Raw genomic sequence first — 143,616 nt, 5'->3', positions numbered from 1 at the left:
CCTCCCCAGTAGCTGGGATTACAGAAGCCCGTCACCACACCCAGCTAATTTTTGTATTTTTGTAGAGACAGGGTTTTGTCATATTGGGCCGGCTGGTCTCTAGCTCCTGACCTCAGGTGATCCACCCTCCTCAGCCGCCCAAAGTTCTGGGCCAAGGGTCGATTTTTAAAAATGTAACCCATTTAACAGAAATGGGCATTTGTCAAATTTTTCTTTTTCCTCTCTTGTATGTGGTAATGTGATTGGGTTTCTATTTTCATTCTGACCAGCTTCATATTCCAGAATGACCCCGAACTGAGCCAGGAGCTGGAGCGAGGAGAGAGGAAAGAGATGAGGAGCCAGGAAGACAGAAGCTGCCTCGCAGGCTGGTCTCCCTCCCTGCGCCAATCGAGGGCAATTTACTTTGTGTTCATTCGTCTTCCCTGGCACAGGCACAATCTAAAAGCAATCAGAACTCTGACCGCACAGCAGCGGCATCTGCGGCTTATGAGGCAGCAGCACCCCCCACGCTGGTCCCACAGATGCTCAGGAGGCACAGGAAAATCTCCGCTGTCTGCAGACATCAGCCGCCACGCTGAGGGCGTCCTGTGGGGTTTCTGCAGTGAGGGCGTTGAGGCTGGGCATGGGAGTGATACCCACTGAATTCACAGGGCGGCTGGAACCACCACGCTGGCATCACGGGCTTCTCGCTCACTGTCCTGCATGAAGAGAGAGAATGCTTGCTGAGAATGTCCTGCTTTCATGTCCCTCATTTATTTTTCAAAGCAGCCTGCAAAGGTTGGTAGATATTCTTACCCCCTTGGCAGGGGCACAGACACGACAGTAACCATGCAGGGACCCAAGAACCCCTGAACCAGGCCCGTGAACCCCAGGCTCCTACGAGTCCGAGTCGCCTCCATGGCACAACCTGGTTCCCGGTGTGACTGACGGCCGGACCTGGATTTTCCTCCCCACTCGAGGCAACAGGGTCAGCGATGAAGGAATGCTTACGGGGACGTTGGCCCTGGCCCCGCAGAGACCCCCAGGTCCTCCCTGATCTAGAAAGAGGTTCAGGTGCTGCAAGCTGGGCTCCCACGTCTCCACCTGGGTGTGCAGCACCCGCGCTGGGCAGGCTGCTGAGTGGCCCAAGAAAGGGGAACAGAGCCTCTGTCTGTAGCAGTTTCCCATTCTAATGAGGACATAAGACCCAGTGGAAGCAGTGTGTCAGAGCCAGGCAGGAGTGTGTCAGGACTTACTGAGCCCAGAACTGTGCTGAATGTTGTAAGCTGACATGTGATCCCACTGAGGACAGGGGCATGGGGTCCCACTGAGGACAGGGGCTTGGGGTCCCGCTGAGGACAGGGGCGTGGGGTCCCGCTGAGGACAGGGGGCTTGTGGTCCCACTGAGGATGGGGGCAGATGGTCCTACTGAGGACAAGAGGCCTTGTGGTCCCTCTGAGGACAGGGGCATGAGGTCCTACTGAGTACCAGGGAAGGGGGTGGGGGGCACTCACAGTCCCTCCTGGGAGCACATGGGGCACTGGGCACGTTTAACACTGGAGAGTATGAACCTCTGTTAAGGTTTCTCCATGCAGAACATAGCCAGAAGTCAGGGGTCTGGACAGCCAGTAAGATGGAGGCTGGACTGCACATGGGGTTGGGGCGAGGCCTCAGGCAGTACTGAGCTGGGGATGCTTCACTCAAATGCCCAGGACGTCCTGTGCACCTGGGGTGGGTGGTGGCAGAGAGGGAGAGTGAGGATTGTGTGGGTGACAGGTTGTTTCCCTGCTCCCTGAGGCATATCCAGCCACAAAACAGTCCTGGGGATGGCAGCTGCAGCTAGACGCCCCTTCCAGAGAGTGTCACTGTGCAAGGCAGGGTGTCCCCACAGTGGGCGGGCACCTGGTGCAGGGCACAGGCATGGCCAAAACCCCAGTGCTCAGCCCCTCCAGCAGCCTCTGGGGTAACAGGATGGCAGAGGACACCCAGGGTGCCGAGAGAGAGGCGGGGAGGCTCCTGGGGGAGGTGGAGCAGGGGAGGGCATGACTCAGACAGGCAGCTCCTGAGGGTCCCCGGGCCTGCACTGTGGGTTCTGGGTAGGCCCGGGCCCCTGCAGGAGGCTCCAGCCAGGCCAGGGAGGGCACCTCCATGGTCCAGGCCACAGCTCTTCGGCTTCAGTGTCTAGTAAGCTGTGAAATATTTTTAAGACAGAGGGGCAAAGAGAGCATCATAATGAGAATAGAGCATGACTGAGGCCCCCGCCATGCATCCAGAGTCCTGTCCCGCTACCTTCCTCCCCGGACGCTCCCCTCCCTCCTGAATTTGTCCTTTATTGTTGGCATGTTTTATTTTACTTTTATTTCTTATAATGTAAAGTTTTATTTTCGATTCAGGGGTGTACGTGCAGGTTTGCTGTGTGGGCAGATTGCATGTCGCTGAGGTTAGGGGCACAGGTCCTGTCACCCGGGTAGTGAGCACATCACAGTAGGCAGTTTCCCAGCCCTCAGCCTCCCTCCTCCAGGCCCCTCTAGGAGTCCCCGGTGTGTCGTGGTCCCATCTTCATGTCTGCGTGTACTCAATGTTTAGATCCCACTTGTAAGTGAGAACACGCGGTATTTGCTTTCCTGTTCACCTGCACAGTCTCAGACTGGCGTCCTCTCAGGAGTACCCCGGGGGCTTCGCAGGCTGTCCCCTGCATGGAAGCGCTCAGCCAGGGCTGAGCTGGGGCCACAGGCAGCTGCACCCCAGAGCCCTGCACCACGGGCCCCACCAGAGCCAGCCGCTTCCTGCAAATGTGTCTGCCCAGAGTGGGGTACCTTATTCTATGAGTACAAAAGTGCTGTGTATGTCCAGGGAGAATTGTGATTTACATATAAACCCATAAACAATTTGCACGCTCTAACATCCTGTATAAATATCGTGCTGTGCTCTCTGCCACTTGCTTTGTCTGGGGGTTTCACCACGCTGATGTTTGTGGCTCCGGGTTGCTTATTTCAATCGCAGTGCGGTAGTGGTGTGCCCCGTAAGCCCCTCATAATTTGGTTATCCATTTTCTTATTCATGGAAATTCAATTATTTTCAGTTTTTTGCTGTTACAAATAACTCAGCAACTCATGTTCTGACCCATGTCTCCGTAGACCTAGGTGGAAGAGTTTCTTTCTAAACTGCACAGGTATTGGCTTAGAAATACAATTCGGGGGCATCCTCATCTTTACCACGTTTTGCTAAATTGCCCTAAAATGTGATTGAACAATTTCCTCTTCTCCACCAGTATAGGATGGCTCTGGTCAGACCACTTTCTTGCCAAACATTGATTCAGACCAACCGAGTTAGATGACTTCTCATTTTAACACACGTGTTCCTGGCTACTAGTGAGGATCAAAACTGAAATGTATGTTCTTGGCTCTTCCTGGCTCCTCATCTATAAGTTATGTATTGGTTTATCAGGTTTGGACTTTTTTCTTATTTATTTATCTTAGACACTGGTTATACGCATTGCAAATGTCTTCTCTACGTTTGGATTTTCATTTTTTTTCCAGTATTGACTACTGTTGGAAATGCAAAACTTTTTAATGTTGTCACATTTTACAGTCATCTCCTCTATGACTTTTGTTTTATGTCTTATTTACACTTTTCCTACCCTCAGAGTCAGACACTCTCCTAAAAATTGTTCTAAAGCCTTTAACAATTCTTTACTTTGCTGTTTCTGTTCCGTTTCTGATACACAGAAATGTTTCACAATTACTTCTGAGCCTAGCGGTGTTTCTCCGGCTTCCTTGTTCTATACTTTATAGATCATTGATCTGCATCTGAAGTTAAAGGAGTGCATAGAATCATAAACGAGCAGCCCCGTCCTGTTCAGAAGGCAGTTCCAGTTCTCAGGGACCTGAGACGAAGCCTCAAATGGAGGAAACGGGAGCACTGGGGTGGGAACAGGAGGGGAGACGTCCCTCGGTCTCACCCAGGTAGTCCTGAATCCGAAGATAAAGTTTCTCTGACCTCTGTCCTTCAGAGGTCAACAAAAAGCAGGCTGCGGAGTCTGCCAAAGTCACGTGTTTCTTCTGCGTGAGTCATGGGGACGGAAGGTTTCGTTCCCCAGCTTGCCTCATAAAATCACCCGGCCTTTCTCTTGCTGGGGAATCAGGGTCCTAAGAAAGATTCACTGAGGCAAATTCTTCATCGTTCTCAGCAGTTTCCTCTTTAAAATAAAGCTCCCAGGGTCCAAGGCAGGCTGGAAGGAACCCCGGAAGGAAGGAAGCACCCCTTCGTCCCCCAGTGTCCCTGCCATCGTGGGTGTCACAGGCATCCTACTGGTTTGGGTGCCCTGTCCCTGTGCCATCAGGCTAAACCCTACACTCAAATGCTTGCACTGCTATTACAGACAGGCCTGTGATATCAGCTGAGGGACCGCTGTGCACCCAGCCCAGGGATGTGACAGGTGACAGCCCCTGCCCTGGCTCTGTGCTTGTCCCTAAGAATGGCCACTGGTCCTGCGTGTGACCAACAAGGTTGGATTGCTGGGGGCTGGGTCCACTTTACCCAGCATAACATTCTCTGCACTCCTCCCGTCACAATGCATTGCTCACGTCCCACTGTTTGGAAGTCTTGTCTTCTGCCCTGGTGAGCTCAGGCTGACAAGAGCGAGGAGGGACAGGTCACACCGCCTTGCATTCAGTGCCGATCTCCTGCGCAAATGTAAAATTAGGTGCAGCTGAGGCCCTGGGCTCTGGACGTTTCCGGGCTCTCCTCTTCTGGCCTTGGTCTGTGTTCGCCCCTAAACGTCAGGGCCAAGCGGCCCCTGTGCTTGTGGCAGCCGGATCTGCTTCCTCCCATCGGGGACCTCTTTCCCCCAAATCTCAGGCTGTTTATTTCCAGCTGCCCTTCCCCCAGCGAAGCCTGCCCGAATCCCCGTCCTAACATTTCAGTCACCATCCTGCCTCATTTCCCCTTCGACGGTGGTCACCTGGAAATCCTCAGAGACCGCTGATGCCGCTGTGCGGCCCGTCTCCCACGGGGCTGGGTGGACTCTGCCGGTGGGCGGTGCCGCCTCTTCCCGCCTGGGCTGCTCACCACTCCGTCCGCAGCCCCCACAGCACTGCCCGCATGAAGATGGCGCTCAATATCTGTGGAATTCGGCCATGACCGTGGTGCAGGTGCTCACAGGGCTTGGCACGTGACCCTAGTCAGTCCAAGCGGTACTGACGTGGCCCAAACCAGTTCCTTCAGAGTCCTTCCTGGGAGGCGGAGGGGAAGAAAGCTTCCTCTCCTGTTTAGGTCACGATCTGTAAGGACAGAGACTTTGGGCTGCCACAGTCGTTTCTCCCTCCAGGTGAAGATGCCCATCTGCAGCACAAGGGCCCAGTGGCAGCTTAAGAAGGGGAGCGGCGCTGAGGGGTGAAGACTTGGAAGAAGGAAGAGAGCCCCTGAATCCAGCTGTCATGAAAGCTGCCCTGAGAAGTATTAGGTCCGTGAGTCAGTCGATCTGCCTCTTGGCTGGGGACTCCAATATCTGCTGTGTGTTGTGGAGATCATGGTGTGCCCAGCCTTGGGCTACCTCTTGAGAGCTGGCAGGGTCCCACCCTGAAAAACCATTTGCCCCTCCCATGTTAGAGAAGGATGTGGCCTCACAGACCAGTACTGCTGCTCGAGGAAGGGGAAGCCTGCTCAGCCCCACCGCTCTGCTCCTGCAGAAGGGCGCTGAGGCTTCCCGGACGCCTGCCCTTCTCCCTTTTATCCACAGAGCTTCATGGACGGGACCCGACCTCTCTTGGGAATCCACGCAGCTGTGCAGATTCTCTCCTGCCCGCGGTCCTCCCCCCGCCTCCCTTTCTTGCTAACTTCCCCCTGCTTGGGTTTGGACAGCCACACGCTCACCCAAGAGCTAGAATCAGGACCTGTCCACACCGAGGACACAGTCTGCTTCTTGTTGGTTTGGAATGGCATGGACCCAGTTTTGGCAAATGAGAAGCAGAAGTCACCCAAATGCTGTTTTTAAATATGTATTTAAATTTTGAAATAGCTTAAGGACCTCACAAATTGCAGCAATCATGCCATGAGTGCCTGGACACCCTTCCCTGGTCTCCCTCCATGGCAGCGTCTCACACCAACCCCATGTCATCCAAAGCAGGAGACTGGCACTGGGGCAGTACAGGTGACTCAGTCTTGGATTTCATCTGCTTTTATATGGACTTTTATTTTTTAAGTTTGGCATATCATCCTAAGAAAACTGATCACATAAAAAATCAAGCCATCGTCCACACAATCGGGATGCAGAACTTCCAGCACCGCAAAGAAACTCCCTCCTGCCGCCCCGCCGGTCCTGTCCTTGCTCAGACGACCCCCAGCCACCGCTGAGGCGCTCTCCATCTCTATGGCGTCACCACTTCTAGAGCGTTGCATTAATGGAGTTGTACAGATGCCACCGTTTGAGACTGGCGTTCGTCACTCGGCCTGGTGTCCTGACCTGTCCCGGCCCGTGCGTGCATCAGCGCTCCACTCCCCTTTTTTGTTTGTTTTGGTTTGTTGTTTTTGAGATGAAGCCTCTCTATGTCACCCAGGCTGCAGTGCAGTAGCACGATCTCGGCTCACTGCAACCTCCACCTCCCGGGTTTAAGCACTTCTGCCTCAGCCTTCTGAGTAGCTGGGACTACAGGCACGTGCCACCACACCTGGCTAATTTTTGTGTTTTTGGTAGAGACGGGGTTTCTCCATGTTGGCCAGGCTGGTCTCCAACTCCTGACCTCAAGTGATCCGCTCACCTCGGCCTCCCAAAGTGCCGGGATTACAGGCATGAGCCACCACTCCTGGCCTCAACTCCCTTTGATCGCTGAGCAGCTGCTGTTCATTGCACGGATCTTCCACGGATTCTTTATCCATTCCACTCTTGAAAAACGTGTGGGTCGCTTTCAGTATGGAGCAAATACAAATAAAGCTGCTGTGAACATTTGAGCAACAGTCTTCACATGATCATAAGGTTTCTTTTACCTAAAACCAACATCCAGGAGTGTCCTTGCCAGGTCATAGGGTAAATGTATGCTTAACTTTGTAAGAAACTGACAAATCATGATGCAGAATGGAAATACCCTTTTAAGTTCCCACCAGCAACGTGTGTGAATTCCAGCTTTTCCATGTATTTTACAGCATTTGCTATTGTCAAGTATTGTTTCTTTCACCTATTCCGATGGGTGTGCAGCATCGCCTCACTTTAGGTCTAATTTGCACGCTCCTCATGTTTAAGGATGGTAAATGTCTTTCGTGTGCTTATTTGCCACCAAATTCTCTGAAGAAAGAGCCAGCCATAAATCTTTAGTGACGAGTTTGTTCAAGTCTTTTGCCAATTTGCTAATTGGAAGGTTTGATTTCTGATTATTGTGCTCAGAGTTCTTCACAGATTTCAGATAACAGGTCCTGCCACACGTGTGGCTTGAAAACATTTCTCCAATTTGTGTCTTATTTTTTCATTATCTTAACAAGATCTTTCACAGAGCATTTTTAATTTTAATAAAGTACAATTTATTAATATTATTTTTATGGATTGTGTCTTGGTATCATATCTAATAATTATTTATCTAGCAATAGGTCAAAAATTTTTTCCGACAGCTTCTTCTAAAAGTGTTATAGTTTTACATTTTGCATTTTGCTCTTTGATCCATTTTGAGTTCCCTTTTGCATAAAGAATTCACAAGGTATTCTTTAGGGGACAGCTGCTGTTCAGGAAGATTTGCCTCCCTGGTCTATGACAGAATTACTACAAGATGTTACAAGGTGGGCCTGTGCCGCTTCTCCGTTCTCTTCCAGTTCCGGATGTTGTTGTGATGATGTGATGCCAGGAGCAGTGGCAGCTCTTTTAGGATCAGGAAGTAAAATGCTCTAGAATGAGGAACAACATGGCAAGAGTGGTAAAGAGTCACAAAACCAAGCTTGAGACCCGATACCTCCAGGCCTCCTGTTAGGTCAATAAGTGTCGTATTATATAAGACAATATTAGGGTTTCTCTCGCTTGAATGTTGTGCATAGCAACAGAAGCCCCATCCTAGTCATGAGGTGTTTGGTGTGGAGGGGTTCATCATGACAGGGTCTGCATCTGTGTCCCCACCCCAATCTCATGTTCAATTTTAATTCCCGGTGCTGGAGGTGGGGCCTGGTGGGAGTTTCTGGCTCATGGGGGCGGTTTCTGTGTTTCATGCCATTCCCCTAGTGCTGTTCTTGTGAGTTCTCATGAGATCTGGTTTTTTAAAAGTGTGTGGCACCTCCCACCCCTCTCTATTCCTCCCTCTCTGGTCATGCAGACGTGCCCGCTTCCCCTTCAAATCTTCCACCGTGAGTGAAAGCTCCCTGAGGCCTCCCAGCCACCCAGGGAGGAACCATGCAGCCTGTGGGACCACGAGCCAGTTAAACCACTTTTCTTTATAAATAACACAGTCTCAGTTATTTCTTTATAGCGATGTGAGAACAGACTCAGACAACTCATGACCTTTCAGTCTCTGAGTCCACATTCACGAGCCCGACAGGGAATGAGGAAACTTCTCCCACGCATTTCTCAGCAGAACCCAGCAGAAGGCAGGAGTCAGTCCCAGCCGTGCAGAACGAAGCAAACATCCACAGCTCACAGGGGCCTCAAGACTGGCCGAGTTCCCAGACTCAAGGGCCCACCTCTGTTTTATCGACTTGTGAGGGCATGAGACGCGTACAGGTATGTTCAGGGTTAAGCTTGACAGTCTGAATGGCAGCAGCGGATTTCTCAGCAGCAAACGCCTTGGAAAATAGTGTGGATTTTCAGAAGAGGCCGCTGCTGGAATCATTCCCACACCTCTCCTTGGTCTAATTACAGTAGATGGTCAAGGGATCTAATGCGAGCTTTTTTTGTAAATCAGGCTGCAGCTCCAGAGATGCCAATCTGAGTGAGCTGCATGGTTAATTGTGGCTAACAGGAAGGTGGTCCACATATGCCAGTGTTTATGCAAATAGAGCTACCGGGGGATGGTGCCCGGGGGGACTTCAGCTCAGCATGGCCAGCGTCCAAAGACTTCAGGCCCTGCTGTCACAGGGCAATTTGGATGGCTCTGAAGATTGGATGGAAATAAATTTTGCAAATCAATGCTAATGGTGTCAAGGGGCCATAATCAGCCCTCAAGCTCCTAATTTTAGAGCCAGCAGTGTGCCTGTGTGAAGGAGCCGGTTGGGAGTGCCGGTAGAACTTATCCTGGCGGGAGGCTAATAGCTCAGCTGTTCACCTTTCTTGGCATCAGGAGACCTTTGTATTGGCATTGAAATGTGAGAACATCAAATGCTTAAGATGCAGCATTAACAGGTCTTCTGAAAGCCCAGAATTTCCAGCTTCTGCAAAGCAACTGGCCTCAGTCTGGAGCCCCGGAAGCATCAACTGATGTATTGTGAGGATCGCTCTCAAGAGAAGGGGAAGAGGTGTGGGGGAAGAAAGATATAGGGTATGGGGTAGGGGTGAGGGGTAGAGGGGCTTCACTCTGGGGAGTGCTCACAGCGCAGGGGGGCGAGTGCACCAGCCAGAACGGCCTGGCACCTGCAGCATCCGCTGAGCCCTTGCCTTGCACTGTTCCCATCCACTTGCTTCTCACCTTAAATCCTCTGTCCAGCTGCAGCTTCCCCGGGACTCTTGCCGGGCAGGGCACAGCGTCAGGGAGGGCTGTTGAGATGAAGCACAGCCCCCATGCAGCCCACCCTAGGTGGCTGGCTGTGTCTCACTTCCCTCCTCCATCCTCCACGCTGCCTCCCCCACCCCCAGCTGGCACTCTTCCTGGGCTGGTGGCTCGCCTGGCGGTTGCTGACTCTTCTCCCTGAGGGCTCTAAGCCTCTCGGTTCCGTGTCTTCATCAGGCTGCAGGTGCAGCACCTGCCCGTGGAGCGTAACGTGGGGTACGGGGGGTGTGGGGCAGCTGAGGGCTCCAGGGGCTCCCTTGAGCAGCCACACTTTTCTCTCTGCCCCCATTGGGCTCTGGGTGACTGCAGGTGAACAGGCCCCGGTCTCCTCCTTACCAGTGTTGGTTGGAACACAGGAGTTCTGGAAACGTTTCCTGTTTCCTGCATCTTGGTGGATTCCCTGAAAGTAGCAGTTGAAAGGGAAGCTCTTTGCAGGGTGTTAAGAAACAACAAAAAGACAATAAAATATTCCGAGCCTTTCTTTAAATGAGTGAAACAGGCTGTGAGGGACTGAATTGTCAAACTCTCCCTGAGGAGCACTGAAGACCTCACTCTGGGGAGCACCAGATGCCCTCGCTCTGGGGAGCACCGGATGCCCTCGCTCTGGGGAGCATTGGAAGTCCTCACTCCTGGGGAGCACCAGGTGCCCTCGCTCTGGGGAGCACTGGAAGCCCTCACCAGTGATGGCACAGGGATTCAGTAAGCCATTGTCCCCTTACGCTTGGGGAGCTGCTTTCAAATTAGGAAAAACATGGAACAAAACTTTTTCCCTTCTCTCCTAAGATCTGGATGGGCAGAGATGGAGGTGGGAGCGGGCAGAGAGGAAAAGTGGGGGGAACATCAGCGTGGCAGGTGCAGTGACAGCTCCACCCTGTCCAGATGAGGGCACGGTAGAGGCTTAGTGCCAGAAGTGGGGGACTGCCCTTGCCAGCTTTAGGAGCTCATATCCTAGGACGGGGCAGGTAGGAAGACGCTGGCATAGTCCCCTGAGTGTCTGTGTCTTCTGTGGGGGACAGAAGTCTCACGAGACAGGGAAGGTATGCTATGTGGTTGAGAAGGGGCCGCATACCGTGCAGGCTGCTTGGGTTTGGTTGGCACAAGAGAGAGCCATGTAGACCTGCACCTGTCCCTCCTCATCATGCCCAGGAAGCCACGGGCACCTGCAGGTTACAAAGGGCAGCAGAACGGGGCAACAAGATCCTCTCCCTCTGTTGGAAACGGGTTCTCAGCACTGCAAAGAAATCAACACTGAGACTACGGATCATTTACTTTCTACAGACAGGGCGCCACTCGCCAGCAATCTCGCCACGAGAGCACACGAGAACAAAGGAGACGGGAGTACCTGTAATCGAACACATTCACCTTACTCTGTGTCCTGTTGCCACTGGCTGGAACGCGACCTCACATTCTAAGCTTCACCCTATTGGCTGGCAACTTAAAACTTTCCCAAATAGGTAAGGGCGAGGAAGAACAAAGAGGAGAGTAAGTAACTTGTGGAATGCCGACAAAGGCAAAGCGCTTCCAAACAGGGCGAAGGCGGAAGCGGTGATCTTGTCCAGACATGTCAGGGCGAACATCTGGGACAGCCAAGGAAGTCTGAAGAGGACCTCTGTCATTTCTCCCTTTCCTCTCTGTCTTAGTCTCTCTCTCACTGCTCTGTCGTGCTGCCTCTCTCTCCAGCTGTCACCATGGCAACAAGAGCACACACTTCCCTTTCCCTCCTTCACCAGAGCACTTGGGTGGGGCGGCTGAACCTCATTTGACCACTCACTGATTCCTGACACCACCTTGATCATAACCGTGGGAAAGAGATCAGAGGATCCGGAGGGGAAGCCACCATCTGCAGAGAACCCTCTGGGAGCCCGGCCTGAAGCCACGTGCTGGGGACCCCTGACATTCTTGGAGCCACACCGAGAAATGAGGTTCTGAGAAAGGCATTTTCTGCAGCTCTCAGCCCCCATGGTGGGGGGACCTGCCCCTTTCCTGATGGCCGAGGACCCCCAAGTTGCCCAAGGGAGCCTGCCAGAGTCCAGAGCAGGCCAGGGCACTGGGCTGGAGGAGGCAGGTGGGTCCACCTGCTTCTTGGTCATGTTTTATTCCAGCTCAGATAGGGCTATTAGCTTCTGGCAGCCTTGCCCACCAGTACCCAACATGAAAGGAAAGGGTACCACCTCCTTCTTTTGGCGTCTCATGAGCGAGAAAAAGAGAGAGAGAGAAAGGGGGAAGAAAGAAGGAAGGGAGGAAGGGAGGGAGGGAAGAAGGGAGGAATAGAGGGAGGAGGAAAGGAGGAAGAGAGGAGGGTGGAGGGAGGACTCTCCTCAGCATCTCATTCTGGCATTCTGGAAGTGCAGCTTATAGATGAGAACCTTCTCCATTAGAAAAAATTCTATAGAAACTGGTGTTAAACAAGGGAAACAGGGAGAATTCATAACATGCGCCTGGGAAAATAAAGCAAATTCTGTGTTCTTTAACGAGCACACCTGTGTCTGCTCTGTGCCTGGTGGGTGCAGGCTCGGGGTGAACAGCAGCCGAGGAGCTCTGTCCTACCTCCGTGTTGTCTGAATGCAGACAGAAGACACAGGCTTGAAGCGCTCGACGTATCTTAAATTAATCAGGAATCTCATAAAATGACACGAAGGGCCATAGATGCTTCATAATGTTTTTACTAATTCTGTAGTTTTCTATTAAACACCAAGATCAGTCATAGATTCATCCCAAGTCATCATGAAACCCAAACAAATCTGCGTTCTTTCCCGATTCGCTTGAAGTCCTGTCTCAGTCTGGTTTCACGTACAAGAGAAATGAATTTACTCCAAACGCCTTACAGTGTAAAATAAATTTCATTGACAGCTTTTTGGGGCCTGTGAAGAGAAGTCCCATTGTGTACCACATAGCAAAACTGTCCCCAGCTCTCCCATTAATCTCCCCATGGTCCTGAACAATGTGGGCAGCGTCCCCAAAAGCCCCTAACACACACACACACACACACACACACACACACACACACACACAGTCCTCTAACAATCCCTCTCTCGGTTGCTCCTTTCCTCTTTCTTCCCGCCCTTTCTAACGCTGCCATGAACCCTTAAAGCACAGCTGGCCCCTGCCCTCATGGAGACATGCCCTCACTCTGATTCCTGGGGTCTCCTGGCAAAGAAGGAGAAGGCAGAGGCAGGCAGAGCACACCTTGGCTGTCACACCTGGAAGGGACCCATGTTCTGGGGCAGAATCGGCTGCCAGGATGCACCCCCAGAAGACTGCCTTGTCCCCTCGAGGCTGGGTCATCCCTTGGCTGGGGCATAAGGTCACAGTGTGGCGGCCTTCATCATGTCCTGGGTGCCAGGTCTGACCCTTTCCCGATGCACGGTAGCCTCACCATCAAACAGCCCTTTCTGGGTGAGCAGGAGGGCCAGGGAGAATTCTGGGGAAGAAAACCACGGAGGCTATAGTTCATTACAACCAAGGAGGGGATCGTGAAAGCACATTCACAAAATGATGACAGCAAGAGAAAGGTGACAGAGTTGAGCCCGTCTTACTTCTGACCTACAAGCTGTCCTTGGTCACTCCTCAGTGTAGGTCAAGCTAACTTTGAGATGATAATAGCCCTTCCCAAAAGTAAATTGTTTTGTAAAAGTAATGAAAGGCCACAAGGTTGGGATGATGAGAAGGGCGTGAATCCTGAGAAGCTGGGTGTAGTGTCTATAATCCCTTACTGCTCAGGGGACATGCAGACAGAAGCCACAGGAATCAAGACTCTTCCAATTGCTCCTTTACGTAACATCACCCTTTTAGAACCTAAGATTGCCACTTTTCCCCGAGTTGTTTTTCAGACTTGACTCTACCTGGACTCATGACACGGCTGATCCTGTGGTCCCACCCAGAGGGGAACTCAGCACACCAGGACTGTTTTCCACACCCCTATTGTTTCATGTCTAATCAATCAGCAACACCCCTTCTCTAGCCCCCTGTCCACAAAACTGTTCATAGAACCCAAACCTGTGAGCCTGCAAGGAACCTGATCTGGGTGATAACTCCAGTCCTCCCACACGGGCCGGCCTGGCATCAGTTACACTCGCTCTCCCGCAATGCCACCATCTTGGTGGACTGACTGTGCAGTGGGCAGGAGGCACCTGCTGGGCCATTACGATGGTGCTGCTGCACGTCTGTGCCCCAGTCATTTACTAGAGCTGTGAAGAGTCAGCACGAGTCCACTCAAGCCACTCAGCAACCTGCACGTGCTGGTCACCACCTTCTTCTGGTGCCTAATGTTAGGATTGCGAGATTCACCTGCAACTCACACCCATTTATTAGGGAAGAGGGAGCAGGGAGGAGCTTGCATATTATTTTATTAATCAGCGTGTCACTTCATTTTATTAACAGCCAGGCACGAGATCTACCCTTTAGGGTGTGTCTGCAGAAAACAAAACATGAATTCAATGGGTCTTGTCTTGAATCCTAGAGGTTTAGTTCAACCTACATGAAGGTAGGTGCCTTAATTGAATCAGGGGCAGGGAGGACCCCAGAGGAAAGGCCTGGCTGAGCAGCCATGCTGGCAGTGAGGGACCCTCTCCTCTAGGGCAGGAGGTCTGCGCACACATTCTTTTCCTCCGGATACCTCTAGCCCTTCTCATTGTCCCCTTCATTCAACAAAAGACTCCTGTAGACGCTGGAGATAAAGAAGTGGAGGGAACAGACCTGGTTTTGACGTGCGGACGTCACACAGCCACTGTAGGCATCAATCAAGCAGGTGGATGCCAGCACTTTCTCACACTGGGGACTCCCCATCTTAAAACGCTGTGATGTGCTTTACACACGTTTGATCACCTGATCCGACAGGTAACAGCTTGGCGGGTGTGGCAGGATGCACAGGTGTAGTGGGCGGAGCACACCGATGAGGCTGTCGTTCTCAGGTGAGAAAGCCAGGACAGCAGAACCAAGCACCTGGATCCGGCTGGACTCTGTTTGTGACCTCGTCCCTGCAGGGTGCTGTCCTGGCAGGTGCGGGAGATGCTCAGGGGCACAGGGAGAGCCAGGACCGTCTGTGTCCGGGAGGAGCATCGCTGGTGTGAGAGAGTTGAGAACAGATGCACTGAAGAGCAGTAAGTCAATGCCAAGTGTGAGTCCATGTCACCCGCACGATGCTGTCAACTCCCAAGTCACAGACTCTCAGCCTTCTTCCAATTTCAGTCCCAGTAGCGGAGGGCAGTGCCGGGAGGATGCTTTGGGAGCCATCTACTTCCAACAGAGGCTAAGGGCGTTGCTGACAGCTGGGAGGTAACTGTTGGCCCTATACCCACAAGCACCCCTGAGCGCCAGGGTGGTCTGCAACTTTGGAGCCACGAACAATTGAGGCTCAGCATAAATGGGCAAGCATTGAGCAAGCCCAACCTGTAGGGGACCCTGACACCTATGTGCACCACAGTTTGGAGCTGATTCCAGTCTCCAGCAAAGAGCACATCAAAATATCCCCAGTGACGCTGTGGACATTGGTGATGGTATTGGATATCATGCCAGTCGGGATATAATGCAAGGCCGTGGGCTCCCTGCCAACATCTGCTCAGAAGTCATCTCTACTTACAGAAAAGCAAGAAGCCATTAAGTTAAAGGGTAAATTAGCTTGCTCTATTGGAATCACTGCCTCTTTGCCCAATGAGCTGATAAGAAGTGTTTCCGCCCACCCCTACCCGCTCCCAACAGGTGCAGTCAGGGCTGGAATCTCTTTAGCATCACAAAACCAGCCGTGAGCCAGCCCCTCCTCCTGCTGCAGCCCGCAGAGCTGATCCGCAGCGCTGTCAACAGGAGGGGCACACTCCAATGGGCCCAGCAGGGAACAGAGGAGGCGCCGACTGCAGCCAATGACAGTATTTTTCAATTACTCATCCCTTGTGCTTGGGTAACTCAGTGTGAGACCCAACAGGGGTGCCTCCTGCTGTCTGGGTGCTGGTCCTCCTCTCCGGGCCTTGCCTGCTTCTTCTCCATCTGCTAGCCTGATTCTTTAAAGCAGCATTTTACTGGACAGTAGAACTTAAGCAATAAAAATGCAATTCAATTTTATTTGTGATGTAATAATGCAAGTCACATATACAATTTTTTAAGTATTTTCTTTTTTTTAAATAATGTATTACCTTTTTAATAGTTTTATTTTATTTTAATTTATTTATTTTACTTTAGGTGCATACTATATCTGGCATTTCTCCCCATGTTATCCCTCCCCACTCTCCCCTCCCTCCCCACCCCCATTGTCTCTCCCCTACCCCCCCCAACTGTCCCCTGTGTGTGTTGTTCCTCTCCCTGTGTCCATGTGTTCTCATTGTTCAACACTCACCTGAGTGAGAACATGCAGTGTTTGGTTTTCTGTTCTTGTGTCAGTTTGCTGAGAATGATGGTTTCCAGGTTCATCCATGTCCCTGCAAAGGACATGAACTCATCGTTTTTTATGGCTGCATAGTATTCCATGGTGTATATGTGCCACATTTTCTTTGTCCAGTCTATCATTGATGGGCATTTGGGTTGGTTCCAGGTCTTTGCTATTGTACACAGTGCTGCAATGAACATTCGTGTGCATGTGTCTTTATAGTAGAATGATTTATAGTTCTTTGGGTATATACCCAATAGTGGGATTGCTGGGTCAAATGGAATTTCTATTTTTAAAGTATTTTCTAACAGCCACGTTCTAAAAACACAAAAAGAAGCAGATGATATAAATTGAAATAACATTTTATTTAACTCAATAGATGCAAAATATTATTATTGCAACATATTATCAATATAAAAATTAGGAATAAAATAGTTTACTTTTTTTATACTAGGTCTTGGAAATCCAGGGTGCATTTCAAACTTACAGCAAATTGCAGTTCCAGCTTGCCTCATTGCAAGGTTCAGTAGCTCACAGGCCTAAGAAACCGCTCTCCACAGTCACCTGCTCAAGAGCTTGCAATGACTCATTCTTGCTTCTGTGATGGAGAAGACGGTGGGTCGTGGAGTCACACCATGTGGACCAAACCCTTCCCCGCCTAATAAATGGGGGCCTGGAGAGGCTTATTTCACATTCCCAGGTTTCCATAGAAGGAATATGATACTAGTTCTTTCTTCACAGAGCTGTTGTGACAAGGAGCTTACCCCATGGGAAATGCTCAGATGAGTGCTCCCAAAGCCAACTGGGCAAGACAAGGACATGGCTCTCCCATGTCCTTGGTTTGTGGACGTGACAGGAAGCCCCCTGAGGCCAGGGACTCCAGAAGTCATCAGTCCTCCTGTGCCCTGACCACGCTCAGCTTCCTCCGCTCCTCCCCAACCCCAATCATCCTTTCGGTCTGCTGGTCTCATTCTCCACCGACGTCATCATTTCCACGTCTGCCCTCATCCACTCCCTGACCTTTCTCTGATTCTATTCCAGCTCCACAATTTCTCTTGCCATCTTCTCCTGACGGAATCCATGTGACATCGTGCTGAAAAGGCGTTGAAGCATGCTGACGGAATCCTACATCTCACGTCTGTCTGTTGCCTCATGCTCCATGTGTTCCAGACCACAGGCCCTCAGGTTCCATGGCGTGGAAACTGACACGGGGCCAAGCAGGTTTCCCAGACAAGGCTTTTACTTGGAGGCGTGTTTGAAAGCAAGGGAGTCAGCGGAGGTGCAAGAATACTGCAGCCGTTTCCCCAAAAAGAGCCAGTGGGGCTCGTTTTTAATTAGGCAAAGCGCGGGAATTGACATGGTAAGTAGGGTACGCAGCTGAACTGGACAAGCGTCCCTGAGGGGTGGGGGGTCCGCATATCTGGTCACTGTGGTTGTCCTGAGTCATCGGCCGCTCGGCCGTCTGTCCGGCAGCAACAGGCTGTGAATCTATTACGCAGCATTTCTTCCCAAGGTGGGACACTGCGCAACCTTGGTTCGAAGTCTGGATTTTCTCAGGCCAGTTTCTGAAATGTATTCAGTAAAAGGTATGACTAGGCATTATTAGAGCACAGAAGAACTACTGTTTTCTTTGTGTGACTAAAGACTCGGGGTCAGTGGTAGAGTGTCAGTGACGTAGTGGTGTGGGTTTCGTGAAGAGAAGGAAAAATAGTAGTCACACCCCCTCCTACTCTATCTCTTATTCTTACATCTTTTAGACACAGGCCCTGTCCCTCCCATGAGATCCGGCACTGGTAATCACTGAGTCTGAATGAAGGACGCGCAGTGGGTGGCGTGGTGGTGCCTGTAAACATTTACTGTTTGGGCAGGATCGCCTGGAGATAACATCCGGGCCCAACATTGAGCACATAGAACCCACGTGGCTGTGTCATCGGAAACAAAAATAGCAAAAGCTGTTAGTACGATTCTGGAGGGCAGTCCTGGCACTGGCTGCCAGTTAGCACAGATGTCTGTGGGTCAAGGCCACTGTGTTCTGCAAGATGTCCTCATTTCAGATGCCAGCTGCAAGGTCAGGGGTCCCTCTAACCAACTGGCTAAAACTGGAGGGTTCTCCTGACCTTCTCAGGCATGATATTCCCTGGATTTAGTCACAGAACTCACGTAGGTACTGTGCTTATGGTTACAGCTTAATATGAAAGAATACAAGCCAGGACCAGCCAGATGAAACGGTGCCTGGGGTGAGGGCTGAGAAGGTCCCAGGCCTGGGGCTTCTGTGCCCTCTTCCCATAGAAGGGGCCCCTCCCAGCCCACTGAAGAGTTCGACAACCAGGAAGCTCCCCTGAGCCTCAACATTCAGAGTTTGTATTGGGGCTCCATTACATAAGTGTAACTAGCCGAATCATTAATTAATCATCAGGTATCATTAATTGAGCTCAATCCAGGCATGACTAATTGAACTCAATCACCAGTTCCTCTCTCGTGTTTGAAAGCCAGGCTGAGATACTTGGCTTAAAGCTCCGACCCTGTCATCCTGTGCTGGCCTTTCCACCGTTGCCAGTCCCCATCCCGAGGCCATCTAGGGGCTCCCCATGAGCCACCCAGTTAGCATACACTCAAATGTGGTCCCAGGGTCCAACCACAGATAACAAAGGTGTCGAAACTGCAATAGATCTCTTGACCAATGCACAGCCAGTCAATGCACAGACTCCAGGCTGCAGCGGAGGAAGAGGCTGACTCACAGGGCAGCCAGATGAGGAGACGGGAGAAAACCTTAAACCCACCTCCCCAAGGAGTTTGGGGCTAGGGATTTTGAGGGCTTTGGACAAGTACTGGGCTAAGAGATTTGGCCCAGTAGCTCACACCTGTAATCCCAGCACTTTGCAAGGTGGAGAAGGGTGGATAGCTTGAGCCTGGGAGTTTGAGACCAGCCTGGCCAACATGGCAAAACCTGGTCTCTACAAAAAAAGGATCCTGGTGTGGTGGTGCACACCTGCAATCCCAGCTACTTGAGAAGCTGAGGCAGGAGAATGGCTTGAGTCCAGGAGGTGGAAGTTGCAGTGAGCTGAGATTGCATCACTGCACTCTGGCCAAGGTGACAAGAGTGAAACCCTGTCCAAAAAAAAAAAAAAAAAATACTAGGCCAAGGTTGGAGACGGCTGATGAGTCAAAGGGTGCAGGGTGAAGCTGGGGAAGGTGCTGAGTGAACGCCAGTGTCCTGCTGACTTGGTTTCTCTGCGGGGTTTTCAAACTGCCTGGTGTCTGCAGTTCTGCCAGAACTCAGTATCTGGAAAACATCTTCAGCAATTCCTCTAAGGTCAGAAATCCTATCTACAGGAACAATGGAGACGCAGATCAATTCCGAAACAAAAGCCTTAGGATTCTAAAGTCAGAGCCCCGTCTGTAGAAACAAGGGGCTGGAAGAGGCCAGGATCCAGTGCCGTGCGGCTTTTGGTTCCTAAACAGCGACAAGGAAGTGGGCTGGGGTACAGCCTAATTAATGCATAATTATATCTGTCCAGAACCCAGGATGCAGTTCTTGCTAACCTGTGAGGAAGGTTTCGGTGTCTACCTCTAACAGAGACCCAAAGGGTTTAGAAACTCCCTCCAAGAACTGGGGTTAAGGACGTTATTTATTACACAGATTTTAGTTATTCAAAATGCATAGAAAATTGAGTGCTTGTTCACTGTCATCTCTAGGGTAAGCCAGAAACGCAGTTCTAAGCCTCCCAGTCAACTGAATGGATGAACGAATCTCCTGTGGGCCTCGTTAATACCCATTTTCTCTGGAGTCTAGGCACAGCTGACCAGGATTAACTTTGAAGTAGAGAGCATGAGACTGGCAGACTCTCTGTGGCAATAAGATACTACGTTTCAACCTGACTGCAGCATCACAGGCTAGATGGCAGGCTCCACAGGAAATCAAAATATTTTACCCCAAAATCTATTTCTTTGACCTTTGAAATGGCCCTGCAAAGCCATCCCCTGTGGGAAATTTGCATCTGTAAAGAATCCCCCTCCCTTTCTAGGTCTTCTCCAGGTCCAGGAGAGAAGTGACTAGGAGTCTGACACCTTTTGATGTCTGAGAGGAGACATCTGCCATCCGTTCTCTCTGAAGCCTGCTACTTAGAGGAATCATCTACGTAAGAAGAATCTTGGCTTCCACAAACTCCCTTGTTTTAACTCAAGCATTCTTTCCACTGACTTCTTAAGTCTTTATACAAAGCTTAACTCTTTCAACCAACTGACAGTCGGAAAAATCTATGAATCCACCTGGGACCTCAAAGTCCCTCCCGCTTCTAGATGTCCTTCCTTTCTGGGCCAAATCAAAGTACACCTTTCATGTAGTGATTGACATCTTTGCCTGTAACTCTCGTCTGCCTAAAATGTATAAAACCAAATTGTAACTCAACCACCTTGGGCACACATTCCCAGGACCTCCTAGACTGTTCCCGGGCCATGGTCATTCATAGTTGGCTGAGAATAAATGTCTTTAAATATTTTACAGAGTCTGATGTTCTCACCAACACTAGTAAATCAAAAATTATTAAGTTCTCAGTTCTCTCTAAATTTATGAAATAAAACTTACACACAGGTATGCACATTTTAGTATTTATTATTAATAGTAATATTCCCAGAGTCATTGGGAGAGCGTAGTTCCCATGAGTAACAGAAGATAATTTGCATCCTTTCATGCAAATAATAAGGAAAAGTTGTAATTCACGCACATATGTGTGTGCAAAAAAAAGTCTTGTATAGAAAATTCCAATGATGGATGTATTTTTGAGCCTAAAAATATTTCTCTCCCACTGGGCACAGTGTAATTACAGCTCACACCAGGAATCCCAGCACTGTGGGAGGCCAAGGCGGGTGGATCACCTGAGGTTGGGAGCTCGAGACCGGCCTGACCAACATGGAGAAATCCCATCTCTACTAAAAATACAAAATTAGCCAGGCGTGGTGGCGCATGCCTGTAGTCCTAGCTACTTGGGAGGCTGAGGCAGGAGACTCGCTTGAACCTGGGAGGTAGAGGTTGTGGTGAGCTGAGATCGCGCCATTGCACTCCAGCCTGGGCAGCAAGAGTGAAAACTCTGTCTCAAAAAATATATATATATTCTCCCCCATGGTGTAAATTAACATCTGGCAAATAAACATCACAACTACAGATAAATAAGATGGTGTTCCCGTAAATATCTGGTAAGGCTGTGAGTCTGGTGGTTCCTGTTACTACTTCATTTCACCGCGATCACATTATGAGAAACGTAAAGGAAGAAGGAATTGGCGAAGGACACCGCAGGGTTCCTTCCCCCGGAACGGCTGCAGTTTAGGGTCTTATTTTCCTGTTAGGATGGAAAGTTGAATAAAAAATGCTCTACAACCTGGAGGCTTTCTGGCAAGTTAGGGAGTTCTAAACTGTATGCCTTTTGATGATGATAATTAACATGTGAAATGTCTTTCAAATTTCCTCTGAATATCCTTTATATTTGTCCTAAGGCTTCAGTCAACTCATTTTCGGTACGAAACACTAGATTCTCTGGCTGCTGTGACACAGCCTCTCTCTGTTTACAACGCTTGCTTTTCAGAGAAAATAAATGTCACTTTCTCAAGGCTCCAGTTTACTTGAGTTCCATTTCAAAGGATGTTTTTCTGGGTGTATGAATATCATTCAAAACAGGAAAACAGGAGCTTTTTTTTTTTCCTAAGGTCTCCTGGGAGTGCATACACTTACCTGTAATTTCTACAAAATGCAATGTCAAATAAATCTCATTAACATACCGTATCTTCTCCATGTATGGGATGGCACAGTGGAGAACTAGGTAAAATCACGATTGCTATTGTCATGTCATAACCGCTATAATCTTTGTAACTAGGGATAGGAATAAAAGAAATGATTTTTGCTGTTATTGATGTTTTTCTTTGACATTTCTTGTAACATAATTGAAGTGAACAAAGAGAGGAAATCACAAGTGAAAGTGTCCGTTAAATTTACTTCCACCCCTGGTGTAACGGCCATCAAAAGGCCACAGCCGTTTTGTTAAGGTTGTTGACTATTGACACATCAAGCAGCAATTTACTTCCGTGCATCTACATAAATGCATCGGGAATATGGATCTTCTCCGAGGGATATTGCTTATTTTTGAAAACACTATAATTTAAAGAAAATTCAGATTAAGTTCAAGGCAAAATTGTTGTCTGGAAATATCCTTCAGGGCTGATCACACGAAGCCAAGTCAAGGCAGCCACCTAAAAGCAGGAAACTGGCCGGGCGCGGTGGCTCACGCCTGTAATCCCAGCACTTTGGGAGGCCAAGCAGGTGAATCACGAGGTCAGGAGTTTGAGACCAGCCTGGTCAACATAGTGAACTCACATCTCTACTAAAAATACAAAAAATAAAAAATTAGCTGGGCCTGGTGGCAGGCGCCTGTAATCCCAGCTATTCGGGCGGCTGAGGCAGGAGAATCTCTTGAACCCGGGAGGCGGAGGTTGCAGTGAGCCAAGATCGCACCACTGCACTCCAGTCCCAGCCCGGGTGACAGTGGGAGATTCTGCCTTAAAAAAAAAAAAAAAGACAGGAAATCATTGCAAAACCAGGGGTCTTGGGATGGGAGTAAGCTCTGGACTCGTGGCTTGGAACGGAGCTAGGTAAGGAAAGTATTCCTCTCTTCCTTTCTTAAGTGATGCGGCCCTTCTAGGGTCACTGACATTTCATGTGCTCGTGCAAACAGGTCATGCGCGCGGTGACTCTCCTGGTATCTCTGTGCGGCCGGCACCTGCTTCTCATAAGTTCCCTTCAGTCATCGTGGAATCCACAAGCTTGCTATCCTTCTCTTCCTTCCTTTTTAAACTTCAAAGGCTGTCTACGGCTTTATAATCATGGAAAGTTTCTTAAGAGTAACTTTGACTATAAAGGAATATTAGTATTCGATAAGCAGAGCCCATGCTTCCTTGTCTAGCAACCCATCTGGCTTCGCTGCTTTGGTGTAAAAAGAAGCCCCACCAGCCATCATGTTTTCTTGCATTTGCTATCAGATTACGCTCAAAGGCTGTTCTCAATAACCTGGAAAACGTCTCATCTCTGACTGTGGAATTTATCAAATTCATGAGAGACAGTCTTGAATTACTGCCTTTCAAGAGATTTTTGTCAAGAAATGAAAGTGGAATATAAGATTTTCCTCCACAAAGTTCCCTTGCTTTTGAGTGAATAAGTTCTTAAGTGTTTGCTCGAACTTCATACATAAACTTCACTTTGGGGAAAAAAAGAGGAGCTCATTCTGGAAACAATTTGACAGGGAAGAGGTAAGTCCTGGCCTGGCTCACCTGATGAATTTGCCATCAGGGGAATCGCTTGGTGAATTTCCTGGCATTGGGTGGAGAAATTCACCTGGTGAATTTCCCGCCATTAGGGGAGTCACCTGGTAAATCCTCCAGCATCGGGTGAGTCACCTGGTGAATTTTCTGGCATTGGGGGTGTCATCTGGTAAATTTTCTGGCATCAGGGGAGTCACCTGGTGAATTTCCTGGCATCGGGTGGGTCGACTGGTGAATCTGCTGGCATCGGGGGAGTTGCCTGGTGAATTTGCCAGCATCGGGTGGGTCATCTGGTGAATTTCCTGGCATCGGGTGAGTGGCCTGGTGAATTTCCTGGCATCGGGTGGGTCGCCTGGTGAATTTCCTGGCATCGGGTGAGTCGCCTGGTGAATTTCCTGGCATCGGGTGGGTTGCCTGGTGAATTTGCCGGCATCAGGTGAGTCGCCTGGTGAATTTCCTGGCATCGGGTGGGTCGCCTGGTGAATTTCCTGGCATCGGGTGAGTTGCCTGGTGAATTTCCTGGCATCGGGTGAGTTGCCTGGTGAATTTCCTGGCATCGGGTGGGTCGCCTGGTGAATTTCCTGGCATCGGGTGGGTCGCCTGGTGAATTTGCCGACATCGGGTGAGTTACCTGGTGAATTTGCCGGCATCGGGTGGGTCGCCTGGTGAATTTCCTGGCATCGGGTGAGTTGCCTGGTGAATTTCCTGGCATCGGGTGGGTCGCCTAGTGAATTTGCCGACATCGGGTGAGTTACCTGGTGAATTTGCCGGCATCGGGTGGGTTACCTGGTGAATTTGCCGGCATCGGGTGGGTCGCCTGGTGAATTTGCCGGCATCGGGTGGGTCGCCTGGTGAATTTGCCGGCATCGGGTGGGTTACCTGGTGAATTTGCCGGCATCGGGTGGGTCGCCTGGTGAATTTCCTGGCATCGGGTGAGTCGCCTGGTGAATTTCCTGGCATCGGGTGGGTCGCCTAGTGAATTTGCCGACATCGGGTGAGTTGCCTGGTGAATTTCCTGGCATCGGGTGGGTCGCCTGGTGAATTTGTCAACATCGGGTGAGTTGCCTGGTGAATTTGCCGGCATCGGGTGGGTCGCCTGGTGAATTTCCTGGCATCGGGTGGGTCGCCTGGTGAATTTGCCGACATCGGGTGAGTTACCTGGTGAATTTGCCGGCATCGGGTGGGTCGCCTGGTGAATTTCCTGGCATCGGGTGAGTTGCCTGGTGAATTTCCTGGCATCGGGTGGGTCGCCTGGTGAATTTGCCGACATCGGGTGAGTTACCTGGTGAATTTGCCGGCATCGGGTGGGTCGCCTGGTGAATTTCCTGGCATCGGGTGGGTCGCCTGGTGAATTTCCTGGCATCGGGTGGGTCGCCTGGTGAATTTGCCGACATCGGGTGAGTTACCTGGTGAATTTGCCGGCATCGGGTGGGTCGCCTGGTGAATTTCCTGGCATCGGGTGAGTTGCCTGGTGAATTTCCTGGCATCGGGTGGGTCGCCTAGTGAATTTGCCGACATCGGGTGAGTTACCTGGTGAATTTGCCGGCATCGGGTGGGTCGCCTGGTGAATTTCCTGGCATCGGGTGGGTCGCCTGGTGAATTTGCCGACATCGGGTGAGTTACCTGGTGAATTTGCCGGCATCGGGTGGGTCGCCTGGTGAATTTGCCGGCATCAGGTGAGCTAAGCAATGTGCTCACACGCCGCACCTCTCCACACTGGCGTGACTGAGATGCCTTCTGTGGAAGAGGCTTATGCTGCCCCAGAAAGTCCAGGGCTGCCTCTAATGTACTTCCTCAGGCAAAAGTCCAGGGACAAATGCTGAACATCCTCTTTAAGAAGGAATCTTGGACTTCTGCTTACGGGGAGATGAAGTCCACAACTTTTGCCTGTTCATGCCACTGAGTACAAGCAGAAGCCCTCACTCATGCATGTTACAGACACAGGGAAACAACACGAAGGCTGATACCCTTCGGACCCTGGGATCTGGGAGCCACACGGAAGTGAATTCCCTGTGCTGTCTTTTTGCCTCACACATCCCAGAAGGGGAACTGGAGAAGCCAGCAACCTGGAAATGCCAACAGGATGGAATAAACTGACAGGAAAGAGATAAGCCTTCCCTTCCCAATGCCTCAGCCAGAGCTTGCCCTCTTGCACCACAGCATCAGGAAAAAACAGTAACCGCCTCAGTCCTTCCCATGCAAGGTCAGGCAAGGGGTCCACCCTCCACCCTCACCAGGCAGCTGTGAAGCACCCCAGCCTCCTACTGCGGTGGTGTCAGAGAAGGCTAAGCAGAGAGCTGGAACTTTCATCTCCACCAGATATACATAATATTGCCTTCCCACCAGGAGTGCTGTGAGGGGAGACCATGACTGGACTTCCGGCACCCTCCCCAGCAGCAGGAGGGTGACAACCGCTGCCCCCCAGCACTGCGTGGTATCAGTGGAGGCCTAGTGGAGAATAAAGACTTTTGCTGCTGCCCAGAGGTGACTGGGCCACCCCCATGCCCTGTATTGTCTGTGGAGTTCCCAATGCCTCCCTCTCCCGGGCATGGGGGTATCAGTGAGCACCCCAGTGGGGAGCCAGAACTGTTATCCTCACCTAAGCGGTAATAAAGGCCCCCTGGGGATGTTGATGGAGCTCCCCTCACTCAACAGTACCAAAGTGTCTTCTGCTGGAGGAACGCCAGCTAAAACCAGCCAAAACAGAAGACTCAAATCATGCACAGAATCTCATAATACCCCAAATGACCAGATCACAATAGAAAAATCAATCATATGAAGAGGCAAGAATATTTCAAATCGAATTGAAACACAAAATCAGTAGATGTTGAAATCGAGATGACAGTGATGTTAGAATTATCTGACAAAGATTTTACGGCAGCCAACATCATAATTATGTTTCCATGAGCAATTGTGGACAGATTTAAGAAAAAAAAAAAACTTCAGAAAGTTGCAGCAAAGAAACAGAAGATTTATAGAAGAAACAAAAGGGAATTCTGGGATCAAAAATACAATAACAAAATGAAACACTAAACCACAGAACGGAGGGGGCAGAGGGAATAATCAGATGACACTGCACCTGGAAGACTGCGTGCCACTTGAATATAGAACAATAAAGTGACCCAATCGGAATAGTAGTCAGAAAATAGCCCAAAAAATATAATAATGATAAGCAGAGCTTCAGGGCCTGTAGGACAATATGAAAACATGTAAAGCTTGTGTCGGCAGTCCTGGAGAGAAGGAAGGGAGAGGGTGGGCGGGGCAAGTGTGCAAAGAAAGAATGGCTGAAACCTTCCCAAATTCGGCAAAGGACGAAACCGTAGATTCAAAAGCTGAGGAAATCTGAAAGGAAAGAAATCCACATTAAGACACATCATCGTCAATACGAAAAGCACATATCATAGTAAACGTACAAAGACTAGAGACAAAGAAAATATTTTAAAAGCAGCAAGAGAGCCGGGTGCAGTGGCTCATGCCTGTAATCTCAGCACTTTGAGAGGCAGAGGCAGGTGGATCACCTGAGGTCAGGAGTTCGAGACCAGCCTGGCCAACATAATGAAATCCTGTCTCCACAAAAATATAAAAATCAGCTGGGTGTGGTGGTGCATGCCTGTAGTCGCAGTTACTTGGAGGCTGAGGCAGCAGAATCTCTTGAACCTGGGAAGCGGAGGTTGCAGTGAGACGAGATTGTGCCACTGCACTCCACTCTGGGTGACAGAGTGAGACTATGTCTCAAAAAAAAAAAAAAAGAAAAAAGCAACAAGAGAAAATGGACACCTTATCTACAGGGAAAGCAATTGGAATGAGAGTAGTTTCTTCATCAGAAGCCAGACAGGCCCGAGGGAAATGGTTTGACATTTTTCAAGCACTGAATGGAAAGAAACATCAACCCCGAATCCTATACCCAGCAAAATATGTCCTTCAGGAATGAAGAGAAAATTAGGGCATTTGACGATGATAGAAAACTAAGAGAAAGTATTGTCAATAGATCTACTTCAGAAGAACAGCTAAAGGAAGTTCTCCAGACTAACAGTAACGAGTAAAGAAGGAAGAGGACAGAGTGTGGTCAGCAAGAATACAGCGAATGCAACAGACTGCTCAGCCGCTCCTCAAACAACACGAAACATAACCACACATTTAACTGCCATGTGATCCAGTGCACCCTCCGACATTCATCCCAGAGAAGTGAAAATTACGTTCACATAAAACCCTGTATATGAGGCTGGGTGCACTGGCTCATGCCTGTAATCCCAGCACTTTGGGAGGCCGAGGCAGGTGGATCATGAGGTCAGGAGTTCAAGACCTGCCTGGCCAAGATGGTGAAACCCTGTTTCTACTAAAAATACAAAAATTAGCTGGGTGTGGTGGCAGTGCCTGGAATCCCAGCTACTTGGGAGGCTGAGGCAGATAATTGTTTGAACCTGGGAGGCAGAGGTTGCACTGAGCTGAGATCATGCCACTGCGCTCCAGCCTGGGTGACAGAGCAAGCCTCTGTCTAAACAAAAAAAAAACACCTGTACGTGAATATCCACAATAACTTTACTAGTAATGGCCCCAAACTGAAACCACTCACATGTCCTTCAACGGATGCTTCAGTGGATGCATGGTTAAACTAACCTTGGTAAATCCATATCATGGAATACTATGCAGCAATGCAAAGCAATAAATTTTTGTGGGGGGTGTGTGTTGTTTTTTTTTTTGAGACGAGGTATTGCTCTGTCATCCAGGCTGGAGTGCAGGCGCACAACCATATCTCACTGTAACCTTGAACTCCTGGGCTCAAGGGATCCTCCTGCCTCAGCGTCTTAAATATCTAGGAGTACAGCCATGTGTACCACCATGCTCAGCTAATTTTTTTTAAATTTTTCATACAAACAGAGTCTTGCTAGGTTACCCAGGCTGTTCTCAAACTCCCGGCCTCGATGGGTCCTCCCACCTCAGCTTCCCACTGTGCTGGGTTTACAGACGTAAACCATGGCACCTGGCCCAGGAAAGAATTATGGATGCACAGAACAACCTCAATCTCCAGAAAAGAATGCTCAGGGGAAGAAAAGCAAATCCCCAGAGGTTACGTGTGGTATGATTCCACTTATACTTAAAATTATAAAATTATGGGTTACTGATTGCCGGGGCTGAGGAGGGGTGGGAATGAGTGGATGGGCGTGGCTGCCTCAGGGCATCCTGAGCTGCATCCTGCAGGGATGAAACTGTTCTGTATCTTGGCTCCATCAACATCCATATCCTGGTTGTGATCCATATTATAGTTTTGTAAGATGTTACCATTGAGAGAAACAGGGTGACGAACACACAGGGCCTCTCAATATTACACCTTAAAATTGCATGTGAATCTACAGCCATCCCCAAATAAAAGGTTTCATTAAACTTTCAAAAAGAGAAGAAACAAGAAAATAAATCTGCAGATAACCAGAAACTCTGCACAGCTCCTGTGATGGTCAGTTTGCTCAGGTGACATCACACTGGGGCGTGTGTTTCTAAGCTGTTGATTCCTGGCAGGGTGTCAGTGAGGACAGCTTACCTTTGATGGCTTTACTGACACGAGAACAAACAAAACAATTTGACCCGCGCTGAACTCAGAGGACTCTCTTGCTCCTAAACAAAAATACACTCCTGCCTGGCAAATCAAATTCTAGAGGCTCTAAGTCTATTGAAAATGGAAGTTTTTGCAAATCAGCATTTTCGACATTTACTGCCACAAAAGGAAAGGCAACATCGGTTGAATGTGAAAGGTGCCAGGTGGCCACGCCTGAGCGCCCCGACGCTCCCCGCCCAGCTCAGCTGCTCTAACGGCCGCCTCACTGCACTTTCTTGGGTGCATTACGGAGGTTTGCTTTTCGGTTTTCTTGTTCCAACTAAGATTTGTGTCAACTATTTCACAAGATATGGGAATCAATTTTCACACGAGAAAATGAAAGCTAAAATATGGCCTACAAAACAGTCATTTATCTTTGTTAAAGCTACTCATGCCTAATGCAATAAAGCACATTTGTATGCAGATTGCTACGAGTATGACTAGGTAGATTCTAATTTTTCTCAGACTCTCTGAGGTCCATTTTTTTTTAAAGTGAAGAACCCCTGAACTTCTAGCATTTCATAACTTTTATTGTCAGAATTTCCAAAGGGGGAATTATTTGCAGAGCACATTTTAGATGATCTAAATACCGTGCACTTTAAAGCAGAAGATGACAAAGTTGCTGCTGTCCTCAGAACGAAGGACTGATGCATTGGGTTGGGAGCGGATTTATGCAAGCGGGCCAGGGGTCCTTGATGAAAAGTGCCACGTGCTCAGCCAGCACTGTCCCAAATACACACCACCTTTCCTAGTGAGCGCGTTTAGGCTTCCAAGACCCTGACGCCAGTCTCTGCTTAAAAATGGCTCCAGTATAAAATATCAAAAACAGAAAGCTTTAACTCTGGCAACAGTTTCCCTTTCTCGAGTGTGGGCTAAGGACCTAGGCTCCCTCAGATGTGAAATCAGGAGCAGGCCGAGTGATTGCCAAGTTCTCCCGGTGCTAATGCTCCTCCCACCACCTGTCTCAGAATGGGCAGCCACGCTCCTCCTTGCTCGTTAAGCAGCCTGGAGTCAGGCTCTCTGACTGTGACCGGGTAAATCTGCCTCTGGATTAGAAGGGCTGAGGAGTGAACCGTGACTGTGCCGCGCTCCATTTCAGAACATGCAGCTGGACCATTTCCTGAGCATCTGGACCATTTCCTGAGCGTAAGATGGGCAGGCAGAGAGACATGGAGGTCACCGCAGCCGAGGGTAGGCAGGCCACCTGTCCCAGCAGCTAGTGATGAGACTATGTTCTCAGAGGGACCAGGATCACACTCCCGCTTCTCATCCAAAGGGCTCCTTCATTGAAGCCCCTGGGACTCCCCACTTCCCACCGCCCATCCCTACACAGGCATCCCATCTCTCCCAGATGCAGCACCTGGCCTGTGGGCAGCATTCCACATCCCACGTGTCTGCATGTCTGGAACTTGTGTGTCCTGAAGCAACTCACTTCCCTGCCCGTGTTACCTCCTTGGCCTTCTTTCTGTCCACCTGTAAAACTCCTATGTGCACCTCGAAGCCCAGTTCAAATATGACCTTATTTAGAAAGCTTTTCCGATTTCCCCTGAGACTGCCTATGTCCCCCTTTGCCACTTTCAGGGCATTTCACTCACATCCCTGCTGCCTCAAAGAGCGTCCCCGAAGGCCAATACCTGTGAATAAAGCTGGCTCTGGTTCTGGACTTGCCAGTCATCAGGGAGGGTTCCATGGAGGGCTTCCCGGTGAGGGTCTTTGGGTGAGAAACTCCAGGTGAAGGGCTCAAGGTGAGGGCTTCCAGGTGAGGGCTCAAGGTGAAGGCTTCCAGGTGATGGTCTCCTAGTGAGGACCCTCAGGTAAGAGCTTCTAAAAGAGAGTCTCCAGATAAGGGTCTCTAGGTGAGGGTCTCCAAGTGAGGGCTTCCCCACGAGAGTCTCCAGGTGAGTTTCCAGGTGAGGGTCTTCAGGCGAGGGTCTTCAGGTGACAGTCTCTGCGAGCTGGAAGGAAGGAAGGCTGGACGCCACTGTCCAGATCCCTGGCACTCCTGTGGCCAGCTGAAGGTGTGCCTCAGGGCTGAGGACTGATTCTTCGCTGTCAGTGGACGTTCAGGGAGGAGGCATCCCGTGTGAAGCATGCAAGGTCCTGTGAGCCTAAGCCTGCTCATGGCTCTAAACAGGGGCACGGTTCCCTGTCTCCCAGGTCCATGGTGCAAACCACAGCTGTGGAAGCCCTGACTCCTGTGCCCAGCCCCAGGGCACTCCTTCTTCCTGCCGAGACAGAGACAAGGGCCATGGCAAGTCCCTGAGATGTCCCAGACAGAGGAGGGCGCAGAGGCCAAGCAAGAGGGTTTCAGGAGAGGGGCAGGCCCAGGGGCTCAGCTCCGATCTACCACCACAGCAGCCTCAGCTCCCACAAGCCTGGGCCTCCTCGCAGGGCTCAGGGGCTTAGTGACAAGAGTGGGTCCTTCAGGAGCTGGCCCCAGGGCCCTTCCCCAAGTGGTGACTTTCTCTAGGTGTAACGGAGGGGCCGCCAGACCCAAAGACCCCTCACTCTGTGCCGGACGGACTTTGCAACCAGGCCCCAGACGCAGCACCTGGCCTGGACCATCCCACATCCCAGCCTCCTCCTGCCAGGCATGTGCTGCAGGCAGAATTGGATGTATGGACTTGGTGGGCACAGGTGGGCTTGTTTTGTTCTCGCTGGAATCACAAGGCCACCCTCTGGTATCCCAGCAGCAGCATTTTGGAGATTTCAAAACAGTTTCCCATTTATTATCTGAATTAATCTTTGTGGTAATTCTATCCGTTTTAATTCACAGGCAGAGAATGAGATTCTAGGCCATTGCCCTCCCCACCCGCCTTCAAGCCCTAGGTCTGGCTCTGCCTTGGGGCCCCTGCTCCTTCCTGGCTTCTGCTCAACCTCCTCTCCTCCTCCTGCCAGATGGTTCTTCTCTGGGGAGCACGTGGCCACTGCTCCTCTGAAGGCGCCTGAGCACCACCAGGCTCTTTGGAAAGCACAGCCAAGCCTAGCAGAGAGACAGGGTAACAGCCCTGGTGCGACGGCAGAGTCCGTCCTTCCCTCGAAACTGCCCCTTCCAGACCCTCCAGCAGCTGAATCTTCCCCAGTGGTAGATACTTAATTTCTAAGGAAAAAAACTAAAAATTGTGATTCCATCATCAGCATAAAATAAACAGAATAACAATAAACCAAGAAAGGAGAAAAATAGGCTGAAAGAAGCTAAGGTCTATACATGTGTAATGATGTATAATGAGACGTTCCTTTAATCGATAGGAGGCGGAATGGAAACCTGTGATTTCTGCAGAGGCGCGGAAGGCCGCGGTGCGCGTGGATGCGATTTACGCCGCAGTGTTGGGGCCTCGAAGCTCTAGCTTGCGCAGCCCCAGTTTACCTCTTTGTTTTAAAGAACTCCTATTGTTTTTTGTCATTACTATTATTTTTGGAAAGTGATACATACTCATGTAAAAGTATAAAGAAGAAACATTTGTTAAAGATCTGTAATGCCGTAACCCAGGGGTAAGCACTGGTAAATCCATCTGCATTTTCTTTTAGTCTTATGCACATATATTTACATAATTGAGGTTATACTGCATGTGCAATTTTATATCCTGACTTTTTTCACTTAATATTGTGCTATAAAATCTTCTACAAGTCGTTGACAATTTTAGAGAAGCATTTTAATGGCCATGTAATTATCTATTGTATGATATAGCACAATTTAATTATTTCCCTCGTGTTGGACAAAGATTTTTGCATTTTTTCACATTATGGGTAATATTCTGATGAGCACCTTTGCAAAGAAGACTTTGATGGTTGATACGGCTGTTTCCTTGGAGGAGATAGAAAGAAAAAGAACCATGGAATCTAATTATGCCAGTCAAGAGAGTTTGAGGCAATTAACCATCCCCAAGCAGCAGGAGCGTCTTCTCCCTAATGGATCATGGCTGTTATCATTACTTTAAAGTTTTCTAAGTTAATAAGTAGCAAGTATCTTACTATTATGATAAAGTGTCTCTTCCTAATTACCATAAAACTAGAATAATTTTGATGTTTGTCAATAATCTCTTTGTAAATAACCTAGTCATTTCCTTCAGCTCCTTTTCTTTTAAGAAAAACAAAATACTTCTAATTTATTGATTTCTCTTGAGTTTTTGTTACTTAGGAAATTAACCCTTATTTATGCCAATTAATGCTTTTATTTGGAATATTCATTTAACTAAATATTTTCATATGTTTTTGAAGTGCTGTTTTAAGGATCCACTTAATGATTGATATCCAGAAGACAATAATTTTCCTGTGATCTATTTTATTGTTCATGTACCTCAAAGAAATAAACAAATGAGAATCAAACACAACGTTCCTACCATCCGTTGTCAGCGAATAATCTCCTAAGTCGTCTTATTTTGCTATTTTCTTCCCTCCTCTGTCCTGCGCTTCTGCACTTGGCCCCATGGGGCTTTCCTTTTGCTGTAATCATGGGGTGTGAGGACCCCAAGCCACCCACTTTTTAAAAAATGACAACATTTACTGATATATTACATTGACTGATGCATCCCCTCCTGATTGATTTGTAGTTCTCTGATAGAATATTATGCTCCGGCCAGGTGCGGTGGTTCATGCCTGGAATCTCAGCACTTTGGGAGGCCGAGGCAGGTGGATCACTTGAAGTCAGGAGTTCAAGACCAGCCTGGTCAACATGGTGAAAACCCATCTCTACTAAAAATACAATAATTAGCTGGGTGTGGTGGTGCGTGCCTGTCATCTCAGCTACTTGGGTGGCTGAGGCAGGAGAATCACTTGAACCCAGGAGACAGAGGTTGCAGTGAGCTGAGGTGGTATCCCTGCACTCCAGCCTGGGTGACAGAGTGAGACTCCATCTCAAAAAAAGAAAATATTGTGCTCCTATAGGTAGCTGGGTCTATTTTACACTATTCCAGCTACCATAGGGTTACAACATTTTAAGACTTTTTTTCATGTGGCTCAGCTGTTCTAACAGTTTCATTGTTCAAATACATATTCTCCTCAGCCTAAGCAACCGTCCTACGGGTATCTGTGAAAGAAAGGAAAGAAAGAGCCAGATACAGGTAATGAGGAGGAAGGCAGCAAATCACACTGCCACGTGTGCACCTATGCAGCAATCTCGCATGTTCTTCACATGTACCCCAAAACCTAAAATGCTATAAAAATAAATAAATAAATAAATAAAAAAGAGCCTCACCCTCTTAACTGCAGTTGCTGCCTTATACCTGTCTCTCTACTATGGGAATGGAACGTTTGAGACAAAAAAATCCTTAAAGGCCATCCAAGCCGACTCTTAAACAGCACTCCACGGGAGGCTCCAGCTGTGGCCGATCACCCTGCTGGCTTCCTGCCGGCCAGGTGGCCCACTCTGTCTGTGGCAGCTCTCACAGTGCTTGAGTCTTCTCCACTGTTCTGGGGCTACCCCCTCCCACCCCTTCTCTATGAGAACATGTGCCAGATTCTACGGAACCAAGTTTGAAAATTCCAGTTTCCAGGATGAACTCTATCCAGATGCGAGAATTGTGCGCTCTGGGAAGCTCTTTTGCTCCTGTGAAGCAGGCTGGCCGGCCTCCTGCTGTGATCTGGTCTAGGGAAGAGCAGAAGCTCCTTATTCAAGTCTAGCTCACCTCACTTTCAGCCAGCTAGCAACAAAGGACCCTAGACACTGTTAACCACATGTTCCTGCTCCCATTAGGGCTGAAACTCAACCTACAGTTGTCCCTTCCTCATAGTAATGCTGAAAGTCACACCCAGAGGTGCAGATTTAAAATCCTGATGCTCCATGCAGTGTATACGAAAGTGTGTTAAACCCCTGCCCGGGTGCTGAAAAGGATCCTCCTCTACATGCTCCGATGACTCCCTTCCCTCGAAGAGCGTCCTATAAGATTGGCTCCCACACCGCTTTCAGAGAGCAGCCCGTCCTTCCTTTCTGCAGCGCTGGCTCCCTTGTGCACAAGCTAAATACACTTTTCACTCATCTCTCTTGATTTCTGTCCTGGGAGACTGCAAGAACCCAGGGCACCAGAAACACCATTCCTCTTAGAAAATGTAAGTGACTAGAATCGTAGTTTACGGCATTTTCCTTAATCCACGCAGTGCGATGATGGATGAGCCTGGATAAGCAAAAACGGTTGTGAAAATAGTGTTTCTAATAACAGAAAGTAACAAATGCAAATACAGCCAGATGAGGAAATCACCCTGAGGAACCTCCAACGGCTGTTTCTCATCAAGAAACCTGGGCGTACTCCTTTTAGAGGTCAACAGGGAAATACATAGCTTAACTGTGTACTGTCTTCTGGCAACATCACTAAATGATAAAATCAATGACTGCCAAAAATACAGGAGAAAAAGGTTGCTTATTTAAAAATAATTTAGAGACAGGATCATCGCTTGGACCCAGGAGGCAGAGGTTGAAGTGAGCTGAGATGACGCAATGAGCTGAGATAACACCATTGCGCTCCAGCCTGGGTGACATAGCAAGACTCTGTCCAAATAATAATAATAAAATCATAATAATTTAGAAATACTGTACGCTGTGTACTTCCTCAGTTTAGTTCACTGAAGGAAAATTTAGGGTTGGCCAGTGATTATTCAATGTAAAAGAATTGTTGAGAATTTTAAACGCAAACATTTTTAGAGAAACAGAAATGAATGACAGTGATTCTCTGCCCTTGTGTGTGAACAATTGAAAATAATGCAGAATTTGACTTTAAACTCCATGGGGCAGGATCCATGACTCTTGTTCAGTTTGTGATCCACAATTACTGGTATACAAAATGTACCCAATAAATACTCAGTGAACTACTAAGAAGTAGATTTTCTTATATAATCCGGGTCTTTCCTGCTTACAGATGCTGCTCACATCCATTATCTTGTTTGATTCTCCAGCAATGAGGTGAGAGGTGAGTTTGTTACCCTACACGGGCCATGATGCACGAGCCCACAGCAGCTCCACGGAGACCTCCCAGGTCCCCAGCGGCCTCTGCCCTTCCCCCGCCTCACCAAGAACTCTTCTGCGGCAGACATGGTGGCTCCCTGGCACCCTTGCCATGAGAGGGAGTGTCCGGGCAGTGGGAGGCCACGTCCTTGGAAAGGCTGTTCAGTAAGTGGATGGGCTGGGTGCAAGTCAGCTTTGTGGGGTCATTCAAACGGGCTGTTGCCCTGCAGCTGTAATTCTAGTCTAAACCTCTATAGAGCCCCAGAGTCAACCTCGACGCTTCACCAAGGTGAGGCCCTGGCAATAGCCACACAGGCGTCCTGATCCTCCTCCCATAAAATCCCTTGCCGAGTCTGTGTTGGGACAGCAGGGTGAGCGCTCAGAAGGCCCCTTCCCATCAGGCTTGTGGTGGATGGAGAGAGGTGGGCAGACAGAATACTGCTTCCTAAAAGCTCCCCAGGGACTCACAGCCTGAGTAGCAGGACAGGAGGAGAGGTGTGTGGGCGGGTGAGGGATAATCTACTCATCACCTCCCAAACCAATCTCACCCCAATCACTGCTCTAAGAACATGAGGTCCAAGAAGAACTTGTCATAAAAAGGCCTGCACATAGCATTAAGTCTACAAATTAACAATATAACCCATTGGTGAATTCTGCTGCCACGCACACTCAGGCCACGAAAGCTGTGACTTGACTCCCCTGTTTCCCCCGTGTTGTAGGAGGGTTCAGAGCCTGTGGCGTCTTCATGACAGGTTCTGACCTGAATGCAGGAACACAGCGTCCTCAGAGCACATCTCCCCCTGCCAGGTGGACGCAGGACCTGTGCATCCACGTGTGAGACAGACGTGGCACTCACTTCCGTTTTCACCCTCTGTTCTCCGAGGAATGGTGCTGCCAGGGGAGTCTCCATGGTCAGTTTCTGGACAGGCCTGGGACAGCCCTGGCCAAAGATGAATGCTTTATTTGTGGCTTCTCCAAATTCCAGCCCCTTTCCTGATTAAAACAACAACAAAAATGCTTCACTAAAAGGGAATTTATGGTAATGTCCTTGGCATAAAAAAATTTTTCTCAACCCCAAAGCCAAGCTCCTACTGAACAGGAAAACCAATTACACTAAGCTGAGGTCCCCATCATCCCCGACCTGGTGGGCCCTGCAGTGGTGGTGTCAGCCCACGCGATCAGATGGGAAGACATGGAAGAGGAGCAGGATGTAAACCTTTCTGTTTGCAGGTGATATGAGTGTATCCCTGGAAAACCCAGGAGAAAGAAGGATAAAACAAATTACTAAACTAACGCTGGAACGTAACCACACAAAAGCAAAACAAATATAAAAATTTAGTGAAGTATCAGGATACAAAATTAACGTAATCATAGAAAGCATGTATACAATGACTAAGTGGATGATAAAGTGGATAAGAAAACACAATGGCAATAAAAAGAAAAATGCACGAAAGCACATTTTTAAAAACTGTATACTTACATGAGAAAAACTTTTAAATATTCCTAAAATTTCGGATTTCCCTGAATGGAGAGGCATCTCCTATTGTTGGGTAGGACTATTTGAAATTTGGCCTGGCATGGTGGCTCATGCCTGTAATCCCAGCAATTTGGGAGGCTAAGGCAGGTGGATCACCTGAGGTCAGGACTCCAAGACCAGCCTGGCCAAAATGGTGAAACCTCATCTCTACTAAAAATACAAAACTTAGCCAGGCATGGTGGCACATGCTTGTAATCCCAGCTACTCGAGAAGCTGAGGCAGGAGAACTGCTTGAGCCCGGGAGATGGAGGTTGCAGTGAGCTAACATTACGCCACTGCACTCCAGCCTGACCAACAGAGTGAGATTCTGTCTCAAAATAAACAAATAAATAAACAAAATGAAATGAAATAAAATAATAAAGATACTAGTTTTGGTGTATTAATGTAAATATTTCATGTGATACCAATAAACGTGCTAATAAGTTTTCTTTTCTCAAACCAAACAAGTAGATTCCAAATTTCTTATAAAAACAAGGGCAAAATACCTTTTAAAATTTAAAAGAAAAGCAGTGGTAGAGGGAAAGTTACCAGATATGAAAACCATAATAAAGCTTTTGTGATTAAAACAGTGTATTAGTGGGACATGAACCACCAGACCAATGGAAGAAATAAATAAAAATAATTTATGGAAATCCATTAATAAACCCAAATACATATGGAAGTTGAGCATATTATTAAAGAGAACAGCTCTCAAATATCTGAGAAAAATATTAAATTTAAAATCTTGACATTAGAAAATCTTGACAGTCACTTGGAAGGTTGGATCCATGAGTCACACTCTTCACTGCACAAAAAGTAAACTGCAAACTATACACGAATTTCATACACACACTCATACACACAGACATGAGGCAAAAGCATGGGTGAACTCCTTTTTAACCAGGACAGGTGAAAAGCTTTTCTAATTAAGATTCAACATTTAGAAACAGTAAGAAAAGGTTGATACCTGCAATGATAGGCTTTTTTAATCGTAAAATCACTAGAAACAAATTCTAAAGGTAAACATCGAACTGTGAAGAAATATTCGCGACGTTACAAGGGGAGAACATGTCAAAGCTACTTGGGGAATGCTGTTTGTCACCTCTCAGACTGATGCCAACTCATAGCTGATGGCACTAGGCTGGCAAGGCTGGGGGAGCCGTCCCACACGGTGGTGATTGGGGCAGGGCTGCTCCCGCACTGCAGAGGGAAGGAGGAGACTTCTAAGGACGTAGGATCGGCACGTGCCTTTGACCTAGAGCTACGACACGTCTAGGAATTTCCCTTACAGGTGAATGTCTCCTAACACCAACCAGCGCGTGTGCAAGTGTATTCTTCACAGCAGTGTTCTGTGTTAGCAGAGTGCTGAGAATAGCCTGGAGAGCCACTTGGCAGGGTGGGTGCGAGAGCAGCAGCCCCCGGGATGGCGCCCACCGCACAGAGGAGGAGCAAGGTGGGGCGGCCCCACACCAGCAGCCGTGGTCCTGCTGCGCACGGCTGGCACTGGGACAGGCGAGGCAAGGCCCTTCCCGGAGCGATGGGAGGAGGCCAGCACGCATGGGGCATCCAGGGCAGAGGGACCGGCCTGGAGTGAGTCACCTCGAGAGAAGCTGGTGATCTCAAACATTGGGCTGGAGGTCCAAAGAACCAATGTCAAAAAAAAAAGGAAATTGGAGGAGCGTGTGTGGGAGAGAAATTCTGATTTTAAAATGGCCACAGAAACCTTGGCAAGCAAACGCAATGAGTAAAACTTGATTGGATCCTGGGAGGACAAGCATAAAAGTTTTTTCTTTTATTAAATAGATGAGGCCGGGCGCGGTGGCACACGCCTGTAATCCCAGCACTTTGAGAGGCTGAGGCGGGCAGATCACGAGGACAAGAGATCAAGACCAGCCTGGCCAACATGGTGAAACCCCATCTCTACTAAAAATACAAAAATTAGCTGGGCCTGGTGCCGCATGCCTGTAGTCCCAGCTACTCAGGAGGCTGAGGCAGGAGAATTGCCTGAACCTGGGAGGCAGAGGTTGCAGTGGGCCCAGATGGTGCCACTGCACTCTAGCCTGGTGACAGAGCAAGACTCCATCTCAAAAAAAGAAAAGATAAACTGGAATGTGAACTATTTCATGCTGAGGTTGAGTTGAGTCTTCACCATGACAATGGTGTCCTGGCTGGGCTGGCAAGGGCCTTTATTGTTGGAGATGCATTCTGATGATGACGTATTCAGGGTAAAATGTCACGTCTTACACTCACTTTCACCTGTCTTCGTGAAAATGTACGTGTGTGTGTACGTGTGTATGTGCTTGTATAGAGACAGTGCCCAAATGCAACAAAATGTTACAAAGTGTGAAGCTGGAAGGCCTGTGAGGGTTCATTTTATTTGTGAACTTTTCTATAGGCTGATAACATTTTTTAGTAGACACTAGGAAAGAAAGAACAAGCATGTGCACATTTATTTAAACAGGCATGTGAAAGGTGAGTCAGGAACGATTCGGCTTGGAAGGACAGAACCTGGCAGAGGAGCGAGTGTCTGCAGCAGAGGCTGACTCGGACTGGCAGGGCCCCCAGTTCTCTGAGAAGATGCCATTAAAAATGAACTCAAAGGGCTTCATGGCCCCCTCGAAGGCGACCTCGCCAGCCGGAGGCCAAGCCTTCCCGGCTCCAGCCCCTGGCCTTCTCCGGTCAGCAAGCCCTTCCTGCCTCTAACCCTGTGGCTGGTACTCAATGCCAATTAGATGTTCTTCAAAAACATGGCCTTCCCCAAGCCATATTCCTCTAAAATATGCTTGTAATACCGTTCACACTAACCTCCATGCGCACGACTCCATTCATACAGCAGCTACATGGTGTTCCAGGCCTATTTGCTCGTTAAAAATTTTTATAGCAAAATAAAATTAATATTTCAAAAAGAAATTATGCATTTAATCATGTGTGTGCCCCAGATTATCGAACATTTGCATTTTCCAGAGTGGGCAGAGGCGGCGTGCAGTGCGTGACTTGTGGAATAAACACACGTCCAGGGTTCTGCTTTTCCGTAGCCAGAAAACCTTGAGTCTTGCCATGCTGTGGGCTAGAGGCTGAGCCAGCATCTGAGTGTGGACAGGCCGTCCACCATAAGGAGCTGTTCCCCTTGCTGCCTAGTACACACACACACACACGCACACACAAATACACACATGCACATGTACACACATGCACACACGCACACACAAATCCACAAATGCACATGTACGCACATGCACAAATACACACACATGCACACACAAAAATGCACATACACACATGCACACGTACACACTCGCACACACACGAACACACAAAACACATACATGCACTTACACACACGTACACACATGCACACACAAATCCACAAATGCACATGTACGCACATGCACAAATACACACACATGCACACACAAAAATGCACATACACACATGCACACGTACACACTCGCACACACACGAACACACAAAACACATACATGCATGCACATGTACACATACACACATGTACAAATACACATGCACATGTATACACATGCACACACGTGCACACGCACACACACGTGCACACACAAAAACATGCACATGTACACATACATGCACATCTGCGCACATGTGCACACAAATAAATACACACATGCACATGTACACACAGGCACACACAAATACATGTACACACATATCCGTGGCCACACACACACACCTGCACACACGTGAGTCTCTGGTTCGATGTTTCTCGCTCTTCTGCTGCGTGTTCAGCCCACATAGCTCAGGCCGTGCAGCGTGTCCCTACAGCAGTGGTGCTTTTAGGTCAATGAGAGCTCAGAGCTTCTTCCCCACTCAGCTCCACAATCTCCGTGGGTTGCTGGTCCCAGCCTCAGGTGCCTGCATCCTGGGTCGGTTCACACGCCTGAACCCCAGCTTCGGCCCCCAGCCTGGTCCAGACGCTGTTGCTATCTTCTTGTCTAGGCTACATGGACTAAAGTTTGTCTGGAAAATGAGAAAAGTGGAGCAAAATCCTGGGCTGGGGACACCTGGGAGAACACACGCGCCTGAGAGCAGCCAGGACCTGGGGTGGTGTGACCCTGACCCCAGGAGGGCCCTGCTCCTGCTGCTCCTGGGAGTCACCTGCCTAGGCCCCGCTGAACAGATGTGCCTACTGTGCTTGCAACCCTGTGACTCCATCAGAGGGAAAGGGCCTGATGTGTCCCTATGAAGCAGAAGGAACCAAGGTGGCCCCTTGGGAACAGAGAGCTGCCTGGGCTGTGTACAGAAGAGCCCAGAGCCCCTCTGGATGGGCAGGCCCTGGACGGGAGGGGCCTGGAGCTCACACAAGGGCCACACACGCAGTCCCTGGGCTGTGAACCGTCAGGCGTGTGCCCCCACCAGCTCCAGACCACTCCCTCCAGCCTCACTCCCCCTCAGGCGGAGGCCCAGCCCCGTGTCCTCTGGCTGGCCACAGCCTGCTCTGTCCCGACTGGATGGCGCTCAGCACCTCCTTCCAAGGCCCTCCCCATGGGAGCGCATGTTCTGCCTCACAGCCCTGATGGCCCCAAAGCTGGACCTGGACTCTGATTCCAGTGTGCTTCCTCTCCCGTGACAACCCCGGCCGTGCGGGCCCATGGGATACCTGGAGCCAGCCAGGTGTTCTGTCCCCAAGGTGCTCAGGGCAGGGCTTGTCACAGGGATGCTCAGGAAACCCTGGCTGCCAGGAGTCTCACTCCCAGCCAAACTCTGTTCACAACACGAGCTCCTGGGCCCAGCTTCTGAGCTGCATTCCATTCCTGCCTTCTGACTTCACTCTACCAAGCATGCTCGCATGTGTCTCTCTTGCAAAAAAAAAAGGAAAGGAAAGGAATACAAGAACTTACTTTCAATTCATCAATATTTTGTGCAACAGCTCTACCGAGGCTATCAATAAACTTTTCCAAAGCTGTGACTGTGTACACTTCCAAACCTGTAAAATCTTGCTATTGGACCTTCACCACAGTTTGTATTTTGGGCAGCTGACTCTAATCTCAAGAAAACAATAGGAAGGCTGGTTGACCCTGCAAGGTTGGAGGGTGGGAAGGAGAAACCTTGCTGACCAAGAAACCAGCCGTGCCGTGGGAGGCTGGAGGGACCAGAGGGCTTTGCACCAAGAAACCAGCTGTGCCGTTGGAGGCTGGAGGGACCAGAGGGCTTTGCACCAAGAAACCAGCCATGCCGTGGGAGGCTGGAGGGACCAGAGGGCTTTGCACCAAGAAACCAGCTGTGCCGTGGGAGGCTGGAGGGACCAGAGGGCTTTGCACCAAGAAACCAGCTGTACTGTGGGAGGCTGGAAGGACCAGAGGGCTTTGCACCAAGAAACCAGCTGTGTCGTTGGAGGCTGGGCCCAGATGGACAGAGGGCTTTGCATGTGGCTGAAATCTGTCTCATCAAGGGGGAGGCCGGCGTGGGCTCCAAATCAATTTCACCTGGATGGAAACCAGTCTGCCCAGCACAGAGGCTAGCACCTAAACCACTGGGCAAATAATGCTGGAAATGAAAAGAAACATGGAACCAGTCGGCTCATGGCAGACTCTGTGCTCAGTGTGCTGGTTTTCTGTGGCTGTCCGGGAGGTGGAGGCTGCTGGAGGCGATGTGGTTTGGATGGAATGCAGGCTTCAGCTGCTTCTCAAGTGACATCACCTGTTCTCACAGTGAACTAGTGAACACCATGGCTTATTTGAGCAAAGATGAAGTCTGGTCCCAAGCTCCCCGAGCCTTTCCTCAGACACGGCTGTGCAGAGGTGTTTGGCTGCGGGTACATCGCCCTCTTTCTGCCATATCCCTCAGAGGCACAGTTGGGATGAATCAGGGGCAGTCTCCTCCCCTGGAGACTCCTGCAAGGGTGTGAGGACTTCTCCCTGTCTTCGGGCGGGTGACGGCTCTGTCTTAGCTCAGAGCCCTTGTCTTTGGTGCTTAGCTCGGGTGCCCAGGGGCCAGGAGCTGGGGCTATGAGGGGTCGGACAGAGGCAGGACTCAGAGTTGGGCAGCTCCTGATGTGGGAGCCCCAGGTCACTCTGTTTCCGCTTCACTTCATGTTTGAGAAATCCCATCACGAAAAGGCCCTCTCTCCTCCCAGGCCAACGGCCCACTGAGTAAATCGAAGAGTTGTTCAGAAAATCTAAGGATAGAGGTTCAAGATGCAATAATGACCTAGTGTACATCTGCAGGTCAAGGTCAGTCGCTGACCTTCAGAGCCTAGTGTCAGCCTCACATCCCCAGGTCTGCGCTCCGGAGTCGGGGTCTGCAGCGCAGCCTCGGGTGTCCGTCCGCGCACTGGGTGCAGTCCTCTCTTGCTCGTGGGCCAGGGTGTTATTGCTCACCCAGCTGATGACGGCCTAATGCTCCAAGCTCAGTTCATTCCCAAGTTAAGGAACCTAGAGGTAGTCAGAGCCCACCGGAAATGCAGCGTCTGCAAATCGCCAGTGCTCAGCCTGGGGCTTCCCCTCCCCTCCCTTTGTCGTTGCTCCTAAACGTCCTTTCTGTTGGTGCAGCACAGCTGAAAAAGTGATCGGTTATGAACATCTAGAGACAAGCAGGCTTCCTCTCGTTCTGTGCATTCAGCAAGACCTCTTGACCTGACCTCGATTTCTTCCCCCAGTGACACGTGGAGGAGGCTAGAAGACAGCGCCCACCATGCAGCTCCCACCAGGACGTCCACCTGGGCCCTGTGCTGTGCTTGGCTGGCCCTTTCCAAAGCCACTCCACACATGGAGCTCAGGATGCAGAGCCAAGGACAATGGCAGAAGTGGGGCCCTGGGTCACACCCGTTTCTCCCTGTGGTGGCCCCTCCACCCCACTGCACCCCAATTCTGTCCATGGTGGCCCCTCCACCTCACTGCACCCCAATTCTGTTCATGGTGGCCCCTCCACCCCACTATACCCCAATTCTGTCCATGGTGGCCCCTCCACCCCACTGTACCCCAATTCTGTCCATGGGGGCCCCTCCACCTCACTGCACCCCAATTCTGTTCATGGGGGCCCCTCCACCCCACTACACCCCAATTCTGTCCATGGTGGCCCCTCCACCCCACTGCACCCCAATTCTGTTCATGGTGGCCCCTCCACCCCACTACACCCCAATTCTGTCCATTGTGGCCTCTCCATCCCACTGTACCCCAATTCTGTCCATGGTGGCCCCTCCACCCCACTGTACCCCAATTCTGTCCATGGTGGCCCTCCACCCCACTGTACCCCAATTCTGTCCATGGTGGCCCCTCCACCCCACTGCACCCCAATTCTGTCCATGGTGGCCCCTCCACCCCACTACACCCCAATTCTGTCCATTGTGGCCTCTCCATCCCACTGTACCCCAATTCTGTCCATGGTGGCCCCTCCACCCCACTGCACCCCAATTCTGTCCATTGTGGCCTCTCCACCCCACTGTACCCCAATTCTGTCCATGGTGGCCCCTCCACCCCATTGCACCCCAATTCTGTCCATGGTGGCCCCTCCACCCCACTGCACCCCAATTCTGTTCATGGTGGCCCCTCCACCCCACTACACCCCACTTCTGTCCATTGTGGCCTCTCCACCCCACTGTACCCCAATTCTGTCCATTGTGGCCTCTCCACCCCACTGTACCCCAATTCTGTCCATGGTGGCCCCTCCACCCCATTGCACCCCAATTCTGTCCATGGTGGCCCCTCCACCCCACTACACCCCAATTCTGTTCATGGTGGTCCCTCCACCCCACTACACCCCACTTCTGTCCATTGTGGCCTCTCCACCCCACTGTACCCCAATTCTGTCCATTGTGGCCTCTCCACCCCACTGTACCCCAATTCTGTCCATGGTGGCCCCTCCACCCCACTGAACCCCAATTCTGTCCACGGTGGACCCTCCACCCCTCTGTACCCCAATTCTGCCCATGAGGGTCACTCCAACTCTCCAGGCTCCTTCTGCAGAGCCAGGGGATGGACTAAACACACAGCCTGTGGCCAGGCCCTGCCCAAGAGTCAGGTGAGGGAGTATTTCCCAAAGGCCTTGAAGGGAAAGGCAGGGAGAAGCCAGGCAGCCTGGCTCTTCGGGGAGCTGTGGACAGCAGGGTTTAGTGGAGGTTGGACAGAAAGCTGGGGTCTGCCCTGACCTGGACTGAGGAGGACAGGAGAGACGAGCAACTTGTATAGCCGGGGGCTGGGGTTGATCTGTAGAACCAGGGATCTCAAATAAGCAGCCAGGGGCGGACCTGTTCAGGGCAGGTGCTGAGCTTTCTGAGCAGCAGGCACAAGCTCTCTGTGTCTGCACTGTTTCTCGGACAGAAGCAGTCTAAGAACAGGCATAGGGGACAGGCTGTGTGAGTCAGGACTCCCCCATGGAGGCTGCACCTTTGGGAGTGGTGAGGAGGGATCTATTCTAGAAGGCTGAGCCTGTGCCACTGCTGAGGCTGGTTCCACCATCTAGGTGCAGCTGGCACCACTGGGGCCAGGAGGCACAGGGCGGGCAGTGACGGGGGAAGACAGAGGGGAATAGACACACCCCCTGGGATGCGTCCATCTCTTTCCACCTCCAGACCTGCAGCCTGGATGACACAGCGGAGCTGGGTACATGGGATGCTCTCATCCCAGAGTGAAGCAGGTCCTGGCCCAGAGTGCAGGTACATTGATGCATGGAACCAGGGCAGGTACACTGATGCATGGAACCAGGGCAGGTACACTGATGCATGGAACCAGGGCAGGTACACTGATGCGTGGAACCAGGGCAGGTACACTGATGCATGGAACCAGGGCAGCCAGGAGGCAGGACTGGCTGTGACAGCTGCCCGCAGGGTGAGCGAGCAAGTTCATGGGAAGGAGCTAAGACGGTGCCCAAAAGTCCAAGGGGACCCAAGGACAGGGCAGCTCTCACCTCGCTCTCTGGGCCGGTACCCCCCATTTTTGCCTTGGAGTGAGCCTGAGTCCCTCCAGGGAGGAGGCGGTGCCTGCTGCTGGAGGGTGCTGGGTAGGAGCAGGGTGGGCAGGGATTCCAGACCCCAAGAGGCCACCCCCGTCCACCCAGTTAGAGAGCCTTTTGGAGCCAGCCTGTACCTGGTCTGCTGGCTTAGCAGTGCCTGAAAAGGATGCTTAAACCCTCAGTATTTTCATGTAAATCTGTCTCTAGCCTCATGCGAAAACCTCAGATGATCATGGAGGTGAGCACATAGCTAAGAGGCTGATTTTTTTCCTGAAGATATTTTCATTATTTGATAAGGATTTAAACTGATTTTAACTACCTCCCCGGATAGTTCTTTCTAAATGTTTTAATTATAAGACCTTCCTGGCTTAATACGTTATATGGTGCATAATCAGGTTATATACTTTCTATCCTATCTCAGCCTGAAAAATAAGAAACTAGGATTATAATAATACCGCTGCTGGGGCAATTTAATGCAGCAATCATTGTGTGAAGACAGGCCCCGTGGTGCCAGCTGCACCTAGACTGTGGAACCAGAGTCCTGGTCCCTTCCCGAGTGATGATCACTCGCTGGGGGACAAGGTTTCCACGTAGTGCTCAGCACTGCCCAGAGTGCCGGTCCCTTCCCGAGTGATGATGACTCGCCGGGGGACAAGGTTTCCACGTAGTGCTCAGCACTGCCCAGGGTCCCGGTCCCTTCCCGAGTGATGATGACTCGCTGGGGGACAAGGTTTCCACGTAGTGCTCAGCACTGCCCAGAGTCCCGGTCCCTTCCCGAGTGATGATGACTCGCCGGGGGACAAGGTTTCCACGTAGTGCTCAGCACTGCCCAGGGTCCCGGTCCCTTCCCGAGTGATGATGACTCGCTGGGGGACAAGGTTTCCACGTAGTGCTCAGCACTGCCCAGGGTCCCGGTCCCTTCCCGAGTGATGATGACTCGCCGGGGGACAAGGTTTCCACGTAGTGCTCAGCACTGCCCAGGGTCCCGGTCCCTTCCCGAATGATGATGACTCGCCGGGGGACAAGGTTTCCACGTAGTGCTCAGCACTGCCCAGAGTGCGGGTCCCTTCCCGAGTGATGATGACTCGCCGGGGGACAAGGTTTCCACGTAGTGCTCAGCACTGCCCAGGGTCCCGGTCCCTTCCCGAGTGATGATGACTCGCTGGGGGACAAGGTTTCCACGTAGTGCTCAGCACTGCCCAGAGTGCGGGTCCCTTCCCGAGTGATGATCACTCGCCGGGGGACAAGGCTTCCACGTAGTGCTCAGCACTGCCCAGGGTCCCGGTCCCTTCCCGAGTGATGATGACTCGCCGGGGGACAAGGTTTCCACGTAGTGCTCAGCACTGCCCAGAGTGCGGGTCCCTTCCCGAGTGATGATGACTCGCCGGGGGACAAGGTTTCCACGTAGTGCTCAGCACTGCCCAGGGTCCCGGTCCCTTCCCGAGTGATGATGACTCGCTGGGGGACAAGGTTTCCACGTAGTGCTCAGCACTGCCCAGGGTCCCGGTCCCTTCCCGAGTGAAGATGACTCGCTGGGGGACAAGGTTTCCACGTAGTGCTCAGCACTGCCCAGAGTGCGGGTCCCTTCCCGAGTGATGATCACTCGCTGGGGGACAAGGTTTCCACGTAGTGCTCAGCACTGCCCAGGGTCCCGGTCCCTTCCCGAGTGATGATGACTCGCCGGGGGACAAGGTTTCCACGTAGTGCTCAGCACTGCCCAGAGTGCGGGTCCCTTCCCGAGTGATGATGACTCACTGGGGGACAAGGTTTCCACGTAGTGCTCAGCACTGCCCAGGGTCCCGGTCCCTTCCCGAGTGATGATGACTCGCCGGGGGACAAGGTTTCCACGTAGTGCTCAGCACTGCCCAGAGTGCGGGTCCCTTCCCGAGTGATGATGACTCGCTGGGGGACAAGGTTTCCACGTAGTGCTCAGCACTGCCCAGAGTGCGGGTCCCTTCCCGAGTGATGATGACTCGCCGGGGGACAAGGTTTCCACGTAGTGCTCAGCACTGCCCAGAGTGCGGGTCCCTTCCCGAGTGATGATGACTCACTGGGGGACAAGGTTTCCACGTAGTGCTCAGCACTGCCCAGGGTCCCGGTCCCTTCCCGAGTGATGATCACTCGCTGGGGGACAAGGTTTCCACGTAGTGCTCAGCACTGCCCAGGGTCCCGGTCCCTTCCCGAGTGATGATGACTCGCCGGGGGACAAGGTTTCCACGTAGTGCTCAGCACTGCCCAGGGTCCCGGTCCCTTCCCGAGTGATGATGACTCGCTGGGCGACAAGGTTTCCACGTAGTGCTCAGCACTGCCCAGAGTGCGGGTCCCTTCCCGAGTGATGATGACTCACTGGGGGACAAGGTTTCCACGTAGTGCTCAGCACTGCCCAGGGTCCCGGTCCCTTCCCGAGTGAAGATGACTCGCTGGGGGACAAGGTTTCCACGTAGTGCTCAGCACTGCCCAGAGTGCGGGTCCCTTCTCAGGTGATGCTGACCCCTTGAGGGACAAGCTTTTTACATGGTACCCAGTACTGCCCAGAGCCCGGGTCCCTTTTCAGGTAACGATGATGACCCCTTGGGGGACGAGCTTTCCACATGGTGCCCAGCACTACAAAGCCCATTCTGTGCCAGCCATCGCCACAGTAAACTCTTCCCTCCTCCTGCAGGCCCCTCAACTCGGGCACCCTATCCAGTTGGAGAAGAATCTGAGCTTCCAAAAGTTTAAAGTTTAAAGAACTTACCCCAGCACCCCTGAGAACCATCATGCTCTCTGACCCATAGACGCCATGTCTCAGCAACTCTGACTCATCCTTGGCCTCTAGGGGGAAACTGAGGTTTAAGATGGGCGGTTCTGGGCAAGTCACTTCTCCTGTCTAAGCCTCGGTGGGGCATAAGAGCAGCCCCCAGGGCGTCATAAATGCTGGAGGAGAGGGCTGATGCCTGTGGATGGACAAGGCCGGTGCTTGTGTGTAGGAAGCTCTCTCTGAGGACTGCATCTCTCTAGTCTTATGGCTGTGGGGCCGAGAGCAGTGGCCGGACACGCGGGTCCTCGAGGCAGGCTGTCTGTGTGTGTCTCATTCTGCCCGGATTTACAATGAAGCAGAACCCTTGACTGCACCACTGGTGTGCCTGAGGATGACCTACGCCAACACCTTGCATCGCATCGAGAAGCACCTGGCAGAGGGCCGGCCTTTGCACAGCGGAGCCGCATCACTGCTGGTGTCCCCCTGCCACCGTGGGGACAGGCTAAGCTGGGACGGCCCAGTGCTCATGTCTGCTTTTGCTCCACCTACACTCTTCAAGGCAGGAGCCACGTCAGCTCTGTGTCTGACCCTGAAACATAACAGGCTCTGGCACTGGTCAGTGCTGGGTATCTGTTAAATCGCCACGTGGGACCCTGTTTTTGGCCGTCACAGTGGGAGACAAGGTCGGGGCAGGGAATCCAGGCAGCCAAGTGACCCCACTGGAGTCCAGGCAGCCAGGTGACCTCTCCTGGATCCCAGGCAGCCGAGTGACCCCACCTGGACAGCAGTTCCCCTGGCTGGCACCCTGGGTCTGCTGTCCTGCCTTTCTGAGAAATTGTCTTGGCTGTCAAAGTCCCAGCTGGCGGAGGAAGAACGGATGGAATGAGCCAGGATGAGGAGCAGTTTACGGCCAGACTGCAAGCTATCTAACAGATATGAAGTCTGCTTGCCCTGCGGAGCAAGGGCCGAGCAGACGTCATTCCGCTCCCAAGGCACTGAGCTATGTCGACACAGTCACCGCGGAATGCTTGGGGCCTTTATGGGCCGCTTCCATTTCTAAAATATGGTGCAAGTGCAAAGCGATGATGCAAATGGCAAAAGGGATATTTACTATGTGTAGGACTGCAATGAATATTTCTTTTATGTCCTAAATAAAACCTAAAAACTGTGAGTGTTTTGTGGGCCTCTTTTATGTCTTCCCATTATGGGCCTGGTCTTGTGATTTAGCCAAAATTTAGTGGCAGTGAACATGAGCTACAGTGGAGCTCTCTCCGACCCCGAGCCTAGCCGTGCGCAGAGCCTGCGTGTCCGCCATGGTCCCGGAGGGAGCTCCACACAAGCAGAAACAGGAAATAGTCAGGAGAGAGACGGCGGCCCCTCCACGTCCAGGAAAAAGACCGCTGAATGCAGCACGTCGACTTCTGCACTTACAACCCATGATTACTCGAGGCTTCCTGTCCTCACATCTCCGAGGGCAGTGTATTGTGTAAAAGACAAAGTAGGCAAAGACAGCATTTGCAAATACATTGGAATCAAGAGAGCATTTCAACTCCGTTAGCCTGAGCTACAAAAAAATGAGGGTGCAGAGCTCTGACTTTGTTATTAAATGTGAGTTTTGGAGAAGTGGAGGAAGTCGAAACGGTAGTAATAGTGATTCATTTCACAGCACGCTTTGCCAGAAGGGATTTAGTTTAAAAAGCATATGGACGCCCACATTTCTCCACTTCTCGGCAGGACTGGAGGACTGAACTGGAGAGATCTATCTTGCATGGACGTCGAGGCAAATCAAGCAAAATCACCCCTGAAGCCAACGCAGCACCTTCCTGAAAGGACAGAGAATGTGTCCTCTCACGGGGACAATCATCTGATTTGTTCCCATTTCCCTGACTTCTAGCTACTTGGAGTAGAAGTGATCTCCGCAAATGATACCAGACAGGCCCAAGACCTGGTCCCCCAGGAACGAGTCATGGACAGGAGGTTATGGAATTGACACAACCAGGCAGAGTTGCTGGAGATTCAGAAATGTGGAGGCTCTCATGCATTCTGTCTGTGATATGAGCCCTCACGCCAGCCGCCCAGGGGAGGGTCTGCCTGAATAGGAGGCAGCGGGGGACGCATGTAGAGAGAGGCCGGCTATTTAGAGCAATGGGGCTGTTCAGAGACACACACACACATGCACATACACATACACACGTGTACTTACTACACCCACACAAATATGGTGCATGCACACACACATGCACATACACATACGCATGTGCACTTACACACCCACACACGCATGTTCACACATGTGCACACACACATACACACGTGCACTTACTACACACACGGTGCATGTTCACGCATGCGCACACACACATACACACGTGCACTTACTACACACACGGTGCATGCTCACACATGTGCACGTGCACACACTCACACACACACATCAGTAGGGAGGGGCTCAGCCCCGCTGGCTCCATGCTGGTTTGCTGGACAGCGTCTCACTTCCAGGAGCTCTCCCGTCAGGCTGGGGATGCAGAATGCTTGATCCCAAGCCCCGCTCTCAAAGGCACACACTCCCAAGGGGACATACTTTTCTTGCTAGTCCAACAAAAACAAAAGCCTTTCTGAAAGAAAACGTTGTTTAGAATGCCTTCTTGCTCCAACCAGCCAATCTGGCCCCCACTCTACCTTTTCTCCTCAGACAGTCTTGGCTTGCAATCCCGGTGGGCAGGGGAGACAGGCTGGATCCCAGTTCCAGGGAAGAGGGTGGGATGCTGGAGCAGGTGGCAGAAAGGTTGCAGTTTGGCCCCAAGCCTGCGTGCAGTGAGCTTCTTTCTTTACAGACAGCCACCTCACAGGAAACGTGCCAGGTCATAACAGCAGAGAAAAAGCCAAACCAGAAACAAGCATCGCTCTGAGTGAGCGTTCTCCGCCTGATCTGAGCAGGTGCTTACGGAGTTGATGTAGACTTGTGGGTGGAAGTTTTGCTGTGATCCCTGTGTCTGGAACTCAAGCAGAGGGGTGCATTCACGTGTGCACACATTCTGCAGTGGGAGAAGCTCTGCCCAGGAGTGAACCGAGCTCATGGCCAAGGCCAGTGTTCCTTGTTTTATCTCCCAGCAGATGGAGGCTGGAAAGGCTCTGGAGGAGGCGGGGCTTGGATTGGGCAGCAGGAAGAGATTCCAGCGTTGAGGGAGTATTCAGATCGTTCTTGACCTCCACCTGGGATGCAGGTCCATGGGGCATCCCAGGGTCAGTGGCCCCCATACTGGACACCAGCCTGCCTTGCCAGAACAAGAGCTGGAGTGAGGCCTGCTGTGCTGGCGGGGCTGGGAGTGTGGAACACGAGGCCCGAGTCTCTGGGCCTCTGATACAGGCAGATGCGGTGGGCATACTGGGCTCCTGGCCTGCACGGCAGGAGGGTCTACTGGGCTGTTCCAATGAGCTTAGTGGCAATTCGTGACAATGAGAAATCTGACCACAGCCAACTTTTGTCTTATTTTCCTTTCCTCTCTACCCCAATTCTGTCAAAAATTTTAAAACAGCAAATGGCCAAGTTCAGTGGCCAAAGAGCATCCCAGCTACCTGTCCCCAGACCGGCCAGTTCCTGCCAGGAGCCTGCAGTTAGGATCTCCCCACCAACAGGTAGGACACCTCTCTGCCTGCGGTCTGCTCACCTGAGGATGTTGAAGCTGCGGGAAGATCAATGCTGTCCCCAAGACGAAGTCCCTGCAGGCTGCCCAGCATGGGTCAGGGTGGGGCAGGTGGAGGGAGACTGGCTGGTGTAGGAGGCAGTGCGCACCTGGCTGGAGGCTGGACTTGTGGCACAGGGACCCTGGCCTGAGGCTTCACCTGATGGACGCTGCTCCTGAGAAGGGGAAAGCTGAGCTGCTCTCAATGAGGGCAGCTGGGATGTCAGGAGTGAAATCCAGTGGCCAGACAAAGAGCTTCTCCACAAGTAGTGGAGGGATGGTGGCCCGAGGTGGGTGGGGTGGCAGGGAGAGGGCTGCATCCTGCGTCAGGCTGATCTCTACTAGGGAAATCCTCTTTTCCACTCTTAGGACACCTTGGATTCTTCCATCGTACTAGCCCAGGGATAAATCCAGGATGGCCAGGTGGAAAACAGCAGCCCCATAGTTTAGGCTTAGCCTGGCTGTGCTGGGACACTCGCCTTACCCCTAAGCCCCATCTCAGCTTATCCTGCAAATTCTGGGAGCCTGGAAAACACCCACCATCATTCCAGCCTTTTCTAAAAGCGTCTGCTTTGGTTTCAGAGACCAGCTGCAAAAACTTCAGTGGGTGTAGCTGTTGCAGGTGCAGCACCTGTCCGCGTTTGGGCAGGCTGCCCACTGACCTGGGCAGAATGGACAGGAAGCTGCCATTCAGTTGCTCATTTGTGGAACAGCTTCATTTCGGCACAATCTCTGTTTGTGGGTTGCTCTAGCAGCGCCCAGAGCAAAATGCCTGCACCAGGCTTTGAAGGGAATGAGTTGGCAAAGTCATCTGATTACCAACTTTTATGTGTGGAGGGAGATGCCTGCAGAGCGAGTGAGCAGCTGTTTTCATTTGCGGTTTGCAAACCAAGGTCACAGGGTGCTGAGTGCATTTGGGTGAGGTGACTGGGCTGGAAGTAATTCATCATTTCAGGATGGCCTGGGCCCGTGCCGCACATTCACACTCTGCCGGACGCATGCACGCTGCATTGGAAAACCCCAGTGTTTAGCCCAGGTGCTAAGGCGACAGAGAGACTGTGCACAGCTGACTGGCTTTGCAGTTCCCATCCCGTTCCAGGCAGGGGTTTGTCAGATCCAGAATGGAGTGAGAGGCCATGTGGTGTCCAGCTGGCCACATGCTCCCCAGGCCATTGACCCATTCAGCCACCTGTGCGTGTGGCCTCTCTTGCTGAAGAGGTTGCTGACATCCCAACAGATCCTGTGTGATAGGATGCCGGGCAGGGGCCAAGTGTGAGAATGTCCCCGCGACTCTCCCCAAATTCAACATGGCATGAACTTGGATGGGTGGATCAGAGACGAGAGGGCCCAGGTCACCTCCAGGAGGGGTTAGTGACCTGCAGGTCCCTGTTCCAGTGAGGCAGGAGGTGCTCATGGATTTGAGGGGAGAGGCATCAATGAGAACGGGAAGAGGGAGCTTTGGAAGAATAAGGGAGGAAACAGGGCGATTGTCACAGTGCTAACTGAACTGCTGATCAGCAGGAGGACCGGCTCATGGGGCCTGAGGACATGGGCTCCTGGGAAGGCCCGCCCCCCAACAACGGTAGAGAGAACATCCGAGCCTTCAGCCTCCCCCGCGATGACTGGAGACTCACGGGAGGTGCTGGCTCTGCCCTGGGCTCTGCTTGCCAAAGGACCTCTGGGTGGGCCTTGTCATCTCATGAGGGTCCGCCCTAGAAGCCTGAGCGGCCACTGGTCAGGGCAAGGAAAGGAAAGCGATCGGACTGTGCACTGGCCCTGAGTGCCGTGTGGGGAGGAGGGCACGTCCCCGGGGGGCCAGATCCACTACAGGAGGCAGCTGCGTTATGGTCCCGGCCTGCCCATCCAGCTAGGGGCCAGACCCCCATCAACTCAACTCCCCTGGCAGAGTACTTGGCAGAGGGAAGCAGAGGTCTCCAGGAGACTCACCTCTGCGGTTCGGTGGGCAAAGTCTCTCCACCTGATTTCCTTCTCCATGCCTGTGAGAAGCTGAAGAGGATCATGGCGTCAGCCGAAGCCTGCTGGGCTGTTCCAGACATGCTTCTGTATCATGCTCACCACCGCCCTCGGAAGCAGAGCTGCGAGTGCACCCAGTGTGACTGTGTGGAGACGGGAGATGGTGGCTAAGACAAGCAGTCCCAGCTCAGGCTCTCCAGCCCCAGGACCGAGACCGGAAACCACCAGGAGAGCCACGTGAGGCCCTAGGCAGACCTGAGAAGCGCAGATCGACGTGGGCTGGCTCCTCACCTCCGGGAGGGAGGTCTGAAGGTGGCATTTTGTCTGAGATGCCTGCAATACCACTCAGATTGGTCATGAGGATGGGCTGCAGCCCCCAGGGGTGTGCCAGAGCCATTGTCCCAGGTGATGACTTGAGGGAGGAGGACATTCTTGGACAAAGGCCTGGAGACGCCATCTGCCCGGCTGCCACATACGGGCACCTGCGTCCTGTCCTCTGCTCCCATCATGACCCTCATCTCGAATGATGTGATTTGCAGTGGCCTGAGTACATCCCCCAAAAACTCACATGTGAAACCGAACCCCAAGGTAATCATGTGAGGAGGTGGGACCTTTGGGTGATGAGTAAGTCATAATGGTGGCGCCTTCAGGAATGCACAGTGTCCTCGTTAGACAGGACCCAGAGAGCCCCTCCCCTCCGCCCTGTGAGGCCACAGCCAAGTGGGCCCCGTCTATGAGAAAGGGGCCCTCACCAGATGCCCACTCTGCCAGTGCCTTGATCTCTGACTTCTAGAGACTCCAGAACCATGAGAATTAAAGTCCTGTGGATTTAAGGCACCGGGGGCAGGCTAACGGGCTCTAGCAGCCTGGAGCATTGTGCACTTTGCGGTTTGCAAACCAAGGTCACAGGGGGCTGAGCGCATTTGGGTGATGTGACTGGGCTGGAAGTAATTCATCATTTCAGGATGGCCTGGGCCCGTGCCGCACCCTAACCCCGCACCATCCTGTTTCCTGCTGGAGCCTGTGTGGGTGACAGTGCCTGGCACATCTTAGGATGTTTGTTGACCAAACGAAGGAATGAGACTGCTTAGATGTGTTGTCTCGCTCTCCACGGCGTATATGGAAGGGATTTTGAGAAGCCCCTGGTGGGTCTGTGTCATGCCCCAGCTGTTCAGTGTGGGTCCCGTGCCTCTCACAGGCAGAGCCTGGTGCCAAACATGCCACTGACCAGATGCACCGCTGCTGGCAGCTCCCTGGTGGGTCTTGGTACCTGTCCTGAGAGCCTCAGTGTGAGCAGCCCCCCGCCTGGAGGGCTCTGCTCCTGAGTTCCCAGCTCAGTCTCAGGACTCATCATGCCCCTCACTCTCACCCTTTGCTCTCCTCCCACAGTCCCCTGCATGCTCCCAGGCAGCACATCCCACCCAGAGTGTCAGCGGCGTGATGATCCCGAAGGAATGAAGGAATGGGCACCAGCAGGTAGGGTTGTCACCTTCCACAAAGCCGCAGCCCCAAGTTCCCTGGCAGAGGTCCAGGGTACAGTGCAGGTGTGGTATGCACATCTGGAGTCCAACAGACTTGCAAGTCTGGCTGTGTCCCTGTTACCCAGACTTTGGACAAATCGCTTACACTTTCTAAACTTCAGATTCTTCTGCAAAGTGAGAGTAGCAATAGGATTTACCTCAAAGGATTGTTGGGAGAACAGAATGAGTCAAGGATGAAAGGACTGGGCTCCATGCTTGGTCTAGAGTGGGCATTGCTCAGTCACTCACTGGGATTAGTATTTTGATTACATACAGATCAAGGGTCATGGGCATCTGGAAATAGGAGCATGTCCCACTTACAATGACCACACACCAATCACCGGCAAACAGTGGCTTAAAATAGTGACCCCTCTTATTTTGCTCCTGGGTGAGCACTTTCAGCAGGGCTTGGTGGGAAAAGCCGGTGCCCACTCAGCTCAGTGTCAGAAGGCGCCTTCAAGGCTGGGAGCTGGGCTCCTAGGAGGCTCCCCAATGAGCTCATGAGGCCTCAGCGGGGGCCTCTTCATGCAGCCAGGGCTTCCTCACAACATGGCAGCTGCCACAGGAGAATGTCCCGGGCAAGGAGGAGCCAGGCAGACGCTGCCCTCCTTTCAGAACCTGGCTTGGCAAGTCACATGCATCCTCCTTATCCTGTCTGGTCGAAGGCAGTCGCCGGCCCCTGCTGGATTCCTGGGGAGGGAACCCAGACCCCACTCCTTGTCACAGCCCTGGCAAGGAGCAGGTGGGCTGTGGGGAGTGTCCATGTGTCTCTGTAAAGCATGCAGCGGTGAGGGAGGCGCAGGCCGCACTGTGTGGATAGACGCTGCTGGCCCCACACCGGGAGCAGCCGCCAGAGCCCCAGGAGAGGCTACTCCTGCACGGTGTCCACGTCCTCACCTCCAATACCGTAAACACGCATTATTTTATGAGCCGCAAATCATTTCTAAGAGTAATGCAATTTTTAAATATTGAGTTTTGGAAAACAGAGCTTGGAGGCAGGAAGGGATTCGATCACAAGACAAAACCCCTAAAACTGTGTGGAATCAATTCTCTGTTTGCCTTGGATTCTGCTCTCCCAAGCAGCTGCCTGAATCCCTGTTTTCCGTGCCCTTCCCCGACTGCTGTCCTCTGTCCCCCTCTGTCCCTGTTCTCATAGGGGCAGCTCTCCCTCCTCATTGCCCGTGCCAGAGAGTGCAGTGATTTTACAAATGCGTCTCTTCACAGGGGCAGGCCCGGCAGGGGCATGGCTTCATTATGCTGACAGCATCTTACAAATAATCAGGAGCTTTTTATCTGTGCCACATTTCACATTCTTGATGGAGAAAAGACAAGCAAAAAAGAAAAAGTATTTTGGTGGGAATACAACTTTCTCTTATTATTGTTAATGGATTGTTTGAAGCAGATCATTCGAACGAAGCAACAAAGAGAAAATAAACAGTGGTGACAATAAACATTTAGTAAGGAAATGAATGGAACACTTAGTAAACCACAGTAGAAAAATGTGTGCTAACCATCTGTGAAGAAACGGTGGGGACCTGAGTCCACAAAGGCTCATCCATCGCCCTCATCACGCCACGCTCCTCCTCTGGTCATGACTGCTCGAGGCCAGGGAGGCCCAGGGATCCCTCATCCTCCCTGTGAGGGCCTCCCCACAGAGCAGGGGGTGCCAGGGGAGTGGGAGAGGGGCAAGGGGTATGCTCTGATGTGTGGAGGGGCTGGCAGACCTGGCAGCACCAAGTAGGAGCTGAGAAGTCTCAGGCAGAGAGATGAGGCCGGGTGGGAGGGTGTGGGCAGAGAACGCCGAGCTGAGACCCAGGGACAAGTCTAAGAGAAGAGCAGAGTCCAAGAGGAGGATGAGCAGGGAGCAAGGGGAGGCTGGGAGGCGTCAGTGAAAGGCTGGGCCCAGGAAGGCGAGGAGAGGGCAGGCCCAGCCAGCCCACAGCCGTAGGAAGCTCTTGGGCTCTGGAGCTTGGAGGGAAGCATCTGTCCTGTGACCAAGGCCAGGACTGGTTCTCCTTCCGCTCTCTTGCTTGTCCTGAGTGGGATTCAGTGATTCCTGATGGACACTCTAATAGAATATTGTAGCTTCCCGCTAAATTCTACGAGTTCAGAGGTTATTACCAAGTTCATCCAAGTTATGTTAGTGGCAATTAAAGTGAACATGGAGCATACAAAAATGAAATTATAACTTAATACTGTTTTTCTATAATATCTTAAATATATACCAAAATTAAAAAGGTTATTTATATCTGCAGCCCCCAAAGTAGGAGAATATTGGAAGTGCACTCCCCATGGACACGTGCATGTGGTTTCAGAGCGCGTTCTGCTACCGGACCACGTCCCTAATTACACCTGCGTCCCCCTTCATCTCCACGGCATTGCTGATGGGCCCACAGACGGGCGTGCAGGTAGATAGTGAGGAGGCGGCTCCATCACTCAGCTATCCACAACTTCAAATCATCTCATTCTGAGATTCATCCTCATGGCTGTGTGAACTAACATACCAGGCCCCGCATATTTGGATGAAAAGCAAAAATACCTGGGAGTTTTCCTCCAGGCCAGGGGCGCCTGTGTATTCCTAGGCACTGAGAGGGGGCGGGTCCTTTCACGTTCCATGAAAACAGCGAGGATGCTGCCCTCCCCGTGCGCTCCTGCTGACGTCATTTCTGGTGTCACCCTGCATTGTCATCAGCGTTCCATCATTACTATCTGGGTGACGATGGAAATGATGGTGGGATTAGAAGGTCATAGCGCTGACGGCCCACAGATGGCCACTCGCTAGGGGTGCCGGAGGAGAGCTTACCAGGGCTGGCAGCCGCGCGGCCGTGGTCTTCGCTCCTGGTGTTAGAGCGGGCACCATGACCCCTTCACCTGCCTTGTGAAGGGGACCTCCCAAGCGCATGGGACGCGAATCTCTCCGCACTGTGCCCATCCCCACTCTTTCCAGACCTCTTCATGTCTTGCTGGAGTTGGTCACTTGGTAACCCCAGCCCAGAAGCCGATGCTCCCCATCCACAGAGAGGAGGGCGAGGTTTACAAAGTGGTGGCTTTGACAGCCCGAGGCCACTTACTGAGACTCCGTCTTCACAGCGGCTGTCAGCACCACTCCAGACCAGACCATTACTGATGTCTGCAGCCAGCACACCTGGGGCTTCCCCCGTGAGTCCCGGCAGGCACCTTTCCTCCTCTGTTGGGGGCCCAGGAGCTCAGCAGCAGGCAGCACTGTGGGCAGCGGCGGGGCTGGGCCATGAGTTGAGTCTCCTGGGACGATCAGGGCAGCTTTGCCCACGCTGCGTCCACTCTCAGTGAAACGCTGCTGTGCACCTGAGGTTTTGGTTGGGTGGATCGGGCTGCAGTCCAGGGGCCCATGCAGGTTGTAGTCCCTGGTATCCTGTGCTCAGGTCGTCAGCCTGTGCCAGGGCAAGAAGCCAGCGGCTTTGCAAATGCATCACAGTGGGTGGCAGGAGAGGGCAGTGCCTTCCTGCAAAACCCAAGGGGTCCCAGAAGCGCCTCCCTTTCAGTCCTGCAGCCCCGCCCTGATAAGTGCCAGCAGCACCCAGTGCCTGCAGCTTCCCCCACCCCGACAGTCCTCCTGAGGAACACATGCTGTCCCAGCACCCTGGGGTGGGGCTTCCAGCAAGTCCCCCACCACACAGCACCTCAATGACTTGTCTCCTTGCATCCAGCCAGAGCTACACCTTCTTCAAAGAGGTGCAGACACCTGCCCTGGTGGGGAGGGCTTTTCCTCCGGCACTCTCGAGCCCTGTGGTCCCGGCTGTTCCTGTCACCTGCCACTCTTATGTTATTCAGCAGCCTTCAGACTCCTGTTACCTGGGGTGGTCATCCTTCTTTCCATTAACAGGTCCCTGTTCAAATCACAGGGTCGTTTTGCTTTCATGATAGGCCTCTGCTGATCCACAGCCGACACTTGCTCCTCCGGAGTCTGGCTCCGGCAGCTCTGTCGCAGGCGCTTCCAACTCCACGGGTCACAGCCAGGTGGGAGGGCAGCTCGCAGCTAAAATGGCCTGATCCTGAGCGATGGCCCTGGGGCCCCCAGGGGCTGCCCGACACGGAAGGTGAGGGGTTAACAGGGCCGGTGTCGGGACCACGGCTGATCCCAGTGAAGAGAGGATTCCACCTGGCCCAATTACGTCCTAATAAGTGTGGGAAAAAGTGTTCTCATGGGAACTAATTAAGGAGAAGGTAGGTAGGTAGGCGAGGAGGCTGTGGCACTGCTTGCTGGGGACAAAGACATTGTGTCTAAACAGAGAACTCCATAAATCTTGAAATAAATAAACGGATGTTCAGTAGTTTAAGGAATGCAATTAATTAGTGAAGGTTTCACCACACGAGGTTCCACCAGGACGATTAACCATGCTGAGAAGTAAGATTCTGTGTGACTGGCATTTTCATAACCTTTATTGCAATCATCGGCGGTTTTTTCCCCTGAATCTTTCAGAACTGAGTGTCTTTAGTTGAAACACAATTTTGCAGCTTAAAATCATAAGGAATATCTTAGTTACACACACACACTGGTTTAAAATATTTATTGATTAAAAAAATTAAAAATTTTTTATACAAAGGTGATGAGAAAAAATCTCATGCAAACTCTGGGCATACAATAAAAATAACTCAAATATTAATATGATGATTTTGTACAAAATAATTCTTTTGAAGTAGGACCTGTGGCAACCAGCACGGCCCCCTGCTCTAAGCCAGGACGCCCCTCTGGGAGGAACGCCCAGCCACCCTTGGAAGCCTGTAAGTGGTCCGTGGTCCAGTGTGGGATGCTCACAGCTGTCACTATGATTAATGATGAAAACCCTATTGCTGCTACTCAGAAACGAGACCAAGACCTGGGGACGGAGTCAGGAAATCCTCAACACCGCGGGAATCCCGGAGGAATGAAGTCATTCACAAAGGTTTTCAGAAAAGTTTTCGATAATCGTCATAGGTGATGAAACCAACACCTTAAAGTTGTTACAGAGGCTCCGGTTCCTGCTTCCCCAGAGTCCTGCAGTGGATTTATAATTTGTGTATATTACAAGTCATTTGCATAATTAAAACAATTAAGGGATTGACATATCGTGATTAGAAATGCATCAAACTCTGAACGTACAAAAAAGAGAGCTTCAATATGAAACAGTAATCCTCTGAGAACAAAGACCCCGCCGCACCGGTGACCGCTGGGCTGTGCAGGTCCCCGCCGCCTAACACCCGCGCCTGTCTCCACCTCGACCCCTCGCCCCGGCAGGCCCAGGGCCAACCCCCAGGATTATTGCATTCTCATAAACTCATCTCATTTTCCGCAGCCTTAGTCTGTTTTCCTTGTCCCGCTTCTTAAGAATAAGTATGAATTGGTTGAAAAAATGCTCCTGGTCCTTTCTTTTTTGAACAAGTCGAAACCTCTGATCCCGGCCATATTTCTCTGCAAACTCCTTAAACGTGGTCCTGAAAAAGACAGTTTCCTGAGACACCTTCCTGAGAGCGACCCTGGTCTCCCCAGACATCCCGCGGCGGACTCCCTGAGCAAGCAGCGAGCCCTTCCACCAGGCCTGGCTGTGGGCCGCTGGGCACTGGTGGGTGAGCGGCTCTGGCCGGCCCTGCCTGGTCCTCACGGGGGTCCTATGGGGCCCTGACCCACCCACACTTGCTGGCCCCCCTCATCTCTCCTCTGAGTGGTCTCCGGAAATGAGCTGCACCCACCAGCCTCCTCCGCTGTCTCATACACCTGTCACTCCCACCCGCCACTTCCCCCCGTCACAGCTCTGCCTGCTGGGTCTCCTGGGTTCCTCCCCTGCTACCACCATGCTCTGCCTGCCACAGTCTTTCTTGTCCTGTGCCCTCTGCCCGGCACACCCTTCCCTTGTTTCTTTCCCCAGTTAGAGCAGCTCATCCTGCGAAACCAGGCCAGGGTGTCTTCTTTGAGAAACTCGCCCTGTCTTGAGGCTCAGAGAACGGTGACTCCATCACAGCGCCTCGCCACAGTGGTGATCTCGTTAAACCTCAATGGTGGAATTGGGCTCCCACACTCGAATGGGGAGGCGTCATCTGCTTTGTCCTCCAATACACGTCTTGAATGTCTAGCCCAGTGCCTGGCAAGCAGCGAGCCCCAAATACTGATGGAGCGGATTGGCGACGCCAGGCCAGGTGGTGCCCCGTAAGAAAATGCACGGGACCCGGCCTAGACCAGCAAGGCCGTTCTCAAGGCTGGGGCAGCTCAGAGGGCAAAACAGGACGTGCCTCTGCGGTGAGCACGCTGACCTTCGCAGGCACCGGGCCCCACAGCTTCCTGTTCTCTTAGCCTTGAACTTGAAGCCAGGATCAGGGACGGGGTAGAGGGGCCAAGGCACGGAGCTGCTGGCCGGTGCAGACGCACTCGCTGGTCCAGCCCCAGTGGAGCAGGGCCTGGCCTGGGCATCGTGCTCCAGGGTGCCCGGAAAATGCGGTCATTCTTTGTCCAGGGGGTTCTTCTTATTCCCCCCAATTTCTCGTTACAGAGAATTTAATACTTCCTTGCAGACACTAAATTACTGTGTTAAATTATTATCACTTAATAGCTTCTGAAATATACAAACAACAAGATTATGCCGACACGGCTGTTAGAAGACAAGACAAATCATTAGCAGACTCAAGCTCATTTCTGTCACGGAGCAGATTCGTCTCGCTCCTTCCTCAGGGCGCTGCTGTTTTCCTGCTCTCCGTCTGTGGGGTTGCTTGTTTACACATGTCTCGCAAGAAAAGCGCTCCTCTCCGGCTGCCTCTTCCATCCGTCCCTCCTTCCTGCCTCCCCTGCCTTCCTTCCTCCTCTCCCTCCCGCCTTCCTTTTCTCCCGCCCTCCTTTACTCCCTGTTCCTTTCTTCCTTCTTCCCTCCTTCGCCCTTCCTTCCTTTCCTGATGTCATAACAACCTTGGTGTGCCATGGCTGAGCCACCCTCCACCCCTGACCTGCCGGGGATCAGTCAGTCCACGCTCCCCTGGCTAGAGAGGCATCTACACATTCTCAGTTACAGGCAGGGCAGGGACAGCTGCTAGGTAGGCCCTATTCTGGACATCTCTGAAAAGAAGTGTCCCTGAAAAGAAAGGGAGCCTCTCATGTCTGTCTGTGGCCCCTTAGCCATGCTGAGGGGTGCCACCGGCTTTCTGCTGACGCTGCCAAGCTGTGGCGTGAGCTCGGGGAGCTCAGCCGGGTCAGGGGCCCTGCATCTCTGCGCTCTCTCCGCTAAATGGGAAAACCTCGCCTCCTCTGTCCCTGTCCCATGACCACCTGGGAGCCCTCACCTCCTCCTCTGTCCTGTCCCATGACCACCTGGGGGCCCTCGCCTTCTCTGCCCCTGTCCCATGACCACCTGGGAAACCTCGCCTCCTCTGTCCTATCCCATGACCACCTGGGAGCCCTCACCTCCTCTGTCCTGTCCCATGACCACCTAGGAAACCTTGCCTTCTCTGCTCCTGTCCCATGACCACCTGGGAAATCTCACCTCCTCTGTCCTGTCCCATGACCACCTGGGAAACCTCGCCTCCTCTGCCCCTGTCCCATGACCACCTGGGAGCCCTCGCCTCCTCTGCTCCTGTCCCATGACCACCTGGGAAACCTCGCCTCCTCTGCCCCTGTCCCATGACCACCTGGGAGCCCTCACCTCCTCTGCCCCTGTCCCATGACCACCTGGGAGCTCTCGCCTCCTCTGTCCCTGTCCCATGACCACCTGGGTGCCCTCGCCTCCTCTGTCCTGTCCCATGACCACCTGGGAGCCCTTGCCTTCTCTGTCCTGTCCCATGACCACCTGGGAAACCTTGCCTCCTCTGTCCTGTCCCATGACCACCTAAGAGCACTCACCTCCTCCTCTGTCCTGTCCCATGACCACCTGGGAGCCCTCGCCTCCTCTGTCCTCTCCCATGACCACCTGGGAGCGCTCACCTTCTCTGCCCCTGTCCCATGGCCACCTGGGAGGTGGACACACCTAAGCCATAGCTAGAATCTAGCATTCTCATGACTGCTTTAACCATAGAAAATCACAGTTTGCGAGCAACAGAGCACATATTTGTTTGTCTATATTAGCACTTCTGATGAAGATGACTCATGCTATTTTTTTCCCATTCAGAAAGTACCCGTCCTTGGACTAGTTAGAGAAGTTGTGTGAGGACTGTGTAACTAGCACTAACTTAGGCCACCCAATTATTAATCAATCAAATCATAGGTCAAAAGAAGGAGGCCTATGCTTTCACAGAAAGCATCAATTAATGTCCATTTAAAAACTGATGCTGGCTGGGCGTGGTGGCTCACGCCTGTAATCTCAGCACTTTGGGAGGCTGAGGTGGCTGGATCACCTGAGGTCAGGAGTTCAAGACCAGCCTGGCCAACACGGTGAAACCCCATCTCTACTAAAAAATACAAAAAATTAGCTAGGTGTGGTAGTGGGTGCCTGTAATCCCAGTTACTTGGGAGGCTGAGGCAGGGAGAATTCCTTGAACCAGGGAGGCGGAGGTTGCAGTGAACCAAGATCATGCCATTGCACTCCAGCCTGAGTGACAGAGCGAGACTGTCTCAAAACAAACCGACAACAAAGCAAAGCAAAGACAAAGGCAAAGCGATGTGCGTGTTCCAGTCTGAAGCAAAAATACGTCGTCGACCGTTTTCATGCTTCCAAAACTTGTGGTTTTATGATTCTTTAAGTAGTACCTGTGCATTACTCTTTAAGGATCAGCTGATCAAACCCAATTTTTAAGAAAGAGTTAAGCTTATGTATTCTTCCAATTTCTAACATCTACTTTCTTATAAGTGTGTCTTATTTCATGGAAAAAATGCCTCATTTATCATTTTAGTAAGTTTTGGCACCCAAGGTAACTCAGTTCACTTGTCCAGTATATCAAATCTGCGTGAACTGGGACCAAGTGTTAGGACATCTGGGACCTAGGGGCGTGGCAGGGGTTACGGTGCTGCTGTTTGTAGTTCCTGCATTTTTGCTTCTTGATCATTAGATCAGAAAATAGACCTCATCTCATGAGTGCTTATGTATTGACTGGTTATTTGGGTCAGTCAGGGGCTGGAGACGTTTGAAATGCATGCAGGGTGGGAATAAAATGGTTGTGCTGCGTCTGGTCAGCAAATAACCCGCTTTCCCCAGACTGATGAAGGGGTGTTTGCAGGCTCACATGCAGGCAGCATGGTCGGGGCTCACGCAGGTCTTTAAAGCTCACACTTTCATGTCTGTGGAAGGCTGGCTTACACAATGTAACAAAAACAAACCTGAAGGGTCCTCTTGTAACTGGCAAGTTCCCAGCCCCAGAAATCGTCTGGTCTATTTCTCTCTCCATACCTGGGAGACACTTTAGATTCCTCTAGAAGTTTCTTGAATTCTTCTTTGGCTAGCAGCAATTTATTTTTCTTTTCCTTGTATTCTTCTTTTATTCTCGTCTTGACAAACTGTTCAAATATCTTAGACACAGAAGAAAAGCGTTATGAAATTGCGTATCAGACGTGAAATCTTGTATTCCAAGCACAACATGAAAAAGCAGCAAGAATCTACGGCAAGCTGTTCCCTTTCACCGCTGCTGGAGCTGTGAGCACCAGCCCTTCAGCGTGGCTCTCAGTGATCCAAGCGGTCTGAATAATTAAACCTGGGTCCCCACAAGCCCCGGCCTTTCTCTACACGCAGGCACCATTTCTGGGTCAAACACGAAACAGCCCTGCCAGAGAAACCTGGAGGATGACTTGGGTGCCTTATCTGCAGGCTTCTGGAACCAGGTGGCAATTTGGAACCCACGCTGCAAGCTTCAGTGTTCCTCTCAGTGGCCTCCTCACTTCCTCAGCTCTGCCAGCAGCACCAGAACACAGTAGAGCGCTTAGTTTGTGCTAGTCACTTCCTAGGGTGACATAATTGACATTTGAGCCTCCAAAAAATGGCCCTAAGTTGTGAAAAGAAAGCAGATTCAGCATCTCTGATCCCCACTTGTGAACCTGGGAGTCTGGTGTGTTGGGGAGGACTCACGGCCTCTTCCGAGGAGGTCACGGATGCCAGGCTGCCTGGATCACCAGTGTGGAAACAATCCACCAGGAGGCCTGACCCTTGGGCACTGGGCACGCCCCAGTTTGACCAGAAGTGCATCTCAAATGCTGCCCTAAACAGGAAAACCCTGCTCCTTGGTGGGAAGGACAGGAATGTCAGCTGGCAGGCAATTCCGGGCAAGGCTCCAGGCACTCCTCCTGGGACCTGGCAGTGCCATAACGAGATGCAATCTCTTTGTGACAGGCCACAGAACCTCTTTTCTGTCAGAGTAAGATGGATCCTTGTTTTAAGAACCGAAAAGTGGTCATTTATAAAGTCAAAGAGGGGGCAAAGTTACTCCATTCCAAATGCTACTCTAAACTCAAGGACATTAAAAATAAACTGAAGATGTGTTTATGCAAACATAAATAAAATATCAAGAAAGAGTCCGCATAGGATCCTCTAAGGCCAATAAATAGCAACTGTGCACCAATCCAACCAACGGCCAGGCAGATCCCAGGATGTGACCGGGACCAAGCACCCAGCTTGCCCTACACTCGTCCGGGTGAGTAGGGGTGGGAGGGGAAGGGCGGCAGGTGCAAGCCTCGGCCCAGCATTGCTCAGCCCCTTCTCCGGAGCAGCTCTCTTCCAACTTTGTCTTCTGGTTCAGATTCCATTTCAGTAGTGGCAAAGCTTTACAGGATTATGAATCCAAAATGCCACTGAAGATACAGCAGCAAAATGAAACATCCATAAATGTGACTTCAATTGAGAATGTGTGCATGTATGTAAGAGTATGACTGGCTTCTACCTTCAAGGCAAATAGCACTGGAAGTTCTCAGTTGTCTTATACTTAACTAATAAAACAAATGAATGCAGGGTTATTATCCAGATAAAAGCATGTGGCTCCATCATTAGCCAGAGTTTTGCTCTATTAACTTTAAACCTGAGAGGAAGCCTGGCTGGCTGTGGGCTCAGGGCTCTTCAGAAGTGGCTGCTTCTCTCCCTGCTAAATCCACTTCTCCATCTCATCAACGGCTTCTCTTCCCTCCCCCTTTGCCCTGTTGCTTTATTTTATGCTGCTATAATTCAACATAGAAGGTTTTGTTTTTCACCCTTGGCAAATTTTATCAGTTTTATCCAACGTGGAGCATGACTTTCTAAAAGAGAGTCCGTTGGCCGTGACATCATTGCTATATGTCCTTGTGCAATAAAACCAAACACTATTGTTGCCGTAGAAACGGGCCTGCTTCACCCTCTGGCCCTGACACCCTCTTCTCCTGTGCAGCAGCCCTGGGAGGGAGAGGGAGGGTCGAGAATGTCACACCAGGGGCCTTAGCCCTCCCATGGAAATGCTGTGTGGCGCTAGGTCCTGTACAGATCCCACGCCTGACCCTTCTAACGCAGCTCTTCCTAAACAGGACTGCGCTCCGTGGATGGGGTCTGGCTGGGATTTCTTTCCCCAGTTCAGCTTCCCTCCCCCCCGCACAGGAGCTGCCATGCCCCCCTTTGCTCCCCTCGGAAGAGGCTGCAGCACTTCTTCTGCCCTCCGGACACTCCGGTGCGCTGGCTACGGCGCGGGCTGCCTCCTCTGCTCTCTTGCTGGGCCTTCTGGGACCTTAGCACAGGCCTGCGGTTTCCTCTGGGTGATTTTGCAGTGATGTTTCAGGGTTTCCCCAGACAATGGGTACTTAGCTCGAGCGATGCTGTCATCTCCTCTATTTGCAGATGACCCAGCCAGGCGAGGGCAGGGCATCCTGGCCCAGGTGGGCCCAGTCCCGTCAGGGTTGGCATCTGCTCTCTGATGACAGCGTGAAGAAGGTCTGGCCTCACAGTGCTCCCTTGGATGAGCCCTGGGTGGGATGCCCATGCCCCCCAGACATCTGGGCTGGCGCTGCCCTGCCTGTGGACCACTTCAATCCAGCAAGCCGACTGGGCCCCTGTGTTCCCAGCTGTTCTAAGAGATGTGCCTTAGCATTAAAATAGAATATTTGGAAGGGGTTTGATCATAAATTTAAATTTTCTTTTTACAGTGGGGATGATCTTACTTATTCACCTTCCGTTAAAGGGACTAACGGCCTCAAAAAGTATCCATGGCACAGAGACAGAAAACTGACAACAGCAACCAAGTCCGCGGCGGCTCACGCCACAGGTGTGCTGACGGCTTTTAGACACTGCCAGGTTTACGGCTCCTGCCTGTGGCCTCCAGTGAGTCTGTCACATAAAATCACAGGCTCCTTGCTATGCATTTTTATAACTGATTTTTTTTTTTTTTTTTGAGATGGAGTCTTGCTCTTTTTGCCTAGGCTGGAGTGTAATGGTGTGATCTCAGCTCACTGCAACCGCTGCTTCCCAGATTCAAGAAATTCTCCTGCCTCAGCCTCCCAAGTTGCTGGGATTACAAGCAAGCACCACCACACCTGCTAATTTTTGGCATTTTTAGTAGAAACAGGGTTTTGTCATGTTGTCCAGACTGGTCTTGAACTTGTGACCTCAGGTGATCCCCCCACCTCGGCCTCCCAAAGTGCTGGGATTACAGATTTGAGTCATCAAGCCTAGCCCATAGCTGAAATTTTTGATTTAAAAAATTGCATCAAAGTGGTGAAATACTACCAGTTATTAAAGTTTAGGGTTTTCCTTAGCTATAGGAAAAAAATATGTCACACCCAAACTCAGCTAACTATCGTAGCATTATTTTGAGACTATGATAACACATTTCATATATTTTATATTTTAAAATGTTTCTTTATAGAAAATGAAACTCGGCTAGAAGATAACAAAGGATTATTAATTTCAAGTTCCTGAAAGGTTCATGTTCTGTATTCCAAGGCAGTCAATCCTGGGACCACATCAGGCTGCCCAGCCTACCCCTGAGCCTGCTCCGGGAGTTGGTCCAGCTCCCGTGAGTGGAGTGGTGTGTGAGGGTGAGGAGTGGGGGCGGGGTGGGAACACAGCGGGAGCTCGTTACAATGAGTAATGTGGGTCCAAGTGACTGAGACTCTGTGGGCTGGAGCTTCTCTGACATCATCTCAGGCATTTGCTTAAAGGAACTTTATGAGCAGAGGACAGAATTGAAAATAAAATCGCAATTCCCGTACTCTCCGTCCGGGGATTTATGAGACTCTGCTGGGGTGAGAATCCGGTGGACAGCAACATGGGGTCCCCTGGTAAGAGAACTCTCCTCCCGAATGAACTCTGGCATTTCTGTTTTCAACTCACTTTCCATGTTCATCATTTCTGGACTCAAAGGGCAAAGGGAGAGAAAGACGTGACTTCACACGTGGAGTTTAACGGGGACAGGGAAGTCTGGACCTTCCAGAGTCTCTACCTCAGGGCCCTTCTTGGACAGGCTCTGCGGGCCACACAGACCCAGGCTGTGTCAGCTAAAGCCATCAGACCACTGGTCCCTCCCCCAGCAACGGCAGGCCACTCCTGTGAGCCAACACATCTGTCCCTCTGACTGTTAGATACAGAAAGCAGTGTTGGCTCAGGGACCGAACTTGTAAAAAGCTAGGGCAGACCCCTGGCAGGTCTCTCCTTTAAAGATCCCCAGAGAACCCCCTCGAATCAATTCCTTGTGTTTCTGGGTGATGATTTGTAGAACCTCCACCCTCTCCTGTGCTGTTACTGTTCTCTGGAACTTCCATCCTCTCCTGTGCTGTTACTGTTCTCTGGAACTTCCATCCTCTCCTGTGCTGTTACTGTTCTCTGGAACCTCCACCCTCTCCTGTGCTGGGACTGTTCTCTGGAACTTCCACCCTCTCCTGTGCTGGGACTGTTCTCTGGAACTTCCATCCTCTCCTGTGCTGGGCTTGTTCTCTGGAACTTCCACCCTCTCCTGTGCTGGGACTGTTCTCTGGAACTTCCATCCTCTCCTGTGCTGGGCTTGTTCTCTGGAACTTCCACCCTCTCCTGTGCTGGGACTGTTCTCTGGAACTTCCATCCTCTCCTGTGCTGGGACTGTTCTCTGGACCACTCCTATTTCTTTACTATTATTGTCCTCCTAAGAACAAGCAGAAAGAGACTCTTTAAAAGGAAATGGTTGCTTATTTGGGAAGAGAGCATTGCAGTGAAAATACACATGCCGTTAGGGAAGTAAAAAGTGAGAGGATTAAATAATTGTTTGGAAATAATTATCTTTGGCTACAGAGATCCATAACAGGGCGGCAGTTGCTGGGCAGGTGTCCTTGCAGAATGCTTTCTGTGTGTGTAAGGCTGTGATGAGGCAGGTGCGGTGGCACATGCTTGTAATCCCAACATTTTGGGAGGATGAGGTGGAAGGATTGCTTGAGCCCAGGAGTGCAAGACCAGCCTGGGCAACATAGAGCAACCCCGTCTCTACAAAAACTATAAAAATTAGCCAGGCATGGTGGCTGGTGCCGGTATCCCAGCTACTCAGGAAGCTGAGGTGGGAGGATGGCTTGAGCCCAGGAGGCAGAGGTTGCAGTGAGCTGAGACGGCACCACTGCACTCCAGCCTGGGTGACAAAGTGAGACCCTGTCTCAAAAAAAAAAAAAAAAGGTTTTGATGGTCTTATGTGCAAGGCTGTGGTTCTTGTAGTCTTGTTAGTGATCAGGTATCCAAGTCTGAGAACGCCCTCTCCCTGGCCTTCCCCCATTCTATTTGCCAGACTTTTCTTAACATTAGTGACTTCATTTTGATCCTGACAATTTTCATATTATATATGACTTTAAGTATACAAAACCTTCAGGTCTTACATGAGACCACCTGTTTCACTATTTTTATATAATACCTTCAGTATTTAGTGTTTTTAACAGATTAGTTATTGTCATTTGGAATGAGGGCTAATGTTCCTAAAATTTATATTTTCATCTTCAAAAGTATTTGTCCTACAGGGTCATAACCAAATGGTGAGGTAAGAATAATGACCAGAATAACCTTCCTCAGTCCCCCTAACTCTTCTGTCACAAGCTCGCGAGCGACAGTACCCGAGCTGTAACTCTTCCCCACTGGCCAAATTCACAGCACAAGTGTCTGTTTTTCGGCAACGGAAAGCTCCCAGGTCCCGGAAGCAGCGCGGCGTTGATGCTGCGTCTCTGCTGTCAAAGTGCCTTCCCGCCACGTTACCTGCTTTCGTTCCTCAGAGTTGAGCAGGAGATAGCGTGGGTCAAACACGATTTTGTGTAATTCTTTCTCCCAGGTAGAAAATGCTGATACCTAAAGAAAGATATTGAATAGAGTTGCTGTTAGCATCTAACGCTGAGCCAGGAGCTGTGCTGAAATGATCCACGGTTAAAAACAACCAAGAAAACCAGCGTTAAGGCACAACGCGTTCAGTGATGTGGTGCCGTGTAAGCCTTGCACACGCCAAACCTTCCAAGAAAATCAATACCTAGAACATCAGAAAACTTAATTTGTAGACTCGTGACTCTTTCTTTCTTGAGCATCTTCCAGGGCTGTGTCCCTGATCTGAAACCTCAATTATATCTGCGGAGGTGTGGCATTCTGGAACACCCCATCTCGAAAGGAGAAACTATATTCGTCAAAATTTTCAGAACCCCTACAGGCCATAACAAAGAACCATGTCTTGACAACAGGCTGAGTTTAGTTGATTTGTAATCACCGTTTAACCTCTTTTAAGTAGGTCATTTAAAAAGTGAATTATTTTGTTGGCAATAGTTTTAGACTTACCAAAATTTTGCGAGAGTATTACAGAAAGTTACCATATGCTGATGCTCAATCTCTCATATCTTTAACATGTTAGCAGGCTAGGTTTGTCACCACTAGCTCTGACACATTATTACCAGCAACAGTCTGCATTTATTCAGATATCTTTAGGTTTTACTCGATTTTCTGTTTCTGCCCAGGACCCCGTCACATTTGGCTGCCATATCTCCTTGGGCTCCTGTTGGCTGTGACGGGGTCTCAGATGGCCCTTGCCTTTGATGACCGTGATGGTTTGAGGAGCCCCGGTCAGGTGCACTGCAGGATGCTCCTCGGTTGGGATTTGCCTGAGGGTTTCCTCATAAATAGTCTGGGGTCATGGGTTTTGGGAGGAAGACCACACAAGCAAATGCCATTCCCATCATGTCACAGCCAGGGTACACACTGCTGACAGGACTCCTCCTCGACAGTGGTGGCCGTGGCCGACTGGCTGACGTCTCCCCACTGTGAAGTCCTCCTCTCCGTGCTGCGCACTCTGGAAGGATGTCACCATGCGCAGCCCACACTTAGGGGCACGGGCTGTGCTCCGCTTCCGAGGAGGAGAAATCGCTAATGAGTGACCAGGAAACGTTCTGGGCGGACGCTCGTCCGTGCCTCCGCGTTACTTACGCGCTCAGTCTTTTATTTATATTGCTATGGACTCGGGTATTCAGCCCAGGCTCGAGCTGGACTCCAGCGTGACTCTGCTTCTTTTCCTGCTCAGCTTCTAGCATGTTGGCCTCGTCAAGCTCCCGGGGAGGGTTCCAAGCTCCCGCGTCCCTCTGACAGGTGCTTATCGCTTGTCTCTTTGGGGCATCTCCCTAATTTCTGCCACTAAGTGTGCTCCAGGCCCATCTCCTGCCTGTCCCGCCTTTGCCCTTGTATCAGTCAATTCTCCAAAAAGTCCTGGCTCTTAGAGAAACTAAGAACTGGGCATGGGTGGGTTCGTTGCTAATGACATGTCATTGCTTCTGGACTCTCAGCTGATAGAGCAGGGGAATGTTTAAAACATTTAGAATATAAATGCATTCATTTAAAAACAGGGACAATGTATTGACTGTGCCTTGGGCCCCAAGCTGGGTGTTGAGGCTCCTGAGAAAATAAATCAGGAAGGCCACGGTCTAGGGTAGCGCTGGCGAGGAGCTAACAGACTACTGAGATGGCACTAGGACCTGGACGCTAGATGGCAGAGACAGACCCGGACACTAGTGGGACACAGCAGGGCCCCACAGCAGCCTGCGGAGGAGGCGGCTTCTAGATTACTGTGACTTTGGAACATGAATACTCCTCACGGTTCACAAGGGGGCCTGGGGGGCATTCTAGCACTGGCTGGCAGTGGGGGCAAAGGCTGGGTCATGAACTATCGGAAATGCAGGAATTGCAAGAGGTTGCACATGCCCGGGGATGCCAGAGCCCATGAAGGAGCAGGAAGAGGCAGCAGAGACAGAGGCTGAGGTGCAGGGCAGGCTGAGACCTGGTTAGGAGGCTGGGCATTCTCTTGAGAGACAGGCAGGGGAGAAGGAAAGTCAGATGGGACATGCATTTGAGGAAGACCACCCTGGGGCCTGGGCAGTGGCTGAATACCTGGGCAGGGTCAGGGAGGGGAAAGTAATTGAAAGTTTACAAAAACAGAATCCCATTCCCATGCTTAAAATACTCCTCATAGAGGTTCTATTTCAATAAGCATGTGCTTTATTTGTATATTATAACAGATGGCTTTTCTTCGCTGGAAATTTCTGTCTTTAACTATCAAATTAAAGCCTTTTCTGTAACACCCATGAGCTCTTTTATTGGGTGGGATGACCCAGGGTCCACCCAGGGATTCCCCTCCACTGAGTGAGGACACGGCGAAGCACTGCTGGGGCTCAGGGCGGGGTGGCGATGCTGGGAGGGTCTCCAGGCAGAATGGATCCCTTTAGCTTTGACCGAGTGCACATGCCCACAGGAGCATCTGGGGTTGTTAGAGAAGCTATGGGCAGCTTCACTCAGCCCAGTCAGATCACAGTCCACCCATCACACGGGGACCTGTGCACACCCCCAAGGTCCCAGCTCTGCAGGAAGAGCAGAAGACGATTAGACCCTGTGTGGCTTAACCACATCAGCTTCTTGAAAATTTTGGAGTTCTAGAAGTAGAATAAAATAATTTTTCAATTAATGATGGATAGTTTTTACCTGCAAAGGAGTTTATAATCTATATAGAAGGTCAGATAAGCCATCTCTACAATGATTACAACTTACAATGATAAAACCAACTGTCTCATGTCAGGGACAGTTCAGGGAAGGGTCACAGTACAGTGGCTGGGAGGGGGCCGGGTGGGGGCCCAGGACCAAGGTTGAAGAGACATGTGTGAAACAGGGTCTTTCCCTGTCCTCCAGATGGGCACAGGATTTCTCCCAAAAAAAGGGTCCTGACAGCCACGGGGATGAGGAATCCTGCAAACTGCTTCTGAGGGAAGCCTGACATTCCCAAGCTTGTGAGAAACACATCGCCCAGAGAGTACATTCCTTGGGGCTGAGATTGCACACGTGTGTGTGTGTGTGACTATACACACACATAAGCACACACACCACACATGCAGGTGCATGTACACATGCAGCTGCACACACATGCAAACACGTGAACACACAGGACATGCTAACACATGCACACACAGGCACACATGTACACACGCACAGGCACATAGTTGTGCAAATGCACACATGTACACAAAGATGCACATACTGATACACACATGCACATGTGTGCACACACACACACACACAATACCACCACCACCACCAAGGAAGTCCAACAATGCAGAACAATCAGAGAAAGGAAACCCGTCAGCTGAGTAGGCAGTGAGCTGTGTATCTTTTAAGTCTGGCTGTGCTGCAGGACTGTTCTCTGGGTGGCCGTGGACAAATCCGGTTGCTTCGGCTTGTGTCTCTCCAGAACGGCTGGAGTGCGCTGGGAATGCAACACACCGAGAACACCCAGGCTTTGTGTGGGGCCCACTCCAGATATAAGACATCCTTCGAGCTGTAGCCCAGCGGCTCACAGGACCCCAGGGTACAAAACTCATTGCGGGCTGCTTTCTGGAGTCCCTTGGTTACGGTGGACATGCAGATGAGGCTCAGTCCTCCCTCGCAGCTTTCCTGGGCCTGGGGGACTGGCTCATGAGGCACCCTAGTCTCCTATCACCCTCGCTTCCTGTCTGCGGGAAACAAACCCACTTCAGATGATTTGCTGTGTGCGTGGGTGTTCTGTCCAACAGGCTCAGACAGGTCGCTGACTGGCGGCTAGTGAACCCCCTTCACATGGGCGTTTCTGCTGCTGCTAAAGCGATTACTTCAAACTCAGCGGTTTGCAAGCACCACCTCCTGTCACTCCATGTGTCACTCCATGCCCTGCGTGGGGCCTGAGTCCAGCGTGGGGGCACTGGGCTCCTCGACCCAGATCCCACCGGGCTGAGATGAGGTGCTGGCGGGGGCTTGTTCTCATCTGATGCTTGGGGTCCTCTTCCAAGCTCACTGGATGTTGGGAGAATTCGGGTCTTGTGGTTGCAGGGCTGAAGCCAATCTCAGCTCCAGGCAGCTGCCTGCAGGCGTTTCCCCAGGGCTCCCACAGTGGGGCAGCTCTTCAAGCCAGTGAGAGAATCTCCCCCTGGCTAAGGCTGAGTCTTACACAGCACAGTGCAACGTCGCCAGGGGTGTGGCACTAGCCCCGCCCATGCTCAAGGGGAGGACGGTCCAGGGGAGCACAGCGGCGCGGTTTGGGGTGGAAGGGGGCTTAGAATCCTGTCTGCCCAGCGCATCCCGAGACCAGGACATGCTATTCCTCTCAGCGGTCTCCACGTCTCAGTAGAGACCTCTATCGCTCTCCTCTTTATTAACAGTTCTTTGATTCTTCGGCATTTTATATGTGACTTGGCGCTTAAAAACCTGAATTCTTGGGTAAACCTTAGACCCTTTCCTGCAGAAGTTCGTGGTTCCGCCCCATTCATTGCCCCATTCTGCATCCTCACGTCACCGCCTGGTGAACAGTGACAGCGATCCTGGTGCACGTCTCCGCACGCCTGTCCTCTGTCCCCTGCAGATGACGTGACTGTGGCTGTGACCACGGCCACGTCTGTGAATGCTGCAGCCACCTCAGTGGGAAAGCAGCAGGGTCTAGTTCAGCCCCCTGGGCTGGAGGGAGAGAGTCTGACTCTGTCCGAGGCTTGCGTTGCTGGTCCCTCACTGCACATTCTCATCTGGTCACCGTTCCAGGGCCAGCCCTCCGCCCTGTCTGGATCATGAGAGTGGGGACTGGAGGTCACCTGGGCTGGGCTGGAGATGTGCCCTTTCCTCCACTCTCAGCCTCCTGCAGTGGGACTCTCTTCTCTCCCTGGGAGCACCAGCTGCAGCTCCTCGGTTCCCTCATTAGTGTCTACGTTGCAATCGATTACCTCTGATTTTCACAGTGAGAGAAGCCGGAGCTGGTTGTTGGAAGCGCAGGAGCCAGAAGGAGCTGCAGAGGAGGCACCGTGTGGCTGTGGGCCAGGCTGGAGTTTCCAATCCCGGCAGATGCCACCATCAAACGGACATCGCCCAAGCATCACCCTGCAGATAGTGGCCGGCCGGCAGTGGGCGTCCTGGACTGCAGGTCACCGTGTGGCACCGTCCGAGCCCGCAGGCGTGACTGCTGGAAAGTGGACAGGCACCAGGAGTCTGAGGTTCAGGAAGGGAAGTTGCACCTTCCTCGCAGCCGCAGGAACTGGGCTGTCCCTTTCACGGCTGTTTTCAACATCCTCTCAGTGGCGAGGACCTGGTCTGGAGAACCCGAAAGTGTTTTCCAGATCAGGTGATAGATGAAGACCTCACCGGCAAAGCATCTGCCCATGGTCATCTGGTTCTGGGACAGCCATGGCTGTCTCCTAACCGCCCCTCCCTGCCTCGTCACCTCCTCAACCCACACCTTCTAAAACTTCTCCTTCTGGAGCCCTCGGGCAAGTCCACAGTTCAACTGGATGCTCAGGGCCCCGGTGGTCTGGCTCGGCTCCCTCCCACGGCCCTGGAGGTCTGACCTGGCTCCCTCCCACAGCCCTGGCGGTCTGGCCCGGCTCCCCCCAGCATTAAGGCGGCTGCTTCTCCGGCCAGCTGAGTTATGAGCAGCTCCCAGGCCCAGGTTTCCCTGAGCAGCCACACCGGCTGGAGCAGACTCTCAGCAGAGAAGAGGCCCCAAGCATGACCACAGCGCAGCACTGTCCACGCCTCCTGCTGCGGATGGGCCAGGGTGAGGCCCTGCCTGAAGCCGGGCACCTCAGCCCTGGGAAGGCAACCAAGACCTTGGATATAAAGAAGAACAAGGTCACCATTTACAAAACAACGCCAGAGAAAACTGGCTCTAACTGCAGTCCAAGCTTCCCCAAAAGCCTCTCTGAAGACCGAGAAACTCATCATGCACTGTTCGGGGGACGCCTCGGCGCCGAGAAAAGGGGGTTCCACCCAAGTAAAGTGGCCAAGAGCTTGGGGATGGCTCAGTCACACGTGGGACGCCAAAGTCCCCGAAGTACACCACGCATGTGACAGAAGCTGCCTTCAATCTTTAAAACCAACAAATTTTTCAATCCTTCGATCACAGAAAATGGCAGGGATCCTCATGAGCAGAGAAAAGGGCGAAAGCTGGCAAAAGGATGGTGCCTGCCAGTCCTGAGCTGGAGGATAAAGCCCCAGCCTGGAGGGGGCCTCAGGTCAGGGGCGCAGCCCACGGCCTCTCCATGGAAAGCTCCCACCCTGACGCCGGGGCTGGGCTCTGCTGGGCACACTTGTGTGCATCCGTCTGCACCCTGACCCACTCATGGCTCCCTGTGTGGTCCTCAGGGTGTCCCAGGGAGGCAGCTGCAGTCTCTGCCCCTCAAGGAAGGCTGGGTCATACAGAGTCCCCCACGTGTGGCTAACTTCCACCTCAAGCACAAACCTGGCTACTTTTGTGAAAGTCCTGGAACCTAATGTTTTGACCACATTTGATTATTGAACCAAATGTATTTACTTTTATTTCCTTGTATCTTAAAATGGCCATAATAGACCTGGAGCATGAAGTGTTAATCGAATTAGAGGTGATTTTTCCTTCTGGCGTTTATGAGTGCGGAAGGAGGCAATCTGTCAGCATTACCCTCGTCTCTTGATGACCCTGCACCTGGACCTTTGAAATACAATCACTATTTCCCCTCACAGCCTGCCCTTCCCCTCGTCCATGCCCCGTGGGCAGAGGACAGGCTGTCATCAGTTATCTTGGGGCCTGCGTGGAATTCACTAATGTAATAAATGAATCAAGCCCCTAGGGAACATTATGTTATATTATTTCATGTTGTGTTGAAAACACAAGAAGACAGACAGGCAGAGCAGCCAGACTGCCCCAAGGTGTGGAGGGCGGCCTGCCTTTGCCACTGCCGGCGCCCTCCCTCCCCTTCCGGCCGTCTCCATCTCTCCTGTCTCTTCCTGTCTCCCATGGTCTCAGGAAAATGCTGGGGCCACAGAAGTTCGAGACCACTAAGAGTGGGAAATGGGCCCCGGCCACGCAGCACTCCCAGTGGCCACATGAAGAGAGTTCGTAAATCTCCCTGGGCCTCAGCCCAGAACCTCTGCTTCCAGGGCTGGGGGCTGAAGACTTGGGCCATGCCCCTGTCCCCGAGCTCGTCCAGATTTGCTGCTCCATTTCTGCAGCTCCTGCTGCCCCACTGCCCTGGAGATGCCTTCTGGATCCGCAGCCCACCTGGCCCCTCCTGAGCCCAGATGCCCCAGGTCCCACTGTGCCTCCCACAAGCCCTAATGATCCCGCGAGCCCTAAGGATAGTCCCAGAGTCACCCGCAGAGGGACCTCTGAAAGGACCAAAGACAGCTCCTGAGTTCCTAAATCAAAATCCAGTCTTCTCAGAAGGACTTTCTCTCCCGGCCCCTGGGTGAGCATCACCTACTTCTGAGAGATTCTTTGCAGAGGAAAATGTTCTTATTAAAATGTCTTTAACATATTCACCTAAACAACAGGATTAAATTAATAACCTGCTGTTCAATTAAACTTCCTCCTGATGGACTAAAGTTTTTAAAGAAAGCTTCTTTGGGATTTGTACCAGTAAGAAAAAAACAAAAATAAAACAAAACAAAAAGGAAACCTTCTGCCGAACCATCATTTACATTCCACAAAACCACAAAAGCTTCACCCGCTGCCCCAGGGCGCACCCCCATGGCACGGCCCAAACTCTGCCCTTTTTAAACTACTAAAAACCCCAGGGCCCACCCTCCATCACTCCATAAGTCCATGAATTTCTGAACTGAAGTATTGAACAAATGCAGTAAAAAATCTTATTAATCACTCAGTCCATGAAAAAGCGACCTTTCGGTGCCCCCCTGGTAAGCAGCCAGAAACCGTTTGGGTTTAGCTATCAAATCCTCCTGAGCATGAGCAAATCCTCGGGCATATTTCATAAAGCTGAAAAGTCATAAATGGTGGCATTGCTTTATGATATTAGCAGTAAATTTGGATTGATCTTCTCTACTCATGAGCCGTGTGCTGGCCTCTCCTGAAAATCCTCATAAGCTCCGGGCCCAGGTTCACCCCCGTCTCTTTCTCTCGGGGCAAACACACAATGCTGAGTTTACGGCTTCACATTCAGATGATTTTGTTGATTCCTGTACAACAATCTGAGAGGAAGAAGTTGAAACACATCACCCATCCTCAATGCGGTAAGAAGGCACTGAAAATCTCATTAGTAACATCTCTCAACCAAGGCCATTTGGAGAAATTCAAGAAGCGATGTCAACTGAGCCCGCCGGCATCCCTGCCTGGGAAGGAAGGCTGGCCTCTTGGGCAGGTAGCTTAGTTTGAAAACGTGCTGGTAAATTGAGCCTGGCTCATTTCCAAAACAAAGAGATGGAAAACTTGGACGTTAGTAAGATAAAAGGAATTTTTATTGAATTTCCCAAATGTTCATGATGTCAGCATGTTTCAGGGGTGACATGTCATGTCTCCTACCAGATAATCCAACCAGGCCAGACTGGCCAGGGCTGTTCAGAAACTCAGAATGACGGCCATTCCCACAAGGGCCTTGCAATCGGAGGCAATCGGAGGGGCACGGCAGCAGGAGTGGGAACCGCCTGCACACGGGCCTGTGGGCACAAAATGGCCTCTCCTGCCTCTCACCCAGTGAGGCCCCTGAACCAGACCCTGCTCCCGGTCTCTAGACGGTGGCTATCTTGGTAAGACACAGCCGCAGGGGCATCTGCCGAGGTAAGCCAGTTTCCTGTGAGAGGGCCGCCTAGTCACTGGTTGGACACTTGGGCATCGGGTCGTCCACCAGGATGAAGAGGAGTCCTCGAAGGCACATGGGGAGCGCCCAGTGGCACCTCCCCGGGGCCCCTTCCTCCTTAAAATTCCTAAGGGGTAGGACCTGCTCAATTTTTCCTGCTCCTCGAAGGCTTAACCCAGACTCTGGACAGCAGCCCGGCCCTAACCCTGTGAGGGTTCTGCTCAGACCTCCCTGTCCTGCAGGGAGCTGGGTCCCACGGCGGCTGCACCCCTGCCCCGCCTCTCCAGGACCCTGGGAGTTCCCAGCGGCAACGGCTGTCAGGGGGCCAGGAAGCAGCCTGGGGAATGGGTGCTGACTACAGAGAAAACCTGCTTTTCAGTCTGAAAGGCCATTTGCTCTGTTCATATAAATATCCTCACACCTGGGGCCCATCACTGCCATCTGCATTCAGCCTTATTTTGTGAGGAAATCCAACCGGGCTGAAACACTGCCTCTGGCTCATTTTATACCCAACAGCCAAAGCAGGAAATGACAGTCAGTGGAAGAAGATCTGAATGTAAAATTCCCCCACCCCCCAATTCAAAGTGAGGTTCGGAAATCAGCTACACTTAAGACATCCTAATTTTACTAAAAACAGTCACGGTCACCCGTACGTTTGGGAGTCCCACCTGGGTGGCACGGACAACCCCTGGGGAAGCCGCACCGTGAGGTCAGGCACCGTGACCTGGCCCAGCTCCTGCGGGAATCTCATCTGCACAGTGGAGACTCCCTCAGGCCACCCAGGACCCAGCCTTCCCCATGGACCCCGCCTGCCTGCCTCTCGGGCCTCATGGCCACAGGAGAAGCCACAAAGGTGTCTTTCTCCCTTCAGAGGCGAAGCAGGGCCTCCTCTCCACGTGGGCTCCCCCTCAGCCTCCACTCACTAAGCACCTGCTCCTCACTCAGCTGGATCAGGAATTCAGTAAGGAGGAGACATCCTGCAGGCCAGGACAGTCACTCAGCACAACCAGGAACTTAGTGAGGAGGAGGAGGTGTCCCTCGGGCGGGAACAGGAGCTCAGTGAGGAGGAGGTGTCCCTCGGGCGGGGACAGGAGCTCAGTGAGGAGGAGGTGTCCCTCGGGCGGGGACAGGAGCTCAGTGAGGAGGAGGTGTCCCTCAGGCGGGGACAGGAGCTCAGTGAGGAGGAGGTGTCCCTCGGGCGGGGACAGGAGCTCAGTGAGGAGGAGGTGTCCCTCGGGCGGGGACAAGAGCTCAGTGAGGAGGAGGTGTCCCTCAGGCGAGGACAACCGCTCAGCTGCTGTTCCCCAGGGTCTCCTGCAGGACGCACCTCCCGGCAGCTGCGCCTTACCCCTCTCTCCAGCAGCATGTCTCGGAAGTGGGTCGCACGCTCCTCCAGGGGCAGGAGGATCTGTGGGGGCGGCGTCCTTGTGCCTTTGTCCTCTCTCTTCGCCTCCTCTGGCCTGGGACTCCCGCAGCCTTCGGTCCTTCAGGGACACAAGAGGCAGAGAGTTAGATGTGCCCATGGAGACCCCACTGGTTTTTATGGCAACTTTTACAAACCCTACTGAAAGTAACTCTTTCAGAAGCACAGTCTCTTTGACAACTCTTCATAAAGCCTGATTCTGGCTTTACCAGACGAAGCCTGGTCTCCGCAGCAGAGGTGGAAGGTTTGCCCTTGGCAGGCACGGGGAGTGGCTGTGTTCAGGGTGGGAGGCTGGGATTGAAGCCTCAGCCCCAGGCCAGCTCTGAGAAGCTGCAGCTCAGGTGCTGGTGAAACCACACCCTGGCTGCCAACCAGCGTGGCTCCTGGGCAGACCCTCGCTTCAGCTCCCCGTGCTGCCCACAGCCCACAGCAGGGAAGCTAGGCATCAGGTGCCCCTGTGGAGATGGGGTGGTGAAGGGGTGAGGAGCAGGCTTTTCACCTGAACAATCATTTCACTCAACTGTGGCCCCTTCGTTCTGGACAAATGCCTGGAAGACAGTTATGTGCAGAACCAGCTATGTCCTGAGATCTAACCCCAAAGGGAAACTTCCTTGACAAAGGAGGCTGGGACCCTCTAGGAGCATAGAGGACAGTGGAGAATGGGGCCTCCAGGGCCCTGGGGAAGTTTCCCTCCTGCAGCAGAGGGGAGGCTCCTGCCAAGGCCCTGGACACTGGGCAGCAGCAGCTGTTGCACAAGGTGGAACCTAGGGTGGGCAGGGAGGGAGGGACCCCACGAGATGACCGTGCCGGGCTGGGCGGCTTACCAGTGCTGCCTTCTGAACTACGAGGGCAGGGAGGCGGGGACGCTACTCCCGTGGATGGAATACGAGAGGCCCGCCTGTCTCAAGTACCCACCCGGCACCTTGCATTATTTTAACTGCACACTGATAGATCTCTCTATGGTTCTGCACTGGATTCTAAGAACCATCTAGAAATATCCTTTTAAAAAAACTCAATGGTGCTGGAAGAAAGTGTCTGGCCAAATGCAGACACTGTTCTTCTTGTGTCTGGCCTCCCCTCCTTCCGCCTGGCCCTGCCTGGGAGCAGGTCCATTGGCCGCCACCTGCCTCTCAGGGTGCAACCACCTGCCTGTCAGGGTGCAGCCTGCTCTCCACAATGGGCAGACTCAATGCACAGGCTTGGCTCACCCTCACTCCAACCACGCCGAGCCCTCATGGCCTGCTCCTGGCCTGGTCTGGCCCTGCTCCGCCTACTGAAGGCCAGGCCCGGGGCAGTGACTATTCAAAACAACAGTTCCCTGGTGATTTTGTGGCAATTCCAGCATCGGACCAACCATCTGAGAGCTCCCTTATTTTCTGCTGCACTTAGGTCAAGCTCAGCCAGCAACCATGAAGAAGAGTCCACTCACGAGCAGTGGCTGAGTGCCTCCTGCATTCTGGGAGCCGCCTAAGTGCTTGGAGACGTAGGCATGGCAGGAATGTGCATCTAAAAGGCCTGGGCCTCACCTGCTCCTTTCAAAACCAGCTCACCCTGGGATCTGGATTGTGAGTTTCTGGAACCATAGTCTGGGCTTTCTGATGTTGGTCTAGAGGCGAGAGTCTCTCCTGGGCCACAGTCCCCCAGGCTCCCCCGAACTCTACAGTAGGCCTAGGATTTGGAACTTGCATGCTCACCTTTGCATTGCCCAGTTTGAGCAAGAGTCCTGCTAAATCCCCACCCTTCTCTGGATCTGATCACCTGGACACCTTATCAGGTTCCTCATCCTCCACTGCCCCCAGGTCTGACTCAGCAAGAATGCACTGAGGTTGGTTCAGCCAGAACCACCCCATCCCTGAGGTCTGTTCTTGGTAATTTTCCATCCACTCACCCCCGACCCTGACCGTGGCTATCAGCCTCTGCCTGTCCAAGCCAAACGTGGAACTGGGCCTGGTTTCTTCTCCTTCTTTGCAACAGTCTTGAATATGATCTGTTTTTACGGCTTTAACCACTGTCCAGCTCTGGTTTTGACAATAGCACCACGTTCTCCACTGAGGATGATTCTGCCCCAGGGGACATCTGGCAAGGTCTGGAGACATTTGTGGCTGCCACACTGCAGAGCTGTTACCAGCACCTGGGAGTGGAGAACCGGGACGCTGGGAAACTCCCTACAATGCACAGGACGGCTCCCACCACGCAGGCTCATGCGGCCCAAGTGGGCGCCCCCAGGAGGTTTGGATGCTGGGTCAAGACTGCGCTACTGGCTGGATGTGGTGGCTCACGCCTGTAATCCTAGCACTTTGGGAGGCTGAGGCGGGTGGACTGCCTGAGCTCAGGAGTTCGAGACCAGTCTGGACAACATGATGAAACCTCATCTCTACTAAAATAAAAAAAAATTAGCCTGGTGTGGTGGTGTGTGCCTGCAGTCCCAGCTACTCCGGAGGTGGAGGCGGGAGAATTGCTTGAACTGGGAGGCGGAGGTTGCAGTGAGCCAAGATCTCACCACTGCACTCCAGCCTGGGTGACCGAGCGAGACTCCATCTCCAAAAAAATAAAAAAGATTATACTCCTTCCTCATTTGGAGATGAGGGAAGGGGACAGACAGGAAAAGGTACATGTGGTCATCTAGTGGCCAGACGCAGCCGTCCAGGTCTCCCAGCGCCTGCCAAGTGAGAAGCGTTTCCTCATTGTCTGTCCAAGGTCCTGGGAAATTCATTAGGACCATGTTTAGGATGTGCTGAGAACACACAATGCCTTATGTCTAACAACCAGTTTTCATTCACTGGGGCTACAATATGGATTAATCCCAACGAATGCAAAATGTGCAAGGAAATAAAAAGATGGCTCAGCCCATTAGAGAACTGTATTTATAGACCAGCTATTTCTGGAGCATTTACATTCTCTGCTTCTTAGGCGATTACATGGAATTTTGAGAAAAGAATATTACCAGTGGATTTCCAATTGTATCATATTCCAAGGGTATAATTAGGATTTCCCTGCGATAAATTTTCATTAGCTAAAAATAGAAATGTGAAACAAGGCCTGTATTGTTGCAACTTGAAATAAGAAGAATTGGCACATTCTGGGCTGCATGATGGTGTCTTAGAGCTTGTTCAACAAACTGTTCTGCTTAGGACTGCTGCGTGCCTTCCACACGGCTATCGGTTCACTAAGAATCGGGCAAAAGCAAATGCAAACCAGGTAAATATATTTTTGATATTCTTATGGCTGAATGACTCCTGCACCTTTAATGAAAAGCGAATTGTAATACTTTTAGTAAAGATGGCTCGAGCCACGGTTTTCTTGCTGGTGAAGGCGGCGTCCCTGCGGGCACACTAATAGGCAGGCACAGGCACTGTAGGTCGCTAGCTGGGGAGGCAGCTTCACTGCATCACAGAAGCCTTGTTAACTCCCGGATCTGGGAAGTTTTCCAGGTCCTATGTATAAGTTGAAAGGGGCCTGGTCTCGGCCAACCTTTACCCAGAGTAGGTGCTCCTGCAATCTGGGCACCGTAGCCCTGGGGTCCCCTCACGCCCAGGGTCAGCCCCTCTCTGCCTGCTACCCCTCTGTGTGGTGACCATCCCACCCCTGAGCAGGGGGTCTGTCTTCTCCTGGCTCTGTCCCTCCACCCAGCCCCTAAGCTTGCCAGTTGATCTGTTAATGATTCGTGTGTGTGTTTGTGTGTGTGCCTGTGTGTGTGCACATGCGTGCATCTGACCTATGCTGGTAAGTCTGTAAAGCTGTTTTCTGATTTTGCCCATGTGCAAAGGGCAGCACATTATCCAGTAAAATGCACAAATCCAAGCCCCAGTGCAGCTGGGTTCTGGGCACTGCAACGCCAGCCACGATTTTCCCTTTGTGAACAAGAAACCTTAACGATCCATCTGAGGCTGGGGGGACTCAGGTCTCTGGGCTGTGCACACCTGCTGTGGGCACACAGCTCACCCTGAACCCTCAGAGCTGCTTCTCTTCACCCAGGTCCTTTCTGCAGAGCCACCCTGAGGTCGGAACCGTTGCCCTGGCAGACAGATGACAAACACAAGTGGCTGCCGGCTCCAGGCTAGAGGACGGGGGCATGTGGCGCTGTTTCCCCAGCCGGGCTGAGGCACCCACCTGCTCCCTTGCAGGCTGACACCCAGCTGCCTTGTCACAGCATTAGCTGGACAGGCAGAGGCTCTGACAGCCCAGCTGGGTGGATCAAGGTCCAAACCTCTATGTGGGGAAACGCACCAAGGCCTTCAGCCCCAGCATGCTCCCGTGAGGTGGTCCTAGCGTCCACCTAGGGCTGTCCTGTGGATTGAGTGAGACGGTCCGCATTGACCCCTCAGAGCATCCCCTCCTGCTCCTTCCCTCCCTCTCCAGCTTGCGGTGCACAGCGGGGCTGTAGCTGGAACCAGGAGCCCCTCACTGCCCAAGGAGCTTACAGTCTAGTGGGACATGAATTAAACAGTTACACACATGTTAAGCCTCAGCTGCACCAGGTGTGTCAGGGCTGAAACGCACAGTGCAGAGACTGTCAATGCCAGAGGGGCCCCATGGTGGGCTTCGGGTGGGTGTTCTCGCTAACACGATCATTTGAGAGACTCTGCAGAAACAGCAGACATTCTAGTGGACCAGGGCTCCAAGGCAGAACATGAGCAGGGAAGAGAAATAAACGCTGACACAGGTTGAAATGGGGTCACTCTGCCAGGGAGCTGCCATCTGAGGTGGAAAGTGCTGGAGTGTGAGTGAGGACCTGGCTCTGGAGAAGCCTGTCTGCAGATGTGATGAGGTCAAGGTGTTTCTGAGCCTTACAGGTGAGGACGACTTGCTGTACAACCTTGACCAAAATATGGAAACTCTGGACCTTATTCGTGGTAAGATACATGCTTCAGACCAGATGATCTGAAAACGCCTCACAACACTGCGATTCTATGATGCAAATGTGATCCTGTTCATTTCATCCTGATGAAATATTTAAACATCTTGACTCTGCCATCAACTTGTTAGCTCTGCCTCCCAACTTTGCAGTCCTATAAATCTGATGAACAGGCCTCCTGCGTCTTCATCCAGCTCGTTCATAAAAATGTTCCACAGGAAGTGCCAGACACATGCCTCTAGCAGGTCTACCAGCTGCAGCCCAGCAGACGGACAGCTCCACACACCGTGCTGGTGATGGGCTGTGAGGCCCGGGTGTGGGCACGGTGAGAGAGCTGCCCTCGGCCCCGGCCTGCCTCCCGTTCCATCTCATCTCAGTCTGCAGGTGCTGTGCCACCATCAGGGGCCTGCTGACAGCCAGTCCATGGTGGCTTCCAGAGGCTGTGCCGGGCTCACTCCAGTTACGTTTCATCATAAATGACTTCTCTTGCAGCCTCACTTCTAACAAGTGGCTGCACAGTGCCACACACTGCCAGCATCCCCAGGGGCCCTTTGGCAGTATGGTTTGCTGGGAAGAATGGATTGGGAACCTAAAATGTTAGGCGAAGATAGAACAAATAATTAATCTGGCCTTTACTCCCAGTTCCTGGCAGAGAGCTCCAAAAAATTCTTGAAGTATCCTAAGTGCTAGGCGTGACCTCTGTTATTCCTAAGGAGACCTCTCCACCACACCACACCTTAGTCACACTAATAAGACCACTCACTGGGTTCTTAGTTTCAACGAAGGGGCTGGCCTGCCCGGAAACACCAGCCCTGAGATTAGAGGACTGGAATGTCCAGCCCCTCCCACCACCTGCCATCCAGGGTGGGGAGAGGGGCTGGAGACTGAATTCGATCTTCCTGCTAGTAATCAATAAATTAATCAATCATTTCTCTGTAATAAAACCCTTGAACAATGAGTTCCGGAGTGCTCTGGTTGGTGAACACATCGGCACACTGGCACCAGGACAAATGCAAGGGGGACAGAGGGTCCTGCCCTTGGGACCCTTCCCGATCTCACCCCCGAGTCTCTTCCATTTGGCTGTTCCCGAGTTGCCACCTTGATAATAAAACTGTAATCATAAGCATATCACTTTCTGTGAGTTTTATGAGTCATTCTAGCAAATTGTCAAACCCGAAGGAGGGTTTTGAGAGCTCCAGAATTTGTAGCCATGTCAGACAGATGTGAAGGTGGTCTGGAATCCCACCTGCAGCAGTGTCTGAGGTAGGGACGGTCTTCTTGGCACCGAGCCCTTCCCCTGTGGGGTCTGCAGTGTCTCGGGTGGTTGGTGTCAGAATTAGACTTAATCGTAGGACACCCAGGTTGTGTCAGAGAATTGTTATCAAAATTTGGGTGCCATCAAATTCACTTCAGTTGCACTCAGCAGGCACTTCCGTGGGGACAAAGGTGTGGTCCTCCCAACCGGGACAACCTGCCTCGTTTCTCTGAGCCTCCCAGGTTGTTCGTCTATTACAGAACCCACTGGCCCCACTCGGATGTCCTGAGGCTTAACAGCACCCCTCACCTGCAGGGGCCTGCTGAGGGCTGCGTGGGCCCCTTGGTCAGCAACCAGCTGCTGGTATCTGCCACAGACCCTGCTCCAGAACCCAGGATCCCAGGCCCCTGCCCTCGCCAGGCTCGCATTCTAGAGGGAGGGACAGAGAGTAACACATAACCAATTCCACCAAGTAAGTAAGTTGGGTGGTGTATTCAAAGATGCTGGATGCTCAGGAAGTCACAAAAAGCAAACAAATTAACACAGTTGACGGAGGTTCTGAGACCACCACGAGGCAGGCAGGACACCCACAGGCAGATCCTGGGAGGAAGTGAGGAGCCCTGGGGGCATCGGGGAGAACATTCCAGACTCAGGGCTCAGCTATGCAAGGGCCCTAAAGTGGGAGCATCTCGGAATGTTCCAGAGACAGTCGCAAGGAGGCCAGTGACAGGAGGGGTGGGGGGCAGTGCTCAGAGATCTGCGGGGGTCCAGGTCCTGCTGTGTCCTCGCCCACGGTAGGGCCGTGACATTTTACTCCCAGTGACATGGAAACCCAGAGCCTCTGAGCAGAGTGACACATCCTGGCCTCCGACTGCCCCGAGTCCTGACTCAGCACTCACTTCTCTGCCTACCTGGCCAGTGGCCACTCTGAGTGCAGAGACAGCTCTGGGCAGCACCCGGGGAGCCAGGGTGGGAGCGGGTTCCTGCCTGGAGCTGCTGGAGCTGCCTCTGGAGTGCAAGGTTATTCCCACCAGGACCCCACAAAGCCGAGGCCCTGCCCCATCTTCTCAAATGCGCCTTCCTAGACATTCCAAGACTCTCTGTGACCATGTCCTTGGTGTGCTTTTGAAAATCATGTGTTGTTCCAGTTGGGGCATGAGTGGGAAGAGGCCACCTGGAGGAAAAGACACCTGACCAGGTAACGTCACGACATCAGGCTGGACCCGCGGCGGGAGCCCCTGGAGAGTGGGGGACACTCTTCTCAGTCACTGTGGCGTGGACCAGAGTGCGTCTTTCCTTGCCTTGCTGTCGCCATAAGGTGATGTACATCCGCACACACCGCCTGGCCCTTTGGTCAGGGTTTGACCATCCCAAGCGTCTCTGGCCTCTGACAGGTCTCCAAGGCTGTAATTCCAGGGCCTGGGGCCAGGCTTCTGAGCTGGAGGAGGCCCACCTAAGACCCATGAGCATCCTATGCAGCCAAGCTCCAGATTCCGCTTTCTAAAGGAACACGGTTCCAGGGTCCCCAGCCTTCCTCTCACAGCATGTGGGAGTCCTGGTCCCCCAGGCCAGCCCCACCCCAGCCCTTGTCTTGGCACCACAGACCTTGACCTTTTGAGCAATGTTTCTGGAATTTGTCCAGCGTGGAATTACTGCCACATTTCTGTAAGTCTTCTGACTGAGTAGCCACTGAGTTCTACTCTTATTGAAAAAAATTGTCAGAGAAATTTACAAAACAAGGTTACTTTTTGCAAGTGCTCTACGGTTTTAATATTTTCAGCTCTATGCCATGCACGCATGAAGAGCAAGACTTCAAGGCCAAAGCAAGGCTGGACCCCCGACTGGCCTGGCTCATGACTGCCGCCCATCCGTGGATGTGCACTGCACTGACCTCTACAAGCCCCACCTTCTTTATCCCCAGATGACAACAACAGCAGGATCTGCATCTCAGGGTGGGCTGGGAGGCGGTGCTGGGCGTGAATGAAACGCTTGGCCTCTGAGCTCGGAACCTGGGCTTTCCCACCGCTGTGCTCTGCGCTCTCCAGCGAGTCTCTTCACTTCCCCAACCCTCCATTTCTTCATCTATAAAGCGGAAATAATAATGGTAGCAACCACTTGGGATTTGCTTGTAAGAATTAAAAGAAATAAGAAGAATCCCTTATATCCACCGACTGCCCACTGTGTCAAACCTTCTCCTCCCCAGCATCCCTCCATAACCTCATTTCATCAGCATGACCCCACTGTCCAGGTGGGAAATCTGACATCATGCATTTAAAGTATTAACACCATGGCTGGTCTATAAATAGTATTCATGACAATGATGGTGGTGATGATGATACAGTGATGATGGTGATGAAGGTGGTGGTGGTGATGGTGGTGATGGTGGTGGTGGTGATGGTGATGGTGATGAAGGTGGTGGTGGTGATGGTGATGGTGGTGATGGTGATGGTGGTGATGGTGATGGTGATGGTGGTGGTGATGGTGATGAAGGTGGTGATGGTGGTGATGGTGATGGTGGTGAAGGTGGTGGTGATGAAGGTGGTGATGGTGATGGTGGTGATGAAGGTGGTGGTGGTGATGGTGATGGTGGTGATGATGGTGATGGTGATGATGATACAGTGATGATGGTGATGAAGGTGGTGGTGGTGATGGTGATGGTGATGATGAGGGTGATGATGATGGTGATGAAGATGATGATGGTGATGAAGATGATAATGGTGATGATGATGATGATGGTGGTGGTGATGATGATCCTTCACCTTCATCATCTCTGGCAGCTTCTGACCTTCCACACCAGTTCTTTCCAGGCTGTGTTCCAGCCCTCTGTTCATCCGATGACATCTCATTATTTTTTTTGATTTTATGGATGGGAAGAACCTGTTCTTTCTTCCAGCAAAGAGGGCTGGGAATTTATCATCAAAATACTGCCAGACTGTAAATCTGGCCTTAGACACAATGTGAAATTCTGCAGGAATCAAAGTTTCTGTGAATCCTTTGCCTTATGGGGCCTCAGACATTCTAACGTGTGGTTGTAACAAATGATCTTCAGATGAGACGAACTTTGAAAGATCTGTGTTGTCTAGTTTTTTAGCCTCGACACCGTGCAGTGCAGAAGCGTGCCTCTGGCAGCGGTAAGGAAGATTGGCACATCAGTCAGGGTGGGCTGCAGGCCCCCAGGTGAGACAGGAGCACAGGCAGGGGTGTCGGTTCCGCCAGCTCTGCTCTGCTCACGTGGACAGGCAGGATCCACAGTCAGTGATGACACCGAGATGGATGCCTCCCCAGCATGGATCACGGCCACCAGAAAACCCTGGCTGTGGGGCTGGGTGCTGGCCCTGAACAGGGACCCTGCCGACAGGTAGGTGACTCAGCAGGAGCTGCTGTGCCCCTGTGCTTACACAGAGTTGACACTGCCCGGTGCACAGAGATGGGACTCTGGGATGGGCAGGGATGCAAAATCCTCCTAGAGGAGGGAGCGTGAGTTCCCAGCTGGGGTCTGGGCTGCTGGGATCTCCAGGGACCTGTGTGCCCCACCCACAGGCTCACTGCTGGCCTGTCCTGCATGGCTGGCTCCTGACTGCCTACCACCCCTGCTTCTGCCCTGCTCACTTCACCCCTTCCAGGAATCACACACCCTTCCTGGTTCTGCCTAAGGCCAGGCAGGCCCCACGTGACTGGATACCTGCCCCCCAGTCTTCTGCATGACCACACTCATCTGCCCCGTGTGCATTTGCTGTCCATGTGGCTATGGCACATGGTCCATGCTGGGGGTAGGGGGCAGAATGAGAAGTGATCCGGCCCTGGGAGCTGCGGCCTCCTGGACCCTCCACCATGCTGAGAGGCAGGCTCACCAAGGCTCTGCCAGCTGAGGTTTATGAGTCACTCAGAAGGCAGAACACCTGCTCAGAAGGGTTTGCTGGTGGCCTCATTCTGGCTGGGGCAGAATCCCAGGGAGCCCCAGGCTCCAGCTCTCAGCTGTGGGAAGCAGGGCAGCTCTGTGCTGCAAGGTGGCAGCTCTGGCCCAAGCTTCTGCTTCGAGACAGGCTGTGCCAGGGACCATGTTTGGCCGGCATCAGTGCCAACTGCCAGGCTTCCCCAGGAATGAGGAGGCCCTTTAGCACCTCTCCAGGACGTGTTTCTGCACCTGGTACTTGTGCAGTCTCCTCATGAGGGAACTCACGCTGGTGGCTCCAGAGAGGTGGCATCTTCCACCACCCAGAGCAGCACAGACACCAGGCCAGGCCCTGTGCTTTGGCAGGCAGTTTTCCGGTAACATTTACAACATTGCCAAAGCTCTCAACCTGAGATCTTGGTCTCGGAGCTCTCAAAACTCTGGGCTGGGCCAGACAAGAGCTGAGGGAGACAGCCGGGGCACCTAGGCTCGAGAATTCGGGGCATGGCTGACAGAGGCTGATTAATTGCTGAAAAGCAAACCCACGACAACAAAAACCTATTTTCTCGTCTCTGCTTGCTGCCTCCAGGTGCTGATTTTAGGGGATATTGAAGGAGACACATCAGCCCAGTCACATGCATCTCAGGACACAGGACTCTAAGGAATTCGAAGATTTAAAACAGAAACAACTGCAGGGAACTAAATACCGCAAAGGCAGAGGGGAAATGTTTTTATCTCCCAGATAAAAGCACACCGAATTATTAGAGTATAAAAGCACACTGGATTGTTACAGTCACAGAACAAAAGGCCTGTAGACAGCATCTTCACACACTGATGGGCGAAGAACCCCCAGGCATGCCAGTGTGTGTGGGCAAGGCCAGGCCAGGGCCCTGGCAGAGGACTGAGGCACGTCCCAGGCCCTGAGCACCGGCTAGCCCATGACCCTGTCATGAGCAGCGTTCCCAGGCCGAGAGGCAGCCCCCAGGCCTCCACGGCTAAGAGGCTGGTGGGAAGCAGAGGCGGGAGCAAGCAGAGGACTTCCGGGGTCCAAACCTCGGAGGAACCCAGGAGGCCCAGGAAGGTGGAACGGGCAGGGCCTGTGAGTATTTTATGCTGGATAAAACTGGGCCCTAAACACAGACTGGTGAGCACGGTACAGCAGCTACCTCAACAGACAGAGATGCCAGGGAATGGAGGGGCAGGTCCACATAGAGTGTGACGCAGAGCGAAGGGACAGGTCCCTAAAACACAGCCCCCGTCACACTCACAGACTCAGAGAAGGAGTCCCAGAGCCACAGACCTAGGGACAGGTCCCTAAAACACAGCCCCCGTCACACTCACAGACTCAGAGAAGGAGTCCCAGAGCCACAGACCTAGGGACAGGTCCCTAAAACACAGCCCCCATCACACTCACAGACTCAGAGAAGGAGTCCCAGAGCCACAGACCTGGGGACGGCTCCCCACAAAACACAACCCACATCACAATATAGACTCTAGGATGGAACCCCAGAGCCACAGACCTGGGGACAGCCCCCCCCCAAACACAGACCCCATCACAATCACAGACTCTGGGAGGGCGTCTCAGAGCCACAGACTTGGGAACAGGTCCCTAAAACACAGCCCCCGCCACAATCACAGACTCAGAGAAGGAGTCCCAGAGCCACAGACTTGGGGACGGCTCCCCGGAAAACACAACCCACATCACAATATAGACTCTAGGATGGAACCCCAGAGCCACAGACCTGGGGACAGCCCCCCAAAACACAGCCCCCATCACAATCACAGACTCTAGGATGGGGGGGTCCCACAGACACAGTTGAGAAGCCAGAACAGGTCCTCCAAAACACAGCTCCCATCACAACCCAGACTCTGAGAAGGAGTCCAGAGCCACAGGCCTGAGGACGAGTCCCCAGAAAACAGAGCCCATGTCACAATCACAGACTCTAGGACACAGTCCCAGAGCCACAGACCTGGGGACGCTGCCCTGGGCCACCGCTCTGATCATGGTCTCACCTACAGCGATGGCAGAGAACCACCATGGTCCCATCCCATACACCGCTATCAAGAGGCACTGACATCAGAGAAACATCCCCGGGTGGCAGAGGCACTGCAGGGGCACGCCCAGATAGCAGATGACAATTCAGCTGGCTGTTCAAAACGGAACTAAATATTAAAAGAGAAAAATAGGTGTAATAAAATGTCAGCGTATGATTTAAAAATGAGTAAAAAAGAATATTGGTTAAATACTTGAAAGAAAATCTGAGAAAATCTGGGAAATAATTATAAACTGAAAGGAAAAGTGGGAACGAAGAATAAACTAGAAGAAACACAAGAGTGAATAAATGTCAAAAGTTACATCGTAAAAGAAACGGAAGGTGAGAAGGAAAGAAGAACGTGATGACGAAAGGTCAACAGCGGGCAAAGGAGGTGACCCAGGAGGAGGCTGAGGGAGAACCAGGCAGTCCACAGATGACTCCAAGCCATGAAACAGAACAGAGAGGACAGCGACTCAAGAAAACGCCCTTACATGAGAAAGGCATCCACCCACATTTTCATAAGATACACCTGGTATCTGGGAAAATGAACCAACCGTCACCAAGAATGAGACATACTCTATCACTGTCTCCTACAGGATAAAGACAGTAACTAAATCAACTAAACGGTCACCTGTGTTTACATCCAGTTCCTGGTAAGTTGCTCATCTTCCCAGGACACCGGGCAACCAGTGCAGTACTTTGGAAATTGACATTTAAAGGAAAGAATCAAGTGTTTGTTGTGTGTTTTCAGTTTAAAAGGTACCTGGACGGAGCCAATAGTTTATGAGGCTAAGTTCCTCTTTATGAAAGCAGGCGAGTTAGTAAATGCAGACAAAATGTCAGAATTAAGAGATTAGCACTAAGCAATCTCTAAGGAAGTCATAGATCAAAATAAATCATCTGCTTGCGTCACGAAAAGACAGATGAGCCGACGTCGCCCGCTTCCTGCTGGAAGGAACTCAGAACCAGCGTGAAGTACTCCTGCCAGAGCGCTAACGAAACCTGGACCAGATAAAGCTCTAGGTACGAAGGTAGGTGTACTAAAACTGCAGGGGACAGAAGAACAGGCCTACAAACCATGCCCCGGGCACGATCTGCGTCCAAACCGTGCTCCAGGGATGCGACGATCTATGTCCAAATGACGGGAACCGTTAACACTTGTAAAGAAGCTCTCACTTCTTTAAAAACAAAAGAAAATAAAAATGAGGCGTAGAAGGGAAAACGCCAGCAGGTTAAAAGAGACTTAGGAGAGAGAAGCGGAGGGCAATACCTGAACCTGACTCAGGCCTGACATGAAAGCGAAACTCCAGGAGAAAATAAAACAGTCAAGGAAATTTAAACCATGGCTGGGAGCCCATTAGATCACGTTAAGGGATTATTTGTTCTTTAGATGTGACTATGTTATCATGCTTATATTTTTAATATCTTTATATTTTAGGGCCGGGCGTGGTGGCTCACGCCTGTAATCCCAGCACTTTGGGAGGTTGAGGCGGGTGGATCACGAGGTCAAGAGATCGAGACCATCCTGGTCAACATGGTGAAACCCCGTCTCTACTAAAAATACAAAAATTAGCTGGGCATGGTGGCACGTGCCTGTAATCCCAGCTACTCAGGAGGCTGAGGCAGGAGAATTGCCTGAACCCAGGAGGCAGAGGTTGCAGTGAGCCGAGATCGCGCCATTGCACTCCAGCCTGGGTAACAAGAGCGAAACTCCGTCTCCAAAAAAAAAAAAAAAACTTTATATTTTAGTATTATATTCTAGAATATTTACAAATAAGATTTGTATGATGTTGAGGGTTCGTTTCAAACCAATCTAGAGGGTCGTGGACTAAAGATCAATGTTGGCCCGGGGTTGACACTGGAAAATGAATGCCTGGAGGTGAACTGTGCTGTTCTAGTTTTTACGTTGAACTTTTCCATAATAAAAAGTTAAAAATAGGTAAAATAATACTGTAATTGGGTACATTTGTTTTTTACATTTATCTGTTGAGCCTTTTCAACCCCGTGTCAGGCAGCTAAGCAGGCACCGGGCCATCTATGCCACCTGCCTCCTCTGTCACTATAGGAGAGACAGTCACAAGAGGAGGGTAATCCGGAGCCACAGATCTGCACAACGTCAAAGGGTTTGGCTTTGGTGGACATCACTCCATCTCGTGGGATCGTTTGAACTGACCCAACCTGTTGTATTAGCCCGTTCTCACACTGCTGTAAGGAACTACCCGAGACTGGGTAATTCACAAAGAAAGGTTTAATTGACTCACAGTTCAACATGGTTAGGGAGACCCCAGGAAACTTTCAATCATGGCAGAAGTTGAAGAGGAAGCAAGGCGTGCCTTACATGGTGGCTGGAGAGAGAGTGGGGTGCAGGGAGACTTGCGCAAACTTAAACCGAGAACTCACTATGCTGAGACCACCATGAGGGAAACTGATCCCATGATCCAATCACCTCCCACAAGACCCCTCCCCTGACATATACTGTATTAGTCTGTTCTCATGCTGCTGATAAAGACATACCTGAGACTGGACAATTTACAAAGACAAAAGGATTTAATGGAATCACAGTTCCACATGTCTGGGAAGGCCCCACAGTCATGGTGGAAGGCAAAAGTCATCTCTTACACGGTGGCAGGCAAGAGAGAATGTGTGCAGGGGAACTCCCCTTTATAAAACCATCAGATCTCGTGAGACTCACTCACTATCACGAGAACAGCCAGAGAAAGACCCGCCCCAGTGATTCAATTTCCTCCCAGTGGGTCCCTCCCATGACATGTGGGAATTACAGGAGCTACAATTCAAGATGAGATTTGGGTGGGGACATAGCCAACCATGTCACATGGGGATTACAGTTCCAGATGAGGGTGGGTGGAGAGTCACAGGCAAACCACGTCGCCCATCTATCTCCCCCCACGTGACCATTTTCTCTTTGGCTTCTCCCACCCTGGCTGTCCCCTCAGGGCCCACACCCCTCTGTCCCTCTGCCTGTCATCCTGTGATCTGCTCTGACCCTCTCTTCTTCCTCATTCAAGTCGAGCATTTCTTACCACAGAAGTGATGATCAGACTGAAGAGTTAACCTGTCATTTCTCATAAATACAGAAGAAATACGTTCTCTCTCATGGGAGAGGAAACTACCTGAGATGGTTATAAATTTACACCTCCAAGTGGTTATAGAGTGAGCCAAATATCTGATAACCAGCCTTGTGAAGAAAGTAGTGAGGTTGGGGGAAACTGAGTCCCCCACTCAGTGATCGCCACATCCCGCAGTGAGGGGCATCAGACCCCTGGCAAACCCTAATTACACTGTAAATATGGGGTAACTGGATTATATGGAAAGAATGCTGAAAACAGACCCACCTTCTGGAGAGAAAGCAAATCATTGGGGCATTCCCGTGAGCACCTATGCAAGCTACACTTTGTGCATTTCACAAGCCCTCAGCCACAGCGGCACAAAACAATGTGATGACTTAAGAAAGTGTATTTCAACTTCAGAACACCGCAGCAATTCCAGAAATCACAGGTGTGATTCGAGTCGCCGTGTCCAGGTGTCTGAAGCTCAGGCGCTCATTCTTGGGGGAAGGTGGCAGACAACTGTGGTGAAGCCACCCAGCATGGACTGCCACCCTGCACGCGTGAGGGCAGAGGGAGAGGAGGGGCTGCGGATGGCACGCTCCCCAGAGCCCTCATGAAAGGGAGAGTTATAAAGTCAGAAGATCAAAGATCAACGCAGATCTGAACTGTTAAAAGACCCACTCATCAGAAACTGGCAGCACCTCCAGGCCCTGAGCAGGAAGGGACCAAGCGGCCATGCAGCTATTTTCCAGCCCCAGGGAAGATGCATAGTCCTCAAGAATGCATCCCTCTAAATAGTAAATAACAAGCTATTTGAAATGACACTCACCACGTCGTTTAGAATATTTCAGTAATTTGGATGCTTGTCATTGTGACATATCTCCTCTGAGAGGATTTCAGGAAAAGTTTCACGTGGTCCTGAATTACCTGCACAATCGATTTAATTCCATCTATGCATGAATGCCCAAAATGTGTATTGATTGTGCCAGGTTTCACAAGAAACGTGGGGAGGAGAGACCAGTGTCCAACATAATCATCGTCACAGCTTATTTGTTTGTTTCTTAAACATCACAGTCCGGCTGCTGAGTCATGCGTTGCAGGAGAATTTTAAGTGTTCTTTGATGAGGCAAAATTGCACTATGCACACAAAAAGGGCGGGGCCAAGTGGACAGATTTCAGCAGGCCCCCTGGAGGCACGTTCTCTATACGGGCCAGACTCTACTCCATAAAAATACATAAAAGCAGTTAGGAGCTTGAGGAGTACATGGACTTACTGACAATAACCTTCACAAAGAGAGATTAAAATGCCAGGTTGATGCTGGTGGTTCATCCAGCCTGGGTGATTCGCCCGAGTAGGGGGCGTGCAGGCCGGTGCTTCGGAGGAGCTTTGGGAAAACCTGCCCGATGGCGAAGCTTCCAAACAGAGGGCACGACTTTGTAAACTGGCTCATGAACGCATGCCCAGGACTCAACGGGTGTGCTTGGTCCTCAGTCTGGCTGCAAGAGGAACGCCAAAGCATTTTCCTCCCAGATCTCGGGGTGGGACACGGCCTCCCGAGAGTCTCCCTCTCCCACGAATCTTCCCGGCTGGAACCAGTGTGGAGATGAACAGCTGCCAGAATGGGGGCAGCTCCCTGCAAAACATCCGTGCATGTTTCAAAGTCGGTTTTCAATGACGCAAGTCACTCAGATGATTAAAACCGAAATTAGCGTTTCGATGTTGTTGAAATGCCAACTGTCGGGAACTGAGGCTGGCCCCATGGGAGGGCGAGTGAGCTGGGCGGTACAGGCAGACAGCCCTGCTGCTTCGGATCCAGGGCGCTTTTCCTCCCACGAAGTTCAACATTCATCGAATCATGGCTACATTCCATGTTCCCTGGGCCTCAGGAAGCTCATCTGGTGTTTTAAATTAAGCACACATATCCAAAGACCAGCAGAGACCAGCTTAGCTGAGATCCACGTGTGAAGGTGAAATCAGAGGGGCTGCTCTGGGTCCTTTCCTGGAGCCCCCGGCCCCATCAGAGGTGCTCTGTGTCCATCCTTTGTGGCCCACACAGCATCCTTTGATCCCCAAAAGTGACTTGCTAAGGAGGAGGTTTGGGGTAGCCAGGAGATTGTGTGGGAGGCGTCCTCCCTCCACAACCAGTGAGCCCTGCCCTGCCATGCGCGGCCCAAGACCTCCCCACACAGCGCCTCGTGGGCTTCCATGTGCTGCGGGGCCAGAAGGCAGGAGCCCTGGGGAAGGAGAGCCCTGCCTCCTTGGAGATTGCCTCCCTGGCTTGGAGAAGACATTGTTATCCTTCTTTGCATTGTTCCAGAAAGTTCTGTGGTGTCTGCCTATATCAAACCACCAGGTCTGGTTCTAGAAAGTTCTGTGGTGTCTGCCTATATCAAACCACCAGGTCTGGTTCCATGTCTTTTGTCTGTGGCTCCATGGGCATCTAGCAGAGAGAAGAGGCTGCCCTGACCCCCGGCTGCTGGGCCTGCTAGGCACCCCCAGGCCCAGCACTTACTGTCCCCTCCCCTCTCTTCCTTGCCATCCTTTCGTCCTTTGCTAAAAAGTCAAAAGGACTGAACAGGTGAGAATGGGCACAGGCTCTGAATCAAAATTTCGTCTTCCCTTCATTGTGGCCAATATTTTTTATTGCAAATGTACATTTTTTAAAAGAGTAATGCATATGATGCCAAGATCCCTGACCACTTCCTGTGGGTTCCTATTGCTGGCCCAAGGTATCCCATGAGCAGTGCTATAAGGAGCCGGGTGCAGGATGAACGCACCTGTGGGCTGTGGCAGGACCCAGGGTCCCACAGGATGTCCAGGCATCATGGGGCCAATAGCAGCCCAGCTCAGGAAGAGCCTGGGAAGTGTCCCTCACTGATGTGCCTTTCAGTCCTCCATGCTCTTCTCTGCCAAAATGGGCCCAACAGCTGACACACTTCCACTTTCATCCCCTTATGCAAAACTCACAGGCAAGGCAGGCAGACCAGCAGCCACGCGGGAGGGGTCAAAGGGCAGGAGCCATCCCCTGGCTTGATAGGAAACAGGGATTCCCTACCTTGGTGCATGGCAGCTCCCGAAACCAAACCGTGACTAGCTGACTTGGAGGGAGAGCTTCCCACTGGCCGTGTACACCCTGCAGGCACGCGGGCATCATCTCACCTAGCAGTCCCAAGGCCCACTGGGGCCTCCACAGTGCCTCATCTTACGCATGAGAAATCTGAGATCAGGGTTGGCTGGCTTTGCCCAAAGTCATCAGGCAGGCAAGACATGCAGCTGGAGCACCAAGCCGGGGCTGCCTGACCCCTACACTTACCCTCCAACACAGCACACGGCACCACCTACGCACCTGGCCACATGACCTCTCCTACAGGGCTCCGGAAACACAGCAGGGCTGAGCATGTGGGCGCCTGGGTGGGCTGGGGTGGCAGGCCCTGTGCACAGTGTCTGAAGTGCCCCAAGCCCCCGAGACGCCTGCTTCATCAGGTGCCCAGGACACTGCTAAGATGGAACCTGAGATCTCTTCCCATCTGTCTAGCCGTTGAGTAAGTTCTTTGCTCATGGCCAAAGCAGTCAAAATGATGCCTTTTCTTTCTTCATCACCTGAGTGCCCAGTAGGGAGAGACCCGCTGGGGAAGATCATGGCCACCTACCGGTTCCTCTTGGTTTTCACGTCTTGATCTTCCCTGCCGTCCTCAGAACCGGACCCATCACTGTGCTCAGCTGAAAGAAAATCAGATGAACATGGTTGGTGTCATCAGCGCTCAGGGCTTTGGCAAAACCAGCAGGTGACACTCACTTTCACGCAGACTTATCTAGAAATTAAAAAAACAGGCTTCTCTTAAAGATTGATGTGAATCCTACAACGAGCTTCCTCTTGGCACACGTGCTTTTACATTGCAGCAGAACAGAAATCTGACTGTGCTGCTCTGCAGAGACAGCCTCTTTAGCCACTGTCTGTTTAGCAGGTGCTGGGCCTTCTAGAGGGGCCGGGGGGTGGAGAATTACAGGTGGGGTTCTGCCCAGCCTTAGGACGAGGGCCCGGGATGAGCAATTCTATGTCATGCTCTTGAGGGGAACCATGAGACCTGGGCCACTTTTGTGGCTGCTGCCCCAGGGAAGGGTGGCCCCCAGCAGCACCTACTCCAGGCCCAGGTCTCTCCGTCCACTGCAGCAGATAACAGCTGCTCTCCATCCACTGCAGCAGATAACAAGACTCTCCGATACCATAACAGCTGCTCTCCGTCCACTGCAGCAGATAACAGCTGCTCTCCGTCCACTGCAGCAGATAACAGCTGCTCTCCGTCCACTGCCGCAGATAACAAGACTCTCCGATACCCCAACACATGGCCACACCTCACTATAGACGCTCATCTACTTCCAAAAGCCAAATCCATTTTGAAGCCACGGTCCCCTATTTCCATCCTGAAGCTGTCATCCCTGCAAGTGTCTGATGAGCTTTTGGGATGAAAAAGTGAAAAAGTGCTTTGGTGTTCTCTATGGGTCCCCAGGAGGGAGGAGGAAGGATGAGGGTGCTGACGGTCCGGAGTATCACCACTTCTGCCCTGACAGGCGGAGTGACTTCCACACGCGCTGGGAGTCACAGCAGCCTCCCACTGGCTTCTCACTCTGCGTCTCCCTCTGCCTCATTCCACGCCTCCCAGCTTGGGTGTCTGGCTGGGCTAGGCTGGGCAGAGTGTCCCTCCGTGTTCCCATCCAGCCTTGGGGCACCTTCCCAGGGACCGCTGAGCCTGCACCTCCTTCCTGGGAGGGCCTACAGTGAGAACAGTGCTCAGCTTAGGATGGGTAAGTGCAGAGTTGATGAAAAAAGACATCAGTTTCAACAACTGCAGGGCCCTCCACACCTTTTCCTTCTATAAAACCTGACAATTCTCCCTACGCCTGTGTTTAGAATCCCAATAGTGCCTCTGTTACCAGCTCACAGTTCAAATCTATTTACAGGCTTGTTTTCAATGTACAGAAGAGAGGGTCAGGCTCTGGAAGCCCCTGCTCACCGCATTATTCTTGGGGGGGTCTTTGCCACCTGAATCACTCAGGCAGCTCATGGCTGCCCCTGTCCACATGAGCTACGGGACCACAGAGGCGGCCCTAGCAGGCCCGGGGTGTGGTGTGCCTGCCCTGTGCCTTCCAGCAAGGCTGCAGTGTCTGCTGCCCACGCCGTATGTGGGTGCTCCATCCCAGGGAGGGGTGGCCCCTGGAAGCGCCTCCCGAGGCCCACACTCAGCTACTCTCCATGCACAGCCTGTCACCCAGGCTGGAGTGCAGTGGCGTGATACTGGCTCACTACAACCTCTGCTTCCCCTGTTCAAGGAGTTCTCCTGCCTCAGCCTCCCAAGCAGCTGGAATCACAGGCACTCACCACCACACCCGGCTAATTTTTGCATTTTTAGTAGAGACAGGGTTTCAACATGTTGGACAAGCTGGTCTTGAACTCCTGACCCCAAGTGATTCACCTACCTCGGCCTCCCAAAGTGCTGGGATTACAGGCGTGAGTCGCCACGCCAGGCCAGCTGCAGGCATTTCTGCTTCCTGGCTGTGAGACCCTGCTCTGCCCATTCACACTGGGGAAACTTGGCTATGCCCTCCAGTCCTCTCCCCCTGGGGCACTGGGTCCTGGGCTCTCACTGTGCCCTCCTGGTTTTCCCTCCCTGGTGCCCTGGTTTCTCCTGGTCATTCCCACCTGGGTCACCGGGACCTCACAGAGGCTCCCTCAGCTCCCCTGGACCCTCAGCCTGACTGCCTTTCTGAACCTCGTGGTGTTTGAAATCTTTCCAAGGTGCGCCTCCTGCCTGCAGTGTCCAGGGGAAGGAACATTCCAGCTCCACCCGGAAGAAAGCATGGGAGAGGCACCTCTCCTCCACCCACACCAGAACATGCCCAGGGAGGCCATGGGTGAAACATCCACATTTCTTAAAATTTAAAAAATGAGGTCATACAATTACACGCATATTATTCAAAGTACATGTGCCTAATAGTAATAATTTTTGGGGGGTTTTAAACATTGGTTTGTTTTGAATAATTTCACCATGGGCAAAACTTTCCTAATTATGATCCAGACCCATAAATAAAAATATAAATACATTTAACAGGCTTAAACAATACAAAACCAGAGGGGTTGTCATGCACAATGGTGGCATAGCAAGCTCTCTGGCTGGGTGTCCATCAAAACTTATGTCAAGCTGCAGGGGGATTGGAAACAAGAATTTCAGCTCTCTGGAAGCAGACTGGGCATTTATTAAAGCTAAGGCTTGTGTAAGAATAGTGCTAGAGACTGGGCATGGTGGCTCACACCTGTAATCCTAGCACTTTGGAAGGCAGAGGCGGGAGGATCACCTAAGGTTAGGAGTTCAAGACCAGCCTGGCCAACATGGTGAAACCCTGTCTCTATTAAAAATACAAAAATAAGCCTGATGTGGTGGTGGGTGCCTGTAATCCCAGCTACTCGGGAGGCTGACACAGGAGAATCACTTGAACCTGGGAGGCTGGAGTCTCAGTGAGCTGAGCTCATGCCACTACACTCCAGCCTGGGCAACAGAGTGAAACTCCATCTCAAAAAATTTTTAAAAATTAAGAAAGAATAGTGCTAGAGAGTCTGCCATTCTTAGCTGACTGCAAAGACAAGGGAACAGAAGCTTCAGTCACCACACATGACGAGGAATACACGCTTCATGGGCATCGCCTTGCAAAACGCACACATGGATGGCTCCAGCCTGCACAAGCCCACGCCAGCGCTCCCTGGGAAGTGGGAGAATTCAGTTTCCAGAGTTGCCCCATCACAATGCTTATCATATCTAGATTTCAACAGAAAAACTTAAAAGCACGCAAAAGCAGGAAAGTACGGCCAGTTCACCTGAAAAAAAGAACTTGACAGAAACCATCCCTGAGGAAGGCTATGCGTAAAAACGAACCCAAATGGATTAAAGAGTTAAACGTGCAAGTTACAACTATAAAAGCTGTTGAAGAAAACGTAAGAATATCTTTGTGATGCTGCCTCCTCGCTGCAGTTTCTGCTCTGGGTGAGGGAAGAGGTGTAGAAGCAGGCGGTGGTGGCAGCTGCGTGACGCTGTGAGCGTACTGAACGCCGCTGAATCGGACACTTGCAAACGGTTAAATGGTCAACTTTGGGTGATGTATATTTTCCCATAATGAGAAAAAAAAAAAAACCACAGGCAACTTGTTCTATGGCAAAAACTCAAAAGAGCAGGAAAAATATACTAATAATATTGCAGTCAAACACTGATAGTCTTGATTTTCAAGTCCAAAGCACTCAATAAGAAAGAAAAGAAACACGACACAAAACGAATGGCCAACAAACCCGGGAAACCCTGTTCAGTTTCACTCAGAATCAAAGCAATGCCAGCTGAAGCAAAGGACGGCTTCATAATTAGGTCTGATGCTCTACAGCGCCAAGGAGATGATGCAGAATCTAGTGCGAGTGTGAACGGATCAGTCTCTTTGGGGAAAGGTTCAGCAATACCTACCCAACATTTAAAATGCACGTACCTTTTGACAACAACTCTAATCATGTGGAATCCACAATAGGCATGCTTGCAGAAACACTCCTAAAGTAAATACCTAGGTACAAAGATGTTCCTTTCAGCACCGTGTGTGTGATCACAGAGCAGATGACCCAGATGTCCATCCAAGGGGAGGGTCTGAGTTCGTCATCATGCACCCAGACAGGGCGAGGGTGGGGAGGGTGGGGGGACAGGAGACCAATAGGAGAGGGGGAAAAGCAGGGGAGCAGAGGGAGAGAAAACTGGGTGCGAGAGACAGGGAGGCTCTGAGTCTGAAAGATAGCCAAGACGCGTTACAGGTGTGGTGCAGACAGCGCGAGGCAGCGTGCCGATCTCTAGCACGTTTTTATTAATGCACACACACCAACATCTATGTGTTTTTAAATGTAATTTTTATGCATTTGCCAGCAAGGCTATGCCTATGTGTGTGTGTGTGTGCGCACATGCACATGTGTGTTTGTATGTGTGTCTGTGTCTGTCTGTGTGTGTATGTCTGTGTATATGTGTGTGTCTGTGTGCTTGTGTGTCTATCTGTGTGTACATGTGTCTGTGTGTGTATGTGTGTGTGTATGTGTGCTTGTGTGTGTATGTTTGTATGTGTATCTGTGTGTCTGTGGGTGTATTTGTGTTTGTGTGTATGTGTGTGTCTGTGGGTATATGTGTGTGTATGTGTATGTCTGTGTGCTTGCGTGTGTGTATGTGTGTGTGTCTGTGTGTGTATATGTGTGTGTATGTCTGTGTGTATTTGTGTTTGTGTGTATGTGTGTGTCTGTGGGTATATGTGTGTGTCTGTGTGCTTGTGTCTGTATGTGCTTGTGTGTGTATGTCTGCATGTGTGTGTAAGTCACTGAGGTCAGAGCGTGTGGCTGGCTGCATTAGGTAGCAGAAGTCCTGAGTCTCTGAGCCAAATGTCTTTCTTTCTGTGAGTGGAGGGGTATATACCTAACTTTGTCGGTTTTCTTAGAGAGAGTAGGCACAATCTTTGGTAAAACTTACTACAGAATCATAGGAGCCAAGTGTTGGTGTGTATGGCAAATTTGCATTCAGATGGGATCCTTGGCTCCCCTAGACTCCCATTCATCACGTCTCTCATACGCAGATGTGCTCCAGCAATACAGACAAGTCCAGTCTGTGCACCCGTGGGCACCAGGCTGGACCTGCTGTGGAGTGGGCTGGATCCAACCCGGCCCCTGCACAGCCAGGCCTCTCACCCCTGGAGCAGCTGACATGCCCACGCCTGCTCCTGGTAGGAGCTCAGCCCCACAGGACCCTGCTGCGACTGGCCCTGAGCTGTGTGCTCTGCCCTCTCTGATGGGGCATCCTGCTCCACACCCTGTCCAATGCCCTACCCTGCTGGCTCAGATTCTGAGTCCTGAGGAGGATGGTGCTTGGTAGGTGAGAGGGTGGTGTCATCCTCCCAGGCTCCCCGGAACAGTTGCACTCAGCCCTGTGAGTTGAATGCGAACCCCAGGCCACGCCTTACCCTCAGGTCCCCCCATCTAGGCAGCGCTCAGGCTCAGCATCTATGTGGAAAATCAGTGCTCTCCCAGGACTGGGGCTTTCCTGGGCACAAAGAGGGGCACAGTGGGGGGTCCTCCTGCATGGGCCGGGACCCCAGAGAGCCTCTGGCAGGGGCTGGGCCAGAGCTCATCCACAGGCAGGCAGCCGTCGGGGTGTCCAGGAGGCAGACAAGGGCGGCACCAGGACGAGATGCGGAGCAGGAGCCCCCGGCAGAGAGGGCGAGGCGCACGGCTCAGGACAGCAGGGCCTGTGGGGCTGAGCTCCTGCCAGGAGAGGTGGTGGGGCTGGCTGCGAGGGGCCGGTCGGACCCACCCCGCTCCACCAGCAGGTCCAGCCAGGTGCCCACAGACGCCGAAACTGGACTCGTCTGTATCCCTAGATTGGGTCCTCCTTTTGAGAGAAATGTGATGGCTGTGAAGTTTCCGCGGTAGGAAGAGCCACAGCAGAGCTGGGCAGATTTCTGAACTGTCCCTATCAGGAGACGGACCTGACACGGTCGTTTGCTTTGCTAGGCCTGGGCTCCCAGCTGAAACTCAGGGAGGAAGTTCTGGATTTGGTGGATAACCATAATGGGCAGTCTCTCCGTGGTCACTTGGAAATCCCACAGCACAGGGGCTGTGGCAATGCAGGGCTTCCCCAGCCTTCCGTGCCTCCAGGTCACTGTCCCCAGGCAGGTGAGCCCCACCCTCCACTCTCGCAGCTCAGCCTCACGCCTTCTTCCTCCTGCCTTAGAGCTCAAAGCACACCCTTTGCCTCCCCGCCCTGCCTCCTGGGGTCCAGTGTGAGTGACTGTGCCTCAGGGAGAAGCCCCTGGCCGCTGCGCTGAGTCACCCCACTCCATCCATCCATCGTCCCTTACTTCTCTTCCCCAACACGCCAGAGACAGCACTGCCTGTCCGACATCTGCTCCTCGTGGGCGTCCTGTGTCCAGCCAGCGCTTGGCCAGTCACTAGTCCCTAAATAAAGGACTGGTTTAGAAGAAAATGAAAGTCCTCTCTTCCCTCCTTTCCCTTGCTTCCTTCCCCCTCCCCTCCCCTCCCCTCCTCTCCCCTCCCCTTCCCTTGCTCCAGGCCCCAGAGGTGGGTGGTGGCCTGAGGCCTTAGGACCTGGGGAAAACTACTTTGAAAAATGCTATTCTAGTGTCAGTCTTTCTCCACTGAATTCACCTGTACATCCAGGAACCTGGCTCAGCCCCTGCCCACCTGGCCTCCCAGGTGAGGCCAAACACAGCAGGCTGAAGGGTGGGTTTGATCAGTGTCCCAGAGACTCCCCCAGCGCCCACTCAGCCCGGCTCGCTCCCTCCCTTCCACAGGCTGCCCTGCGAGATCCAGCCTCACACTGCTTCCTGCAGTCAACTCGGGATTCCGCAGGGAAGAGACACCTGCCCAGCTCGCCTGCTTCAACCTGGCATCATGTTACGAGACTGACCAAAGTGGGCACTAAATGGAGCTTAGCAAACAAGCCACCCTGTTCATGCACTGTGCAGAGGAGACTCAGGCCCTGGAGGCCGGCGGAGGCTGACAGGATATAAGGCCAGGATTCCTCCCAGAGTGCCTGGGGCAAGTGGGTTCTGGGTGGGCAGAGCGTCCCACGTCGCCCTGAGTGCTCATGGACAGAGCCCCACAGCAGCTCTCCACCCTCCAGGGCTCCAGCATCTGTGTTTTCGGCGTCCCGGGGTCCCCCTGAGTGCCCGGCCGCCTGGGCCCCTGGTGAGTTAGATCCAGTGTGCGCAGTCTGCCGGGACAAACGATGCAAGGGAAAGTGACTCATTCACCAGCCACAGCTGTGTTTACCCACAGGACAATTTGACATCCTACATGGGGAAATGAATGTCATCATCAGTTTACGCTGGTCTTGAATGTACATGGCTACGGCATTTACAGAGCAGTTGAAGCCCAGTGAAGCTCATGTCATCTCTCCCGCCGGCCAGGGAGGGAGAGGGTTGAGTGCCTGGCTGCTGCAGCTGCTGTCTTGTGAGCTGGCACAAGGAGTCACCTGTGGCATCACAGGCTCACAGGGGCCTGGCCAGGCAGACCTTGGGTCTGGCGTCAGACCCGCAGGGGTGCCAATCCCCACTCCCCACTCAGCAGAGGTGTGGTCCTGGGCAAGTTAGCTAAGCTCCTTTTTAAAGCCCTCTCTTCTGTAAAGCAGGCATGGGCCACAGAATAATGCCCCCCACCATTCCCAAGCAATGCCCACATCCGAATCCTGGAAGCTGTGCATACGCTGGGCTACCTGGCCAAGGGGACGGAGGCTGCTAAGCCGCTCCCCTTGAGGCTGGAGACCATTCTGTGTAATCCAGGTGGCCCCACAGATCACAGGGATCCTTCAGAGTGGAAGCGGGAGGCAGAAGGACCAGAGCCAGAGAGAAGAGAGAGGCGTGAAGATAAACGAGGGGGCCACGAGTCAAGGAAACCAGGCAGCCTCTAGAAGCTGGAAGAGGCCAGCGGCGGCTTCACCCCTCGAGCCCCCAGAAGGAACACAGTCCTGCCGATGCCAGCCAGGCTCTGCTGGACCTCTGCCCCCCAGAACTGTAAGATCCTCCCCTCGTGTGACTGTCGGCCCCGTGGTGATCATTTGTTATAGCAGCAAGGGGTCTCCAGTGCTGATGGCATCCGCTGCATGGGGCTGAGGCGGGGAGTCAACTGAACCAAGTGTGGGGGCTGCACACTCAGGGTCCCTCCAGGGGGCCCTCCCCAAGGCAGTGAGAAGGCCCCCTCTTCAGTTCTTACCCCTGGGCTCCTGGTCCTCCTCGTTCTCTGGGAGGCACTAACAGGAGACAGCCAGGCTGGATGGGAAAGAGGCCGGGGTTTGTATTCCCTCTCTCTCCCCGGCCTCCTCCCCTCCACCCCAGAGGAAGACCCCAGGGCCCCATCTCCAAAACTTCCCACTTGGCTGCACCAAATGTCCCAGTGAAGCCACAGGTGGCCCCCGTGGTCAGGGCAGGCAGACAGGGCCAAGGTGGTGGGCTGCAGGTACACAGCCAGATGGCGGGGGGGTTCTGCCATCACTAGCAACAGAGGGTTCAGCTGCCACAGGTGAAGACAGAGAACCACGCCTCTGACACGCCCGAAGAACGGAGTGGGTAGGAACGCAACAGCGAGCACCCTCCAAACCGAAGCGTGCGTAAGATCCGCACGGATGGGACTGGGGGGCAGCCTGGTACTTCTCATTTTCCCTCAGTTCTACTGGCATTTATTCTCAACTAACAGCACAGCTACTACAGCTATAAAAAATCTGGATGCACTGCAAGGTAATTAGAAAATAATTCAAGACTTCACTCGAATCCTTCAGCAATGTTAACAGAATGAAAAAGCAGACTCTCTCCTTTTCTGTGGAATGACGGATGTCTCAGCACTCCCGGCTGCGTCCTGTATCCCACAGCTACCTGGCACTGTGAGCCATGATTTCCACATCTCATATCCCCATGAACACACGCACACTCTCAGACACACACACGCACACACACAGACACACATGCCCTCTCACACACACGCACACAGGCACACACACGTGCACATACACGCACACTCTCAGACACACGCACACACACAGACACACATGCCCTCTCACACACATGCACACAGGCACACACACGTGCACATACACACACTCTCAGACACACACACGCACACACACAGACACACATGCCCTCTCACACACACCCCTAAGACCTAAGGGCAGTTAAGTGTGGCAGCCATTTTACAAATTTCATTTATTTCATTTGCCTCTTTAAAAAGAGTGAGTGTTGACTGAAATGCTTAATTGTCCCATTTCAGGCTACAAATAGGTATTAATATATTCAAATCTACAATGAGTGATAGTTGAACAAAATGTGAAAAACAAAACTCTCCACCCAGAGACATCTCCCCTAGAGCTTGTTATCAAAATTACAGTTAAATATCTGAGGAGCCCCAGTGAACGCCCAGCCAGGGAGAATGCCAGTCACTGCTGATGGCTGCACGTCGTCAACTCTGCTCTCTGATCATGGATTAATCCTCCAGAAACACCTCCCGTCCTTGTTGTTTTGCTGCAAAGCTCTAGGGTGCATTTTAGGAAGTTAGAAGTTGTGCTCTCAAACATCAATTCTACCCTGGCAACCGGAAGTTGAGAAATGACGTCGTTTGCATATCCTTAAGATTCAGGTTAAAAAAAAAAAGACTGGTTGAAGCCAAATCTCTTCCTCTTTTTATATGAGGAAGGAAGTAAGATTAAAAATCATTTTATAACTATATGTAGCTTTGTAATCTGTGTCCATCTCAGCAGAGTACTTGTCTACCATAATAAAATGGGTATCAGACAAAATACCACAACATGTTAAATCTAAATTAATCAGGTGTTTCTGGTGGTAAAACCTTAACTCTCTACCTTTCAGAGTATAAAATGAGATCCTTGTTAGTAGAAGGAAATGGAGCATCGAGCTAGGAGCCAGGTAATCCAGGCCCCTGTGGTCCACCCACCGTCCTGGCAGCCGGGAGACAGCAGGTGGCCCAGTGGGATGTCTGCAGACGCCTCTCTGCCTCTTTTCAGACCTGACCTGATTTGGTCCAAACAACAGAAATGAGCGAGCAACTATGCATTGCCTTTAATAAGTTCATTTCTTTCTCATTACGACCAATTCTTTGGGGGAAAAATGAAACAGCACCCAATTATCTACAAGAACCAAGCTAAAGAAAGGAGTGAGGAATCTGCCTGCGTGATCTGCCTTTGCCAAGCAAATAAAATCACGGTGTGGACAAACTGTCCCTTCATGTTTCTCGTGGGATCAGAGGGTGCCATGATTTTCCTAAATGGTGCACCATCCTCCCGTCCACGAGTAAGCACCTGGAGAGGGTGTTCTCCGTGATGGTTTTAAAGCATTCTTTCAGGATGTGCAAGGCCCCCGTTTAATAATGAATGTGACCTGCTCAAAGGAGGAAACATAATCGCCAGATTCAGTCTCCCCCGCCCCTAAATACAGCAGCATGTCACAGACTCAGTTACACATGCTCCTTGGAGATCTTTCTTTTCCCAGCATCAGTTGATTCGGAGTCTCTGGAGAATGCTGTCATTATTTTAAGCGGAATAAACATATTAAACGTGTGATGTCTCGATCTTAAAAGGAGACTAGCATCACGTCTCTTAGCATGGTTAAAAGTGCTGATGACACTTCTATGATACTGACTTCTAAAGCTTCGGTCAAACACCTCTGGATTTGACACAAAGTGTGAACTGACATCATCCAGTGTTAGCCCTCAAGGATGTGAAATAAAAAAACGCCTATGAACCCAATAAAGCACCACACAAAACTAAAACAAAGACTGGAGCTCCCATTTCACGGGCTGGGCCTTGCAGCCAGGCGTCTCTGCCTCTCAGGTTGGCGGGGAGTTCCCGCTCTCAGATGTCTCCAGTGGAGTCAAGACTGAATCCACATGCTCAGGGAGGAGGGCTTTCCTGACACTGCAGCTACTAAAATACACATCAGATCGAATCGGAAAAGATCCTTTGTGAAAATGCTCAAAGTTCCTCTCTGATTCTTGGTGAAACAAGATTTACAGGCACGTCGTCAGAAACGGCTGCCTCTGCCAAGCGCCCCATCCCTCTACAGCTGAAGAGAATCCCTTCCCCCATCTGTGACCAGGGCTTTGTCGAATGGAGGCATCCATCTAAACCCAACAGCAGATCGATGTAGGGCAAAGGTCTAAAGCGGATGGAAGGTAGAAGAAAATACACTCCCATCTGTGTACATCTGGCCTCGCAAGTGGCGTTCATAAGACATTTGGAAGAAGAATAAGATGCTGGCTAACAGTGATGCTGGGTGGGAGCTTCGAGGGGCTGATGGAACAAACAGGCTTCTCTGCATTAGTCACCTTACATGATGCAAAAAGACGGCCAGAGCCGACCGCTCCGAAGGATCAAGGTTTCTGCAGGAAGTGCCATAAAAACTTGTTTACTAAATTCTGCAATCGTGCACAGGACTCCTTAACAGTCAATTTCCAACATAACCAAAAAGAAACATGCTTTCATTTTACGCTCATTAGAAATAAACAGCTTAAACACTTCAGAGTAGGTGCGAATAACCCAGGGCTTAGTTACTTGCTGGCGCCTCCAGCTTGCGCTTGTGGGGCGGGTCCTCGATGATCCTGTTGAGGTCGCCGCGGTCCTTCAGGTCCATGGGCTTCTCCCAGACAGACAGGTGCATCGTTGGGTTGAAGAAGAAAACCCGGTCATCGCCCGTCCAGACCACACACCTGTTCGAGTGGAGAAACTCAACTCAGTCACTCTCAGAGACACGTAATCAGAAAGTCGTCAGCATGAACTCTCACTGAAAAATCCCCTCAGGACAAACCCACGCATGTGCAAAGCTTGTTTATGGGTGGTATGAATACTAAAAACAAAGCCCTCCTTTTCAGGGCACCTTGCAGATCTGACTCGTGTTTTATCTCATTTGATTAACAGGTAGACAGTCTCATCACCAGCCTTGGACCAGTCAGAACACCAACATGCAGAGAAGCCAAGGTCACACACGGCAGAGCGCTCTCCAGCCCAGCAGCTGGCTCTGCCGCAGAGCACTCTGGGGCACCTCTGGCCCCGGTTCCGGGAATGGAGTGATTCGGAGAGAGGCTCCCTGCACTTCCCAGCTGGAGCTCTGCACGGCCGTCGAGCGATGCACACGGCCCAGCTCATGACCCTCCAGCAGCAGCAGGATGAAAAGGCGCAACCGAAGCCCTGGTGTCCTGCTCATTTGTGGATGAGGAAATAATGAAGATCTGTATTTTCATATATGGAAACTGAAGATATCTAAAAGGAATCATGTGTGATTTTAAAACCCCTTATCCGTGAAAGATTATCAGAAAAGATTAAAAAGAAAAAAAGTGAATGAAGAAAAACAAAGAGAGGGAAGGAAAAGAAAAAAGCCCCTCCTTAAGGAATGTGGGGCTGGGAGCCTGTGGCGCGGAGGTGCACGGAGAGCTCTGTACTCTGAACCCACGCTGTCCCCACGAGCGAGCGCAGCAGACAAAGAACAGCAAGGCCGGTCTGGGCTCTGGGGTTATCCTCTCAGTGGTGTCAGGGTGTTGTAGAGAATGAGGCCTGGGCTGGCACCGAGGCCCCTTCCAGGTCTGGACCTCCCAGAAGGTTCCACTGGGGCAAGGCTCCTGCCCTGTCTGGGCGCCAGGCTCCTGCCCTGTCTGGGCGCCAGCTTCCTGCAGTGACCTCAGAAGGTCCCCTGGCCTCCACAAGACTCCTGGGACTTCTCAGATGTGCAGGAATGAGTGGGTGGGAACTGCCCACATGTGCAGCCCACGTACCCACCTCTTGCTATTGACTTCCCTCTGAGGAGGCCCCCGACCTGTTGGGGGTACTGTCGGCCACTGCCTGGGCCCCAACAGCCCACTCACGCCTCACCCCGGCCAGCCTCACACAAATTCTGGAGGATGTGTGGATTCGTGCCTGTGGAAGCCACTCTATTTTGCATGGAGAAAACCATTTCATGCTTTACTCAGCCAGGCATGTTCCATGGGTTGGACGAGGGCTCAGGGCCTGGGAACCCTGGGAAGACCAGGATCCTTCCCAGCAATGACTCTGAGAAGGTGTGCCATGTCCACTGCTCAGTCCAGCCATGTTCATGAGTGTGGGAGCCAAAATCACGGCCCCAAAGATGTCCATGTCCTAATCCCCAGAACACGTATGATCACCTTATGTCACAAAGGAATCTGTGCACTTGAGACCAGGATCCTGAGACGGAGAATAGCCTGGGTCATTCAGATGACCCCAGAGGTAATTACGAGGGTCCTTCTCAGAGGAAGGCGGGAAGATCAGAGAGGAGGAGACAGAAGGATGGAGGCTGAGATCTCTCTCTCTCTCTCTCTCTCTCTCTCTCTCTCTCACACACACACACACACAGAGGCAAACACACACAGACACGCAGAGACACGCATGCACACATATATACCTGCACACGGACATGCACATAAACACAGAGACATATACACACAGACACACAGAGACACACATGCACACACATATATACACACAGAGAGACACATACATACAGAGACACACACAGACACATACAGACAGACACAGAGACACAGATGCACACAGACATAAGACACACACAGATACATACAGACAGACACATACAGACACACAGAGACACAGATGCACACAGACACACATACAGAGACACACAGAGACACACATGCACACACAGACACACACAGACACACACAGACACAGACACAGAGACACACATGCACACGTATACACACGCAGACACACTTGTGCACAGAGAGGGAGAGAGATCAGAAGATGCCTGGCCTTGAAGGTTGAGGAAGGAATTGTGAGCTCTGGGTTGCAGGGACCTCAGGAAGATGGAAAAGGCAGGGAAATGGATCTCCCCAGAGGCTCCAGCCCTGCCCACACCTTGACTTTAGCCCAGTGAGACCTGTGTCAGACTTCTGACCCTCCTGACTATAAGAGAATCCATGTGTGTCACTGGAGCCTTGAGTCTGTGGGAGACGAATCACTGGGCTCCCCGCTCCAGGACCCTCTGCCCTGAGTGCCAGCATCTGGGAGCCTTGACCTGAACCCCAAGTGCTGTGCCTGGAGGCCTTGGCCACAGCTGGCCTGCTCATCGTGTGGCAAAATATGACCTGCCCTTCTGCCTGGCAAAGTCTCCAGCTCTAGCCTGCCTTCGACCTGCTGGGTGACCTTGAGAAGGTCGCCTCCCCTCCCTGGTGGCCTCATGCCCTCAGCCCTTCAGGTAGGGTACGGAATGGGAATTTGCTTTATCTGGACAGTCCTCCACTAGTGAAATGGATCAAAATAGTATCACACTGCCATGCCAGGCCCTGCCCTCAGGAAAGTCAGGCTCACAGGCCCTTGGGGTGCTATCCAGGGCCATGCTGGAGGCGGGAAGATAAGGCTGGTCAACTGCAACAGACTCCATGCCTAGGGAGCCGATCCCTTCCTGCTCTCAAGTCGGGCAGACCCTCGTCCCCAGCAAGCCCAGGCTGGGGATACATGACCTCTGGGACCTGCAGGGAGGCTGTGGGTATGCATTTATGGTGCAGAACCCGGCTGGCATAGGAAGTTTTTATTGAGTCTAAAGCTGAAGGTAATTACACTGTGGTGTAAATTATGCATAATTCAGCTACTGCATGAACTCTGGAGACAGCATGGGCCAGTAGGGAACATAAGCTCAGGACAGGGACTAACTCCTTCCCTCCAGACGCAGACCTGGTGATATCACACTTTCCGGGTGGAGCTGTGAGAGAGTGGGCCACAGGCAGAGCCTATCATTAGCTCCCCACGATACGTGGGCCCTTTGGGAACGGGTAGGAGGTGGATGGTTTTACTGCTGCGACAGTGGGCTCTGTCTCCAGGCAGCCTCTCCCAGGGAGTGCAGCTAGAGTCATTGATGAGACCCTGAGGCCAGCGGGGGTGCAGGGAGGAGGGCAACCCTGAGTCTGCCTCCTCATGCTGCACGTCCCACACCCACTGTGTCAGGACAGAGTAGGGCCAGTTCTGGCCACACATAGGCTTCAGAAGCTTCCGTGACTGGATGGTGGCTGGAAAGGCAGCTCCAAGCCTGAAGCACCCAGCAGCAGGAGGGCCCATTTCTAACAGTATTGCTTGGACGTTTTTTCCAAGCTCTCAGAGCCAAAGGGAGGGCTGGCTTCATTTGATCTCAAACCTCCCACAGGCTTGGGGAGCTTTCCTAATCTGAGAAATCACCAGCTTTCCTGAACGTCCAGGAGCCAGCTCTGAGCCAGGTGAGGGCTGGAGGACTCGGGAAGAAGAAGCTCCCCCGAAGGTGAGAGGATGACCGATCGATTGCCTGGCAGGGACCAGCAAGAGCTCTGTTCTGCCTGCTGCAGAGTTTAAGGAAAACAGGATGTCAACTTTGGGCCCTGACAGCACATGTGGCTCTCCTGTCACCCTGCACTAGGCTGAGGGCAGGTCAGTGGCTGTATGAGTCTGTTCTCACATTGCTGTAAGGATATACCTGAGGCTGAGTAGTTTATAAAGAAAAGAGGTGTAATTGACTCAGTTCTGCATGGCTGGGGAGGCCTCAGGAAACTTACAATCATGGAGGAAGGTACCTCTTCACAGGCAGCAGGAGAGAGAATGAGTGCCAGCAGGGGAAGTGCCAGACGCTTATAAAACCATCAGATCTCATGAGAACTCACTCACTATCATGAGAACAGCATGGGGGAAACCATTCCATGACTCAGTTACCTCCACCTGGTCCTACCCTTGACACACGGGGATTACAATTCGAGGTGAGATTTGGGTGTGGACACAGAGCCATCATATTCCACCACCAGTCTCTCCCAAATCTCATGTCCCTTTCACATTTTAAAACCAATCATGCCTTCCCAACAGTCCCCCGAACTCTTAAATCATTCCAGCATTAACCCAAAATTCCAACTCCAAAGTCTCATCGAGACAAGGCAAATCCTTTCCATCTATGAGACTGTAAAATAAAAAATGAGTTAGTTATTTCCAAGATACAATGGGGGTACAGGCATTGGATAAATGCTCCTATGCCAAATGGGAGAAATTGACCAAAACAGACAGGCTATAGGCCCCATGCAAGTCCAAAATCCAACTGGACAGTCATTAAGGCTTAAAGTTCCAAAATGACCTCATTTGACTCCATGTTTGACATCCAGGTCATGCTAATGAAAGAGGTGTGCTCCCATGGCCTTGGGTAGCTCTTCCCCTGTGGCTTTGCAGTGTAAAGCCCCTTATGGCTGTTTCCATGGGCTGGTGTTGAGTGACTGTGGCTTTTCCAGGTGCATGGTGTAAGCTGTAGGTGAATCTACCATTCTGGGTTCTGAAGGACAGTGGCCCTCTTCTCACAGCTCCACTAGGCAGTGCCCCAGTAGGGACTCTGTATGAGAGCTCCGACCCCACATTTCCCTTCTTCACTGCCCTAGCAGAGCTTCTCTATGAGGGCTCCGCACCTGCAGCCAACATCTTCCTGGACATCCAGGCACTTCCATGCTTCCTCTGAAATCTAGGCGGAGGTTCCCAAACCTCAGTTCTTGACTTCTGTGCACCCACAGGCTTAATACCACATGGAAGCCACCAAGGCTTGGGGCTTGCACCCTCTGAAGCAATGGCCTGAGATGTAGCTTTGCCCCTTTTCACCATGGCTGAAGCTGAAGCAGCTAGGATGCAGGGCACCTTGCCCCACGGCTGCACAGAGCAAGGGGGGCCCTGGGCCCACAGAAACAATTGTTTCCTCCTAGGCCTCCAGGTCTGTAATGTCAGGATTTGCCGCGAAGGTCTCTGACATGCCCTGGAGACATTTTCTCCATTGCCTTGGTGATTAACATTTGGTTCCTTGTCATTTATGTAAATTTCTGCAGCTGGCTTAAATTGCTCCTCTGAAAATGGGTTTCTCTTTTCTATCACACGGTCAGGCTGCAAATTTTCCAAACTTTTATGCTCTTCCTTTTCTTGAATGCTTTGCCACTTAGAAATTTCTTCCACCAGATACCCTAAATCATCTCGCTCAAGTTCAAAGTTCCACAGATCTCTAGGGCAGGGGCAAAAAGTCTCCAGTCTCTGCTAAAGCATAGCAAGAGTGAACTCTGCTCCAGTTCCCAACAAGTACCTCATCTCCACCTGAGACCACGTTAGCCTGGACTTCACTGTCAATACCACTACCAAGATCAAAGCCATTCAACAAGTCCCTAGAAAGTTCCAAACTTTTCCACATCTTCCTGTCTTTTGAGCCCTCCAACTCTCTAGAAAGTTCCAAACTTTCCCACATCTTCCTGTCTTTTAAGCCTTCCAAGTCTCTAGGAAGTTACAAACTATTCCACATTTTGCTATCTTCTTCTGAGCCCTCCAAACTGTTCCAATCTCTTCCTGTTACCCAGTTCCAAAGTTGCTTGCACATTTTCAGGTATCCTTATAACCACACTCCACTCCTAGTAAGAATTTACTGTATTAGTCCATACTCATGGTATTGCTATAAAGAAATACCCAAGACTGGGTAATTTATAAAAAAAAGAGGTTTGATTGACTTACAGTTCCACATGGCTGGGGAGGCCTCAGGAAACTTACAATCATGGTAAAAGGCACCACTTCACAGGGTGGCAGGAGAGAGAATGAGTGCCAGCATGGGAAATGTCAGACGCTTATAAAACCATCAGATCTCATGAGAACTCACTATCATGAGAACAGCATGGGGGAAACTGCCCCCATGATTCAATTACCTCCACCTGGTCCTGTCCTGGACACATCGGGATTATGGGGATTATAATTCAAGGTGAGATTTGGGAGGGGACACAGAGCCGGCCCATATTAGGTGTGGGCAGGCAGATTCATTCAGGAGGGCCCAAGCCGGCGTCAGTGCTGGTGGGTCCAGGAAGAGGTGCAGCAGAATTGACAGTCCCACTGAAGCCTCCCCAACACTAGGCTGAGTAGCGTGTGAGGATGCTGGGCACGTGGCTTCCTCTAGCAGAGGGAGGAAAGGGCGGGGCTGCCTGGCTTAGACTCATCTCCAGCCAGGGCAGCAGGACCCACCGGAATTTCCCGGGGGCCCTGGTTTCCATGGAAAACCAAAGCATGTTCACCAAAGGCCAGGGCAGTGTGAGGAAGCTGGGTTTCCTCGCTCCTCTGCTGGGCTGCTCACCCTAAGTCCTGTGTGCTCTTTCCCTAGAGGACTGAATGCACTGAGACGCTGGAAACCTGCATTCCAGAGTCCTGGTGGAAGGCCCCAGGTGGCCCCATCCACTGGCTGCGTCATTTTCTCATCGACTTTCTGAGGAATTTTCCAGCTGCCCTACGAGCTTTGCTATTAACAAGAAAGAGGCTTTACATTTGGGGATTTATATTTATTCAGCCCAATTCCTCTCAGATCCTAGGCCAGCCTTTCTTGTAAATGCCTCGGGATGTGCTGACCCTAAGTCCCTGGTTCTCAGGTGCAGAGAGGCCCAGGGTGCCTTCTTATGCTGGGAGCAGACAGCACCCTGGAGTGCCCCAAAGTGTGGGGAAACAGCTGGCAATTCCCTAACTCAGCATCACCCACCTTCTCACGCCAGGGAGGGGTGGAGCTAATCAGGACTTGGTAAGAGATTACATCCAGGAGATGGCGAAGCAATGGCAATTGACATGCCACCCATTTATATCCAGGCCACAGAAAGTCCAGCTCCTGAGCCCTGGGGAAATGCATGGAGTTGAACCAGAACTGGCAGCCGGTAAATAAATGCAGTTCCCCAGGAGAAATCCACCCATCCTCTCGTCATGGTTGGCTTCCACTAGACGGAGCAGCTGTAACACGCAGAATTAATTTTATGTACCATCTTATGCCCATTCTAGGTAATACGTATGTGCTCCCCTTGTTTAATCACTGTAATTTCTGGACGCCTGCCATATTCCCTCCTCTCTCTAACTGTCCCCGTATCCCAGAGGATATGGTTAGTGTCTCAGTTATTTAAGTCTGGTACAGCACGTCCACACCGAGCAGCTGCAATGCAGGAAGATCTGGGTTTCGTCGAACGAACCCTGGGGTTGTTGCTTTGTTGTATGAAAGGATTCCCACACCCATCCTGCAAACAGCAGGACCCCAAGTTTCAGAATCAGCTAGCTGGCGGGGAAGGAGTGCGCCCCTTCCAGTCCCCCCACACAGCGCCTCCCATGGGTGCCTGTCTGTCTCCATCCGTCTTACATCCCTGAGTGCCCTGCTCCAGGTGAGTCCTGGGGCTGGACAGCACCACACACACTCCTGAGGCCAGGCCGCCGGGGTTGAGCTCTCAGAAGGAAAGACCACGCCCAGTGCCCTTTGCCATCTTCTCTCCCCCTCCTCGTCCCACCCCCACCCCGGCGCCTTCTCTGGGGTTTTGTATCTGGCAAGGGGCTGACCTGGGCCAGACTGAGTGGCCCAGGCCCATTCACCTGGCAGCGGGGTGAGGTACTAGGGCTCATAAGGACTCCAGGAGGAGCGTGTGGCCACCTTCCTCCCGCCTTCCTTCCCTCCTGAGTAGGTTCTCCAGCCCGGCCGTGTCTGGCCATGGCTCCAACCTTCACTTCGAGAAGAAGGCCCGGATACACAAGACGAGGACGCGGCTACTCACAGGTGTGCTGTTCTAAGGCTGCAGGGGCCGCCTGGGCTGAGCACCTGCCGCGTGGGTGTGTGGCTTCTCCGCTTCAGGCCATGGGCAGTCTTGCTGTCCTTTCTCGAAAGCCAGTCGGGCTAGTGACGTTGTAGGCAGAAGGTCGTCCAGGCACTGGCCGCTGCTCCTCTGCCCGGGGAGAGTCCAGGAGCCTGGGGGTGCGGCTTTGGCCTCCCGAGAGCACGGCTCCCCTCCTTCCTCCTTTGAGGTAAAAAAGATGCCAGGAAAGAGCACCAGGGAGAGAGTGGAAGGGAGCTGGGGGACAAGTGAGTGGGACATCCCCGTGCTGCACCAACAGCAAATGCTTCTTGGCTGAAAACAGAGCTCCCCTCGCCTTGGGCTCAGGTGTCGGTGCTCCTGAAGGCATCACTGTTGACTTCTTGGCATAATTCTTAAAAGATTTTACCAATCCATCTTTAGTTATTTCACATACATGGATTTTGTCCCTGTTAAATAATGAGCAGCAGGGAAACACCATTCCCTGGCTAGGGTGAGCCGAGGCTGCTCAGGGCCCAGCCAGCTCTGCCCAGCCTTGCAGCACAGATGTAAGGAGGCTTGTCTGGAGGGCAGCTCCTGGCCCAGGCAGGCTCTGAGAACACAGGTTTCTGTGGAGAGCTGGGCTCCACCCGGGCTGAGGGCTCCCATAGAGTCTGTCTTTACAGAGCTCAGAAGGGATGCCACCCTGCTCTGGTACCCATCAGAGTCCTGGCTTTCCTCGAACCCCAGGGGCTTATCCAATTTCTGATCTCCCTGCCAGTCTAAGATGGGTAGAATTGCTACCTGCCCAATGCAGGCGGGGGCCGACAGCACGTCCCAGAGCCAGTGGCTGCCCGGGGATGAAAGCAGGGTGGCCTGGGGACCCGTGAAAATCAGCCCAGAGGGAACTGGAGGTGGCACAGCCCATGGCTCACCCCCCACTCCAGGGGCTGCTCCCTCCACGGTCTCTCAAATGGGAGCTAAATGGCAGTTTCCCCGCCGACTCCTCCCTGCTCACTAAACCACACTGACATTTAATTCAACATTAGAGTCCCCCCCCGACAAGCGACTCCTCCTGTCCCTTCTCTGACATAATAAAAGACTCAATTGTGCAAAAGGGCCGAAGTGACATTTGGTTTATCTTCAGTGCTACATATTCAGAGAAGAGTGATGTGTCGTCCCTCAGCTTAGCCAGAGCAATTGCAAGTCAAGGAAGAATGAAACCGACACATCTCTCTTAATAACCATAATTTCTAATCACCTTTTCTTTCTTGAACATCATCCAAACGTGTTATGCCTTGGGAAACTTGTTCCTTCTTTTTAGAAAAGTTCTACCAACTTCATCTCAGAACATGATTTTGAGACTAATTTTTTTAAGCCAAACATGTTCAATGCCTGTATTTAGAAAATCCAGAAAAACAGTTTTTCAAATGTCATGCCTAATAAATAATTATGAACTAATAAAAAAGATGTTACCAACAGGTACTGAAATATCAAATGAAGTCAGAATTAAGGACAAGTCATTGACAAAAAATCAGGAGAACCAAGGCATGTTAATGGGATTTCGAAATACAAAACAGCCATTTGAAAGATGCTGACACCTACAACGGCCCAGAAATCACACCTCTCGGCTGGCGTCTGCCCACACCTCTCACCTCTCCAAGGCAGCAATGCAGAATCAGCCGCTGGCTTCAGGGCTAGACACACTAACATCAGAGGAACACGGCACATTCACTCTGATAATGCGCCGTACCTCTTACCTTTTAACTACTTTTGCCTCTTAGGATAAAGCACGAATCAGCTTTGCTAGAAAGTGGTGCCTTCTGAAACTGCCAACTTCCTGACGGGCGCGACGTGTCTCGTCTTTCCCAAAGCTCACGTTCCTATCCTCCCAAGTCATTTTAAAAAGAACTTTGATCTGTGCTATCAACAGACCATGACATACAACCTGCACTGTGGCAATCTAAATTTTTTTAGAAAATAATACAATGTTAAAACCAGTATTTAATATATATTTTTAATTTCATAAAAGTAGCTAATTACTTGTAAATCTGTAATCTTTAAAATAATTTTAAGATGCTGATTTATCATTCTTTTTGACTTTTATTGATGCTTAAGCCAAAAGCTATGGATTTTACACTTCGTGAGGAATTACTATTAAAATTTTCCCATGTCATCAACACCCCAAAAACATTTTTATTACCTCCCAATAAGGGGGAGTGTTTTAATTCCCCCAAAATTACTACTTGTGTCTAAAGCCAAATTACAAAAAAAGAAGATATAGAAATTCCTAAGGAGACCAAAATAATGCTATTCTAGTGTTAACACGCATAAAAGAAGATTTGAAAAAATAAATAATTCAAGTTTCATTGCCTCTATGGCCACGCCACAAGGTCTGTCTTCTCTAGAGGAGGCTAGGATTTCATCTTGCATGAAAGAAAGCAAATGCACTGCCTTCATTTCCTTTATCCTCCTTAGAATACTATGCCTGGGACACAGCATCCTTGAAACTGCCCAGCTGTGTAAAGCTGAATAGGTTTCCAGATGGCAGAGTTGGCTACAGAAGTTACTCTGAACTTTGGCACCATTTTTAGTGGCTAAACTGGCCCAGGCAGTTAGACAAGAGTGAGTAGATGGCTCCTTCTTCATTTTTATTCCCCATCAGGGTATTGATTTTTCATTTCTCAAGCGCTTAGCGTTACATTAATACTTTCAAGGAGGCTCTGCATCTGGCCGTCTCCCGGCAGGGAGAGCAGCAGAGAGACTCCCACATAGGTAAGAATCGCTAAGGATGGCGCCTATCTGCTGATGGCATTCCTTACGGATTCACTGAGCTCCAGCAGGGAGCACCGGCTCCTGCAGCAAACGGGAGGAACATCACCCTTCTGCTCTCATCAGTTTAAACCAGTTTCCAGCACCTTATTGCTTTCTAAGATGCTTTCCCAAGAGCAGAAGCAAATCAGAAAAGTGCTGGAGGAGTTTCACCTTCGAAAGTGAGTTTATTCCCAAAAACCGCGCACAGGAGATGGGGGGCATATTCGCTCTGCTGCCTTCTCACACACTCTGTTTCTCAGCCCCTGTTTTATTCAAAATGTATTTAATAACTACACGGAAACATTAACCAAGAGCAAGACTCGTCTGATTTTTGCTGCAGATGTTTTGAGTGGATTCCAAACTCCTTACCTCCTTATCATTGCAATTCCAGCTGCCCCCAGACGGCTCTGTGATACGCAGGAGGAACTCTCTCTGAACCTGCTTTAGCCCAGCCCGCTTGGCTGGCCCCATCTACGTGGAAACCTCTGGAAGCCAGGCTTCCTTAGGAGAAGGCTGAGGTCTACACTTTCATAGACAGAGGGTCTGGTTCTGGGATCTGACCTGAGCTGGCCACCTGGACCATCACCCCTGCCTGGCTATGGGGGGCCTGGTCTCTGACCGCCAAGTGGACCATGGCAGAGAGGACGCAGCGTCTGGGACGGACAGAAGGAGATTGCCCAAGACACAGGCAGTGAGCACTGGGCTTGGTCAGGAGAGGACAGAGAGTCACCTGAGAGCCATCAGAACTTCCTCTGTAGCCCTGCCAGCTCACCCCGCCACTGTTTCAGCTGGCAGTTCCTGCGGGGTCCCCCAGGTGACTCTGAATTGACCTTCTAAGACCCGCCCCCGGCCACCATCCTTCCCACCCACCTCCACTGCAGCCCCGAGCCCCAAGCACAAGACCTTTTCCTGCTTTACACTCGGCCACGACGACCTTCTGCGGGGCAGGCGCCTTCTCACTCACGTTCAGGGTCTCAGCAGGAAAAGGGCAGTGTGCCCCGGGCAGAGGGCTCCCTTTTGTGAGGTCGGAGAGAATAGGCAAACCACAGTGTGCCAGGGCCTTACACAGCCACGTGCCAGGGCCTTACGGAGCAGCATGGGCTTGGCCTCTGAGTCTCAGCCTTCCATGGCTGAGACAGAGACCAAGCAGCTCATCTATTTGGGCAGTGATGGGCCGCTGTGCCTCTGGCAGAAGCTGTTGCTGGGACACTCCCCAATGCCGCATGCCTCCTTAGTCCTGGCGGCTCTGCCAAGCCCCTGCTGAGACCTCCTGTGGTCTTCATAGAAAGTTCAAGGCAGCCACAGTCTCCGAAACATCCTCTATCAGGGACGCCCTTTCTAAGCATGGGCTGTATCAAATGGGTGAGGGAAATAAGACGGATGACAGCCCCCACTCCTGTCCCTGGAGCTCCCAGCTGTCTCCTCATGGCACCAGCTGAGGCCCCAGTCGGGGAAAGACCGACGACTAGCGAATCTCTATAAACGAGATGGCAGCAGATGATTCGGCTAATTGGGTGAAATAGGCACAGCCCCACCCCCCACCCCACCTCATGGCAGACAGAGCTTTTCCTGGATGTGGGCTGCAGCGTGAGGAGAGTGTGCCGTTCCCAGATCTGCGTGTGTCATGCTGAGATTAGTGAGGACGTCACACTACGGGGCACGCAAAGCCCTCCTTGACAGAGCACGTGGCTCAGGGGAAGCTGGGACCTAGAGTGGCCCTTCGCTCTGCAATGGCAAGGGTGCCCCCACTGTTAAGGGTAAGTGCAAACCCGCCCTCTGGGGTATGGTGGAGGGCTGCCAACACTCACATCCTTATTCCAAGCCTTGCTCGCTCTCCATTCAGGTGGGGCTGAGGTTAGACCAAAGGCACGAAACGAGACATGCAGTGCAGCACCAGCCACGTCGCCACCCTCTGTGATGACACCGCACAGGCCCCAGCGGCAGGCCTAGGTCTGATGTGAGCAGTGTGCTCCAGCACGAAGCTTCTCCGTCCACTCGCAGGTGTTTAGCTACTCCTGTAGGACAGGAGGCGCCCACCTGGGGCTCCCTGGGGAACCCCCTCTCTCCATCACGCTTGCAAGTTAAAGACGACATGGCCAGGAACCTACACTCGACCGCTGCCATAGTGGCACCTGTCACTGTGCAGACCAGGCAAGCCTGCAGGGCCGTGGGGCCTCGGCCACCCTCCTTTTGTACTCTCAGGCCCAAGTCCTCACCCACGTCACCTCAGGCCCGCAGCCCTACACTCAGCCACTCCCTCTGACCCCAGCCACCTTACATCTAATCCCCAGCACCCCCCATTCATTCCCTCATCTGCAAGCACCCTGGGCTTAGCTGCTCCACCCTCAGAAACCCACAAGGACCCACTAAGTCCTCGTCCTGGGCGGGGGCCGAGCTCCCTGGTTCTGCTCCCGTGCCTGAGCATCTGTTGCTGCGGTGACGGTGCATTTCAGGTGTGATCATGCAGCGATCAACAGACTTCCTCACCTACTCAAAATTCACAGGCAAGGACCTGCACCAAGGGAGGGGAGTGCAGCAGCCAGGGAGGGACCCGTTCTGATTTACTGGATCCCACAAAGCACCGCTCGTGGTAACACAATATCGCTGGAGTAGAAAGCCGCAGGCTGCACAGTGAGAAGGCTCTGGTGCTCAAGGGAAGAAAGCCGCAGGCTGCACAGTGAGAAGGCTCTGGTGCTCAAGGGAAGAAAGCCGCAGGCTGCACAGTGAGAAGGCTCTGGTGCTCAAAGCCAAGTCTTCTGGAAACCTGCAACCCCCCAGGGGGGCCTGGCGGAGTTGTGTGAGGATTCCACGGGGTCCTCCGGAACTTTTCCCAGTCCCCAGTGCGACCTGCTGCCGTGTGCCTGCCTCGGAGACGTTTCAGAGTTTGCTTGTCGAAGCTCCCAAACCGAGTTTGTGGCCTCGTAAAATGTACATGTAGTTATGTGCCACAAAGTGACATTTCTTCAACCACAGACCCACGGCACCTATGGTGGTCAGTCAGATTACAATACTGAATATCACTGTCAGATCACAATACCAAATGTCACCATCAGATTATAATACCGAATGTCACCATTAGATTATAATACCGAATGTCACCATCAGATAATAATACCAAATGTCACCATCAGATCACAATACCAAATGTCACCGTCAGATTATAATACCGAATGTCAACGTCAGATCATAATACCAAATGTCACCATCAGATCACAATACCAAATGTCACCATCAGATTATAATACCGAATGTCAACATCAGATTATAATATCGAATGTCACCATCAGATTATAATACCGATGTCACCATCAGATTATAATACCGAATGTCACCGTCAGATCACAATACCGAATGTCAGCATCAGATTATAAACCCGAATGTCACCATCAGATCATAATACCGAATGTCACAGTCAGATCACAATACCGAATGTCACCGTCAGATTATAATACCAAATGTCACCGTCAGATTATAATACCGAATGTCACCGTCAGATTATAATACCAAATGTCACTGTCAGATCACAATACCGAATGTCACTGTCAGATCTCAATACCGAATGTCACCGTCAGATTACCGAATGTTACGGTACCTTCTCTATGTTTGGATGTGTTCAGACACACCCATACTCACCAGTGTATCACAGCTGCCTGCAGTGCTCCGTGCAGCCAGCGAGGTGGTCTGCAGCCTGGGAGCCACCATCTACGCCACGTGGCCCAGGCGTGCAGGAGGCCGTGCCACCAGGCCTGTGTGAGCGCAGCCTGCGCTGTGCATGAAAGGATGTCGGATGCCTTTGCCTGAGGAGGCATTCCCAGAACAGACCCCCATCACTGGGCAGCACATGCATGTACATGGCCTTTTCCAGATTCCCGACACAGAGCTCCCGGAACCCTTAGAATTTCCTGAGCAATGAAAGCACCTCGTTATTCCTACCAAGTCCCTGGCCATGCCTGAGGCTGCACAAATGAAGGGACGTCAGCCCCCTGAGTAGCTTCAGGAAGGGCGCTGGTCTCCAGAGACACCAACCACGTGCCTGGAGGGTCACAGCTTTCAGCCTCCGCAGCCCCTCTGCGCCCCCTCACTTGGCTGATGATTCCATCAGTCATGCCTATGCAGTTACATCTCTGTTAAAATCCTAAACAACGAGGTTCGAGGTGCTTCCTGGCTGGTGAACGCTGCGGCACGGGGAGGGCAGTACCGGCGAGGCCCAGAAGCTCAGTCAGGCCCACGCCTTACCCCGAGCACTGCTTCCACTGGCGGTTCCTGAGCTGTATCCTTGACAATACAATTGTCATCATAAGTAAAGCACTTCCTGAGTTCTGCGAGGTATCCTAGCAAATCATCATGAAGTAGAGAGGAGGTCGTGGGGACCCCCCGTCTGTGGTCAGCTGGGCAGATGTACAGACAGCCGGGAGACCCCGTTTGCAGCCGATGTCTCAAGCGGAGGGCAGCCTGAAGGACTGAGTCCCAGCCTGTGGGGTTTGACTCTGACTCCCAGTAGTTGGCATCAGAATCGAGTTAAATTGTAAGGGTCGGAGAATGAGTTGTCGGAAAACAGCATGATATTAGCACAAGGAGGCCTTACCCGAGGCGTCCCCAGGGTGCAAAGGAGCTTCAGCTGCAGATGGAAGGCTGGAGGCGCCAAGTGCCTGCCACCAACACTGACCATAGCGTGTCAGGCAGGGGTGCCATCGCATGCCAGGCAGGGGTGCCATCGCATGCCAGGCAGGGGTGCCATCGCATGCCAGGCAGGGGTGCCATCGCATGCCAGGCAGGGGTGCCATCGCATGCCAGGCAGGGGTGCCATCGCATGTCAGGCAGGGGTGCCATCGCATGTCAGGCAGGGGTGCCATCGCATGTCAGGCAGGGGTGCCGCTCTGTCTGGGTTGGAGCCAAGTTCACCCTGATGATCAGAGGGTCAGGGCCCGGTCAGCAGGGACGTGCTCACTGACTCTGTGAGGCCGGGGGACCCTGCGCTCCTTCGCCGGCTGCTTTCTGTGCCTGGCTGGCACATTAGCTGAGCAAGCGGCCGCTATTTCTGTTCTTTAAATTGTCTGTTCCTCCCAGCTCTATGCTGCACTCTCATCGTACGGCTTTCAACTTAATTCTTACTGTAATAACCTTTTATTCTGCTTCCAAATGACTCCATTATAAAAGGGCATTTTTAAAAACCAAAGGCCGTGGCTCCCTCATGGAGGGTGTCTGGAGTGTGGCATGCTCCGAGGGCAGGCAGCCACGCAGGGGGACAGAGAGAACAGGCACGCCTTAAATTAACAGTCATTCAGTGACGATTCTTCTTGGAGTGGAGGGAAGAAAGATCTTTTGACGCTTACAGCCTGCCACGCTCCCCTCAGTCGCTGCCTTCCGCTGACAGATACGCAACAGCATTATCATTTTAATACATATTCACAAATAGATCAGACCAGGATAACTCATCACTTAAATGCGATTTTTTCTTTCTGCAGAACGTGACAATGGTGCAGAATTATACCTGCCAGGAGTTACAAGTTCATTTTTTTAAAAGCACAGGACAGCTGAGAAGCATGCAGTGTCTCTTTGGTGACATCAAGCAAATGCCAGGACAAGACAGAGCCACTGCTAGTGGCTCTCGGGCTTTGGGGTGTCTTACCAGGGGGATCCGGGCACTGGGGTGGAGGCCACCGGCCTGTTGCCTCTGGCTGCACTGTCCTCTCCTCCCCCCAGCATCGGTGGAGGCTCCTTTCAACAGAAAGAGACGGGAGAACGGCTTTTAATTTTAAACCCTCATCTTCAATTACAAGCAAAAAAGGGTCACTGTCTATCCTTCCGAATAGACAAATCTCCTGCGGGCAGGCCTGCTTACAGTAGCCACAAGACAATGACCTCAGCACGGCAGCGGCTGGGCTGGGAGGTCATGCTGGGAACACAGAATCAAGGCACAGCAGACTGGGTGGAATCACTGGGACAAAGGCACCCCTCATTGTCCCAAGTTATCTAAGCTGCCTGCTTTTCCAGAAGCAGAGATGGCCAGAGGCAGCCAAGAGATGGCATCTGAGGCCTGACATCTTTGGGACAGAAAACCTCACTGGCTTCATCCCCAGAAATGAGCTGACCCAGTGGTGGGAGTCACGGAAACCAACAGCACTTAGTGGCAGAGGACCTCGAAGCTGGGGTGGGCACATCCTGGTCCCGTCAAGGTGGGAGGAAGCAGCAAACCCATATTCCTAAGTAAGGACTCTGTCCCACAGAGTCTGATTCCTCCCCAGGCCCCCTCCTTTCCCCAGCATCCAGCTGGGGGCAGGGCTCATGGGGGCTGTTTCGCACCCTGGGGAGGTCTCTGATTCTGACGCTCAGTGGGTCCATGTTTCCATTAAGAAATAAGAATGTTTGAAAATTCATCACCTAGAATAAAATGAAGATTTATGCCCTAAAATTAAGAGAGAAAAACAAACCATGCTGGGACACTTGATCAGTATTCATTAGGTATAGAATTTGTAGAAAAATTAAAATTGCTTGAGCTTTAAAAATATGGCCCATCAGAACTCTAAGATAAACAGAGGCCCATGATTCAGACGAAATCCTTTAGCTGTATTGATGTATGACAGACAGCAGACCTTTGTTCAGTAGAACCATATATCACAAAGAGAAATAAGAAAAATAAGGAAGTATCACCACAATTTTGGAAAGCCGTAAGAAAGAAATGAATTCACACGGAGTACAATAAATTCTCGTGTGAGAAACTTTTTTCGTTTTTCCTCTTCCAGCTGTTTCCATGGTTTTAATCTCAAACGTAGAATGCTCTGATAGATTATGTTTCTCTCGCTGGGAACATTAGTTGGGATTAAAAGATACCAGTGCCTTAATCAAAGCAACAACCTGGTTCTGAGCTGAGAATGTCAGGTGCAATTTGAACACTCAATTCATTAAAAAAAAAATTGAAAGTCATCCTAACATTTTAGAACCTCCGTTTCTACCATCGGTGATGTTGTTACTTTATGAGGCAGTGGAGGTGGGAAGATGATTAACCACTTGACCAGTCAAACCTGAACGAAGTCAGTGCTCAAGGGAACCTCCTTGGGAGCCCCCAGTGCTACGTCAGCCATGCGCAGGAGGCTGGGGGTGCTACGTCAAAGCCCAGCACATGTGGGTCCCTGAGGGCTGTGCTGGGCCGGGGGCCCTTCTGCGCTGTCTCAGCTGGCTTTCGAACAGGGCGCTGAGGAAGGAAAGTCTAAATTATGGAAGCACAGAAGTGTAAGATTATAATAAAAAGTCAAAGGGATCTCAAGTGTCTGTAAGACAACATTGAGATAAAGCTCACACCAGCAAGTCTGTCTAATGTGGCTGTTTGGTAGAACCCTGGAAAACAGAGTGAAGCTGAGTCTTGGTGACTGAGTTGTCCAGAATGAGTGGCCAGTGTTGAGAGATGCCAGCCCGGAGGGAAGGACAAGAAACGCAGAGATAAAAGCCCTCAGCCAGAAATGACCCGCGCAGTCTCCCGCGTGGGGGTGAACCTGGGAAGGGCATCTTCCTGAACATCACACAAGGGACTACCAGGAATTAAGGGTGGTCTGTTTCACGTATGTCCATCCTGGCATTTTGATATTTTGCAAATGATTTGTAATGTATATTATAATGTTATCCTTAAGTTTGTAAGTTTAAGAATAAAATTTTTATAATTTTCTAGTAGTAGGAAAAATCTTTGTTTCTTGTGAGAAAGTAAGGTCAGGGGTAATAATGGGCATTACAGGGAATATTCAGAAACACTTGTCTCAAAAAATATACACGAAGACCAGAGTTTACATTACCAATCCAATTAGAAAAACTAGGGGGCACTTCCATTATGAAGTTAATTGAACAATAGAAACTCCGCAAGGCGTCTCTGAGTGGTAGATTACCTCGGCTAATTATTCAGGCAAATAGAGTAGCATGCAATTTGTGATGGGGACTAATGTTTAAATCTGGCAAGGCTGGGTTCTCTGCTGCTAATGACTGAGGTCCTCTCTATGAGACACACGCTGGTTATGATTTCCTGTTGGTGATGAAAACGGCTAATCATGGTATAAAACTCTTGTTCCACGCTGAAGTCATAAAAGTGAATTAGACTCAAAGAACTCAGTGATAAAGTAGTTATTTAAGGCACGAGAAAGGCTATCTGTAATTAATATGTAATTCCAGCTTGGATGTTAATCTCCTATGGAAAAATCACACCTCAGGGGGCAAAAGTTTAATTTGCACTAACATTTGTGATCGATTTTCACCATTTAACATCTGCACCGTTGACTGGGGAGGAGAGGTGAATGGCACGGCGATTCCGTCCCGGAAGAACTCAGAGGAGAGACAGAGCCCAAACCAGGCAGAGCAGAGAACACACAGCACGGTTGGAGGCAGAGCAGAGAACACACAGCACGGTTGGAGGCAGAGCAGAGAACACACAGCACGGTTGGAGGCAGAGCAGAGAACACACAGCACGGTTGGAGGCAGAGCAGAGAACACACAGCACGGTTCGAGGCAGAGCAGAGAACACACAGCACGGTTCGAGGCAGAGCAGAGAACACACAGCACGGTTCGAGGCAGAGCAGAGAACACACAGCACGGTTCGAGGCAGAGCAGAGAACACACAGCATGGTTGGAGGCAGAGCAGAGAACACACAGCACGGTTGGAGGCAGAGCAGAGAACACACAGCACGGTTGGAGGCAGAGCAGAGAACACACAGCACGGTTCGAGGCAGAGCAGAGAACACACAGCATGGTTCGAGGCAGAGAAATTCCCTTAAAGGTGAGGTAAGAGAGAATGTTGACAAAGAACTGAGTCCCACCAGCGCCTTCAGTGTATTTGACAGGTGAGAGCAGATTAAGTGTGATTTGTGATTTCGAAATGTAGTAATAAGAGCAACTCTCTTGGGTTATTGAGAGGATAGACTGTACTATTAAAATCCTGAAATGCTTCAAATGCATTGTCCTGGCCAGTTTTTAAAATGCCACTTGGCAAACCAGTAAAGAGGAAGACCTGAAGTTAGAATGAGCGTGTTGGCTTTGCTTCCATCTTGCCTAAGTGGTGTCTGAGCAATTTGACTACCTTGCGTGTCTTCTCTTCCTTCTGGAAATGGACATCCCAACAGAGTCCCCCAGGGAGCCGCGGACCAGGCCTGGCAGGACCAGCAAGGGCTGCCCCCTGCTCTCCAGGCCCCACCCGGCCCTCCAGGGCCAGGTCCCATCGTTTCACGCAGCAGATGGCAGTCACTTCACAAACACCACGTAGAAAAAGGCGTGAGGGTGTCCCGGGCCCTGGTCCTCCACACCCAGGGTTTTGCATCTTTAAAACACACATACGAGCCCCAAAACTGACCTTGTCTTCTTTGTCCCCAGCCCGGCTCTTCCTCTGTGCGTGCAGCATCAGGGCAGGAGGGCGGGCCACCCGGCCCCGCTCTGTCCTTGTATCTGTTGGACCAAAGCAATTGTCATTAACATTCCATTTGTCACAGTTGCTTGGAAAACCTCAGCAATCAAAGGCAAACAGTGACCCTGAGGATTCGAGCTGGTCAGGAGACAGTGCGTTCCACAGGAAGGTGGCAGTGCCTCGTCCTTAGATTGAAGTCTACTGACAAAGTTCTCATCCCAAAGCAAGGATGCCGCTGACAATGGGCTTGCAGGGGGCCAGGGGCCTGGACACACACGCGCCCCTGGACTCCCTGGCCCGACCTCCTGGCATCCCTCTCCTGTGCCTGTGTGTGCAGGCGTGTTCACTGCACCCTACACTCAGCCTCTTGGAGAATGACATTCGGGAAACAAGCCCAAAAGGGGGAGGCCCAAGACTTGGCTGTTGTTCACCTGGTGACAATCACCAGGGTGAGGCCATGACAGCTCTCAGCACTCCCAGCCCGGTGGGCCCAGGGTGGGAGTGCTGTTGCTGTATGCGTGGGCATCTTGGGGCTGCTCTCTCGCATTCTGGGACCCCCAGTGCTCAGGGCAGTCAGGAGCCTCCTCTGGTGATGTCAGCCTGCTCCCTGGACTCCATCTATGCCCATAGTGGGTGCCATCTAAAATGCCATTGGGCAAGCCTTGTGAACTGGGCCACATGGGTTGTGGGTGAATAGGACACAGGCCCTTCCCAAGAAGGACAAAGGGCCAGTATAGGATGGAAGAACCAGCCTTGCTGAGGCTCTGCCAGCGGGTGGCCATGACGGGCTGCCCTTGGTCCTGGCCCTGCCAAGGGGATGAGAGGGGCTCCATGCCACCAGCGACCATGGCTTACTGGTCACCATAGCGGGCACTGGTTTTTCCAGGGTGCTGGACTCCACAGCACTTTGAAAAGTAGTTGTTTCAGGGGAGGAAGAGATTCTGCAAATTTCCGAAGATTGTTGCATTTTCATCTTATCCAAAAATGTCCATCTAACACTCAACATTGTGCAAGTAGATTCAGGGAGAGCAGCACAGCAAGGCAGAGCAGTGTTTTAACACCAAGAATAAAAAGCAAGACCCAAGCATCTAACCACACACCAACCCAAAACAACAGATCAGTTCTCAAAGGAAAGCCCTGGCCCAGTCACGCAGCGCAGGACCCTCAGGAAGCAGGGATTTGTTTTGCTTGACCCAGAGCTCAAGACTGGGCAGCACAGTCAGGCAGGCCCAGGTGCGTTCCTTCCGGGCAGAAGGGAGGATGGGGAATGAACGCAAATCCCTTTATACATGTGTGTGCACGGAACGCACAGATGCGCATATGCACGCACGCACACAGAAAGGATGTCCCGTGGCTCCTTCAAGACACACGTCTGTGATTGAAGTGGGTGAAAACCAGGACTGGGAGTCCCGCTGGCACCCTCACCTTCTAGCCTTTCTTCCTGCCCCACCGCAGCTCCGGGAAGCACTGCATAGCTCCGGCTCTTGTGTCCTCTGCGGGCATTGGCACCTGTCTGGCTTGTGGCTGCGGAGCCAAATGGCCTGCAGGGCAACCCTCTCCAGCGCCCTTGGGAGGAAGCCCTCATTAGGGTTGGATCGCTCAGCAAATTTATTTCAGATGCAGAGCAGCAACACCAAGGCAGCCTGGATATGTCCCAGAAGCCCCATCCCTAAAGGTGCCGAGTTCAGACACGGCAGAGGCACAGGATCCCACCCCCGGCTCCCCTCCATCCAGTGAGCGGGTGGAGGAATGCCCAGCCTGTCTTCCACTGTCACTCTGCACAGGGCCCTGGCCTGTAGGCTCTCGCCAGGGCCAGGTGGCGGGTCTGCCCTCAGTGCAGGCTGCCAGCAAACAGGCTGAGCAGGGATCCCTGACGGGGCTGGCCTCTTCTGTCATTGTCACACCAAGATGGTGTCCACACAGCCTGCACTGAGCACTCTTCCTTCACAAGAGGCCGGCCAGTGCTGACCACAGGGCTACCAGACAGCCATGACCACCCCAAGAGACGCCCTCAAACCTGGCAGCTCCGTGCATGGGTCGGTTTCAAGGTTGGCCTTGGGGAAGGAGCTACCGGCTTTTCACTGAACCGGAGAACCAAGCCTGAGTCAAGAAACTGGCTTTCAGGGAAGCAGAAATATTTCACTGTCTCTCAGGAAGATAAGCAGAGTCCCTGGATTGCATTAGGATTTCCAGAACTCTGCAAGAACCACTCCCACGGCCCGTTCCCTGTCAAGGTGCAGCAGGCATCAAGGAGCCTGGACACCAGGTCTCTGCCCTGATCCTGCCCGGCAGTCTGTCCCCACCCCACCTCCGCCTCCTCATCGGACCAGTGGGAATAGCTGGTCACTCCCTCTACGCCACAGAAAGGAGCTAGCAGATGGGGACACGGCCACACCCTGGGGGACTCGTGTTAAAGAACCTGGGGCTCTGTCCCTCTGCTCCATCCTACAGACACCAGAAGCAGCCGCCCGATTGAGGGACAAGGGGGCACACACAGAAGCTGAGCCCACCCTTCCCCTGCCCTCACGGACCCCACACAAAGCAGCCCCGAGAGAAGGGAGGAGAGAAGCTTACTCGGCGTCTCCATGACCCAGCACTCCACAAATTTCACTGCTGAACTGAGACCTATTTTTTGTCTGGATATGAGTGGATGGCTTTTTATTACCTAAGAATGAGCCAAAAGTGAATTGGTCTAAATTTTATCTAAAGTACAGCAAAGAGCAGGTCCCAGGGAGGAAGTCTGGATGGGTCGTGCACAGAAAGCTGAGGTTGTGTTTGAATCCTGTGCCATGCACTCTGTGTTTTCAACATGGTGGGCGCCTACAAAACACACAGCAATCACAGCAGAAACGTCCGTCCCTATCTTCTAAGGGCACGTAAATAGAGATGTGTTGTGAAAAACCGTCAGGAAAGTTGGCAGCCCGCGAGGAGGCCGTAGGCCCGTGACACCGTTCTCAAATGAGAGCGCTGCTCAGCTGATTCCCCATTACCTTGAGAAAACATATTCAGAGATTTTTCGTATTGAAAGCAGTTGATCTTTGTAAAAATCAGACCTTAAAGTTTGGCTTTTGAGATAAACAGATTTACGTCGTTTCTCATGAGTGCTTCTTAGAGAGGCTATGTTTGATGATCATTTTAAAGCCCCTAATCACAGACGCATACCCCCAGAACGCCTGTGACAGACGTGTGTGCCTTGCCCTAAATAGTTCTCTTCATGACCGGCACTGTTTAACAGACACTGATTCTGCAGGTACCCTGGAGGCACGTGGGTGGCACCAGGGGCTCCGCACGTAACTGGGTCTGCGTCTCAGCCATTCTGCCGTGGAAGTGCTTACTCGACGGCTCTCCGGGGGCCACTTCCGGGGTCCACTCTGACATGCTTAAATACTCTTTGCTTTGGGCCTCTCCACAAACTCTGATGATGTTGTCATAAAATCCTCCCTTGAGTGGCAGAGAGAACTAGTTTATGGAGGAAAATCAACAAGTTGTAAGACTATGGGCGCTAAAGCACTTCGGGGAGCAAGCAATATATCTCCACCCTCCGAGAGAGGCACGGCGGTAATACCTTCCTGTGCAGCGCCGCTATCGATCAAACCCAGCTCTGAGATGCGAAGTGCTCCCCAGCGGCCTTCAATGTGATTTTCCTCCTGGCAGTGATGAGAGACAGACAGAACTGAGAAGGTCACATGGAAGTCTGCAAGGAAGAAAAAAAGGCTGTGCTACCACCACCCACGCCAGTCAGCTGACAGGCATTTATTCACTGCCCTTGGAGAGTCCAGCACAGGCCTCCTGGCTGATGGGGAGAAATGAGAGAATGCGCCGTGAGCAATTAGACCGTCCTCTCTCAAAGTGCTGCAGAACTGCTGAGAGCTTCCAGGAGAAAGGCATTCAACACCAGCCCCTTGACGTCACATGGGGCAACAGCATAGCTCTTTAGGAAACGTGTGGAAAGGAAAACCGTGTCCTGTCTCCTGGGCAAGACTTAGCAGCTTCGGAAACTCAGAGCTCAGCAATCAACCCGCTGTGTTTCCCTGAAAGAAGAGGGAGGTGGGTTTGCTCGTGCCTGACCCAGGGTCAGGGTCCTGGCAGCTTTTCCCCGTTGTGCTTCTCAGTCATTATTCCAGGTCCGAGGCACCTGCTTGGACCCGGAAGGTGAAGACTCAAAGGTGTCGTCATCACCTGGGGTCAGGCCTCAGCTCACAGGCAGCACCAGGATTCAGGTCCAGTCAATGGCACGGCAGTGTAGCCATCACACATTCCAAGGCCAGCAAATGCTTCTTACGCCGAATGAAGTACCAGGAATTTACTTATTTATTTATTTTTTTATTTTGAGACAGTCTCACTCTGTCACCCAGGCTGGAGTGCAGTGGCACAGTCTCTGTTCATGGCAACCTTCAAGCGATTCTCCTGCCTCAGCCTCCTGAGTAGCTGGAATTACAGGCACATGCCACCACACCCGGCTAGTTTTTGTATTTTTAGTAGAGATGGGATTTCACTATGTTGGTCAGGCTGGTGTCAAACTCCTGACCTCATGATCCACCTGCCTCAGCCTCCCAAAGTGCTGGGATTATAGGCGTGAGCCACCATGCCTGGCCCAGAGATTTATTTTAACATTCAAAAGAGTTTGTTTCTCTAAAAATTATTAAAATGAAGAACTACTCCAGGAAGTCGAAAGTGTCTAACTTGTCAAAAAGTTATTAGAAGTATATCAGTATCTCCCAATGTAAAAGATGATTCTGAAAGTCGGCCCAATTTTAATGCCATAAATATTGACCTCCTTTGACCTCAGTTTCCTCATCCATAAAAGACACTGTCTTGAGTCTCTTCAAGTTCTGGGATTCCAAGTGTCAACCTGATATCTGGAAGTGCGTGGAGTAAATCTTGCAGGAACCGGAGCTGCAGCCCTCACTGTGAGGCTGTGAGAACAGGCATCTTCTGTTTCCTGCTGTTGGGGGAGGAGGCGAACCCAGAGAAGTGAATGGACCTCAGGTAACAAGGAAAGAGAATTCACCTTTCTATTCTGAAAGCCGAGAGCCACTGCTCACGCCTTTGAAACCAACCTCCTCCAATGATTTTGGAAGTAGGCAGGAAATCTCTTAGGCTGAGGAAGGCACTGACCCACAGATGGTCTCCGCCAGCCCTGCGGCTGGAGGGAACTGGGAGGGCTTGGAGTCCTCTATTGATGATTAGCCATTACAGGAAGGGTTCCCGAGGAGGATCCCACCATGCGCGCTCCACGCCTGCTGGCTCCCCACGCAGCTGGGAGCAGACCCCTGAGACCAGCTCACAGGAGGCTTGCTTGGACATGTGTGTCTGTCCAGCCACCTCCATTCTCAGGGAGAACACCCAGGCCTGTGCCAGCTACGATGGTGGCACAGAAGGTGGCAGGAGACGGCAGGAGTCACTGGAGCCTGTTTCTGTGTGTGCCACAACCTAGTGACCCCATTTCCATATACAAATGGCTTCACCTCCAAGCGCATAGAAGGTCTCATCCGCCTGCAGAACTGCTGTAGAGAGAATAACGAATGATTTTTTTTTTTTGAGGCAGAGTTTTGCTCTTGTCACCCAGGCTGGAGTGCAGTGGCGTGATCTCCACTCACTGCAACTTCTGCCTCCTGGGTTCAATCAATTCTCCTGCCTTGGCCTCTTGAGTAGCTGAGATTACAGACACCTGCCACCACACCCAGCTAATTTGTGTATTTGTAGTAGAGACGGGGTTTCTCCATGTTGGCCAGGCTTGTCTCCAACTCCTGACTTCAGGGGATCCACCCGCCTCAGCCTCCCAAAGTGCTGGGATCACAGGCCTGAGCCACCACACCGGCCTGGATGATACTTTGATCCCAAAGTGCCTGGATCACAGGCCTGAGCCACCGCGTCCGGCCTGGACGATACTTTGATCCCAAAGTGCTGGGATCACAGGCCTGAGCCACCGCACCGGCCTAAACAATACTTTGATCTTGCTCACTGCCTCCCTGTATATACCCTTCTAAAATACTTTCCAAGACACGAGATAAAGTAGGCACAATGATCTCATTTTACAACTAAGAAAAGCAGACGAGGTGAGCATCTTCTAGATCACAAAGTAACCCAGAGGGAGGGCAGGAATTATCTGTCAATTTAACCGGTACTGAGCTCCTTTGAAAAATTTGATAATAAAATAAGGAGAAAATACAAATTATGCTTAAGATAATAAAAATGACACACTCAGGGCCCATTGTATACGGTCCTAAATGAAGTGTGGTGACCGCATTGATTTTCCGAGTCAGCCTCTTCAATGAGAACCGTGGCATCTAAGGGAACCCTGTCCCTGGGAAGGTGCCTGTGTGCGGTCTTCATGCCGAGCGGCAATTCACAAGAGTTGCTGGCCCTAGAGCAAGGCAGAAGCAGGAGAGACACAGATCTCAGGGGTTAAAAACAAGAGGAGCCCAGGGGCCCGAAAGACACGTGAATGGAAGGCGTGCCATGTCTGGCAGGGAAGGTTGGGGGCAACTGGGAGCAGAGAGGCACGGCCTGGAGGTGCCTCCTTAAATCCCCTCTCCTTAAATGCCCTCTAGACGGACCCTGGCACAGTCCTCCAGATGATGTCAGGAAGGTCATATCCTGCTGGTGAGGAGCTGGTGAGAGGGAGACTCTCCCTGGCAGCCCAGGACTGGGTAGGAGGGAGGGGTAGGGGAGCAAACCCCTTGAGAAGCCCCTTTCCAGCAGGGCTGGAGTCGGAGTGGCTGCTGCTCCTCAGGGTTCCCAAAGAGCCAGAGTCCTCCAGTCCGTCCCCACATCCCACCAGGGGATGAGCAGGTGGTGGTCTCGGCCCCCCTCAGTGTTGCCACACAGACCTGCTGCCCTGCCAGGAACATGAGGCCACAGTCAGATGCCGGGGGCGCAACTGCCACCTCTGGAGGACAGCACTGAGGGCTGCTGGCACTGGGGCAGGCATGTGGTGTCACCTCTGACGAAGCACCACACCCCAGCACTGAGGACAGGCCTGGCACGAAGCCCAGAGGCGCAGGCAGAAACCCCACGGCGGCGCGGGCAGAAACCCCACGGCGGCGCGGGCAGAAACCCCACAGAGGCGCGGGCAGACACCCCACGGCGGCGCGGGCTGAAACCCCACAGAGGCGCAGGCAGAAACCCCACAGAGGCGCAGGCAGAAACCTCACAGCGGCGCCATTTCCCCGGGGGGCCTCCGTGAAGCCGGGGCAGGTCTTCCCAGGCTCTGCTCAGTGGGCCAGGAGGACGCAGCTGGCAGGGCTGCCGTGCAGTTGGAGAGGGTCCAGGTCAGCCAGGGCTGCAGAGGTCCCCTGGTGGGGGCTGGGCTGTGGGCAGGGCTCACGGCTGCTGCTCTGCCTGCCTCTCCCTCTCACCCGCCCGTTCCCAGCAAAGGCTGGCTCCTGTGGTCCCAGAGCACCTCCTTGAACTCCACTGTAAGTGAAGATTATTTTCATATAAACAGCAAATCATTTCTGAGTCCTCCTAAATTTTTCATAGGTAGTGATTTCACAGAGTTGACAAGCTGCAGAGAATTAATTTCCCAGCCATTTTTAACATCCTGAATTTCCTTTGCAAGAACAAAGGGTTGTAAAACACTCAGACCAGAGAACCAGAGCGTGGCTTCCTCCACAGGAAGGGGTCTCAGTGCTGAGAGGCAACTCCACCATTTAACACGACTCAGCCTGTAATGAGAATTCACCTCTTCATGAGACTCCACTCCTGGAACATGAACCCCCCTCTGATGAGACTCCACTCCTGTAATTGGTCTCGGTCCTGCATCCCCAGCCAGTGTCCAGATTCCTCTGGGCATCCATCCGACCAGCAGATCTGCTTGACCAGCAAGAGAATCCGGTGTCACTGCTAGACAGAACGGCCCAGGGAGGTGGTGGGCATTTTCACTGCGTCATCCAGGGCCTGGGGCACTCTGCGTCTCTGGGAAGGCAGGCTTCCCACAAGGAGGCCAACTCCAGGTTAGCGATGCAGGAAGTGCTGCACCCAGCAGAGTGAGCTTTGAGGTCTGAGGGTAGCCGAAGTGGAGATGACAGCACCGGCAGCCTGGTTGTCAGCAGAAGGCAGAGGAGAGAGCCCAGTGCCCGCCTCACCTGGTGCGGCACGCCTGCACAGAGGCAAGCCTGCAGGGTGGCACGTCAGGGCCTACGGGGAAAACCGGCTTCAATGCTCTGTCCTTCTCAAAGAGCTACTCCCAAGTTACCAGGGCACTGCAGCCCACCCCAGGGACAAGCTTGTCCCACTGTGTCCAGGAAGCTGACACCGCTATGGCACCAGCTGTGCCCAGGGAGGGAGCCACAGAGCCAGCTCCCTGCCCACATCTGACCTCAATAAACAAGTGTTTAATGAGTAAATGAATGAGCTGATGGCGAGTCCTATGCAATTTGTAAATTACACTCAAAGTTCTCATCTTTAATCAAAAGTAGGGATGTTCAAAGCAAAAGAGACATTAAACCAGATAATTTCTATTAAAAAAAGAAATAAAAATTGCAAGCACTCTTGTGTCAGGTACATAGTGAGCCAAGTAGGACTTTACCCCAACCTTGGACCAAGAAAAGAAGAGACAGCTAGACGGAGGAGCAGGAGAAGGTGGAGGCTGGGACAGAGACAGAAACGAAGACGGGAGACGGGGGTTGAGACAGAGGTGCAGATGTAGAGGGAGATTCATGTGAACTTGTAACCATCATTTAAAACACTTTCCTGCAACTTTGTTTCAAAGCATAAATCCATTTCATAGTACCAGGCTGAGTTATTTAAGCAACGCCCACCTGTCAAGGCAGTGCAGGAATTATAGCTGCCAACAGACGGAGGGCTTCAGTCTGCTGCTCTGCCAAGCCCTCTGGGTGTCAGAGCAAGCACCCAGCAGTGAGTGTTCCTCCAAATGGGTTCTCATGAAAGTCACAGCCAGGCTCAAAACTGCTGCTGCTCTGGATGCTTGAGCTGCTCCAGAGGCTCTCGTGCCCATCTCTGGTGCCCAGAGAGGCCAATGCTGCACACACAGAGATACATGTACACACACAGATATGCACACACAGACACATGCACACATACACAGACATATGCACACACACAGAGAGATATGCACACACACAGAGAGATATGCACACACACAGAGAGATATGCACACACAGAGACATGCGCACACACACAGAGATATGCACACACAGAGACACGTGCACACACACAGAGATATGAACACACACACAGAGATATGCACAGAGACATGCACACACACAGAGATGCACACACAGACACACATGCACACACACAGAGAGATATGCATACACAGACACGTGCACACACACAGAGAGATATGCACACAGAGAGACACATGTACACAGAGATATGCACACAGACATGTGCACACACACAGATATGCACACACAGACACGTGCACACACAGATATGCACACACAGACATGCACACACACAGAGATGCACACACAGAGACATGCACACACACAGAGACATGCACACACACAGAGATATGCACAGAGACACGTGCACACACAGAGAGATGCACACACAGAGACACGTGTACACACAGATATGCACACACAGAGATATGCACAGAGACACGTGCACACACACAGAGATATGCACACATAGATGTGCACACATGCAGAGACACATACACACACATCAAGACATACATACACAGAGATAGGCACACACAGACATGTGCACACACAAGACATATACACATATAGAGACACGTGTACACACACAAGCACACATATATGAAGAGACACACATGTATACTACACACACACAGGCACACACATGCCCACATGGACACAAAGCAAAAGCTTGTTTCTGATGATGGCTTTTCAGCCGCCTGTCACAGCGGATAAAGGCCTTGCGCACAAGCTCACTACTGAGCTCTGCTGCTCTTTGCCCGTGTGTGCCAGAAAGAAGGAAAGAAAAGCCGACACACATACACACTTTCGCAAGCACCATGTCTACATTCTATTTCTAATGGTGACATCAAGACAAGTGGCCTCTACGGTGAGATCTGTGTCCGCCCTCGTCCATTCTCTCTGTGGTGAGAACCGTGTGTGCCCTGCACTGCTGTCCCAGCACGGGACATTTGGAATGTCTGTAAGTGCAGCCCACCCATCTGCAGTGGTAAGCTCCCATGGCCACCCTGCTGTCTCCCCTTCAAGGGCGTTCACATGCCCAGCACATGTCAGAGGGCAGCATGTGTGCTGGGACACCCACCTGGACAGCCCCTCACACAGGCAGCAACCCCCACTTCCGAGGCTGGCATAGAGCAGCCGGCTCAGGGCAGACATCAGCTAGGGTCACAGTGGGAGGCTGGAAAGGAGGCTGCTGGCACATAACTACGAATTGATGCCCCTACGTCTCCCCTGACCTCTGACTCTTCTAGATCCACAATCCAGCTTCTTTCCGTCTTGACCATGCATGACACACACTGTGCACAGGAGCCGTCAGCCCCTTGAGTGCCTGCTGTAGTTTCAAGTCTGTTTCCACTTTATTTTTTCTCTAGACCCTGGCATGTTGCCATTTTGATGGAAGCAGACTCCACGTTCTGGGACAGTCATGCAGGCTCTCCCTTTACTCCTGGGGCTTTCTCAGGAGAGAAAGCCGTGGTCACGCCAGTGGAGCCCTGAGGACCCTGCCTCCTGCAGGAGGCACCATGTGAGACCCTGAATCTCTGCACAGGGAGGTTGCCAGCTTTACCTTTCATTGACTTGCACGTTTAGCACAAGGCAGTGGCAGCAGTGACTCTGCCAGGTGCTTGGAGGGGATTTTCCAGGATATAAGGAAGCTGACTAGCGTGGGGCCCTGGACGGGGTTTTGAAATAAGACGAAGCAGGTTTGTATTTGAACGTCTCTTGTTCCTCTCAGCTGAGCTTTGATAAATGGGGTGACCAGTGTCTCATGCCCTGAGGGTCTTCAAACAGCTTGAAAGGTCTACCAGATGGTGGGATGTGCTTCCAAGTCTCACCGAAAAAAGTGAGGCCCACCAGCCACGCAGGCCAGGAGACATCTCTTAAGGACATGCATCCATCTGTCTGTCTGTCCTCAGGGCCTGGGAAGAGGCACAGGCCTTAATTTGGAAACCGGGTGTGGAGACCTCCATGCATCTCCCGCACCTGAGGTCTCCCCAGCATCTGGGAGACACCTGGTCTCATCCGTGGGTTCCCAGCAAGCACCGACTTCAGGGCTGTAGCTCACCCTGCCCCAGGTGTCTCCGGGGTCCCTTGGGACCTGCTCCCGAGGCACCTGCCCTGTTCCATGAGCTCCAGGATGAAGATCTGGCTCTCCACACTTGAGGAGCCTCTCTTCAATCAAGCGAGACAACAGAATCAACAAACGGGACTCCACTGCATACTCCACGGGGCTGCAAATTAATTGTTTAATGACAAGGCAAAGCAGTTCCCGCTCACTACTCATGTGTGCTCATTAGTGCTCGTTCCTTCCCTCGGGGACACATCCGTATGGGTCATCACCGAGGGAGGGTTCCAACTCATGGCAGTGCCAGCCCGGCCTCCAGCCCTCTGACAGCAGGGGAGGCTGAGGCTGCATTAGCACCATGGGAGGCTGAGCCCACATTAGCACCATGCTGGTGGAAACTGGGGCTTCTGTGACCACACCTGCCCAGCTCTCCCACAGATCATAC

At 51.8% G+C, this 143,616-nt stretch overlaps 1 protein-coding gene across 1 annotated transcript; it reads right to left on the bottom strand.

The window, feature by feature from the left end:
• Nucleotides 1-60,721: 60,721 nt before the first annotated feature.
• On the bottom strand, nucleotides 60,722-135,350 carry LOC105727849 (transcription elongation regulator 1-like protein). The gene is made up of 10 exons (XM_064373724.1): nucleotides 135,227-135,350; nucleotides 133,398-133,496; nucleotides 131,922-132,013; nucleotides 128,226-128,314; nucleotides 111,765-111,919; nucleotides 100,284-100,353; nucleotides 81,452-81,587; nucleotides 71,264-71,353; nucleotides 65,507-65,625; nucleotides 60,722-61,640 (listed from the first exon to the last, which is right to left on the bottom strand). Exons 1-10 carry the CDS (start codon nucleotides 135,348-135,350, stop codon nucleotides 61,484-61,486), a joined length of 1,131 nt encoding a protein of 376 aa, XP_064229794.1. The 3' UTR covers nucleotides 60,722-61,483.
• Between the last annotated feature and the right edge of the window lie 8,266 nt (nucleotides 135,351-143,616).

This window comes from Aotus nancymaae, unplaced genomic scaffold (assembly GCF_030222135.1).
Source record: "Aotus nancymaae isolate 86718 unplaced genomic scaffold, 86718_ANA_hifiasm-v0.15.2.pri h1tg000010l, whole genome shotgun sequence".
NCBI lineage: Eukaryota > Metazoa > Chordata > Mammalia > Primates > Aotidae > Aotus > Aotus nancymaae.
The sequence above is the reverse complement of the archived record's forward strand: the minus strand, read 5'-3'. Positions and strand labels throughout refer to the sequence as shown.

Coding starts and splice junctions, on each gene's coding strand:
- LOC105727849 (XM_064373724.1), bottom strand. CDS start 135,350: ATGTCAGAGTGGACCCCGGAAGTGGCCCCCGGAGAGCCGTCGAGTAAG. Junction 71,354..81,451: donor ACATGCTGCTGGAGAGAGGG/GTAAGGCGCAGC, acceptor ATCTTTCTTTAG/GTATCAGCATTTTCTACCTG. Junction 61,641..65,506: donor GAATCTAAAGTGTCTCCCAG/GTATGGAGAGAG, acceptor TGTCTTTTTCAG/GACCACGTTTAAGGAGTTTG.